General features: G+C 43.9%; 4 protein-coding genes across 5 annotated transcripts; 1 reads left to right on the forward strand and 3 right to left on the reverse strand.

The window, feature by feature from the left end:
- Nucleotides 1-19,432: 19,432 nt before the first annotated feature.
- Nucleotides 19,433-22,725, reverse strand: GNGT2 (G protein subunit gamma transducin 2). Its single transcript, XM_069953737.1, has 2 exons — nt 22,642-22,725; nt 19,433-19,558 (listed from the first exon to the last, which is right to left on the reverse strand). Exons 1-2 carry the CDS (start codon nt 22,723-22,725, stop codon nt 19,433-19,435), a joined length of 210 nt encoding a protein of 69 aa, XP_069809838.1.
- A 1,951-nt stretch (nt 22,726-24,676) lies between these two features.
- On the forward strand, nt 24,677-43,628 carry LOC138772934 (ABI gene family member 3-like). Its single transcript, XM_069953729.1, has 10 exons — nt 24,677-24,911; nt 27,808-27,975; nt 28,904-29,077; nt 30,839-30,915; nt 31,479-31,544; nt 34,753-34,868; nt 35,935-36,045; nt 36,892-36,987; nt 37,785-37,862; nt 43,473-43,628. The coding sequence occupies exons 1-10, from the start codon at nt 24,756-24,758 to the stop codon at nt 43,526-43,528; spliced, it is 1,098 nt and encodes a 365-aa protein (XP_069809830.1). The 5' UTR covers nt 24,677-24,755; the 3' UTR covers nt 43,529-43,628.
- A 13,772-nt stretch (nt 43,629-57,400) lies between these two features.
- Nucleotides 57,401-71,071, reverse strand: PHOSPHO1 (phosphoethanolamine/phosphocholine phosphatase 1). The gene is made up of 2 exons (XM_069953733.1): nt 70,988-71,071; nt 57,401-61,536 (listed from the first exon to the last, which is right to left on the reverse strand). Exon 2 carries the CDS (start codon nt 61,525-61,527, stop codon nt 60,784-60,786), a length of 744 nt encoding a protein of 247 aa, XP_069809834.1. The 5' UTR covers nt 61,528-61,536; nt 70,988-71,071; the 3' UTR covers nt 57,401-60,783.
- A 15,217-nt stretch (nt 71,072-86,288) lies between these two features.
- Nucleotides 86,289-112,711, reverse strand: ZNF652 (zinc finger protein 652). Of its 2 annotated transcripts, XM_069953724.1 has the most exons (7): nt 112,469-112,711; nt 98,313-99,417; nt 95,923-95,949; nt 90,988-91,135; nt 89,792-89,907; nt 87,822-87,966; nt 86,289-87,284 (listed from the first exon to the last, which is right to left on the reverse strand). In XM_069953724.1, the coding sequence occupies exons 2-7, from the start codon at nt 99,270-99,272 to the stop codon at nt 86,773-86,775; spliced, it is 1,908 nt and encodes a 635-aa protein (XP_069809825.1). In that variant the 5' UTR covers nt 99,273-99,417; nt 112,469-112,711; the 3' UTR covers nt 86,289-86,772. The 2 variants fall into 2 exon arrangements, with proteins under 2 accessions (XP_069809825.1, XP_069809826.1); XM_069953725.1 differs by lacking the exon at nt 95,923-95,949 and having other exon boundaries at nt 112,469-112,708.
- Between the last annotated feature and the right edge of the window lie 5,815 nt (nt 112,712-118,526).

Here is a 118,526-nt window from a genome sequence, read left to right on the forward strand (position 1 = left end):
GACACTTTTTCTCTGTGATGTGTAAACCATCCCGGGGACCCTGGGATCTCCTTCATGGAACTTCCATATGTGTCTACCAGTTGGGACATCACTTTTCCAAGGTTGTCACCCAGATGATCCCCAGTCATCCTTTTAATCCCTCTCCTCATCATTCCAGTATACTCAAAGGGGGCAACTACACAAATGCTTGTATACAACACCTTCTGATTTACCATTTGCAGAGTCGTGTGTCTGATATTCCTTTCCTGTGGAGGGGCTTTCAAACTACTTCTGTTGTAGTAAAAATGGACAAGCAAAATAACCCCCACACACACACGCACAGACACACACAAAAGTACCATTTGGTTTTCTTTCTAACCAGTTGCCTTTCTTTTAGGTGGTTGGTAGTGTTTGTGTATAAATTGATCCCCCAGTGATCTCCCCCTTCTGTAGTAGCACTCCTACCTACAGTATGTATCCCTAAATCATGCACATAGTTCTTGTGCCTGTAGACCATATTCAGTTGTAAATAAACTATTTTTCCTAACCTTAAAAAATTTTTTTGTGATCTTCCTGTGTAAAGCGAGGGGGTCTAGGCTTTCCCACCTCAGTAAACTATATAGGTTTACAAAACATATATCCCAGTTGGTAGATACATATGAACTTTCCATAAAGAACATCCCAATGCCCTCAGTTCTCAGGTCCATTGGGATGGCACATATGTCACCAAGAAAAGGTGTCTGGGGTAAACCATATATTTTAACAAATTGATCTGCCGATTAAAGTCGTCATTGTAATCCAATTTGTTCTTGATGAGACATTAACCGCTGGATGTGTCATCTCCATATTCCTTTCAGTGGTCCAGGAACTGCTTGGATTTAAAGGGGTAGTGCGGCGTAAAACATTCTTTCACTAAATAAGACACATTACAAAGTAATACAACATTATTGTTAGGACTCGGGTCGTGCGCTCGGCTCTGCTTTTTCAGCCATAATGCTTCACATGTTTTTCACATACTCAGCTCTGCTGTTCTTTGTTATAGCAGAGGCCAGGGTTTCACTCCCCTGGCTGTTCAGCATAGGTGTTGGGTGTGTGCACTGATTATTGATTGACAGTTGACTTACCAGTTAGCTTTCTGTATCTGGCAGGACCTGGAGCCTCAGCCCCAATCAAGTCTGGGGCTGGGACTCCAGGCTGAATAAATATCAGACCTGTGCTCTCATTTCTTGCCTGCGATAGAACCTGGTTCCTCCTGTGTATCTTGACCTAGCATTACTCTGACCTTGTACTTCCGATACCTGACCTTTTGGCTTGGACCTCGACTATTCTTTGGATCACGATTTTGTACCTATACTGACTGGCTGTTACCGACTCGGACCTCTGACTTTCCCTTGCTTGTTTGTTAGTCTTGTCTCTGTTTTTCGTGTATGCACTTTGCCAGGTTAGGGAACGCCGCCCAGTTGTCCGCAGCTGTTTAGAGCTATCGCGGCAAACAGGTAGGGCCAGCTGGAGTGGGTGCCAGTTCTAAGGCTACACTCGTCTTGTTTTCCCAGACCCCCTACCTGACAATTATAATGTGTGTTATTTAAGTGAATGGCCCCCTTCCCCATGTTCCCTCCCAACCGTGGACCCGGAAGTGTGATACAGAATACGCATTGAATCACTGTCGATCCCGGCTGCTATCTTGGGGTAAGCATAAGCATAACAGAAGACGTCTGGGGCTTCTGTTATGCTCAGCCAATCGCGGCTGAGCAGCCTATGACATGCTGGAAGGGGGCCGGCATGAGGGCAGGCTGGAGCGGTCCGGCCGGCCTCCTGAAGATGACGTGATCATCCCAAGATGGCGGTCTGGGTCGACAGTGATTCCGTGAGTATACTGTATCACACTTCCGGGTCCACGGTCGGGGGGGGGGGGGACATCCACTTTAACACACATTACAATGATGTACAACTTTGTAATGTGTGTTATTTAGTGAAAAAGTGTCTTACACCGCACTACCTCTTTAAGATGAACTTGGAGAATGTGAAGGATAATTGAATTCTAAACTCCATACTGGTTTTGGTTACATAAGACAGGCTATATAGTTTGGTGGGATAATCTCTCCTTATGACCCCAAGGGAGACCCAAAAAGCGAGGCACTACAAATCAGTGGCGCCATAATCTACAATGAGGTGTCCATATCTTGATATCCATGGTGCCTGTTGTGTTTATGCTGCCAGGGTAGGATACATGCAAGTCCAGGGAATGGCATTGCCCATTTCAGGGTCATATCCCTGCCTGTAGATATGGTGAGGGGTAGAGCGATGGTAGGGTGAACACCATAAACATGTATACAGCAACAGACAGTAAAGGTGAATGCACATGTAGCATACACACTAACACCACAGTCTCTTAGAGTATACAGCAGCTTACAAGGAGCAGGATCGACATCAACAACCATTCAGGCTCCATGTATTATAGTACTTCATGTCACCTCTAGAGGGCACTGTATTATATAGCTGTAATCATTAAACACACAAATCTCAATGCTTCAAAGAATTTATTGATTTGTTGATTGAATTAGAGAATTTCAGAAGATGAGCGCTTGTTTGCTACGTGATTCAGAGAGAAGAGACAGAGATTTTCTCAAATTCAGCTGTTCATCTGGTCAGTTGCTCCACATTAACAAGCACCAGGACATGTCAGATATTCTTTAAGATCTTTGTTAGCACAGTGTCGTTTCCAGATATCCCTATATAAGGAAAATCAAACAATAGGGTCCCACTAGATACCCAGCAGGGCTTGTAGGTTAGGTGATGTACTTTTTTTGTTCATTTGCATTATTTTGCTTTACATTGTTTTATGATATTTGTACATCTATATACCGCGACTGTATTAGTATCACTTGTTGACTCTAAGCACTACACTTATGCCCATACATACTGCCATTCACCAGACTAGACTGAAGTACTGTAAGAACTATAATATATATACACACAGTGTTACTGGATTGGATTAAGAGCGTTTTGCAAGAACAGACAATAAAAGATACAAGAATTCTTGAGGATGATTTACTGATCTTAAAGGGGGTTTTCAGAGAGCAGAAAAGCTCTCCTGGTCTTTGGCACTCCACTTCCTCCCTCTGAGAGTCTCTGCTGATAACTTTTAAAGCAATGTTCACTAGGTGCCTGATTTGTTGGTGCCGCAACTTTAGTAACATCAAATAGCTATTGATCACTGCTCACAACATGCCCCCCTCTCGTTGAGCACTGGAGAGTAGAAGAGGTAGGACTTTTTCTGCTCTCTGGATAATGCCTTTAAAAGGGTTTTCCATAATTATAAAACTTCTAATACCTGCGGTTACATGGAAAATGAGAAAGTGCCTATACTTACCTCTCCATGCTCCCATGTGTCCTCCTGTTTTGTCTTCAGGTCCCACACTGACCGCAGCCGGCACCATTCCTGGGGTGAACTTACCTTATGATTGACAGTCGGCTCAGCCAATCACTGGCTACAGCACTATCTATTATAATTTAGTGATAGGCTGAATGGGCTGTCACTTCTGAGAAGAGTCCATGTCGGAAGTGGCAACGACTGCGGCCAGCGGGGAGACTTGGTGACCTCGCAGGAAGACACCGGGGCAGCGCAGAGAAGTAAGCATAGGCTCGTTTTTTTATATAACTGCAGCTATACAGTACATCAAAAGTTTTCTAACACCGGATAACCCCTTTAAGCAGAAAAGCACTAGAATAGATCCTCCCCATCCCTGAACTTAATAGAAATATACTTCTTTACAAAGCTGTGCCTCCTGTTGAATAGAAATTGTTACGCATTACTGCCCAGACAGCCCTATTCTTGAGACACCTTAAGAATTTACTTATTACTGCCAGGTAATAAAACATATTCTCATCTAATAAAACATTCTAATGTTTTTTTACTTTCTGACTGGAATTTTTTATTGACCTATTTATATTTTATGAAAGACATCTTGCTTCAGCAGTATTAATAGCATTCAAACATACAGTGTGTTTGGTGCATTGCTCTTCCACCGAATTGTGGGTCCAGTTGGAAGACCTGTGGCTTGGACAGGCGCCATTCTTGGACATTCGCCCCGATTGCTCACACCTCTTTAAAGTGACACTGTCACCCCCTTTTTGCATTATGACTTCTCTACACAGTTTTTATACATTATTTTATATAATATGTCATGGTGCTTGTCCCACTAAAAAATGATCTTTTATCTGCGAATTGTGCTACCTGGGCAGGGCTCCACGGCTACAGCTCCACTAAGCCCCGCCCACATCAACACAGTAGGCCACGCCCCCTTCATGCCATCATTAGCGCATAGCCCCCCTTTGCAGCCATTGGTATAGGCTGACCTAGAGGTGGCGGTGCCTAGACCTTTAGTGGCTATGTGCCACTGTTATGCTATGATATCACAGAGGGGTGGGGTCTATGACACTGTTGTGGGCGTGGCTAAGTGCTGCTTCAGTTAAGAAGCCCCGCCCAGGTGGCACAATCTGCAGATCATAAAAGATTACTTTGAACTGGAACAAGCACCATGATGTATGATATAAAATAAAGTATGAAAACTGAAAAATTTACCCTTTACACCTGTGTAGAGAAGTCTTTAATGGGGACAAAGGGGTCAGGTAGTGTTTTTCCATCATGCCTGACCCCTATCTCCCGTGCCATCATCTGTCGGTAGAGTCTCAGAAGAGCCCAATACACATTATACTGACAGCCAAATCTCTCATGAGTGGAGCACAGTGACAGGTAACACCAGTATATAGTCTACAGATGTACAAAGCTGCTTACAACTCAACCTCCCAGAGATGTAGATAAAGGTTTCGTGGGCCCAAATGCAAACTCTTGTCTTGAGTATATGTCCTTTTGTTCACGGTTCGACATGTTGCCACAAGAAGTAATGCTCAGGTGGAATCAGTGGGGAGCTGATCTACAGACCCCTGTAGATTTATGTACATGTGCAGACCTGGAGCTGAGGGTCCAGGAGCTGTAATGCTAATCTTGCCTTGGCCAATACATATAATAAATAGTTAAAATTATACCAACTTAAGAGGAAGGGGTGAGCACACAGTTCTTATCTCCTGACAGTGAAGTTTCTTGTTTTATAAATACTTCTTTGACCTCTAACCTGTGTGACATCTCTGCCCCTGTCAGTGCTGCCGCACATTCCTCCGTATACTGCTGAGCATTGGAGCTGAATTTTAGCAGGTCAGGCATAAGCATTCAACCTTGAAGTGGTGACGACGGTCTCAGAGCCCTACACCATCACCACCACCGATTTATGGGCCAGGCTGCAACCCCTGCTACAACCTATAGCTGACAGTACCTACGGTACCTATAGCTGACTGTAACCAATAAACACACAGAAATCTCCACGCATCAATGATTTTATTGATTTGTAGATGATTTTTGCCAGAATTTTTAGAATACGAGCGATATGTTTGCTGAGCAATTCATGTAAAAGACCCTGATTTTTTCATATTCAGCTTTTCTTCTGGTCTGTTTCCTTCAGGGTACCATTCACTTGGACAAGTCTGATATTCTCGAAGATCTTTTTTGGCTCAGTGTTAGTTGCATTTATCCCTATATGAGTAAGAATCAGTCAATACATTAGTGTAACCCAAAGGATTAAACTGATCTAACTTGCTGATAGCCCCCTATTGCACATGGGGTGCTGAAGATGAAGGTATGTCTCTTACCTTCCTCCTCAGCGCCATTCCCGTGCTCTTAGCAGTGTAATCCTTGGAGCACTGCCCTGCCTTCAGAGCGCTGATCCTTCTAATGATAGTCAATGGATCGGGCTGGCTTGGTGCTATGGGGGCTGTCGAGCATGGGATGGCCACTGATGAGGAAGGTAAGAGACATACCTTCCTCTTTGGCACCCTGTGCGCAATAGGGGGCTATCAGCAGGTTAGATTTGTCCAACATATTTCTATGATCTCATACAATCCCTTGTAGTTACAGTGTCCCACTAGATACCGTAGAGGGCTTGTAGGTAAAGTGATGTACTTTTTATGCTTTGTACTTTTGTATTATTTACATTTGCACTACTTGATTCGATATCTATGCATATGCTATTACTATATTTAAAAAGCTTGTTGAATGTGAGTAAGCACTTCACTTATATCCATACATTCTGCATTGGTTACATACCCCTCTACACAGCAATGAAGGAGGTAAGGGTGATGAGTTGTGTCTCTCCTTGAGCCATGATGTGATGAGTGTTCTGTGCTGCTTTTCCCCTTATTTAGAGAGTATTCCTAGAAAGGTGTAAACCCAGGATTGCTTGGGGTTTAGAATATCCTGGCGATCTTATTATACGCCTATAGGCTGGGTTCACACTATGTATATTTGAGGCTGTATTTGTGAGGCTGTATAGCAACCAAAACCAGGAGTGGATTGAAAACACAGAAAGGCTCTGTTCACATAATGTTGTAATTGAGTGGATGGCCATCATTTAATGGCAAATATTTGCTGTTATTTTAAAACAACGGCTGTGGTATTGAAATAATGGCCGTTATTTACTGTTATATGGCGGCCATCCACTCAATTTCAACATTGTGTGAACAGATCCTTTCTGTGTTTTCAATCCACTCCTGGTTTTGGTTGCTATGAGGACCTGACATGAGGACCAAATACTGCCTGAAATATACTGTGTGTGAACCCAGCCTTATAATACTGGAGAAAAAAAAAGAAGAATCAAGAAAAAGTACTGTAAAATACCTACCAGGCAGTATAGCCTTCAGTTTTTATAACGGTAAGGGCACATTTCATATCATCAATTAGGATTTGGTCACGCAAGACTACAGAAGAGAAGACAACATTGTAAGACAAAGCTACATTTACATATTTGAATATATATTTTGCAGAACCAGTTATCATCATTGGGGGTGCAATGTGATGATATTAAACAAGAATATTATAATGATATTGAGATACAAGACATGAGCAGTTACAACTTCTCTTATGGGAAGCTGTATATCCATATACGTTTGAGTATAGAGGCCATCAATTACCTGAACATTCCATACTGCAGAGATTATGGCTCTTGTATTTAGAGCATTGGTACCAGCCACGGGCATTGACCTGGAAGACGCCATGGTGGTCATCATTTACTCTATGATGTTTATTGAAATTACTGCCATGGTGGGCTATGCACATGACTAGAAAAAAATTAAATGGCACAGGTCAAAGTGGAGTAAGATAGATACATAAGGGGAGATTTATCGAAGGGTGTAAAATTTAGACTGGTGCAAACTGCCCACAGCAACAAATCACAGCTCAGCTTTCAGCTCTGGTAAAATGAAAAAGTAGCTGTGATTGGTTGCTGTGGGCTGTTTGCACCAGTCTAAATTTTACACCCTTTGGTAAATCTCCCCCATAGACTTTAGAACATGGAGGATCTGCTTACGTTTTGCCACCATGTTATCATCCAAGCCATAGTTTCTTAATGCATCAAGCCACGTGCCTGGCTGGTGGCTGTAGCTGTTAGAGCTGCGATGATAAGGACGATAGTGATCTTCATGGGGATGTGTTGTGGAGGCTGATCCTGTGTACATACAATACACACACACAGATTGAGTACATGGAGAGCCCCGGGGTACAGGGTGACTACACACTATTGTTTGTGGCATTCGGTATAGGATTTAGCAATTCTCTTTGTCTTACCTATTAATGCCAGAGGCGATACATGATATCAGATCAACAAACATTCTCCTACATGGTGTAAGTATCAGAGAGGGACATAATAGATGACATTGCTCCTGAATTATTACACTACACCCAGTATCTATACAGATGTGGGAGCTCAGCTACCAGACTTCTCCTGGATTTACCATCTGGGAAAGCAATTAGCTCAACACCCCAGGTAGGTAGAGTCAGTCTAGCTTCCCAAATCAGGTCTTCCTCTCCCTGTCCCAATGACAGGAAAGTTGACACTCTCTCTTATTTATTTTTATTGTGTAAAAAAATCTTTCTTGGTGTCCTTGTGGGTCATAAATCCATAGCTGCTCTTAATGTTGAATCATTTAATAGATGGATTTGAGCAGCCGATACCCAGCTAAAGATGTCAGTCTCTCAGGCCGTGTGGGTGCACATTTCCTAGCACCAGACCAAAAGTGGCAAGAGGACTTTCCTTAATGAATGCCCCTGGTCTCTGTAACCTTAAAACCTCAGAGGTTGGACAGTCTCTCATCACATGACCAGTTTGCTCACATTTCCAGCAGTGTGGAAGGCCCTGCTCCATAGTAGCCATCACCTAGGGTAGGGACCTACCCCAGCTGCCACCAGCCAATCTCCTCCTTTTCTTTCACTGAATATTGTACCCTCCTTTACAAGCACCATTTTTCCAGCATCTGGATAGTTTCTGGGACTGGCTGACCCATTTTGTGGCATTTCCTACTGATGCCACTCAGTTACCACACACAGATCATTGGTAACACTCTTGTTCCCTATCCTACCTCAGGCCTATTCATCAATTCTGTTCTCCATCTCACATATGTTCCCTCTGCTGCCTTCATGCCCACACACTGTTCCACCCTCTCCTTGCCATGTACCCTTCTTTCCCTCCTTTTCCTCCCACCTCCCAGGATATCTGTTGTACCTTCAGTATCTTCTCAGTTACCTATTATACCCAATTGTCCATGTACATGCATGTATGCTTACGTTGGTACAATACGTCATGTATACTCAACTGATTCCTTGCTGTTATTGTGTATTCTAATTGAACCCGTCTCCTGTACATGTTATGCATTCCTATGAAGCATTTTCATCCAAGATCCTAGCACTAGGAGTTTTTTTTTATCACTATTGACACATATGATGTCATGCCGATATATATTACGATATATATTAATTTACTTATACCTTTATTTTTTTCCCACAGCATTGAAAAATACCCGGGGCGGGTCGAAACATCCTTTTGTTGCACACAAATAATCACTGCCACACACCACTGAAGTGCTTTGTACATAGATTATATCTGTCCTTGCCCTACTGTCTTAATAGACTTTTGATTACTTTGCATATTATCTGTTTTCTGTATCTGTTTTTATACAGATACTTCCACAATCTATGGAGCCTGAAAGAGTTTCATCCTCCACTGGTTGTAGCTATGTCTCCATGGATAACCAATAATATCCTCCAGTCTGTTGCTGGTCTATGGGCAGCACTACCATTCCTGCCTCCCCTGAAGCTTGTATTGAGCAGGTGTGGGCAGAAATAGCAAGTCTGGCACTCATTGGCTGATGCTCAGCCACCCAGTCTTAGGGATATTGTCAGCTGACAGTATGTAGGGCTGATTTTTACTCTAAAAAGCCTGCAAAATAAAGCTAGGCCTTATTTTCAGGTTAGGTCTTATTGTTGGAGAAACAATGTAAATTATATTAATTTAGTCCATAATCTAAAAAATACATTTGCATTACATCATTACATCTGCACATGTGCTTATTCTGCATGTTGACTTTTCTATACTATTTCATTTTAAATTTACTGTAATTTTACAGTTTTAACAACCACGACTTTTATGTTTTTTTTATTTTATTTATCACTAACCCCAATCCCACAAAGTATACATGATTGCTTTCAACTCTATCATGGGAGCTCAGGGATGGTCACCAGAGGATATTGTTTGTGTAACATTTACAGATGTTTTTATTAAGGTAATTATATGAAAAAAATTAGCAATTTAATATTTTATTTGGTTTTGGTTTTCTGTACAGCTTTCTGTATATCATTATAGAAAAAATGTAAAGTTCTTAATGCTTAAAGTTTACAAATGTCATATACGGTACATTGGTTACCCTAGTGGGGTAAAGATCCTATGATGACGGATAACTGCAGTTGGTGGTTATTTCTTATGCAAAATATCTAGTCAGTCAGAAAGTTCATGCCAAGTTTAATTGGGTGGAAAGGACATGCCGGCTATAACTGCGGTTTATGCGAGACGTGCCAACACCAATAATATTGTACTTCTTGTTTTCTTGGCACCAATATTCTACTTTTCTGGCAAACACATCACACAATGGAGCTAATAGAATAAGAATTATTCAGTTTTTAGGAAGTAACAAGACAGACACATTAGGTTAAATACAAAGTTGGAAGCCATATGAATTGTCATTCAGATTCCTTAGAAACCGAATCAGCAATGAGATTGTGTGAGGCTAGAAAACATTTACCCTTTACACTCGAGTTTCTCCCTGATCGCTAGCACAAGTGGGGATAGACGTATTGATGGCAAACCTTATTTCTCATCCACCGGCTGATCGTTGATATAGGTTCTGACCTATGTTCGTCGGGCGCTGACCGCGCACCGCTACATGTAATAGCGGTGCGCGTCCGGCGACTGACGATATACATTACCTATCCACGTTCCAGGGCTGCTTCTGCGGTCTTCTCCCCGGGTCCTGCTCTCTCTGGCTTCAGAGCGGCCTGTGATTGGCTAAGCGGCCTGACAGGCCACTCTGAAGCTAGAACGCGCGGGACCTGTGGAGAAGCGGAACGTAGAAGCAGCCCTGGAGCGTGAATAGGTAATGTATGTAGTTTAAACAAGGGCTGCAAGGACTTTGGTTACGATGTCCTTGCAGCCCTTGTTAAACGATTATCGGCCGTATAATAGGCCCAGTAAACGAGCGACAATCTAGCAGATCGCTGCTTGTTTACAGGTATTATCGTGTAATACAACCCTTAGCTATTGATACAGCCTCTACTACATGGATCTCTACTGGCAAATTATTGCTTATAGTAGTCCTCTAGGGAGGACTCCAACTGTTTTGAAAAAATGTTTTGTTTTTTGTTTTGTTTTTTAAATACAAACAGTTCCATCCCATATTAATAGTTGAAATCACCCCCTTTTCCCATTTTTCAAGTAAGAAGGGTAAATTTTTGGGATAAAAAAAGGGGAAAGTATTTGGGATTACAGCGTGTGGAAACATCTGGTCTGTTGATATAATGTTATAAAAAAAAAAGTGCACGGTAAATAGCATGAAAGAAAAAAAAAAGTGCCAGAATTGCGGGCAGAAATTATTTTGTTGCATCCTATTCTACGGGGGAAAAAAATGAATAAAAAGTTCTGATCTACAAATATGGCACCAAAAATAACTACAGATTATGGTGCAAAAAGATTGAACCACAAACAGAAAATCTTAAGTTATTGGGATCAGAAAATGGCAATTTAATTATTATTTTTTTTTTTTAGAAAAGTTTTTGTAAGTAGTAAAACATGTCAGTAACTATGCAAATCATCATGGGTATCAATGTAATTGTACAAACCTAAATAATACAGAGAGTATGTCAATTTTACCGCACAATGAATGTCATAAAACATTAGCTGCAAAAGCTGACTTTTTCTAATACTAGACACCTTAATTATATGTGTCACCTGCCATAGCGAATGATCTATAGTGTAATGTATTATTACCTTTGGATGTAGCATGTAGTATTGGCACGCGTTGTGTCAGTTTCTCTCTCTGCATATGACATTATCAGCTAATATCTTGTTCTTGTTCCAGCTCAATACCTAGTGACTATTATAGGATTGATGTCCTGGAGCTATGACCTGGCTCCCCTCCCATATTAGAGCACACATGGGAATGTTTAGGTGTGTGCCAAAGCTTATAATAAGCTGGGTGTATAATAAATACATGGCATGCAGCTGTATTTTCCAGATGTATTTTACATTTTGTTCTGCTGATCAGACCTACAGCAATTTGTTCTTATTATGCTACTGTTTTCTTATTACACTACTGTGTTATTATTTGGCTAGTGTTTTTTCCACAAATCTCGCCATACCTCCTCACAGGTTGTGTTTGGCATTGAAACTGCGATACCAGGCACAACCTGTGGACAGATATGGTGCAGATATGATATCGTGGCTGGAGACATCTCCTCTAAATGTGCCTATATGCCCAAATATCACCCTTGTCGATCAGCTGATTGTAGTATTACATGGCTAAGATTGAAATGATTGGGCACCCATATGATAATTGGCTGTGCCGAGTTTGCCATAATGAAAGCTGCTCTGCCATATCCATATAACCAAAGGACAGATCAATAAATGAAGTATATTCAAACTCAAGTTCATTGGTTCAACTCCATGGCCCAATGCCTTTATGTTCCCAGGATATCCATGGCCCCAGGGCTATGCATGTTATGACTAATAGTTATCTATCTCAGGAAAAAGATTCTGATGAATAATTGCATCCTCTGGTGAAGACCCCTATTAGTCGTAGCTGGGGAAAAAAACACAAGATTTATCAAAGGGTGTAAAATTTAGACTGGTGCAAACTGGCCACAGCAACCAATTACAGCTCAGCTTTCCTTTCACCAGAGCTAAAAGCTGAGCTGTAATTGGTTGCTGTGGCCAGTTTGCACCAGTCTAATGTTTACCCCATTATACTCATCCTCAGAACCCGATTTGAGTAGACTAAAGGTAGATTTTTTTGACCATATTAAGCTCCCCTCATTGTCTGCAGAACAGAAAGAACAACTTGACGAGCCCATTACAATATCTGAGTTGGAGGAAGCTCTTTCCTCTATTAAAGGTAATACAGCCCCTGGTCCCGTCAGATTGCCTTATGAATTTTACCGGAAATACGCTAAGACGCTGCTGCCTTATTTTTTAAAAGTTCTAGATGAATCCTGTAGAGATGGGAAGTTTCCAATGTCTATGGAAGAAGCTAACATCATTCTTATCCATAAGAAGGGGAAAGATGGTACTGAGATGGAGGCTTACCAACCCATCTCTTTACCAAACACTGACTATAAAATATTTGCAAAATTACTAGCTAAGAGGTTAGGGAAAGTTATGGAAACATTGGTTTCAACAGATCAGTGCGGATTCATGCCTGGTAGAACGGTATTCCACAATATTAAATGGGAATATTTAAACATGCAGATCGAGTGTGAAGAGCCCAGAGCTCTAGTGGCTCTGGACACAACAAAAGCATTTGACTGCGTTGAATGGTCCTATTTGTGGAAGGCGTTAGAAACCATCGGTTTTGGGAGTAATTTTTTAAGAATGATCCAACTACTGTATACTAACCCTAGAGCATTAGTCATGGTGAACGGTTCCCCTTCTTCTTCCTTTAGAATCTCGAGAGGAACCAGACAGGGCTGTCCCCTCTTGCCTATGCTATTTTGTTTGTATATAGAGCCTGTTGCTGAATGGGTTAGGCAATGCTGCTCCTTTAAGAGGTTCAGAGTGCGAGGAGACAGAGAAAAAATTTTGCTATATGCCGATAACCTGCTTTTTTTTGTCTCCAGCCCCGAGGATAATCTGTCTGGTGTTATAGATGACTTTCAGAAATTGGGGTCTTTTACGGAGCTGGGGATAAATTGGACCAGGTCATCGGTACTACCGCTGGACGCAAAACTCTCTGTCTCCTGGAGTAACCTGAAGATCCTATTAAATGATGAAGGACTAGAATATCTGGGGGTGAAGCTGACAGCTTCCCCACCACAATATGTGCAATGTAACTTGAAGCCAGTATTGCGTAAAGTGGAAGGAAAAATTTAAATATGGGAAAAGCTGCCCTTATCTATGGCAGCCAGGTTGGCCCTGATCAAGATGGTGGTCCTCCCTCCTCCTTTCCTGTCCTTTGCTCCATTGTGGATTAGTGGGAAATGGTTTAAGAAAATTAAATGGATTTTGAAGAGGGTTCGCCTAAAATATGTACACTTCTGCCCTAAGGTAAAGAGGGGAGGCTTTGGACTACCAGATTTTAGATTGTACTATATTGCAACACAGCTGAGCTTCTTGATAGCCCAAAAAGATGAGGTATGGTGGAGAGAAAAACCCTTTAAGGGGAGTAGTAATGATATTTTTGTGCAACTGGAGTCCGGGGGAATACAAATTACCTCGGTGGATAAGGATTGGTTTGGATCTCACTGTGAAAGAATATGGAAAGAAACAAAAAGAATTTGCTAAGTTAAGGGAAGCTTGGAAATCACTGAATTATGGGATAATAAATATTTGGAAGAGTTTTCTAGGATACCCACCCAGGGATATTGGAAAGAGGCACAATACACTAGAGTAAGCGATGTCTTCTCACAGGGGGGTGTTTGGAAAAGTGGAGTTAATATATATAGGGGGGAATAGTTGGGGGCACCAATTTATATATTTTAAATTAAAGAGTGCATATGAGAAAACACAGGATAAGGGTATTTTTTAAATAAGATATAATGAAGCAATACAGAATATTATGAAGTTACAGGGTGGAAGACACTTGGTTTCTAAAATGTATAAAATTTTGTTGGCACAAAAGTTTGATTTAGTCACAGAGGGATTTAGGAAGTAGTGGGAGATGGAGGTAGGCCCCATAGGATTGGAAGTATGGGACAATATCCTGGACAGTGTCTCTAGGGCTTCAGTTAATCCAGAGCATATATTAGTACAATTCAAGATCATTCACAGGGTCCATTACACCCCACTCTTTATGCAGAGAATTGGCCTAAGAAAGGACTCAAACTGTAATAAATGTGGAATGGAAAAAGCAGGGTTACACCATCTGTTATGGTCATGTAGGGTTATTAAATAGAGATGAGCGGTTCGGGTTCGAGTCGATTCAAACCCGAACGATCGGCATTTGATTAGCGGTGGCTGCTGAACTTGGATAAAGCTCTAAGGTTGTCTGGAAAACATGGATACAGCCAATGACTATATCCATGATTTCCACATAGCCTTAGGGCTTTATCCAACTTCAGCAGCCACCGCTAATCAAATGCCGAAAGTTCAGGTTCGGATCGACTCGCATGCTCGTGGTTCGCTCATCTCTATTATTAAAGATTTCTGGTGGGAGATAAATGAAGAATTAACTAAAAAAGGGTATCTTAAAAGGAGAACATTTAATCAGGCGGTCTTGGGTAAAGATCAGGGCCTGGAAAGCCATAGAAGATTAGTTAATACCTTGCTATTCCAGGCTAGATTGTCTATTCTAAAGAACTGGCTGAATCCTCTTGGTCCAACAAAAATAGAGTGGGCAAATCAGGTTAGCAAAGTTAAGTTCTTGGAGGGCTGGATGTGTAGGGGAGGAGGAAATATAGATAAATATACAAAAAAATGGTCTGGATGGTAAAAGTGTAAGTTGCGTGTTTTTTTTTTCTTCCTCCTGGAGTTGAAGGGTTGGGGATATATGATATTGTGAAACTTTGTAAACATAAGTTATGTGTAATATGACTTTGTAATTTTGAATATTACTAAAATGTACAGTATTGTGCAGTATTATGGGATTTATATTTAATTAATAAAGAATTAAAAAAAAAGGTCAAAAAAGCAGTAAGGAGCAAAACTACTGGTTCACTATCAGGATATGAAAAAAATGCAACCCATAAGGATCATTTTAATAAAACTGGAACATTTGAAAAGGTGTATAAAAATGGAGTGAGCTTTTCTTCCCTTTTCGCCTTTTAAAAGCAGTAACTCTTACTTTTTGCCAGACTAGTTGGACTTTTGGTTCCCTTCAAATAATCAAATAATGCACTGGAAAAATTAATTTGTATGATTCCCCAGCAGGGGGCAGTGTGTCACTCCACATCATCATAGGTGGTCTCCATACTGGTCTCCATACTAAAACCTTACCATCATCGGATCCCATACAGAACCTAGATTCAGTAGTAAACATCATCTCTGTTTACTGTATGTGCCCTCATGTAGACACTGCTGCCGACTATTGATTTTTTTTTTTTTTGCTGCACTTTTCCTTCACATCACCAGCAGGGAGCAACGTGTCCTCCAAGCATCACACCAACAGAGGGCAGTGTGTTCTCCCCCCATCATCACACTGCCAGGGGGCAATGTGTTTTTCCACATCATCACACTAGCAGAGGGCAGCGTGTCCTCCCCACATCATCACACCAGCCGCGGGCAGCGTGTCCTCCCCACATCACACCAGCAGGGGACAACGTATGTCCCCCCCACCCACATCATCACACCAGGAAGGGTCAGTGTGCCGCTCCATATCAGCATACCAGCAGGCGGCAGGGTGATGCTCCACATCAAAGGCAGGATTAAAACACTCACTATGAGGTCTCCATACCATGCTGCCGACTATTTTTTTTTTTTTTTTTTTGCTGCACTTTTCCTTCACTCCTATAAATTAGAAAACTGGACACTCCTTCTGGAATCGGAAAATACGACTTATACTTCCTATATGCTCAGCAGCTTATTAGTGGTTTGGCATACATCCAAACATTCACATGTGCTGTAACATGGGAGCGGAGCCAGGTCATAGTTCCAGGACAATAATCCTATAATAGTCATTAAGCTGGAACAGGAACAAGATTTTTTCTTGTAATGTCATATGGAGACAAAGTGACACGAAGGCATGCCAATACTGTATACCACACCCAAAGATAATAGTACATTAAAATATAACTAGTAGATCATATATTATATCCTACATGCAGATGACTGAGTTTAGTCTTACAGCGCCACACTTGTTCGCTGGCTGGGTCTAGCATTGCAGCTTAAATTGGCGCTGTTCTTTCAGTTTGAATGTTTCTATAGAGTTACTCAGAGGAAGAGGCTTATTCTAATCTACTTTCTTACATGAGTTACCCAGCTATAGAAACTATCATGTGGGTTGGATTGAACTAGTTTTCTAAGTATTTGAAAAAGTTCAGTCCTTTACTTCTTTATATATAGTTATGTATATAAGTGTTCTCTGTGTATGTGGGTTTCCTCTATGCTCTGGTTTCCTCCTTGCTCTGATAGAAATAAAATACAATGGTCGCAATGCATGTTCCTGTGGTTCTTCAAATATCATACAGCAATTTATCAAAAGACCTCAACAACCCCAGGATATGCTAGTGACGCCTGCTGAGGAACCCATAGCTCTCATCTACATTGATTATTGACTTTGCTCTAGGGACTTCTTCCCTTATTCTCCTAATGGGCTCAAGGTTTTTTTTTCTCCATGTTAGGGTGCTATTACTTTAAGGAATGCACTATTTCCATAGCACTACGGTGGTGCTTTTTCTGTATTGGGCACTATTATTGTGAGGCACTAAGGAGGCACCATTACTGTGTGGGCACAAAAGAGGCCATTTTCCATTTATAAGGACACTAGGGATGGAAGCAGGCACAGCACTGGGGTAAGGAGAGTACTGTAAAAGGAGGGTGGGGAATAGGTAGGGAGGGTGGTAGAAAAGTGAGGATCCGTCTATGTCATGAAATGATGCAGAGACAAGTTGTGTTTGTCTTCATGGTGGTCTGCTGATGGAAAAGAAAAGGGAAAGTGAATGACTCCAATCAGAAAAATAGTCACTGGAAGTGACTGCACTTTAATCACTTATATGGTCTGTGCTTGTGCCTCTACAGTTGTGAACATACCTTTATTATAACACATCTTGCCAGACTGGAATAACTAACCCTTCTGCATAGGAAATCATTGTAGACCTACATGTGAACTAGGTTTGAATAATACAAAAGGCAATAAAGCAGTACCCTTTCAAGGATAGCTCTACATAGTTCTTTAAAGGGGTTGATCCATCTGGAAATCAGCTTCTGCAATTGCTGCACATGGCTTCTCTAACCCTTTATCGTTATTTGTTATTGCCTCCATGTGGCCAAAACTGAACAGACAAGCATGTATTATGGTAGCAGTTAAAGGCTACCGGAGCAGTAGCTTTATTTGTGGCTGTTTCTTTAAAAACAGCGCCACTCCTGTCTGTGTCACACATCTGGTATTGCAGGTTTCACTTAAGGGTGCGTTCACACGTACAGGATCGGCAGCAGATTTGATGGCCCAAATTTGATTTTCTTTGAATCTGCAACTTCAAATCTGCGCCATCAAATCTGCTGCTGATCCTGTATGTGTGAACGCACCCTTAGGGTGCGTTCACATCTACAGGGTCCGCAGCAGATCCGCAGCAGATTTGATGGTGCAGATTCCTTGATTTGATGGTGTCGATTCCTTGACAGCCCCATATACCCAGATGATATTGCACTGTTAAATATTCTATATTCCATTATAATTGCAATATGCTAGGTTTATCTTTAGACATGATGTTATATATAGGCCATGACTTGTGTCTACACACACAGAGCGTCATCTCATATAGTCTGTGTCATTGTCATAAGGTCACAGTGAACATCTGCAGTGATTGACATAAATCTTAAAGTCTGTGGCAGCCAAGCTAAGAAGCTGCGATGAGATTACTCAAGACTTGTAGTTTAATATCAGGGTATCAGGACTTAGCCTGAGAAGTCCGTCTTAACTCTGTGATTAGTGACCGGGATTGTGCAATCCCCCTGTGACACATGGAGGAATAGAAAGATCATGTCATCTCTGACATACATAAACAACAGAACCAGAGGTAGAAAAGCGCAAGGGAGCGAGTGACACTTCAGTATTGTGTGAAATGCATAACTTCGCATGGGAGCTGTATACACAAAACTGGATGAGGTTATAGAGGACTATAAGAACATTATTTGATATAGAAAATAGAAAATTCTTGCAAAACTGCAGTTGCGTGCTCAATTATTGTAGGAAGTGATGTGATTATGTCTGCAGTATGGGAGAGTATACATACATATAGTTCCATGTGGGTGGTCTGCGCCATATTGAGCGGTCTAATCTATGAACAGATGGAGTCGTCTCTCTATATATCTGATTAAGAAATTAGGCCATGGCCTGTGCCCTCAGAAAATGTGTTCATTTACAGGTAACAGTAAATGATGAACTTAGGCTGTGTTCACACCTATTAAGTACACTATGTCATTGGTATAAATAAGGATCCGGCTTGGCAGGCCCAATGACAATAAATTTGATAAGTGACTATGTTCACTTTATTTCACAGTTGTGTACTTTTTGTGCCAGGTAGGAGGTAACATCCGGATTACCCCTTGTGGTAGTATTTTGTACAGCCATAGGGTGAAGATAGCCTATCTCCAGAACCCCTACCAATCCCCAGAATGGGTCCTAAGGGGAAAGTTGGTGGAAAGGTGGGATCCCACGGCATATCCACAGTTGACTATAATGGGAATACCCTCTTAGGGGACGTTCACACTTACCGGATCCGCAGCGTTTTTTCTGCTGCGGATCCGCAGCAGATTTCATTCAAGTAACTGAACACAGCATCAAATCTGCTGCAGATCTGCTGCAGATCCTGTAGGTGTGAACGCACCCTTATAGTGTTTTGATGATTCTGGTTTGACCCTGTCATACACACCCTCTTAGATCCTGCTTCACCCACTCCACCAGATATAATAAACAGCTCGGATATAATGACATATTGGTCTGTTTTATTACAGATATTTTAGAGTATCCAATTGTAAGTTAATTTAGGTTTGACATTTCCACTATAAATCCCATCATCTTCTTCTGCAAGCCAAAGGAGAAGCCTCACTTCCAAAATCTTACAAATACGATTTACTCTAAGGACTGGACTACATTAGGAACATGGGAGAAGTTCATTGCATGGCTCCAGGAATCCGGTTTAGTGCCAATGTCAGGACAAAGAACATCCGCCCTTCTCTTTAAAGGGGTTTTTATCTTCCGGGACACCTTTAATCAAGGGATCTTCTGTTGATAGAGATTCCACAAAGGCCTTCATTTCCTGGGCAGATTTAGAGACCTTCAAAGAAATAAAAAGAAAATAATTTCTTCATTGATTTTTATATAGATCATGTCTCCAGCTGATCCCTACCATTCCTGACCTATTAGGCGGTGCACATGAATTGGCCACAGGATAAGCCATCAATTATTGATCGGTGGGGTGCTGCCAATCATCTTGTTTCCCATACTATATGGTAAACAGGGCCAGAAGCCCTGTGCCATTGATTGTATAGTGGTAGCACAATGTTACTGCAGCTCTTCTCTAACTGGAGATAATAGGAGCCGAAGTTGCCCTGTGCCACCACTCCCAAATAGAGCAGGGCTTCTGGGTCTATTCTCTGTGTAGTGCAATTGGCCAAACAGCTGATCATCAAGGGTATTGGTTGTTGGCACCCCACCTATGAGCCATTGATGGATTATCTTGTGGAGCACAGGAAACTCCTGTAAAGATGCAAGCATCCGGACCAGAGACTTACAGAAGTCACAAAAGGACTTTTTGACATAAATGGGACTTATATTTAAAAAGAAAGTCGTGTATCCAAGAAATTCCAATACTGGAATAGATTGCTATGGTTTATTGAATCAGCAGATGTTCTTTACTTGCATTCTGCTAAGGCCTATTGGGGGCCAAATGGATGAAGCCTCAACTGGAACATCCACCATGCATAGGACTTGAAGTTGCCTATTCCTATTAATTTACTATTAATAATTACTATGCTTTGATCATGCTATGTAAAATGTAATGAGGTCATTGTGCTGGGAGGGGAGCCAGGGAGCAGGAGCTGTCTCTACCATCCATTAATTCATTATACTATGCCTCCACCTTAATAGTCTCTTCTGTTATTGTAATTATACCCATTAATGACAATGAGACAGGTGTTGACTAGAGATGAGTGAACTGGGTTCGAGTTGATCCGAACCCGAACAATTGGCATTTGATTAGCGGGGGCTGCTGAACTTGGATAAAGCTCTAAGGTTGTCTGGAAAACGTGGATACAGCCAATGACTATATCCATGTTTTCCAAATAGCCTTAGGGCTTTATCCAACTTCAGCAGCCACCGCTAATCAAATGCTGAAAGTTCGGGTTCGGATCGACTCAAGCATGCTCCAGGTTCGCTCATCTCTAGTGCTGACCCAATCCCCAGTGTCTACAGTAGTGTCGCAATTGTAAAATTTAGGAGATTTTATTATACAAGAAATGAGCAAAATCAAGTAATAAATTATTTTTGAAAATCGAAGGGGGGAAATTGAGGAACACAAAAGTAGGAAGTATCTTAAGTTCCTAAATGACTTAGTGACTTCCTTATACAGCCTATAGTCAACAACAGTCAGATCAATTCTCATCTGGAAAATTCAGTGTAGGCCATGGCTATAGAACATAATGGAAACTTGGTAGTAGATCAGACTGATGTCTTCTTATGTGGCAGAGGTGGCTTTAGACCCCCTCAGGTACAAGGGCTTTAGTGAGACTGCTATTCATCCCCCCCAATAGCTACCCCCACATAATAGAACTATTTGCTATACTCAGATGTATGGGTTAAAAAAGGTGGAGGCTGGTAGGTGTCACATCTCCAATTCACCATAGTTTTACTATCCTTTAATGGGAAATCAACAAATTCCATGTCAATTTTTAATATTATTATTTTTTCCATTTAATTTGAAACACATGAGAATAGATAGAGTTGTGGTATTAATACAACCTTGTCTATTCCGATACCACCTCTAAGAGTCTCTCTAAGCTGTTTGACATTGGGTAAAGGTGTAGTTTTGCCTGCACACAATAATCAGGACGTAGCCTTGCCCCTGTACAAGGCTTTTACTTCCGAGACGTGGAATCTCAGGAAATTAGCACCGGGGAACAGAAGGCTTCAGCTTCTGTTCCCTGGACAACCCCTTTAAGGTATCTGGTTGAAGTCTCAAGTATTGAAGGCTGTGTTCAGAGTTAGCCCATTCCATGCACATATAAAAACCCACAGCTATCAAAGAGAACATATATAAGAGAATATATAACTATCCAAGAAAACATCCTCCTCAAAAAATTAAAACAAACACCTATACAACAATAGGAGAACATACAACTATAAAAAAGGCAACACAAAACGCATGTAACTATACAACCAGAAAAGAGAACATATAACTATACAAAATAACACAGCACAAGATAACAGACAACTACACAAAAAACTAAGCTAGAAACTATTCCATTACATAAACGTTCTTAAAGGGGTTATCCAGCGCTACAAAAACATGGCCACTTTTCCCCCTACTGTTGTCTCCAGTTCAGGTGTGGTTTGCAATTAAGCTCCATTTACTTCAATGGAACTGAATTTCAAAACCCCACCCAATCTGGAGACAGGAGAGGGGGAAAGTGGCCATGTATTTGTAGCGCTGGATAACCCCTTTAACATTATAAGAGGCACAAATGCACACAATAACATAACAGAAGGGAACTTAAAATTGGAAAAGAGAACATAGTACAAGAAAAAAAGGCACAACTACACAAAATGACATATCACAGGAGTATATATGACTTCACAAAAAATAACACAACCTAAAACCTTAGTGGTTATTCTGTTAAAGAGTATAATACAAAAAAGGTACAACTACACAAGAGAAGGTAACCCTACAAAGCATACACTCGCACAAGAGGACCTATAACACAAAAGAATATCCAGCTACAAAATAGTAAACACTATTATACAAAATGAATAAACAACAAGAAAAGTGAACATCCACCGAAACATATAAAATAACAGAAAAAGAGAAAAGAGAGCATGTACCTACAAAAAAAAAACTATAGAAGGGGACTTAAAACACCCACATTTATATAGAAAGATAGATAGATGATAGATAGATCGATAGATAGATAGATAGATAGATAGATAGATAGATAGATAGATAGACAACTAGATAAGAGAACACACAAGATAATATACTACACAACAAACATAGAACTATTGAAAGTGACATAACAGAAGTAAACATATAAAAATAGAAAAGAGCATTATAAAGTCAACATCTACATAAACACACAGCCTTTACATTGATATGAATACATCCAGTCAGAGAACAGTGTTGATGGAAGAAATTCCCTATATTACCAGCACTCTTTCTGTTTTGATCTCCTTCCGTAACTGCTCCACCTCCATCTTCAAAAGATCTTTCTCTGTCATGTCCTGGGCCATCTTATACCTCTATATGAGTCTTCCAAATATACAGTCCCAGACTGTGATATTGGTGTAGTAGCCTGTAATATGAGCTCTGTGATACCCTCCAGGTGAAGAACTCACAAACGCCACTCAGAAGTTGGCATGGTTGCTGCCCATCTAAATGAATGGGAATAATGCGTATGTCTTTATGTAGAGGGGATGCTGAGCCAGGCCCTGCTACCTCCTCTCCTGTCTCATCCCTCTCAGTCCTGCACTATGGCGGACCACAGATGGAAGATCCCCTTTAATCCTAATCTGATAAAGGGCTTAGCATCTAACCTGCTTACAGCTCTGTGGGGATATACAGTGTATACATCTATGTGTCAGATAAAGAAAATATTATTGACGTTTGGCACAACCAGAGAGGTGTTCAGTAAATATATATGGTTATCATACATACTAGAATGCCACTGATCTATATTATATGGACATCAGAGGATCACAGGAGGCTTTGTATCCTTTTATTCATTACAATTAATCGTATCCCGGCTCAATCTCTGCTCATTAAACAAGCTAGAGCCCGTATACTCTGCTTAGTATTATTGTCTCTCTTTTCCTTTAACTACAAAGAACTGGGCCGAAGAGAAATAATGGCTCCATGTGCAATTGTTGTGATGGACAGATTCCCGATTGAGATTTTATAATATTTCTGTGTGATTACAATATTGTCAGGAGCTGATGAACATGATTTATTGGCCAAATGTTGTAGCTCATATGGACTAAGGTAAGGAGGAATGGAGCACCCCTCCAACCTGTGGTGTGAACCTAGACAAGCTTCTTCTTCTCCATTGGCATCATGACATTAGTTACGGAGGGTTAAACTACCCTTCTGTTCTACTAGGTACAGGAGGGAGATAAAAAAAATGCTGGATCTTGCTGCCCAAGGACCACGGAGTGAGATGTCATAGACCAGAACCAGTAGGAGAAACTTTGAGGACCTTCTCTATGTACAGTATTGTAGGAGATTCTAGGTATTCTGAATATTAATATTAACATCTTAAGGTCTGAATCCTATAGCAGAGGATTAAAGGTGGTGTAGAGCTACTTATCCAAAACTATGTTATAGGTTTTGGGTAGAAAAGTTCCAGTTTTTTCTACCTACAATCTACACTTGGATTCAAACCAGTGTTGTATTTTCGACTGTCCTATGCCCTTAGCGCAAAACCAGGAAAAAAATGGCGCTGGTCCACCCATTGCACACCAGGCACCAATAACATCTAACAGACCCCAATGACTTCTGATATGGTGTCCATAATTTTACATACTTTGCTATTTTGATTGGTATTTTTGACAAAAAGATGGAGGCACCCAGAAGAGCCTTCAACACAGATGTTGACTCTATATCTGTGTTCCCAACCCCCCGGCTATCTAGTATTGGGGTTATAGGATTATGTGATATCACTGAAACAACATGTACTTTGTGTGCTGAACACTTGCTGTGGCTTTTGCCATGATGGAATAAACTTTGGTTCATTTTTTTCTCCCTTAAGTATCTATATAAGATCAGTTCCTGGTAAAGAACTTGTCTGCCGCCACCTGATTCATTCTGAATTCTCAGTGTGCTGCTTATATCTCTAGCCCATGAATTGGGTTATAGCTATGCAACAGCTGGAAAGCCACAGTACGGGGAACGTTGTTCTGTAGCATGCTGTCTGTGGGAAAACTCGCACGAGAACCAAGAAATGGTTGCCGCACAATATCACACTTTGTTCTTATGGGTGTGGAGGTTTTTTCCTTTTAATTCTGCATTCATCAATGTGAGCAGTAGTTAAATGCTGTCTATAGCTCTGTTGCAAAAGAAAAAAAAACAAAAAATTTTGCTCAGTGAACAAGTAAAAAAAAAAAGAGCATGAAGCAACGACAGAAGGGCCTGACATATATAGCGACTGTCTCGTAGGCGACACAGCACATTGTGGTTTCATGTGAGGAAGTGTCCCAGAAGCACCGTCTGCTGCTCTAAGACTCCCTGTTAAGATGCTTTAAAGGAGCTATGCTACAGCGGCAGAATGGCTGACTTACTGAATCAGAAGCCAGATGTCTCTACACCAAGGCATGAAATGGAAGAAATCTACAGAGAGGTGTCTACAGCAAGGCAAGCCTTGAGGGACAGCTACCACAACCTGCAGAACATTGCTGACTACTGCGATAAGAACTACATGGAGGTAGGAGGACAACAGAAAGGCTCTGACTCCTTGGATGAAACCAAGGTTGGCCGAGGGGGGCTGAATTTTTTTTAAAATTCACAGATGAACAGCACTTATAGGAGTAGTTGTACAGGTATGGGTATAGTCCAAATCACAACAACGAGGTGATGAGAAACAGGAGGACAGCAACGTTTCGGCCAGACACCAACAACTCTTTATCTGTCTAGAAAACATTGCTTGAATAAAGATTGCACGTAACACAAGTATATTGTTGTATCGCTCTATGTTTTTTATCACTTTAATGAGACTATTTAAAATTTGATGGTTTTACTGAAAATGTCTTAAAGAACTTATGGAATGATTTGAGGTTGAGCCCCAGTTTCCCCAGTGTTGACAGCTGAGATGGTGTAAATGACAAACTACTTCAAGGAGGCTACCATATGAGATACCATTTAAACAGTCATCAAAAGTACATTTTGCAGAAGAACCCAACTTTTATGAAAATTTATGAATGATGTATCAAACAATTACAATGTGCCACAGTTGTCATGAATTATCACAGAATGGTGTTTAATATCAGGAAATGTTATTCTCTGCTAGTAGATTACTTTTTGTATGACATGTTTTTGCTATGTAACAAAGAGCACTATCTTCACTTGACTACAAGTAGGACGACATTGATTTAGGCAATAGTAATAGTCTTCTTCAGGACTCCTTTATTCGCTCCAGTTACTAGGTAGCTTTAATCCAGAATATTAGGCTTTGTTCTATATTTGTATTTAATGTGTCAGTGTAAAAGATCAATATGAGCTTAGCGTATAGCAAATGGCCCTGAAAGGGAAGATTTCGAGGAATATACATAAATATGGTATTAGATATATTAATCCACCATCCTATGCACCATTATTGTATATAGAGGTCAATAATCCCTAGGTTTAGCATACTCTATGTATACCGTTAAGACGTCTATTAGACGTGACGGCTACTAACACAGTATTAACATGCAACTCCATTATCTGCTTTTACAAGGGCCGGAACCACCTGTCTTGTGCTGTCATCATTCATTGTGTAAATATCTATACAACTAATGGCAAGAGGCTGATCACAGTGTTTTACCATGTTGATCTGAAATGTGGGTCTTGCTGTCTTGTGTGATTCCCCTTAAGGCAGTCAATATAGTTCTGGCATGTTGCATTGTTTCCTATTTAGTAGCACTGCAGTCATGATAGTTATAGACAATTGAGGCCCTAAAGCAGGGATGGGGAACCTTCAGCCCCCCGGCTGTTGCAAAACTACAATTCCCATCATGCCTGGAAGGGCCGAAGGTTCCGCATCCCCGCACTAAAGGATATTAGTTACATTCACAATACTTGGCCCTTTCATTAGTTTCAGGTCCTTGTTTTCTTCACAGGAGCATCCCCCTGGCCTTCGTTACTTCACACATGTCGATACCCATTTCTCACTTTCCGCCATCCATCTGGCTATTTTCCCATTCTATCAAACCCTGGGTTACACATGGCAGGAGAGCTCCCACCATGTAATCTGTCTTTTGTATTTACTACATTTAAAGCGACTCTGTACCCACAATCTGCCCCCCCCCCCCCCCAAACCACTTGTACCTTCGGATAGCTGCTTTTAATCCAAGATCTGTTATTGTCATAAAAACAACTTTTAATCCTGCAGCGCTGTGTCTAATGGCTGGGGCGTTCATTTGTATATGCATAAGGCTGGCACCACCTCTCCGTCCTTCCTCCCCACCCTCCTCATCATTAGGAATGATCCAGGAATATTTACTGCTGTTTGAGCTTTGCACAGATGTATTAACGATCCAGCCCATGTTCATTATACACACAGGTGGGGAATAGAAAGCAATCTTCCTGGAGCATTCCTAATGATGAGGAGGGTGGAGAGGAAGGACAGAGAGGGTGTGCCAGCCTAATGCATATACAAATGTAAGCTCCGGCTGTTAGACACAGCGCTGCAGGATTAAAAGTTGTTTTTATGACAATAACAGCATCACCTGCCGAACGGACCCCAGGACAGATCTTGGATTAAAAGCAGCTATCTGAAGGTACAAGTGGTTTGGGGGGTCAGATTGTGGGTACAGAGTCGTTTTAAGCCATTGTGCAGTCTATTTCTGCTATGTAATGGTGGGTTGCCATTTTATATTATTGCACCCGACATTGAAACTTGCTTGTAGGATTTTCTCATGCGACTGCTGACTGGTCACCCTATTCCGCCCTACCGTAAGTCCTTTGTGTATCTGAGAACTGGGAGCCATTGATAGAACCAAAAAAGGTGACTGCTAAAGGTGAAGTGTGCAGTCCTGCAAAAATTCAGCATTGTTACATCCTGACCTTAAGGGCTCTGACTTCTAAATAGATTTCTATCAAAATACTGCCCAGTAGGTTGTCTTTCGCTACTGGTGCCAGTTGGCCTTCTTGGTCTCCTCCGAACACAACTACGAGGGTTAGGGCCCCTGTTACACACACAGATTTATCTGACAGATTTTTTATGCCAAAGGCAGGAATCTCAGTCTTTCCTTTATGACCTGTTCTCTGTTTATAGTCTGTTCCTGGCTTTGGCTTCAAAAATCTGTCAGATAAATTGGTGTGTGTGTAATAGGGCTCTTAGTTTACCCCGCCCACTATCTACCAAGCACAGCCCATTGCTCTACTGGGCCACACCTGAGGCCTAACTACAGGCCTACAGAGAAGCCAGTTCCAGTGAAGCTATCTTCTAGCCAACCAGGGCTAGGAATTCCCTCTCAAACCCCCAACAGGACCTAACACAGCTTTCCCCTCCCAACCAGTTACCTATAGTGTTCTTATTCTCTTTATGAAACTGTATTATATTTTCTTGTAGAAATATCCGGAAACACAAACCTTACGTTGCCTCCATACTTTCTTTCCAGGCTCCTGACAAGCGTAAAGCCCTGGAGGGCACAATGTCCCTGGTCACTCAGACACTGGCCAGTGTGGCTTGTCAGGTAGGAGTTGCTGCCCGCCATGTGTCGGACATGTTGGAGGTGCAGAGCCTGATGCTGCAGAAGGAGGAGGCAAGAGTCCGATATGTCTCTCAGGTCAGTCCTCTATAAAAAAAAAACTAGTGTATGATGCTACAACAAATTCTGTCAAATTTAGGAATTATGGAAATATCTTTATTTACTAATGCATACACAGATCAAATATAACATTAGCAAAAAAAAAAAACAGACTGGTGAGAAGAACATTAATTGTGTGGTAATAAAGAAAGCAAGTGAACTTTCAAGTCCTCAACGGCAAATTTTGCACTGTGGTCAGTGGTCAGTATAGTGTTGAACAGAAAGACCGAACAGCCTATGGCTGTATACATGTTTTTCAGGACTTCCTAGGGTGACATCCAACCTCTGCATCCATGGGGGTCAAATGCCGAACAATTAGTGCTCTCGACACTAGTCATTACTTATCAAGGAAGAGCAACCAATGAACCAGTAACTGGCACTTGCGAGTCCAAGGCTCTCTAATGTGTGGAGTGAAGGTTAGCCTGTCTGGTCTGATCTTACCAAAGAGAGGAAAAGCAAAACTGGACCATGGGGCAATTGATGAAGCAGCTTGGTCTGATGGATCATGTTTTCTTTTACATCCTATGATTGGCCATGTGACTTACCTGGGGAAGAGATGGCACCAGGATACACGACAGGAAGAAGACAAGATGGCGGGGGCAGTGTGATGGACAATGTTTTGCTGGAGACCTTGTACCCTGGTGTCATGTGGATGTTACTGTGACATGTACCACCTACCTAACCAGGGTACACACCCTTTCATGGTGGCAAGATATCCTAGTCACAGTGCCACAATACGGACATCCTGACAGGAATGAGGAACATGACAAAGAGCTTAAGATGGTGGCCTCAGCAAGTGGTTTCCATTCAATTACTACAAGTATAGAACAATGATAAACTGAAAATCATTTAGTTTAAAATGGGGAAGGGTACAGTAATAAAGAGGACTAATTCTTTATTTCTACAGTTACTAGACATCCATGTGGAAAAGGTTGCCCGACAGAAGATTGGGAAGCTGACGACAGCCAAGAAATTTCATCATTCTCAGAAAATCCAAAATGGACAGAGCAGACCTTTGCCCGCCTATACTAGAATACCCCTTAACTTCACTTCTCTTGATAATACAGGTCATGGGATCCTGGTAAGACTTCTACCGTTCTGCAAGCCCTTGGGGGGGGGTTGAATGTAAACATGCATCACATGACTGCAGCAGCCAATAGCTGGCTTGTATGATATATACCCATATACAAACACCGTTTATGTCTGACAAACACCAGTGCGGTTTCAGAAAAAAAAAAAATGTCTCCACAAAAAGATCTGAACCGTGTAATAAAATAATACTTCCGTCTATCATTGGCAGCTGCCTTGATATTACTGTAGTGTCAGCTGTACAGTGAGGCGACATCCAGACTGCTACAAGAGCATTGAGTAATAGCGAAAATGAGAAGTGGTTATAAAGAAACAAAACTGTGAAAGAAAACTTTTCCCAGCAGTGACTCTTAGAGCCAGATCTCCAAGACATCGGGGGATTCATAAATGGCACCTAGGGAAAAATCATATCTTAAAGGGTCCACGTAAGCGACCACTAGGACACCACTATTATGGGGGGGGGGCACAATTAATAGTAGTCTATGGGGGAGATTAAACTGGTAATAAAGTAGAATTGTCTTAGTTGCCCCAGTTGCAACCAATCAGATTTCACCTTTCATTCCTCACAGATTCCATGAAAAAATGAAAGGTAGAATCTGATTGGTTGCTAGGGGCAACAGAGCCAAATCTACTTTACACTAGTTTGATAAATCTCCCCCTATGTGTCACACCACTAATAGACTAGGAATAGTTTGATGATCATAATAAAGAGTTCAATATGTACTCCTGATGCAAACTTACAGGACTTAAAGGGGTTGTCCAGGCTTAGAAGAACATGGCTGCTTTCTTCCAGAAACAGTGTTCTTCTTGTCCTCAGTTTGGATGTGCTTTTGCAGCTCTGTTCCATTGAAGTGAATGGAGCTGAATTGTAATACCACACACAGCCTGGGGACACTGGCATTGTTTTTGCAAGAATATAGCTTTGCTTTTTCTAGTCTTTGATAACTTTTTTAAATTTTTTAAACTTTTTGATCTGTTGTTAATGTCCTGGTGCCAGATACCTCAGGACACCTTTAAAGGTCCTGTGTGGTGCATGACTCAATGGGTATATATATATATATATATATATATATATATATATATATATATATATATAAATAAACCTTGCATTGGGCCTCAGGAGAGCTTGTCCCACCTAATATCCAGTATAAGTGCTATGCTGTACACTGTATCATGTCTGTTATGTGCACACACATCATTTATTGTCAGAGCATTTCCTCCTTCTTCTGGTTTCCAGCAGTTTCTGCTGACAGGAGGATCTCAGCAGAATCCATGACATCATTGCTGTCAGTGCCGACTCCACCAACACCAGAAGGGGTTATTCTCATGCCTTTTCCTTTGGTCTAAAGTCAACCAGTTGAGTGTGGTATTGCATCCCAGTCCCATTCACCCCCAAATAGATCTAGTTATTGTTTATGAGAGTGGTATTATAGTTGATCATGTTGTGTATAAAGCCCCATTCATTTAGGAGAGAAGCAGAGAACTACAATGAAGCTGCTGCCCAGAATGACCTAACCGAAAGACTAGACATGAGACATGGAGTTGTGTCTTGGAGTCATAGGCAATGACCATGTTGAGGGGTTTTCCTTTCAGAGTAACCCCCAAGGGCTAAATAGGGGAGAATGGGCCAGAATGGGACGTCCACAGTGCTACTTTATGCCACCATTCCCACTTCATAAAAGGATTGTCAATTGTTGGTAACAGAAGATCCTTGATCTTTATGGTGATATCTTATATATTTCCAATATCTTAGGATTCTGACTTACAGTTATCTAAAACTGGAACCATGTCACGCAAGATAAGTACGAAAACCATGGGCCAGACACTGGGGTAAGTACAGTATGGTAAAGGCAGGGGGGTATATACAGTATATTGAACAGTATGTATGTATTATACCGTAGTAATATTAATAACATGTAAATATTATGCAGGGTAGCAGCTTTAGAGGACTATACCCCGATGTTGTGTATGCAATGGGAGGAGCATCTGACAACAGCAGCTACAGCAATGCGTTTATGGGCAGCATAATACCGCGGGGATGACCTCAATCACTATTCCTGTTAGTCACAGCAGAGAACCAGTAGGAAGACTGAGTGCCATTACTTATAGGCATGATAGCTGAGAGTATGTTGGGTTGGGCACTACTATGGCTTGCCCTAAGAATGGGCACTACTAAAGCTAAGACTGTTTGACAGACACTGATTTGTTGCTGGCACAATCATATGGTCAGTATTAGAGCTGGCATCACTTTTTATGCAACAGTATACGGCTAAAATGATAGAATGGACAATGGAATAACTATGAGCATTTCTATTGAACTATTGTATCAGTGCTACGATGTGATTGATAAGGGAAAAGGTAACAAACACGATTTAGTGTTACTTATTTTACAGGAGAAGTCGATCTAGAGAGCCGGTGTCCCCCCCAATCATCCCAACACCAAAGGTTCCATGTCCAATGTAAGTAAGAGAGAGATGGTTTAATATAGAAAATATAAATTATAGGCAAGGAGAGTTGCTAGATGCAATCCTTCAGCAAATAACCGGCCCATGTAAAGGTGTCAGCCATCAGCCAGGGAATGGGAAAATGTCTGCATCTTTTTTGTAAGAGGGTAAAATATATCGCTATCGGCCGCACATCTCCCTGTGTAAACAGAAGATGTGAGGCTGATAGCAATACATTTAAATGGCCGCACGAATGATGCAGTGACTGGTAAAGGCATTGCAAACAAGTGCCAATCTCGCTGATCAGTGCTCGTTTGTGTCTACGGACTGCCAGGGATGATTAAAGAAGCAGTTCCCAAAAAACCTTTATTGCACTCCAGCCCCCACCCACCTTGGTAGCCACTGACACATACACTCACCACAGCTGATCGGTGTCGTTCCGGTTCCGCAGGGTAATTCAAAGCCGGCGCGTGCTCACTTCAACCTCTGCAGTGACTCCTCTTCTCTGCCTTGTAATTGAACACCGGAAGCCACGCGCTTCCATAGAGAATGCATGGAAGTGTGTGAGATCTGGCGTATAATGTCAGGACAGAGAAGAGGAGTCACAGCAGAGGCGGATGTGAGCGTGCACGATATTTGAACGGCGCAGCGCGACCGGGGCGGGGGGGGGGCAATAAAAGTTTTTGGTGAACTGCTTCTTTAAGTGTAAAAAGACCCTATATACAGAATCTTAGTTGTAATGTGTTTATCTGTATTATACCTGTAAAAGACTAGACCATACCCCTAAAGCATAGAGCCGAGAATATTATATCTCCTACTATTACTCCATATACCTCCTATATCTCCTCCTATTACTCCATATAACCTCCCCTATATCTCCTCCTATTACTCCATATAACCCCCTATATCTCCTCCTATTACTCCATATAACCCCCTATATCTCCTCCTATTACTCCATATAACCTCCCCTATATCTCCTATTACTCCATATAACCTCCCTATATCACCTCCTATTACTCCATATAACCTCCCCTATATCTCCTCCTATTACTCCATATAACCCCCTATATCTCCTCCTATTACTCCATATAACCTCCCCTATATACCCTCCCTATATCTCCTCTATTACTCCATATAACCTCCCTATATCTCCTCCTATTACTCCATATAACCTTCCCCTATATCTCCTATTACTCCATATATCCTCCCCTATATCTCCTCCTATTACTCCATATAACCCCCCTATATCTCCTCCTATTACTCCATATAACCTCCCCTATATCTCCTCCTATTACTCCATATAACCCCCCTATATCTCCTCCTATTACTCCATATACCCTCCCTTATATCTCCTCCTATTACTCCATATAACCTCCCTATATCTCCTCCTATTACTCCATATACCCTCCCCTATATCTCCTCCTATTACTCCATATATCCTCTCCTATATCTCCTCCTATTACTCCATATAACCCCCTATATCTCCTCCTATTACTCCATATATCCTCTCCTATATCTCCTCCTATTACTCCATATAACCCCCTATATCTCCTCCTATTACTCCATATAACCTCCCCTATATCCCCTCCTATTACTCCGTATACCCTCCCCTATATTCCCTCCTATTACTCCACATATCCTCTCCTATATCTCCTCCTATTACTCCATATAACCTCCCCTATATCTCCTCCTATTACTCCATATACCCTCCTATATCTCCTCCTATTACTCCATATAACCTCCCCTATTACTCCATATAACCTCCCTATATCTCCTCCTATTACTCCATATACCCTCCCCTATATCCCCTCCTATTACTCCACATATCCTCCCCTATATCTCCTCCTATTACTCCATATATCCTCTCCTATATCTCCTCCTATTACTCCATATAACTCCCCTATATCTCCTCCTATTACTCCATATAACCCCCCTATATCTCCTCCTATTACTCCATATATCTTCTCCTATATCTCCTCCTATTACTCCATATACCCTCCTATATCCCCTCCTATTACTCCATATACCCTCCCCTATATCCCCTCCTATTACTCCACATATCCTCTCCTATATCTCCTCCTATTACTCCATATAACCTCCCTATATCTTCTCCTATTACTCCATATATCCTCCCCTATATCTCCTCCTATTACTCCATATACCCCCCCTATATCTCCTCCTATTACTCCATATAACCTCCCCTATATCTCCTCCTATTACTCCATATAACCCCCTATATCTCCTCCTATTACTCCATATAACCCCCTATATCTCCTCCTATTACTCCATATAACCCCCTATATCTCCTCCTATTACTCCATATAACTCCCCTATATCTCCTCCTATTACTCCATATAACCCCCCTATATCTCCTCCTATTACTCCATATATCCTCTCCTATATCTCCTCCTATTACTCCATATACCCTCCTATATCCCCTCCTATTACTCCATATACCCTCCCCTATATCCCCTCCTATTACTCCACATATCCTCTCCTATATCTCCTCCTATTACTCCATATACCCTCCTATATCTCCTCCTATTACTCCATATAACCTCCCCTATTACTCCATATAACCTCCCTATATCTCCTCCTATTACTCCATATACCCTCCCCTATATCTCCTCCTATTACTCCATATATCCTCTCCTATATCTCCTCCTATTACTCCATATAACCCCCTATATCTCCTCCTATTACTCCATATAACTCCCCTATATCTCCTCCTATTACTCCATATAACCCCCCTATATCTCCTCCTATTACTCCATATATCCTCTCCTATATCTCCTCCTATTACTCCATATACCCTCCTATATCCCCTCCTATTACTCCATATACCCTCCCCTATATCCACTCCTATTACTCCACATATCCTCTCCTATATCTCCTCCTATTACTCCATATAACCTCCCTATATCTTCTCCTATTACTCCATATATCCTCCCCTATATCTCCTTCTATTACTCCATATACCCCCCCTATATCTCCTCCTATTACTCCATATACCCTCCTATATCTCCTCCTATTACTCCATATAACCTCCCCTATATCTCCTCCTATTACTCCATATAACCTCCCCTATATCTTCTCCTGTTACTCCATATAACTTCCCCTATATCTCCTCCTATTACTCTATATGACCTTTCCTGTACCCCCACTTATTGCTCCATTAATAGCTGGAAGAATTATGATATGGCTATTTTCCGTATTACTACAGCATTCCAGATACAACAATTTGGGGCATCCCTGATCCTTCTACAATGAATGGCGACTTACCTTTGCCCCCACCTCCGCCTCCTTCAGCCTTTGAGATGCAACAACCCTTAGAGACAGGTGAGTGAATGTGTCTGATATCTGTTGGAGTTTATTTATGATCTATAAAACATGTAGAAGTGTCGGGGGGGGTAGCTCATGATGTCTATAACTATTATAAAGGAAATGAAGGAGTGTGGATTCACAGTGGATCATTTTTATAAATTCAGGCAAAGTCATATTATTACGTGAGATCAGCCCTAAGCAGCTTTATTTCCCTCTCCCCCAGCACATTGTTATACACTAGTCAGCAGCCACACGTAGCCAATGTCTTGTATACTTTTACTTCTAATCATCACGTCCATGTTTCATCCAGAGCAGACCAGACCCTATAAACTGTGTGGAATTTAAAGGAAAGAGTTAACACGACATTGTACCAAGGCCAAGAAGCCTGATATTGTATATAACAGAAACAGTCACGGTTTTATTGTATATGCAGTCAGTTGTTAATGCGTGAAGCTGGTGTTTGGTTACTCCCAGTTATCATGGGACCTTTTCTTTACCACATGTGAATCTGTCAGGGCTGGTGCATGTGTGACCATGCGGCTCTAGAAACATTTCATGCAGAAACAATGCTTCGCTGTCACCACATTGAAGTGATAGTAAACTATGTGAGAGAGAGGCGGGGGCGCTTAGACAATACAGCAGTGCTTAAAAGTTTGTGAACCCTTTAGAATTTCCTATATTTCTGCATAAATTTTACCAAAAATCATTTAACAGATGTGAAAGAGAATCACATGAAACAAATGAGTCAAATATATCACACTTGGTCATTCATTTATTGAGGAAAGCAATTCAGTATCACATTTCTAAAGGTTTCCGGTAATTGTTGATCAGTCCTGCACATTGACTTGGAAGAACTTTATTTTCTCCAAATGGCCCTACATTACATCTTTTGACATACAAGACAGGGTGGCCCAACCAGCAGCAGCCATAGGACAGCAGGATAGGATTGGTTGCAGGGTGTGGAGGAGGACAGTTGTGCTGCAGTGACTAGTGCCATGCCCCAAGCTCTTGCAGATGTTGCTTTTCTGTTACATATTCCATCTATATTTATTCCGTGCCTTTTACTTTCTTCAACGTTTAGGCTTCTACCTTCCTGACACACATACCCCACTGTGCAGCAACCTTCCTCCTCCTCCTCTTCCAGAGTCTGAGGTGAATGGATCACTTTGGCTTCCCGCTCCTATCACAGAAGGTAGTTGTGCAACTCTCTTTCATTAAAAACTTCCAACTGGAAGGCATCCCTGCAGGGGCGGACGCAGACTGTGCAAAAGATTTGCCTGAACCCCCCCCCCCCCATAAGCAAACCAGAAGGGGGCGCAGTATATGTAGAAGTATAGAAGTAGAAGTCTATGCAGAAGTATATGTATTGCGATCATCCCCGTCCCCCAGCTCCCTCCCATGCAGCAGGTGAACTCTAGTCACAATCTATCCCATTCCCATCTGCCTTCCTTCCTCCCCGTGCTGCCTACTCATGTGCTTCCTTCCCCATGTTGCCCACTCATGGGCCTGGCGGTCCCCTCTGTTGGTCTGGACCCCTGTGCAATTGAACAGGCTGCACAAGTGATATGTCCGCCACTGCATCCCTGAATAATCCCTGAGCGACAGAATCTCATAGAAGCTGTTCATTTACGCTCCATACGTGCAGCATAGTTCTTTTCCGGTAGTATGGCACCATCTTGTGGAGAAATTTTATATAACAGGATTTACTGATTACTATACCCAACACTATATATGAGACGTAAAAGGTGTTTGCCAACTTTATGGCCGCTTCTGTTATGGCAGCTTTCCCAGTAATTGGGGGCCACCTATTGAGTCCCATTTCATAGACAAGCACCATGTTAACAAATGAGGTAGCCGCCAAACTGCCATAGTTGTATGCAATGCTCCTGAGAAAAAAAGACATACAAATTAGTTTTGATACCTCCAAACATGCATGCAGTTATCAGTTTTAACACTAGATGGCGGTAGTCATGTTCCTGTGGCTTCCTCATTTGACTTGTAGAACCTATTGCTATATAACTATTTCCTCTTTTCCTAGGCATTCATATGTCCAGCAGTAAATCCTTAGACAGCATTGATGAATGTTTGCCACCGCCACCGGCCATTGACAACGAAGAAAAGTCTTCAGAAAATGGTACTTTGTTAAAGCTTTCATCCAGCTCTCTTTATAACATCCCATTACCTCCCTAGTTTCCCAAGATCAGGAGGTTAATATGCGTTTTAGGCTACGTTCACACATGTTGGAATTTCATTGCAGTAGTGGGCTATGTTCACACATAGTATTTCCGTCAGTCTTTTTTCAGCCAAAATCGGGAGTGGAACTGACAGGGCAAAATTCTTATGGAAAGATTTGCATAGCTTCTGTGTTTTCCACCCATTCCATCCTATTCTGTGGATAGGGCATAAGTGTTGTAGGAGGCGCAACCCTTATAATACAAATCTGATATGAGACTCCTACCAACCTACTGAATAAGGAGACTGACTCTTGCTCCCCCTTCACTGCATTGCTGTAGTGGATATGTCTGGTACTAGAGCCCAGCCCTATTCAGATACATGGGGCTTTTCTGCAGTATCAATCAGGGTAACATAGGCATGAGCAAAGTTGTCTTGCATGGTCACTATAGCCATACCCAAACCCACATAAATGACACCAGCAATAGCACATGGTAGGTGGGCGCCCTATTACAGAATTTGCCTTGAGGCCTAGGAACTTCAAGTTGGTCCATTCAATACTGTATCTAGGAAACAAGTTTTATTACAATTTTATTATTACTATATATGCTCTTCTTGAAGAGGACCCTCCCCTAAGAAGCCAGCCAGTAGCTGACCCGGGGCGGTGATGAAGCCAAATGCCATGTAGTGCCATGCAGACCAGATGTAATGGCTATCCCTGTATCCTGATCCTATATATTCTTATATATTTGTTTGCAGGTCATATATTCCCAGGGTGTACACAACTATCCACTGATGACCTCCCCCCACCTCCTGCTCCATATACAGTGGAGAACGGTAAGTCAGGTGTTGATGCCAATGTTGTATATGACATCTATGCTTGTGTCACTGTGTGTTTCTTTACTACCACAGATAGTAACATGATGCATGACCCTGTAAAGCACAGTAGATATGCTAGATATACTACATTTCAAATACAATCCTTGCCATATGCTTTTAGACCACTAGATGTCAATATAAAACCAGCAGCAGCCCAACAACTTACAATTAAAGGGGTTCTCCAGTTTCATATGCAGAATCATTGTATAATGTGCTTTCGGGTAAATTTATCTTAAAGGAGAAGTCCCATGAAATAAAAAATACAGAAAGGCAGGAGGGTGTGGAACATAATAAAGAAAGTATACTTACCTATCCACGTGCCCCCGTAGCGCTGCTTGAACAATACTGGACAGACAGCTTTTGCTACTGGAACGTCACGTACCCCAGTGACGGATTGCCCACTTATCCAATCGGTGACTGGGGTGGGTAGTAGAGATGAGCGAACCGGGTATCGGGTTTGAGTCAATCCGAACCCGAAGGTTCGGTATTTGATTAGCTGGGGCTGCTGAACTTGGATAAAGCTCTAAGGTTGTCTGGAAAACATGGATACAGCCAATGACTATATCCATGTTTTCCACATAGCCTTAGGGCTTTATCCAAGTTCAGCAGCCACCACTAATCAAATGCCGAAAGTTCGGGTTTGGATCGACTCGAGCATGCTCGAGGTTTGCTCATCTCTAGTGGGCAGTCATTAACTGGCTGAGCGAGTGATCCATCAGTGGGGCTGTGACGTTACAGCAGTAGGTCCCGGGCCTTGACGTATGGAGCTGGCTGAAAATGTCTTTCGACGACTATCCAAGAGAGGTGAGAGCAGTGCAACTGAGGCATGCAGAAGGGTAAGTATACTTTCTTTAATATGTTCACGCACCCCCCCTCCCCCCCCCGCCTTCCTGTATTTTTTTTTATTTAATGGGAGTTCCTCTTTAATATAAAAGTGCTCTGCTTTGCCCTTCCCACTTTGCCCTTCCCGCAAGTACCACGTCTCTACTCAGTTTGGGTGTGTGTTCTCCAGCTCAGCTCCATTAACCCTTAAGGGACACAGCGATTTTTATTTTTGCATTTTCGTTTTTCGCTCTTCGCATTCTAAAATTCATTTCTTCCATTAAAAAAAAGTGATATGAAGGTTTATTGTTTGCGAAACTAAATTTACTTTGTAGTGACACCTTTTATTTTACCTTAAAATGTATGGCGAGAGGGAAAAAAAATCTTTGTGAGGTAAAATCGGATGTGTGAGGCTTGCGGCCTGGACATAAGAAGAGGATCTGGAACTGACATGCTGGCGATCACCACTAGACCACCGGGTAACATGTTCAAAGCCTCTTAGAGCCCGTTTTCAGACTTGAAAACAGGATCTAAGTTGTCAATTAATGCAGGCATCACCGGTACACGTATTACGGCTCCCCATCTCCCATTATACCGGCAGTGCCGCACTAAAACATTACTGTACTGTTCTGGAGCCAGCTTAGTGTTAAAGTGTGTAGAGCTGAATTGTAATACCACACCCAACATTAGGAAAGGGGTGGCACTGTTTCTACATGATAGTTGCTGTGTTTTTTCTAATCCAGACTAAAATATTTAACAAATTAGTAGTGCCATGCTACTGAAATCTACCAGGTCTACTTTAGCGTACATTTTAGCTACAATTTACGGTACCTCTATCATAACTCCTGTCACACCCACTTTACACAAAGCTTTGTCTACCTGGCAAGCAGGGCATTGTGTTGCAATTCCACGCTATATTCTAGATCTCTTATCGCTATCAGTAATCATGTGATTCTATGACTGTGTGAGGAGAAGCAGGAGTGTAGACCTTTGTCGCCACCTGCTGGCTATTTTATTTAGTATTAAAGGAGAAGTCTGGCCTAGCTAACTTTTGACAGGTGGCAGGGGCAGGGGAGACAGTAAAAATGAAGCATTGCTTACCTCCCCCATGCCACCTGACCGGCCCTAGGACCCCCACCGGAAGGCATTTTTGTGACATCATCACAGCTCAGGGAAAAATGCCCATCCCAGATGGTGGAAGTGGCATCCCTCCCCAGTCACTGACTGGCTGAGCAGCCAGTCCATCAGCTGGGTCATGACATTGGTGGTAATAGCTCCTGGTAAAGAGCAACGATCAGCCGACATGCATGATGCACTCGCTTGCTCCAGATAGGCCCACATAATAGGGTCTTAAGTACCCTATGTTAATTTCCCCCGTGCCCCTGCAATTAAAAAAAAAAAAAAAAAACATCAGAAGCCAGACTACTAATTTAAAGTGTCACTGTCATTACTAAAAAACTTTTGACATGTCAAAAGTTTTGATCGGTCCGGGTCTGAGTGTTCATATCTGTACCGATCGGGAGAAAGAGGAGGGAGAGGACCGCTCTACAGAGTGTTCTCTCCACTCTCTGAGTTAGAAAAAAGTCGGTCTCGGAGAGCGGAGAGTGGACATGTTGCAGCACAGTCCTCTCCCTGCTCGTTCATCCAATCGGTACGGGTATGAACACTCAGACCCGGACAGATCAAAACTTTTTTTTTTTTAAAGTGTTCCTTTCCCTTTAAAAAAAACATTCACATGGTCAAGGTCTGAATGTTCAGACGTTGACAAATCACATGTGCTTGTGATACAAGACAGTCCCATAAACTTACAAGACAGTCCCATAAACTTACAAGACAGTCCCATAAACTTGTGCAGAGTTGAGAAGAGAATGTGATTAGTAAGGCCTTCTCCCTTCTTCTAGTCCTGGTTTTGTCATGATTTGTACACAGCATTTTCCCTTTTTTGTCCCTAGTACCTGGTAATGCCCTACTTTATTTTACTACCTCCAGAGAGAGACGCTCTTTGTAACCGTTCTCTTCGCCAGAACCTCGCCATCACATCGCTTGTGTCTTCCTGCATGTATGGCACATGACTACCAAGGCCAGTGATTGGCTGTCATGTGAACAATGTATGTGACATCATCATAGCAGTTCTGTTGGGGAACATGGGAATGGTAGGGACAAATTTAGTGTTTTTTTCCCCCCTAATTCCAGTGCAGATGAGTATGTTTATTTCATGTAAAGGGGTATAACTATCACAGACAAGTATGGTATATCCACAGGATGATTTGTGTCAAGAAGAGGGTCCACAAGCGTCTTACATGCAGATTAAGGCTATGTTCACACTGCGTATGAGTCCGGACGCAATTTCGTACGCCGCCGTACATGTGCGGCTGAAACTACGGGCGTGGGAAAAATCGACATGCGGCCGGATGCGTACGCACCGCGAACATACGCCCGTAGTACAGTTATGCTTCCCTAGCTTGTTTCGAAGCGATCTGAGGCAGGTCATTTACTTGGAAATCTTCGCCCAGCCCAATAAAACTCACAGAACCTTTTGGATCGAAAAATCAAGTTCAATTTGGCTGAAATAAGTACTGCGTACGGGACCGCATGGAAATCCACGGCCGTGAGTTGGAACATTTCCATCCTCAAACAATGGTCTTGTTCATTTTTCACGGCGCCGCATACGATCTGGCCGTAAGCTCATACGTAGTGTGCACTGTGCGGGCGTATATCGTATACTTTCAAGCGAACGCATCAACCTCAAAACTACGTGCGTATATTCGCGGTTCGCACTACGGCCGGACTCATACACAGTGTGAACATAGCCTTAAAGGCACTGCGTCCATATAGTTATTACAGGCTCCGCAGTGCTGATCGTCTGCTTTATTCTTCTATAGAGAATAGTGAATGTCACCAGGTTCAGAGTCTTGTGTAAGGGGTGGGGGTGGGGTCAATCCTCACCTCTGCACAATAGCAGGAATGCAGAGACATGTAGGAAGCCTGAGTCATGCTTCTCTTTTTTTTTCCATAAAAAGAAACCTTGTACGTTGACTTGTTAGAGATTATCACTACTTATCACCTACTTCCTTCTACATCATTCCTGGTTTACAATAATGAGGTTATCTGGCTCAGACTTGTCTAATACCTTATTAGAGCGCGTCCTCCTCATGTATTTACCAAAGTGGGGAATAGTCTGCGGAGGTAGTGGAGGGCACCATAGGGCATTACCAGGTACTAGAAACAGGTAGGAGAAAATGCTGTGTACAGAATAATGCACAACCAGGAATAAAGCACAAAGTTCACTTTTATTGTCGTTGAGGATAACATGCGGGCAACAAAGAAGTTCTAAAAGCTGTTATTTTAAAATAATACTGCTATATATATATAGCATGTTCTACATAGTAGTGTTATATAGTACAAAAATAATATAGCAATATACAGCACACATAATACTGTCATATAGTACCAACATATTACTCCCATATACAGCATACAGAATGCTGCCATATAGTACCAACTTCTTACTGTCATATACATCATAGATAATACTGACATATAGTACTTACATAATACTGCTAAAGACAGCATAATATTGCCATATAGTGCCAACATATTACTACTATATACAGCATAGATAATACTGACATATACGTAGTTCTTACATAATACTGCTATAGACAGCGTGCATAATACTGCCATATAGTACCAACACATTACTGCTATATACAGCATACATAATACTGCCATATAGTACCAACAGTGTCTCCACGTCCCCTCACTGTTGGTGTTCCCCAAGGCTCTGTACTTGGGCCTCTTCTCCATCTATACCTCTGGCCTTGGTCATATCATAGAATCCCACGGCTTCAGGTACCACCTCTACACCGATGACACCCAGATCTACCTCTCTGGTTGGGATGTCACCTTTTTGCTATCCAGGAGTCCAGAGAGTCTATTGGCCATATCTTCCTTCTTCTCCTCTCGCTTTCTAAAACTCAACATGGACAAAACAGAACTAATCATCTTTCCCCACCTCGCTTCACCCCGCCTTCTAACCTGTCAATCACTATCAATGGCTGCTCTCTGTCCCCTGTCCCCCAAGTCCGCTGCCTCGGGGTCACCTTTGACTCTGCCCTGTCCTTTAAACCCCATATTCAGGCCCTGACCACCTCCTGCCGCCTTCACCTCGAAAACATTTCCAGAATCCAACCTTTTCTCACCCCTGACTGTACCAAACTGCTTGTACATGCTCTCATTATCTCCCACCTGGACCACAACCACCTCCAAGACTTTGCCCGAGCCTCCCCCATACTCTGAAACTCGCTACCCCGACACATCCGGCTCTCATCCACCATCAAGTCCTTCAAAAGTAACCTGAAAACCCATCTCTATTATAGGCTACAACCTATAATAATTCTGCATCACACTTGACAGGCTGCACTTTACCTCCTGTCTCTCCCCGTACCTTATAGATTGTAAGCCCTCGCGGGCAGGGTCCTCTTCCCCATGTACCAGTCTGCCATTTGCCTTCATGTAATGTGTTCTGATCTTGTATTGTTCCTGTTTGCTACTCCTATCGCTTGAATAGCGCTCTGGAATTAATGGTGCTCCATAAATAAATAAGAATATATTTCTGTTATATAGAATACTGTACATAATACTGTCATAAATAACTTGCCAATGAATAGTTGCAATGGAGGACTGTTTTACACAATTTATTCAGGTTCAATAATAATAAAACCTATATTTTTTTTTATTTTACAGCTATTATAGAGAGCTTCTCTTCCTTGGATGATCTCCCTCCTCCTCCTGACTTGTAGATGACACGCCGGCTCACACACTCTCATATCTGTTCCTACAACCCAGCAAAGGTTTTCATGAACGTTTGTTTGATTGATAATAATAAACCTTATCAGTGTCCGGCTGTTTATATGATTGTATTATGGCAGCTTACAAGAGGATAAAGCTGCCCAGTATTGGATGTCATCTTGGTGAGATGCCCATATATAATGTGTGGAGGCATCCTGATTGTCCCCCATTGGCAGATGCTGGGTTAAACAGGGATCAGATATGTTGAACCCACCACAAGCTACAAGTGAAAGCTATCCTGTCATTGATCTAGGTGTCCAGACCTCCAGCAATCATTCGGCAGAGATGGGAGAAGAGCACAGCTGAGTGCTTCACTCCCCAGCTCATTGCAGGAAGACACATTCTATATTAGGTCTATGGAGCCCATCCTTTACAATGAGTTGAATATAGCAAAAAGCTGGGGAGTGGAGCACCCAGCCATGTGCTTCTTCGGGCTCATTCTAGCAATCATTGGGGGTCTGTGTGATGTAAAAAACAAGTGACATTAACATTTTCCTCTCCTCCACCATGATGGAATGATACAGACACCACTCCACTGAATACTTTCCAAAAATATCAACGTATAAAATCAACCTGCAGAAGACGAGCTAAACCTCGAAACACGCCATAAACCTGTGATGTAATAAAGAACAATGGACTACGTCTCCATCTTCCAGCACAGGTTGTGCCTGTTCCAGATCTCCACATCTCCTTAGGGCCCTATTCCACTGGACGATTATCGTTCAGATTATCGTTAAATCGTTCGAATCTAAACGATAATCGTTCGGTTGAAATGCAGTTAACGATTAACGACCGAACGAGAAATCGTTGATCGCTTTAAAAGACCTGGACCTATTTTTATCGTTGCTCGTTCGCAAATCGTTCGCGTTGAATAAGACATCGTTCGGTCGTTCGCAATAGATACGAATGCAATAGCGAATAAATAGCGAAGAAAAAACGATCGCAATTACGATCATAAGTAACGATTATCGTTCAATGGAAATGAGTGAACGTTTTCAGGTCTTTCGCAATAGTGGTCGTTTGCGATCGTTAATCGTTAATGATATGCAAACGATAATCGTTTGGTGGAATAGGGCCCTTACACTGCACTGAGAAGTGTTGATCTGGCAGGGCACATGCCAGCTAGGAACGTAGACGTTTACATAAGACTTAAGGTGTGTTATATCAGAGCTAAGTACTGCCAGAGGCGCCGAATCCTGGGACATTGTGTAACTTACTTGTGTTCATTATAAGTGCTGAGCTGTGCAACTTTCTCTGCCGCTCGCTGCTTTTACTGCTTTTTTTAACTTCATCTCACCATTATTCCTCTATTGTCCTAGTATATTGATGACTGTGCAATTCAGGGACCTCTGCCCATGTAACATGGGTTTCCTTCAGTAGCTATTACTCCACCCTACATACTAGATACTTTCATCCATACAGACAAAAGGATTGTTATTTTTGGCAGCACATTCAATATTTTCCACTAGTCACTGTTTATTAGTGTGTTTATGCTTCTTCTTACCGCACCCAGACTGAGCCGGAGGGTGGAGCTGGTGAAGGGTGAGACGGTAATGTCTGCTGAGTCAAGATAATGTGGGGGAGATTATGGTATGGAAAATTGTTATATTGTTGGAATTTAAACGATAATTATTTCATGTAAACGCAGGCAACGATCAAACAACCAATGAGAAGTCGTTCATATGTCGTTGATCGTTGATTTTGTGCTGATACCAAAATCATCGTTAGTCGTTCACTAATCGTTCAATATAATTTGCACATTGTTTAGATGGAGTAATGGTGCGTTCACACGCAACGATTAAAATTTTTCACGATCGCATTTGAGCAATAATCGGCTTGTGTAAACACAGAGAACGATCAAGCGAGGGAGCGAAAAATCATTCATTTTGATCTTTCAACACGTTCTCAAATCGCCGTTGGTCGTTCGCAAAAAATTCTCAGATTGCATCCTGTCTTTCACAGATTCCCCGTATGTGTGAGATGGGCTTAATCTTAAAACGATCGCAGTAACGATTTTCTGAACAATTTTGCACTTCGTCTAAATGCTGATCGTTATAAAAATCAAATAGTTTGATTCAAAATCAATAAACGATTGATTGGACGATTTATCGTTGCATGTAAACAGACTATAAACAATCGTGGTAACTAACAACGATCGTTCTGTGTAATATGGTGAATGACTTTAGGTAGCTCTCTTTTGTGAACGTTAATTGTTAAAAATCACTTTGTCTAATAGGACCCTAAGGGGCCCAAAAGGGTGCGACTTTAAATCGTTCACTATATTACACAGAACGATAGTTGTTAGTTACTATGATCGAATACTGCATCTATTGCTCCAGCAAAAGAGCGAACAGGGTGGAATTACACTCCACAATTAACGAACAATGATTTTGATGTCAGCACAAAACTAACAATCAGCGGCACATGAACGACTTCTCGTTGGTCATTTGATCATTGCCTACTTTTACACAAAACGAGTATTGTTTAAATTTAAACGATAATTTTTCTGTGTAATAGGGCCCTAAGAGTTTAATAGTTTTTACCTAGTAAAATTAGTAAGTAAATGGCACTGAGCTGTAGTACCCCAAGATAGCCTGTGGACAAGGGTGGCACTGTTTTTGGAAGGAAGCATCCATGTGTCTATAATTTTATGCAGCCCTTTCAATTAATAGGGTATTCTCTATTCATAGGATGACTACGGTGGCTGTAAGAGTCCAACTGCTGGGCTCAACTATGGATGGAAATCCCACTGAGAGTAAAGGGTATAGAGGCAGTCAGGGACGGCCTTAGGGTAAATGGCGCCCTGTGCAAACCTTTTTTTCGGCACCCCCCCCCCCCCCCCCCCCAAACACACACACATTTAAAGGGAATGTGCCATCATTCCTGGGCTGAAGCACTGGAGACGGGCTGACCCGCCCACAGTGGGAGGAAACCTCCACCCCTCTATGATATGGCTCCATTAGAATCAATGGAGCCATATCATAGAGGGGCAGGGGTTTCCCTCCACTTCAGGTGAGTCAGCCCGCCTCCAGTGCTTCAGCCCAGGCCTGATGGTACAGTCCCTTTAAGGTAACATAAAGCTCCTTCAGCCTCCAAGCCCTCCAGACAACACCCATGACCCGACCATACACACAACTACCCCCGCCAAACACACAACTACCTTAACCCTCAGCCATACACACAACTACCCTACCCCCCCGGCCATACATGCAACTACCCCTCCACCATTCACACATCTACCCCACCAGTCATATACACAACCTCCCTGGCCATACACACAACTACCCCCCGATCCATTCACCAAACTACCCCCCAGCCATACACACAACTACCACCCCCAGCCCTCCACACAACTACCACACCCAGCTCCCCAAACTCAGACACTCAGACAGACAGACACACACACACGAGAGTTATGTACACACACACACACACAGACACATGACAGAGCTATGTACACACACACACACAGACACATGACAGAGCTATGTACACACACACACACACGACAGAGCTATGTACACACACACACACACGACAGAGCTATGTACACACACACAGACACATGACAGAGCTACAGTATGTACACACACACATCACGGAGCTATGTACACACACATGACAGACACATGACAGAGCTATGTACACACACACATGACAGAGCTATGTACACACACACACACACACAGACACATGACAGAGCTATGTACACACACATACACACATGACAGAGCTATGTACACACACACACACAGACACATGACAGAGCTATGTATACACACACACACACACATGACAGAGCTATGTACACAGACACATGACAGAGCATGTACACACACACACACACACACACACAGACACATGACAGAGCTATGTACACACACATACACACATGACAGAGCTATGGCAGCCCCCTCAGTGTATACAGGCAGGGCCGCCGATAGGGCAGTACAACTGGTACTGCCGTATGGGGCCCGGACCCTAAGAGACATGGGGGGGAGCCCGCCGGCCGCCGCCCCCCGTCCGCTACGCTAGGGGGGCCCGCACGGCCCCCCTTGCCACCTGTTTTTGAGCATCCCGAGAAGCTGCGGCCGCGCAGCTTCTCGGGATGCACTGATCGCTTTGATGTTCTGCCCGCACATTGAGCGGGCGGAACATTAAAACGAGCAGAATACAGGAGCAGGACCTGTCAGCGTCCTACTCCTGTATTCCCTCCCATAGGCTGCCGGCACTTCATACCAGCAGCCTATGGGAGGCCGGGCCGTGACCTCTGACGTCATCACGCCTGCCGGAAGTCCCGTCCCTGCGGCTCGCAAGATGGAGCCCGAAGAGGAGGAAGAGCTGCTGCCTGCAGCCACACAGCGCCGATTAGGTGAGTAGGATGTTTGTTTTTTTAGGGGCACCTCTGGGGGCATTATTAGTTCATGGGGGCACCTCTGGGGGCATTATTAGTATATGGGGGCACCTCTGGGGGCATTATTAGCTCATGGGGGCACCTCTGGGGGCATTATTAGTATATGGGGGCACCTCTGGGGGCATTATTAGTATATGGGGGCACCTCTGGGGGCATTATTAGTTCATGGGGGCACCTCTGGGGGCATTATTAGTTCATGGGGGCACCTCTGGGGGCATTATTAACTCATGGGGGCATCTCTGGGGGCATTATCAGTGTATGGGGGTACCTTTAGGGGCATTATTAGTTCATGGGGGCCACCTCTGGGGGCATTATTAGTTCATGGGGGCACCTCTGGGGGCATTATTAGCTCATGGGGGTACCTCTGGGGGCATTATTAGTTCATGGGGGCACCTCTGGGCGCATTATTAGCTCATGGGGGTACCTCTAGGGGCATTATTAGCTCATGGGGGCACAGCAGGGAATCCTACATACAGGGGGCACAGCAGGGGATCCTACATATAGGGGGCATCCCACATTCCTACTCGCTTTACTGCACATAACACCAAACAGCGCAGTTACTATGGGAGCCGACAGGGGGGAGAAAGGAAAGGAAGCTGCTAGAAATGTGCGGAGCCTAAATTGTTTGTCTCGCAGGTTCTGAAAAGATGAAACGTATCTGGAAGAAATCATTATGGCGGACTGGGCCGGATGGAGAGGAAAAGGGAAAGTGACGCCTCAGATCAAAGAAGACGTCACCTGTGAGTCCCTGTATGACACTTTTCTTATTTTGTAGAACATCATTTAGTAGGGGCGCCCCGAGGTGACAGCTACTACATTATCTGTACTCAGAGATATCACTGTGTTATCTGTGCTGTTACATAGGACTGCAGGTGACATCTACATTATCTGTACTCAGAGATATCACTGTGTTATCTGTTGTGTTACATAGGACTGCAGGTGACATCTACATTATGTGTACTCAGAGATATCACTGTGTTATCTGTGCTGTTACATAGGACTGCAGGTGACTACTACATTATCTGTACTCAGAGGGATATCACTGTGTTATCTGTGCTGTTACATAGGACTGCAGGTGAAATCTACTACATTATCTGTACTCAGAGATACCACTGTGTTATGTGGTGTTACATAGGACTGCAGGTGATGTCAGGTGATTTCTCCAGGTTGCAGAAGTTCAAACTTCATCGTGCCCTGGTGTGCTGGTGTCTGTATACATGTGTGCTAGTGTCTGTATGTGTGTATACTTGTGTGCTGGTGTCTGTATACATGTGTGCTGGTGTCTGTATGTCTGTATACATGTGTGCTGGTGTCTGTATACATGTGTGCTGGTGTCTGTATGTGTGTATACATGTGTGCTGGTGTCTGTATACATGTGTGCTGGTGTCTGTATACATGTGTGCTGGTGTCTGTGTGTGAGATCAATTCTAGAGAACTGGCTCATATACCCCATTTTCCCCAGTGGCTTAAAATGTAACCTCTGTTATACAGTTATAAAATTGTAGAACCTAAATGTGAACAAGGTGCAATTCAAATAGACACTTACTTGTATAGCTGTCTCTTGTGCTCTGTATACAGTGCATTATATTTACCCTTGCAACGTACAATTTATAGCGTGTCTACAAGCCCAGCGGGGCTCATTATGATGGAGACTAAAACTAATACAAGAGTGGGGTAGGGGTTCCCCTTTATTCAGAATGCTGTTGAGTGCTAGGCAATGCCCCGTTTGGGATTATTGAATTTCGAGGGTCTATGCAGAGCAGGATAAAGACACCTCTGCTGCACAAACAGGATCTCCTAGAAAGCGTTCTCACCGCCATGTATTCGCTATCACTGGCTTGGGTGAGCTAAACTAGTCTGCCTGGGGGGGGGGGGGGGGGTGATTTGTATATGCTCACTACCATGGAACAGCCTCATTATATTAGCCTTATCAACATATTCTATGTTAGTGAGCATACCGGGGGGGGGGGGGGATATTGGTGAACATATACAAATCAAGCAGCCCCCCAGACCCTCGAAATTCAATAACCCCAAACGGGGCATTGCCTAGTACTCAACAGCATTCTGAATACAGGGGAACCCCTACCCCACTCTTGTATAAGTTTTAGTCTCCATCATAATGAGCCCCGCTGGGCTTGTAGACACGCTATAAATTGTACGTTGCAAGGGTGAATATAATGCACTGCATACAGAGCACAAGAGGCAGCTATACAAGTAAGTGTCTGTATGGTGACATTTAAATTGCACCTTGTTCACATTTAGTTTCTACAATTTTAAAACTATATAACAGAGGTTACATTTTAAGCCACTGGGGAAAATGGGGTATATGAGCCAGTTCTCTAGAATTGATCTAAACCAAATTATACCTCCCAGCAAGGCGTGGGGCGAACACACAATTTTTTTTTTTATTAATGTGGGGGGCCCAGACACTTTGGTTGTATGGGGCCCTGAAATTCCTGATGGCGGCCCTGTATACAGGGCTCCTAATCACACACTATGGCAGCCTCCAGTGTATACAGGGCTCCTCATCACACACTATGGCAGCCCCCAGTGTATACAGGGCTCCTCATTACACACTATGGCAGCCTCCAGTGTATACAGGGCTCCTCATCACACACTATGGCTGCCTCCTCAGTGTATACAGGGCTCCTCATCACACACTATGGCAGCCTCCAGTGTATACAGGGCTCCTCATCACACACTATGGCAGCCCCCTCAGTGTATACAGGGCTCCTCATCACACACTATGGCAGCCTCTTCAGTGTATACAGGGCTCCTCATCACACACTATGGCAGCCTCCAGTGTATACAGGGCTCCTCATCACACACTATGGCAGCCTCCTCAGTGTATACAGGGCTCCTCATCACACACTATGGCAGCCCCCTCAGTGTATACAGGGCTCCTCATCACACACTATGGCAGCCCCCTCAGTGTATACAGGGCTCCTCATCACACACTATGGCAGCCTCCTCAGTGTATACAGGGCTCCTCATCACACACTATAGCAGCCTCCAGTGTATACAGGGCTCCTCATCACACACTATGGCAGCCTCCAGTGTATAGTGCCTGTCACTGTTATGATGTTGCCCCGCAGCAGGTAGATGGGAAGGAGCTATGAGGAGAGTGTATGCCCGCCATGGGGTTATCAGTCTTTTAATAACACAGAGGGCAGGTCATTCCAGGCCATCCCCTGCCATTCTTTATGTACAGGAAGCACAGCACTCACTTTTCCCCCCAGCTAAGAGCAGCATTCCCGGGTGACAGCCCTTCTCCTTGCCTCAGTGCTGGCGATTGTGTTCTGTACCAGCGGCACCACAGCTCTCACCTGCCATTGTTCCCGGGGGGGCCGTGTCTCCTGCAGCACTTCCTGTGTGTCTGCCCTCCCCCGTGCAGCTGCTGTCTCTCCCACCTTCTGTCTGTGCCTCCTCCTCGGTCCCAGTTCTCCCTCTCTGCGCGCTTCTCTCTCAGCTTTCTTCACCCCTGCTGCATGGAAGAGGCAGGCGGCCAGCAGGGGGGGGCGCCCCGGCAGACAGGCAGCACATCTAACTTCCATTTCTAAGTTAGATTTGCAGTGCAGCTCTCTGTCTGCCAGAGCGCCCCCTAGCTGACCGGGAGTGAGGCGCCCTGTGCAAGCGCACAGGTCGCACACCCCAAAGGCCGACCCTGGAGGCAGTGCATAAGGGCATAAGGGATCTCCAGTCTCGTAATTGGTGGAGATCCATCAGTTATCACCTTCCCGCCTCCATTTATTGAGCACATATAGCTCCTATAATTCCTATAGGGATGTAGGACCTGGCCACCTCCAGAGACCCAATGTGTAAAGCTGCCCATACACAATAGATTTAGGTTGGCACGCAATCTGTCTAATGTGTATGGTGACCTCTTCACTTTATCCTGTTGATGGGCTAAATGTGACTTGAATGTTGGATTTCAGCATCTCAATCCTTTGTTCAGGCATGACATAAGCCACCGCCAGAAGTATCTACAGCAGCTTTTTTCCTTCTCCCCATTAAATTAAATTGCATCCTGGACTCCGACTTCGACAGCCACGGTGGATCAAATTCCAAGTGTTTGGGTTCGGAGACTGTTGCCGAACCAGAAGAGTTTGACAGGTCCGCTCAACGCTATATAGATGGAGAGGCCTGCTGGGAATCTGCTGTGGAGAGCTCAGCATGATCATGCATTACCAGGCCACCTTTTCATATGAATGGGCATCATGTAATGCCACATTTCTCCTTTAGGGGGACATACTTCATAAATCTATGATGACAGTTGTGTATAAGGGGTTTCAGTTACTGGATTCCCAGTGATCAGCTGATCATTAGCGGGTTTAAATTTAGGAAAGGAATTTTTCAGGACTAAAAGGACTGAAAGGAAGTAGTCCAGCACTGAAACTGTTAGGATGTTGCTTTTATTCATACAAAGCCACGTGATACTGAATGAAAAGCTACGTTTGTCAACCAAAACCAGGAGTGGATCGAAAACACAGAAAGGCTATGCTCACACACTGTTGAAATGTAGTGGATAGCCGCCATTTAATGGCTAATAACGGCATTATTTCAAAATAATGGCCGTTGTTTTAAAATAATGAAAATTATTTGCCATTAAATGGCGGCTATCCACTACATTTCAACAGTGTGTGAGCAAAGCCTCTCTGTGTTTTCCATCCACTCCTGGTTTTGGTTGAGAAATACTGACTAAAATACTGTGTGTGAACATAGCCTTAGGGCCGGTTCACACTGAGCAAACACGACTCTCACCGTGCTCAGTTTGCTGCTTTGAGCGAATGGGAGAGCGCGCGCCTGTCCGCTGCCGCTGCTCTCCGCTCAAAGAATGAACATGTTCATTTTTTGAGCGGAGAGTAGAGGGAGCGGACAGGCGCACGCTCTTCCATTCGCTCAAAGCAGCACACTGAGCATGGCGGAATTGCGCCGTATTTGCTCAGTGTGAACCGACCCTTAAAGTGCAGAACGCACTCTTTCTCTGGACTACTTCCCTGGACACTACAGGATTATGGCCGTATTATCCGCTGCAGTCGCCGGAGCTGATACACTGGGCTTGCCCCTTCCTCACTACCTAATAACAAGGATGCCAGGTTAGTTCCTTTCCTCTATCTATATCATGTAAATCACGAAATACTTCAGAATCATAGTTGGCCCCTTTAATGTCCTGTGTCTCAGCAGATAATACTAGCATTGTCATAGTCACATAACACGTCCTTCGCTCACGCCAACTCATTACTTCTGGTTTGGAAGCCCTAAAGGAAAAAAGAGCTTTCAATCTGATATGCATGGATGAAAGCCAAAACCTACAACAAAGTCATTCCTGTCGTCCTCTGTGCTCTTACATGGTTTGTGTAATATTGTATAAATGGGTTTTTGCATCTGTGTTATGGTTGCCCGCCTATGGGACTAATGATGCTTTCAGGTCAGGCAGTCGTATTTTACTCATCTGAAACCAGCCATATAGTGCAACAGCATCACACATGACCTATTGGCCATCATGGGTGTAGGGAAACCACCAGTTTTATAAATGGTTCACAGTAAGTGGGGACCCTGTAGGTTTTTTATTTTTTTATTTATTTTGTTTAGAGAAAAAAAAAGACTTTTTATATTAATCCCATAAACTTTTTTACGGTAACCATGAAAATTCACCTTCTGCAGTCCAAAGTCACATGCCACAAGAATGGCGGGTATCTTAATCCTATTAGTTGTCTCCACAACTTGATCATTAAGTGCAATCCCAGAGATTCTTCTACAAGTATGTATACGTACAGGTATCATCCTCATATTGAACACCCCTCCCAGCAATATGACCAAATGTAGAAGTCTAATCTACATCTCTTTGGGTGTGAAGGCTTTCCTGGGTCTGATTTTATCGTCCTTTCTACTTGCTTAAAGGCGTAATTACAGCTCTAGATATCTTAAAGAAGCAAGTAACACCTGTCAGGTCGGTGATCGCTACCCCATCGGCCGCTGGTTTCACACAGCTTTAGAGTCAGCGTACAGCTTGTGTAACAGTGTAAATTTACTGTGCCCTCAAAATAACTCACATACTTTACATAAATGTGTTAACCCCTGGCAACAAAAGTGAGTACACCCCTAAGTATAAATGGTCAAATTGTGCCCAATTAGTCATTTTTAGTGACTTGTTGGTGTTACCAGCAGTGCTGCCATCATTGCTGCATAGGTTACAGGGATGGGGGTCAGCCTGTCAGTGCCCAGACCATACACCGCACACTGCATCAAATTGGCCTGCATTGCTGCAATCCCAGAGGGAATCACAAGAAAGTCTGCAAACAGTTTGCTGAAGACAAGTAGACTAAGGACAGGGACTATGGGAATGGTGTCCTGTGGTATCATAAGACCAAAATAAACGTATTTGGTTCAGATGGTGTCAAGCGTGTGAAGTGGCAACCAGGTAAGGAGTACAAAGACAGGTGTGTCTTGCCTACAGTCAAATGTGATAGGAGTTTCATGGTTTGGGGCTGCATAAGTGCTGCTGGCTGTGAGGAGCAACAGGTCAGTGAGGGAACAATGTATGCCAACATGTGTCGCACAATAGTTGCACTGTTTCTAGGAAAAAAAAATACCTTTTACGGTAATTCCATACAGCCCATTTAGGGAAACCATGAAAATTCACCTTCTGCAGTCGGAAATCACATAGGAGGAGAATGCTAGGCGTCATAATCCTATTAGCTGCCACCACACCCTGATCATTGCACAATACCAGAGATTGTTCTACATGTATGTGTATGTACAGGTCTCATCCCCATAAGGACTCAAGCCCCCGCACCACTACTAAACATAGGAGAAGACTGATCTACATTTCTTTGGGTGTGAAATTTTATCTTTATAGGTAAAATAGGCTCTCTCTATGCTGAACTTACTTGCATCTATTTTCCCAGATTTTCTTTATTTGAATGAGTCCAATATGGGGTAAGTACTACCTACAAAATGGAAACCATTGAGAAGTGTACTTTGGGGTGTAACAAGTTCCCATATGGCCCCACAACAAAACTTGGAATAGTGGTACACTCTGCCATGACCACCTTCTGCAGCGACAGTGTTCAGGACAAGCCTATTATTAAAGGAACTCTGTAGTTCCCTCAAAAGAGCATCAAATAGAAAAGTCATGCATAGTGTTGATCGAACTAATAAAATATTAGGGTCCAGAAACATTATCCGAGCCCAAGCGCTCAGTGTTTGATTCCTCGCGACTGCAGTTGGATGCCACCCTATTACCTGGTTCTGTATCAGATGGACAGTGCCACATAACACATCTTGTGTAATGGGGCCCTAACTCCATATGTTTCTGGACATAGAATGGGCCATATGCAATTGTCCGATGTGGTGGGTGGAAATAAAATGTCTGCCGGGACTGTCGGTGTTACCTCAAGGGGGTTAAGTATAGGGTGTGTTCCTCTGGTCTAAACAGTATAATGTTAATATTACAAGTAATGAAGGGTGGTGAAGTCTTAGTGAAAGTTTTTCACTTTGTAAAGTGTCCTGAAAGTTCAAAAAGTCTTCTCTCTTCACTTTGTGAAGCAAATATGAAGGAAGGGTATAGTGGGAAATAGATTTGCTGGGTGGGATACACAGAAATGCTTGGGTTCTGGTCTGGGGTCTAATATAACTTAAGGAACTGTTCAGGAGTGTCATGGCGGTAGAAGCTTTGGCTGACCATACTCTTGTAAAATCAGCATCTTCAATGCAATGAAGGAAGATGGTAGCCTAGACTACTTAGCAGTGTGGGTCCCACAATGTCCTGATGATGGGGCTGGCACCATCCCCATAGCCTCTGCAGTAGACATAACTCCAGTACTTATCTTTTACACCTCCACTGTCCCTTCCTTCTAATCTTCTTGTAAAATGTGACTGTGGGATCAGACTACACATAGGGTTTATTGGTAGTCTGTAACCATGGAAACAAATAGGTCAGCATAGAGGCTGTAGACACAAAATAGCAGCATGTTTTATTTATTTTAGAGGGTCCACATATTCCAGCTAAAAATTGTTTGTGTCCGTAAAAACAAACAGCACCAGCTCTTCTATGTTACATGCCTCTTCTTGGAAATGAGAACCAAACAAGAAAAATAGTGCACAGGAAAAGTATTCTAAGGTGAGCATTAAAAAAGGGGCTTCTGGGAGCTGCTCTTTGTAGTGGGTCTCTGATGGCGCAGAATGGGGGACATAGCACTATGACATCAATATATCCTATAAAGAGACAATATTGGTGACTATGGCTGACAGGAAGTTGATGTTAGCTACTTCCTGTCCCTGAAATGTAAGGCAAATCTGGAGCCCAAAGAGCTAAACTGATGAGAGGAAGATGAGAGGAGTCAGGAGGACAAGCACCAGGCTAGGTGGACTGTACGCTTAAAAAAAAGAAATCGTTCTTATAACTATTGCTCTTTAGATGTTTATTACATCATAGTAATCAATGTTACATGCTGGAATAAATATACAGTATATATATATACGTATACATAGCTGCATCACTTCTGAGGAAAGAGTTCATATGGCTTAACGTGAGAGAAAGGAGAATACACAGAGCAGAGACTAAGGGAAGGGAGCAAATACACAAGGGAGATTCATTATAGCTTGTACTAGCGGTTACCCATAGCAACCAATCAGATTACAGCTTACATTTTTTTTAAAAAGGCCACTGAAGAATAAAAACAACTGTGATTGGTTACTATGAGCAACTGCTTCACTGATCCTTCCATGAAGTTATAGGGGGATTGTAATAGGAGAGGATGTAGGGGGTTATATGGAGTAATAGGAGGAGATATAGGGGGGGTTATATGGAGTAATAGGAGGAGATATAGGGGAGGTTATATGGAGTAATAGGAGGAGATATAGGGGGGTTATATGGAGTAATAGGAGGAGATATAGGGAGGGTATATGGAGTAATAGGAGGAGATATAGGGGAGGGTATATGGAGTAATAGGAGGAGATATAGGGAGGGTATATGGAGTAATAGGAGGAGATATAGGGAGGTTATATGGAGTAATAGGAGGAGATATAGGGGGGTTATATGGAGTAATAGGAGGAGATATAGGGGAGGTTATATGGAGTAATAGGAGGAGATATAGGGAAGGGTATATGGAGTAATAGGAGGAGATATAGGGAGGATATATGGAGTAATAGGAGGAGATATAGGGGAGGGTATATGGAGTAATAGGAGGAGATATAGGGGAGGGTATATGGAGTAATAGGAGGAGATATAGGGGAGGTTATATGGAGTAATAGGAGGAGATATAGGGAGGTTATATAGAATAATAGGAGGAGATATAGGGGAGGTTATATGGAGTAATAGGAGGAGATATAGGGAGGTTATATGGAGTAATAGGAGGAGATATAGGGAAGGTTATATGGAGTAATAGGAGGAGATATAGGGGAGGGTATATGGAGTAATAGGAGGAGATATAGGGGAGGGTATATGGAGTAATAGGAGGAGATATAGGGGAGGTTATATGGAGTAATAGGAGGAGATATAGGGAGGTTATATGGAGTAATAAGAGGAGATATAGGGAGGTTATATGGAGTAATAGGAGGAAATATAGGGGAGGTTATATGGAGTAATAGGAGGAGATATAGGGGAGGTTATATGGAGTAATAGGAGGAGATATAGGGGGAGGTTATATGGAGTAATAGGAGGAGATATAGGGGGAGGATATATGGAGTAATAGGAGGAGCTATAGGGGAGGGTATATGGAGTAATAGGAGGAAATATAGGGAGGTATATGGTGTAATAGGAAGAGATTTAGGAGAGGTTATATGGAGTAATAGGGGAAGATGTAGAGTGATAGGATAGGGGGTGGTTATATGAATAGGTTTGATATATAGATTCTACAAGTAAAATGTTATAAACATTAGGTGAAATAATAGTCATACGGGATGTAACATATAAACAGACAATACTGAGCATATTCTCCAATACGTAATATTAATGCTAAGAATAAATACACTTATTTATTATTAAGTTTCCTGAGGACCATACTCCATCTCATAGCTCTACAATACGCTTATATTCTTAGAGGATCCCTTTTTATAAAATGACTTTGCGCCTTGGAAGTACCGAGTTCCTTCTGCGGTAGAAGTTGTTTAACAAAAACCCCAAAAGTTAATAAGTTAGTCTAAAAAATAAATACCCCTTAATGTCAGACTTCAGTACATAGGCTTCCTTTGAGATCTGGCATCCACAGGCTCATATATACTTGTAGAGTGAAAGTATGGTGTATTGTGCTTGTTGTAAATGTGATGGCAGTGTATTAGGTTAAAGGTGTAGCAGTCCTTGTATTTTCCCCTATGATTACCATGTGTTGTGACAGGGCATATGGATAGCGGTCATCTTGACTGGACAATCCCTTTAGGAAACCCATGCCTTGATACAACTGACTGGTTCATAGTAGTGTTTGACAATGATGAAGATGCTTATGCTAAAACTAGGCATAACCAGGCAATCATTGAATTTATTTGAGACTCTCCCAATTCTCCCGATAGCAGAAGTCGATTACAACAGGATCAGACAGTTGGATTTCAATATGCCAATCCTTTTGTTCTAAGAGAAGGTAAGCCAACAAAGTCTGGAGGGATCAGGAGAGATTCCTGTCAGTCGAACAACAGCTATCTGAAGTGTATGACCGGCTTAAAGTGAATGTACCATAAGGTACATCGCTTTGGGTATTATACCTTAATGGATTCCCCTCCCCTATATGACACAGCTCCATTAATTCTAATAGAGCTGCGTCACAGACGGAAGGGGAGATTGTCACCCCTGGGGCTGAACTAAGTGGTGATTCAAATAAAGGACCACGCCACCGGCATCTCCGTCCAGATACAAAGCCATTAAGATATAATACCCAAAGTGATGCACCTGGTGGTACATTCACTTTAAAGGTAACCAGTCCTGTACAACATGCAATATGTTACAGAGCAGGAGGAGCAGAGCCGATTGATACATAGTATTGTGGGAAATGATTCTGTGTAACTTTATTTACTCACATAAATCCCTGCTGCAGTGGTCTCTTTACTGCCCCATTCCTGGTGACCACTGGCCAATCAGCATTCGCGTCACTGGGATACTCTGTGCAGAGCAGAGGGACACCTGGCATCACTTCCTGCATTTGGTCTTCTTTTTGCTGTTACTAAAGACCAAATGGCCTTAGTGATGGAGCCTTGACTGCAGTTTTACAGTAAGTGAGACACCTAGTGGCCGAATGTGTAACATTGTATTTCATATAGAAAACAGGCAAAAAAAAAAAGAAAAAAGTAAGTTGCATAGATGTAGTATATCTCCTCCCCTGCTGTTTTAACATTATTTACTGGTAATGACAGCACCCATTCAACCCCAGAATGAGCAGAGATTTACATGAATAAATTACAAGTTATACTAAATATATCCCCACAATCTGCTCGGGTATTAATGCTCCGTAGATTCAACATCTCCATGGTGACACATTTCCTTTAAGAACATGCCTGACTGGCCACATGGTTTTCTTTTCCTACTTTGCAGCCTCATTTGAATGATGCTGAATTGCAGTTCTGGGAAAATAGGTGCTTTTTTTTTTTTTAGAATTTTTTTTTTTTTTCATTCTTGTCAGACAACCCTTTTCAAGATTTTGTTTGTGATACTGGAAAAGACCTGACTGTAGTGAAGAAGACCTATAAAAGGTAAATGTCTTCACTGTGCTGACCCATTTATGTTGTAGAGACATTATTCTGTGTATCTACTGTACATATATATATGTATCTAAGAAAAATATTGATCTATGTACCTAACCCCACATTCTTAATCATGATTCCAATAAAGTAATTCCACTCTGGACAATGCAAATTTGACTGATGATAAACTGATCACAGAGTGTCCTGCAATCTGTGGATAAACCTAAGAGCAAGTGCTTAGTTTCCCTGCAGTGCCCCCGCAGGCAAAATAATGCATTACACAATCTCTATTAAAATCACCCCTATCATTGTAATTATTGACATGCTGGATCATCCAGAGAAGGAGATACTCCTAGTAGCCATACTTTAGATCAGTGTTCTCCAACCTATGGCTTTCCAGATGTTGCATCATGCCCTGACAGCCGATGCAACTTGTAGTCTTGCAACAGCTAGAGACCACAGCTTTGGCAACACTGATCTAATATGTGGCTACAAAGACACTTCATGTACTAACTTAGAATTTCAGACGACCCCTTTGAACAGCAGCAACCTATATTCAGATAAGAACCTATCTATTTAAAGGACAAAGAGTAGTCTAACCTACTACTAGGTACTATATCCACATCTGAGCCCTTCATGGTATCTATAGATGAGGGCCCCACTGACCCATGGAAAAAATTCTTACTAAGTGATATCAAGAAGTACGTGCAAATCAATGGCTCCCAATCACTTTCCATACGGGGCAACCCCCACAGAACATCTGATACCCCCCTTCTGTGTCAGAATGCTGAACGTCTTTCTTAGGATTTGCGAGGTATATAGATAATGCATCTTCATGCTTTAGCAACTTGTGAAAATGTTAAGAAGTTAAAAAGTTACTGTTCTTTGTTTTTCAGTGAGGACAGATACATAGTAATATGTAAGTCTCTCTGCTCATAAGCGAAGGAAAAAAACAGTCCATAGTACCTTGAGAAGATATTAGCATATTTGAACACTGGCATGTGAGGGACAACTCGACAACCCTATGGACGGGTTGTCGGAAGTTGACATAACTGCATAGTAAAACAGAGAGTAGACACAGAGACACATCATAGTGCTCAGAGCCTTAATGTTATATATTTCCTAAGACTTGTTCAGAAGAGCCTGTAGATACTGTGCAACCACATCTGCCGATTCCCATGGGACCACCTTAGCTTTGTAGGACCCTTTCTGTTTCTCTTCCATCTTTCTGATAAGTTTATGCATAGGATAGCCCTTCCGAGGGAAAGCAACATCGGTGGAAGTAAATATAACGGTCGGGCAAAAATCATTGGCCCCATCACCGACATATAAAAGATTTTCGAACTTTACTCCTTCTTGGGCTCGTTCGTTGAGGTACTCAGTCACTATCTTCCGCTTGCACATGTTGGCCGGGCATTGAGGACAACTATGAGAATGATAAGGCCCGAGGGTCAAATATCCGCTGTTTTCCACATTGGTAGGATTGCTGATAACCCTGCGGAAGAGAGAATGATAGCCATTCCTTTTCAAATTGCTCTCGATGCCGAACATATTTGCATCGGAAATCAGGATGATCTCGAAGCGATCTTGATTCTTGGCCAGGAAACGGAAGAGAGTAGACATTCCAGGCGATAGGGGGATTTTTTCATACACAGCTTTGAGGTCGTTCACCTTCACTCCTTTATCCCCGAGATATTTAAGTACCCTTTGCATGTACTGGTTGTAATAGCCATCTTGGAAGCTTTCGCGTAACCAGTCAGGAAGTTCCTGGTCAGGCGCAACCTCAACCACCGAATCATCACTGTTCTCATTGACTATTGTTTCGTCAAAGTCAAAAACAAGAAGGTACTTGTGGTTGGAGGCCATCTTTGTCACCTACGACACAATATCATAGTCAGTTAATTGTATTAGCGGCAAAATTATTCTTGAACTCCACAGAGTAAAAGCCATATTAGATGGCCCAAGCAGCTTAGTAAATGAAGACTGATCTGGTTGATCAGCACTCGGTTATTGAGCCTATTACACAGCTTGGTAATCATGCGGCCTAGACTTCACAAATGATTGCTAGACCCTTCATGTAGTCCTTTGTTTTAATCAGCCATCGGCACACATCCCCTATTACACAGGGCGATGTGCTTCAGACAGGCAGTGGTTTTTAGGCTGATCAGAACAAAGCGATCAGGTAAACAATCAGCTGATCGCTGACCCTATTACACTGACCAACAATGAGCCCATGTAATAGGGCCTTAAGAAGCACATAACATTGAACTGCCCGTTATAACCTATTAGACATTAGGGCTGTACATGGGCTGATCGCCTATAAATAAGTGGTAATATTGTTGATTGGTGCTCGTTTACCGAGCCTAATTTTGATAATCACGCTACCAAGGCTAAATGAACAATTGCAAAATTATTCACACGGTCCTTTGCTTTAATAAGCTGTCAGCTGCACATCCCCTATTACACGGGAGATGTGTGGCTGACAGCCGATGATTTTTAATGGCCCGATAAGCGGATGAACATTGCCTGTCTGTTGACTGTAAGCTGGCGCCATTACCCTTGTTTTGGCCCATAATTGGCATGTGTAACGGTCCTGCGATGTCACACTGGGGCTCACAAATGCTCACACAGTCAATCTGTGACTGAAGCAGGATATCTCTGCAGTCACTGACTTACTGAGCGGGTAGATCCTGCCAGGTTGTTACAACTCAAGAGGTTCAGAGAAACTGGAGACCAAAGGGTGAGAGTGAGCTGGTGGCACTGTGCTGCGGGGGCAAGAGAACGATAACCACCAGCCCTGACTTTTCCTACCCAATCACTGCACATTACTTGAGCCCACATATACTGGGGTACATACATCTGAGGGCCCTTCGAGTTTTGGCATAGTAACCACATACATATGCTTCGTAACTATATAGTTGGCTTTCTGGTTGTTTTTCAGAGATTTTACTCCTTTTTAATCTTTTAATCAAGAGATTGACAAGAGTAATTTTATGGTACAGATAGTAATAAACTTAATTTAATTTTCTAGTCTGTGATTCGGCAAGAGGACAGTAAGTACTGTATAACTTCTTTATTATGTCACCACCACCCCATACCCCCCATGGGCTTTTAGTGTTTACCGAAGTTTTCTCCCTTTAAGCTTGGTAGTAATTGAATTACTTTAGTATTGCTACATATTTAATACACGTATTATATAACAAGTGCATCTGATGCTGTCTACTTCTGGAGTCACAGTAATGCACTGTGGCGGGTATTGCTGGAGCTTCAAAGCTGCCCATACAGAGGCTGCGCATGACAACGCATTACTGATACATGAATACACCAGTGTAACAAACTGATATAATACATGGATGTTCAGTCACAGAATATTCCACATGCAAAACAACTACGATAAGTAAGAAGATGACACTGCTGAGGCCTTGACTCTCTGACTACCATTGTGACCTTCTCACATGGCTCATTGACATCAGAAGGGTTAAAAAGGCTTAAAGATGTAGTAAAGAATTAGAGCAAACACAGCACCACACTAGTCCCCAGGTTGTTTGCGGTATTGCAACCATCGCCATACACTTCAAAGCATGTCAACTGCAATACCACATTCTACACAGAACCAGGATAGAGGAAAGCAGCCATGTTTTTTTTAAATCCTATGACCTATCTAAGAATAATGCAAATCCTCTTTATTGGTGTGATTTTATTTAAAGGGGTTGTCCATCCGCAATCTTTTTCTTTCAAATCAACTGGTTTCAGAAGGTTATATAGATTTGCAATTTACTTCTATTTCAAAAATCAGCAGGACATACAGCAGATGATAAGTATAAGAAGACTTGAGATTTTTAAATAGAAGTAAATTACAAATCTGTATAACGTTGTGAAACCAGTTGATTTGAAAGAAAAAGATATTCGATGGACAACTCCTTTAATCCGGTATTAATAGGAATAGGCAATGGCAGATAGTGACACATTCTGCATTTTGGGAGGGATACCATAAAAAAGTATACAAATACGTGTATGGGGAAAAAAAAAAAACCTTTGCATGAAAGCTGTGGACTATGATAATATCTGGATTTTGAGATGACAAATTAAAGGAATGTTACTATATGTTGACTTCTAGCTACATTCTGTCACTAGGTAATGTATAAGCTCTGTAGAGTGATCGTGTAATGCCGCCTCTCTTCTATCTTTGAAGATATCTAGGACACAAAGCACAGGAAAGTATTCCTCCCCCATCATGAGGACCCGCTTCCTCCACCCACTGGGCACTGATTTACTGCCTATATCTTATATGAGTAGACAGCTATCAATCAGCAGTGGGAGGGGTATTCCTGGATACGACAACAGCTGCATTATACTTTCTATGTAATATATCATTGTAATCTGCATGACTGTCACTAGTTTATAATGCCCTTAGGTCATAAACCTAGTGAGTCAGTGACACATTCCCTTTAACACAGTTGCAATGGGCTAAGGAGCTGAATATGGGTTAATCACATGCATGGACTGATACAGTGATTATAGATCTGCTAGGAAAAGCAAATGGCAAACTAGCTGGCAAACTGCTGGGCAAAGCAGATGGCGATGCTGAGGTAAAGCTGGGGATCCTTCATCTCAATCACAGCCGAATGGTGCATTTACACAGAGAGATTTATCTGACAGATTTTTGAAGCCAAAGCCAGGAATGGATTTGAAAAGAGGAGAAAACTCAGTCTTTCCTTTATGACCTATTCTCTGTTTATAATCTGTTCCTGGCTTTGGCTTCAAAGATCTGTCAGATAAATCTCTCTGTGTAAACGCACCATAATAGATCCCTATTAAACTGCTTTTCCATCTCTGTCAGTGATTTTCTATATTTACTGTATTTGATGACATTGTGATCAGAAACTACCAGCAACAATGTCATGTCAGCTCTAGATTGAAAGGGATTATGCAGGATTAAAAAAAAAACATAGCTTTATTCCAGAGACAGCGCCACCTCTGTCCTTGGGTTCGATCTGGTATTGCAGCCCCTTTTGAAGTGGATAGGGCTGAGTGACCGTGCTCATTGTGGACAGGACAGGTGCTGTTTCTGCAAGAAAGCAGACATATTTTTCTAATCATAACCTTTAAAGGGGTTATCCAGGATTAAAGAATACACAGCTCCTTTCTTAAAGGGGTTATCCAGCGCTACAAAAACATGGCCACTTTCCCCCTACTGTTGTCTCCAGTTTGGGTGGGGTTTTGAAACTTAGTTCCATTGAAGTAAATGGAGCTTAATTGCAAACCACACCTGAACTTGAGACAACAGTAGGGGGAAGTGGCCATGTTTTTGTAGCGCTGGATAACCCCTTTAATAATGGCTTTACTCATACAGCGCCAACTTGTTACACTATACTTTAGGGTCCTATTCCACGGGCTGCGCAATGCCCGATCAACGACGTAAGCGAGCGCCGATCTGCTAGATCGGCGCTCGTTTATTGGGCCTATTCCACGGCCCCAATGATTGTTAGCGAGGGCTGCAGGGACATCGTTACAGATGTCCTTACAGCCCTTGTTTCATATATTACCTGTCTGGGCTGTAGGTCTTCTCCTTCTCCCTCCCGGTTCCGTGCCGCAGCAGCTTCGGAGAGGGCCTCTCTGAACTGACAGACCGCTCAACCAATCACTGGCCGTGGCAGTTCAGGCCAGTGATTGGCTAAACGGTCTGTCAGTTCAGACAGCCCCGCTCTGAAGCTGCTGAGGCGCGGGACCGGGAGAAGGAGAAGACCTGCAATGTATGATGCTGCTGAAATCGTCGGTTGCCGCCACACACCGCTATTCCACCGTAGCGATGCGCTGGTGGCGAACGATGATTTTAGGTCTGAACCTAAATAAACAATCAGCCGATGACACGATCATCGGCTGATCGTTCTCTCTATTCCACAGAGCCATAATGGGCCGAATCGGGCCGATTATCGCTCCGATTTGGCTGATTAACGCTCCATGGAATAGGCCCCTTACACTCAAATTGGTCACAAAAGCAGCACCTCCCCTTTAAGGGGTTGTGCTGGATTACAGGCATGTCAAAAGCAGGATCGGTAAAGGTCTCAGTACTGCAACCCCCATTGATCGCTAGATACGGCCTATGGCTGAGCGCTTCACTTGCTGGCTCACTGCTCAATCTGATTTAAAGGGGTTGTCCAGCGAAAATCGTTTTCTTTCAAATCAACTGGTGTCAGAAAGTTATATAGATTTGTAATTTACTTCTATTTAGAAATCTCAAGACTTCCCATACTTATTAGCTGCTGTATGTCCTGCAGGTAATGGTATTTTATTTTCAGTCTGACACAGTGCTCTCTGCTGACATCTCTGGCCGAGACCGGAACTCTCAAGAGTAGGAGAGGTTTTCTATGGGAATTCTCATAGAAAATCTCTCCTACTTTGGACAGTTCCAGTCTTGGCCAGAGATGTCAGCAGAGAGTACTATGTCAGACTGAAAACAAAACAACATTTCCTGCATGACATACAGCAGCTGATAAGTACTGGAAGACTTGAGATTTTTTTTTTATAGAAGCAAATTACAAATCTATATGACTTTCTACAACCAGTTGATTTGAAAGAAAAAGATTTTCGCAGTCAGAGTGAGCAACAAGCCAGAAAGTGAAGCGCTCAGTCATATGCTTCACCTAGCTATATCTAGCAATCATAGGAGGGACAAGTCCAAGGTTTTTGTTTGTGTTTTTTTTTTTTTAATATTACAATAATGTTTTAAGTAAATGGGTCTAAGCTGCAATACCAGACGGAGGCCCATAAATAAGAGTAATATTTCTGGAAAAGGATTTTTTTTTCTAATGTAGCACAATACGCCCCCTTTTGAGGGAGGATATCACATTTTTGTTAATCGTTCCTTTCCATTTCACTGGTGAAATTTAATGGTGGTAACAGCCAATGAAGTTACAGCTGAACTAAAGATGTGGTATATAGCGCCATCTGGAACAATTACAGAGCACTGCACCTCTTTCTAATAATCCTGGTGTTAAGTAACGTTGTGTGCCATGGGGCCCCAAGGTGTTTAATAGACAGTAGACAGGTGTGCTGTAATAGAGAGGTGAGCAGTCCTGTGCTGTAATAGAGACGTGTATAGCCCTGTACAGTAATAGAGAGTAAGCAAGTTCTGTGATGTAATAAAGAGGTGTACCGCCCTGTGCTGTAATAGAGAGATGTACAGTCCTGTGTTGTAATAGAGAGGTGTACAGTCCTGTGCTGTAATAGAGAGGTGTACAGTCCTGTGCTGTAATAGAGAGGTGTACAGTCCCGTGCTGTAATAGAGAGGTGTACAGTCCCGTGCTGTAATAGAGAGGTGTACAGTCCTGTGCTGTAATAGAGAGGTGTACAGTCCTGTGCTGTAATAGAGAGGTGTACAGTCCTGTGTTGTAATAGAGAGGTGTACAGTCCCGTGCTGTAATAGAGAGGTGTACAGTCCTGTGTTGTAATAGAGAGGTGTACAGTCCCGTGCTGTAATAGAGAGGTGTACAGTCCCGTGCTGTAATAGAGAGGTGTACAGTCCCGTGCTGTAACAGAGAGGTGTACAGTCCTGTGTTGTAATAGAGAGGTGTACAGTCCTGTGTTGTAATAGAGAGGTGTACAGTCCTGTGCTGTAATATAAAGGTGTACAGTCCTGTGCTGTAATAGAGAGGTGTACAGTCCCGTGCTGTAATAGAGAGGTGTACAGTCCTGTGCTGTAACAGAGGTGTACAGTCCTGTGCTGTAATAGAGAGGTGTACAGTCCTGTGCTGTAATATAGAGGTGTACAGTCCTGTGCTGTAATAGAGAGGTGTGCAGTCCTGTGCTGTAATATAGAGGTGTGCAGTACTGTGCTGTAATAGAGAGGTGTGCAGTCCTGTGCTGTAATATAGAGGTGTACAGTCCTGTGTTGTAATAGAGAGGTGTGCAGTCCTGTGCTGTAATATAGAGAGGTGTACAGTCCTGTACTGTAATAGAGAGGTGTACAGTCCCGTGCTGTAATAGAGAGGTGTACAGTCCTGTGCTGTAATATAGAGAGGTGTACAGTCCTGTGCTGTAATAGAGAGGTGTACAGTCCTGTGCTGTAATATAGAGAGGTGTACAGTCCTGTGCTGTAATAGAGAGGTGTACAGTCCTGTGCTGTAATATAGAGAGGTGTACAGTCCTGTACTGTAATAGAGAGGTGTACAGTCCCGTGCTGTAATAGAGAGGTGTACAGTCCTGTGCTGTAATATAGAGGTGTGCAGTCCTGTGCTGTAATAGAGAAGTGTACAGACAGTCCTGTGCTGTAATAGAGAGGTGTACAGTCCTGTACTGTAATAAAGAGGTGTACAGTCCTGTGCTGTAATAGAGAGGTGTACAGTCCCGTGCTGTAATAGAGAGGTGTACAGTCCTGTGCTGTAATAGAGAGGTGTACAGTCCTGTACTGTAATATAGAGAGGTGTACAGTCCCGTGCTGTAATAGAGAGGTGTCCTGTGCTGTAATAGACAGGAGTACAGTCCTGTGCTGTAATATAGAGGTGTACAGTCCTGTGCTGTAATATAGAGAGGTGTACAGTCCTGTACTGTAATAGAGAGGTGTACAGTCCTGTGCTGTAATAGAGAGGTGTACAGTCCTGTGCTGTAATAGAGAGGAGTCCTGTGCTGTAATAGAGATGTGTACAGTCCTGTGCTGTAATAGAGAGGTGTACAGTCCTGTGCTGTAATAGAGAGGTGTACAGTCCCGTGCTGTAATAGAGAGGTGTACAGTCCCGTGCTGTAATAGAGATGTGTACAGTCCCGTGCTGTAATAGAGAGGTGTACAGTCCTGTGCTGTAATATAGAAAGGTGTACAGTCCTGTGCTGTAATAGAGAGGTGTACAGTCCTGTACTGTAATATAGAGAGGTGTACAGTCCCGTGCTGTAATAGAGAGGTGTCCTGTGCTGTAATAGAGAGGAGTACAGTCCTGTGCTGTAATATAGAGAGGTGTACAGTCCTGTGCTGTAATATAGAGAGGTGTACAGTCCTGTGCTGTAATAGAGAGGTGTACAGTCCTGTACTGTAATAGAGAGGTGTACAGTCCTGTGCTGTAATAGAGAGATGTACAGTCCTGTGCTGTAATAGAGAGGTGTACAGTCCTGTGCTGTAATAGACAGGAGTACAGTCCTGTGCTGTAATATAGAGGTGTACAGTCCTGTGCTGTAATATAGAGGTGTACAGTCCTGTGCTGTAATATAGAGAGGTGTAAAGTCCTGTACTGTAATAGAGAGGTGTACAGTCCTGTGCTGTAATAGAGAGGTGTCCTGTGCTGTAATAGAGAGGTGTACAGTCCTGTGTTGTAATAGAGAGGAGTCCTGTGCTGTAATAGAGAAGAGTACAGTCCTGTGCTGTAATAGAGAGGTGTGCAGTCCTGTGCTGTAATATAGAGGTGTGCAGTCCTGTGCTGTAATAGAGAGGTGTGCAGTACTGTGCTGTAATAGAGAGGTGTACAGTCCTGTGCTGTAATAGAGAGGTGTACAGTCCTGTGCTGTAATAGAGAGGTGTACAGTCCCGTGCTGTAATAGAGAGGTGTACAGTCCCGTGCTGTAATAGAGAGGTGTACAGTCCCGTGCTGTAATAGAGAGGTGTACAGTCCTGTGCTGTAATAGAGAGGTGTACAGTCCCGTGCTGTAATAGAGAGGTGTACAGTCATGTGCTGTAATATAGAAAGGTGTACAGTCCTGTGCTGTAATAGAGAGGTGTACAGTCCTGTGCTGTAATAGAGAGGTGTACAGTCCTGTGCTGTAATAGAGAGGTGTGCAGTCCTGTGCTGTAATAGAGAGGTGTACAGTCCTGTGCTGTAAGAGAGAGGTGTACAGTCCTGTGCTGTAATAGAGAGGTGTACAGTCCTGTGCTGTAATAGAGAGGTGTCCTGTGCTGTAATAGAGAGTACAGTCCTGTGCTGTAATAGAGAGGTGTGCAGTCCTGTGCTGTAATAGAGAGGTGTACAGTCCTGTGCTGTAATAGAGAGGTGTACAGTCCTGTGCTGTAATAGAGAGGTGTACAGTCCTGTGCTGTAATAGAGAGGTGTACAGTCCTGTGCTGTAATAGAGAGGTGTACAGTCCTGTGCTGTAATAGAGAGGTGTACAGTCCTGTGCTGTAATAGAGAGGTGTACAGTCCTGTGCTGTAATAGAGAGGTGTACAGTCCTGTTCTGTAATATAGAGAGGTGTACAGTCCTGTGCTGTAATAGAGAGGTGTACAGTCCTGTGCTGTAATATAGAGAGGTGTACAGTCCTGTGCTGTAATATAGAGAGGTGTACAGTCCTGTGCTGTAATAGAGAGGTGTACAGTCCTGTGCTGTAATAGAGAGGTGTACAGTCCTGTGCTGTAATAGAGAGGTGTACAGTACTGTGCTGTAATAGAGAGAGGTGTACAGTCCTGTGCTGTAATAGAGAGGTGTACAGTCCTGTGCTGTAATAGAGAGGTGTACAGTCCTGTGCTGTAATAGAGAGGTGTACAGTCCCGTGCTGTAATAGAGAGGTGTACAGTCCTGTGCTGTAATATAGAGAGGTGTACAGTCCTGTGCTGTAATAGAGAGGTGTACAGTCCTGTGCTGTAATAGAGAGGTGTACAGTCCTGTGCTGTAATAGAGAGGTGTGCAGTCCTGTGCTGTAATAGAGAGGTGTTCAGTCCATCTAGCGCTATCCCTGGTACAGTTACATCGGGTCTTTCCTGCAGCGGTTTCCCTGCCCCCCTCCGAGCTCCCTAGAGGGGACGTATACAGTCTGGTGGATACACACAATAATATATAGTGATCTATACCAGTGATCATCATATAGATCCATCATATTTAAGATGTTTTACGCATAAAATAATCTGTATGTCTATGGCCACCTAAAGTAAGGAGTCCACCAAGTAGAAGAAAGCAGGGAGGTGGCAGATGAAGGGAGAGGATGCTAGAAAAGCATTTATGACAAAGCTAAAAGTAACTCTCATGCCTATCCTTGTGTAACTATATCAGTACATGCACTCCATTCCCTTATTATATGGCTCCTGTACTGACACTAAGGTCAGACCAAAGTCCACATGTGAAGCCAGCACAGGTATGCTACACTGTATAATAAATAGGCAATATATCCAGCTGCTATTTTAGTGTATGCATCCTTAGCACACGTGACTAATTCTAACATAAACCCCCCTTAAAATATAATATACAATATCATTCTCCCCCCCACTTATCTAGTGGTTGCTCCCACTCCTTGCTTTGCCCTCTACTAGTAACCCCCCTTACTGTCCCCCAATGGTATCTCCCCCCTTATTGAATAACACAGGAGGTTAGGACAGTCCATGTCATGCACGGGGAGGTTTGCAGGGTTATCTTACGCTCTTTTGCTGACGGCTGATGTCTCCTGTGGGCGCTTAGATGATGTCCTATCTGTTGTCCCCTCCGATATTTTATATCAAGAGGAGAACCGGCTGTATCGCATCGCATGGCGTCACAAAGACGGCAGCCAATAGGAAGGCTTAACGGTGATCAGAGGACGCCGCAAGGGGGAGGGACGTCAGGCACCCCACGGCAATTAACCACGCCCACTTCCATTCACAATCAGCCGTGTGGGCGGAGAGAGTAACGCCCACGTCGCGAAACCACGCCCACATCTTAAGTAACGCTGAAGGGCCGCCTCTTTTCATACGCGAATTGTCTGTTCATTTATCGTAAGGTGATTTCAGTTTCTGCTGAAAAGAGTGTTGACAGTGAGTAAAGTATGTCGTGTACCTCCTTCTGTTGCAAAACTACAACTCCCAGCATGCCCTCACAGCCGAAGGCTGTGAGGGCATGCTGGGAGTTGTAGTTTTGTAACAGCTGGAGATGAAGGAGCCAGAGAACACTGCCTCATTGGCATGAAGGTTGTCAGGACTTGCTGGGTGTTGTAGTTTTGAAACAGCTGTCCGCTGACTGGTACATACCTACAACTAGCGGTGCACTACATGGTTCAGCATTCCCCAGTGAAGGTAATGCTCAGCCTCAGTGCAATTACACAGCAATAGTTGTATTATTTATGGGTCACAGGGCTGATCAGGTTCTCCCTGGCACAGCCATCTATGGTGACAGGTGATGCCCCATACTCACCTGTGCAGAATCTGCAGAGTCATTGTGGAGGTGGCAGCTGTCACATAGCTGCTCTAATAGCTATAGACATGGCTACTGATAGGAGAATACAACTCATTAGCCTCTTCCTGGAATCTGTCACCACAGCGATGGCTGGGAGGTGTACACATGGGAATGCTGGATCTCCCCCTGCTCATCTTACACGCAGCATGGCCGCTCCATACCTGAAGGCAACATCCGCACCTTGTGTAAGAATTACATGGTGGCCTTAATCTGTAATAGAATCCATGGTGTAAATCTGCAACTCTTTTCCCTATTACACGGGACGATTATCGTGCGAAAAATCGTTATATCGTTCTAACTTCAACGTTTTGTGTATTTGCAGGCAACAATTGAAAAATCGTTCCTGTGTCGTTGATTTAGGACGCTATTCCACGGGCCGATCAATAATGTAAACAGTTTATCGGGCCTATTCCACGGCCCGATAATCGTTTAGCGAGGGCTGCAGGGACATCGTTACCAATGTCCCTGCAGCCCTTGTTTAAACACCATACTTTACCTAACCATGTTGCAGGGCTTGTCCTGCGCTCCTTCCTACTCCTGATCCCGTGCGCAGCACCGGGAGGAAGAAGGAGCGCAGGAGAAGCCCTGCAACATGGTTAGGTAAAGTATGGTGTTCGTGGAATCGTCAGTCACCCGCCACACATGGCTAGTACTCGTAGCGATGCGCGGTCAGTGGCTGACAATTATAGGTCCAAACCGCTGTCATCTGCTGATTGCTGTGTTTATTACACGGAACAATAATCGGACGGATAGGGCGGATTCGGACGATTATGGTTCCGTGTAATAGTACCCTTTAGGCCCTATTCCACGGGCCGACTGGAGGAGCAAATGAGCGCTGTCAGCAGTCCATGCTATTCCATGCGTCGGCAGTGAGCGGGTGAGTCCGGGGAGGGGGGCTGTCCGGGTGATCGTCTAGATCGTCTGGCCAGCCCATAGCATATAGCAGTGTCTGCTGACGCCGCTCCTATTCCGCAGAGCGACGGCAGCAGATCGTTGCTGTACGAGTCGTTTGTTGAAAAACAAACGACTGCAACAATCAGCCGACATGAACGACGTTGGCTAATCGTTGCCTTCTATTCCACGGGATGATTATCGGCCATAACGATGATATTGGTCGATAATCGGTCTGTAGAATAGGGCCTTTAGATCTGACCCTAGAATTATTGTTAATCGTTCGCTGTAATGCTGCGTTTACACGGAACGATTATCGTGCGAATTCGCACGATAACGATTGAATTCGAACGATAATCGTACGTGTAAACGCAGCGAACGATCAAACGACGAGCGAGAAATCGTTCATCTTGATCTTTGAACATGTTCTCAAATCGTTGTTGATCGTTCGCAAAAAATTCGCAGATCGTTCCGTGTGAACAGTCGTTCGCCGATTTAACCAATGTGTGAGATAGGCTTAAGCGATCGCAAAACGAATTTTCTGTACGATATAGCATACCGTCTAAACGCTGATTGTTATGAAAAAAAAATCGTTACTCCGACATTGTTAATCGTACGATCGGGCGAATTATCGTTTCGTGTAAACATAGCATAATTCCACAATGGTTCGCTCAATTTCCGCACTTTTCGTTCAGTGTAATTGTTCATTGTTTTGCTGGGATCAGATGTTGTAAACGATCGTAGTAACGGTCGCAACTAACGACCATCGTTCTGTGTGATATAGTGAACGATTTTAGGTTAACGATAAACTATCTCTTTTGAGATAGTTTATCGTTAGTCGTTAATCGTTAAAAATCGTTCCGTGTAACAGGACCCTAACTGGACTAAGGTTGTATTCACACGCAGCAGATCCACACACAACCCAATTTCACGTGAACACAAACAAGTCCAATTGGAGAAATTTATGCGGCAACTCTGCATGTGAATAACATTATCTTTATTTATATAGCACCAACATATTCTGCAGCGCTGTACACAGCTTGTCATCACTCACGTCAGTCCCTGTTGTGTTGGAGTGTGGGAGGAACCACATGCAAACATGGGGGAGAACAGAGCAGCTGCCACACAATGCAGACCATGTGCACAGTCCTTTTTCAGTATATATGTTCAGCCTCAAAATAAAACAGCTGAAAATTTGAGCCGTCTTGTCTGTTTTTAGCACTTTTTGAGACTTTTTTTTTTTTTTTTTGTAGAAAATTTTATTCAGTTTGCAAGCAAGAAATTTTTGATATAAAACAAAAACTGCCAAGAAAATCCAGATACATTTTGTGACCTATAGGTTTCTGTTGGCCAGGCATAACCCTCAGGCCTGGAAATGATCAGTGGCGGTCTTTGGCACCAAGCACCCCAAGCGATCGCTTGGGGCCCCCAACATCCAGGGGGCCCCCACGCCCCGCTCTTGTACTCAAGACCGCTGGACAGGGCCGCTGCCCCGCTCGCTGCTGCCATCTGAACTGTTACTATGAGCACTCGTAATGAGCCCTCATAGTTACATGCAGCAGCACTGACAGGCCACTCTTGTGGCCGCAGGAAGGGTTTTCCCTGCGGTCACAAGTGGCAGCTTTGTCCTTGTGGTGCCAGCACTCCAGTGACATCACTGGAGCATCGGCGCCAGGACAAGGGGAGTGCGGCCTCTTGTGATCGTAGGGAAAGCCCTTCCTGTGGCCACAAGAGTGAAGAGAAGAGGAGACGCCCGGACCCAGGTGAGTATAAGTGTTTGTTTTATTGTGTTATATACTATATGGGAGGGGGAGCACACAGGGGTCTGTTTAACTGGGGGAGCGCACATCGGGGGTCTATATAAATGCGGGGAGCACACAGGGGGGCTATAGACTACTGGGGCTTCACAGAGGGTTCTATATACTACCGGGGGCAGCACACAGGGGGTCTATATACTACTTGGGGCACCAGAATGGGGTCTATATACAACTTGGAGAGCACACAGGAGGTCTATATCCAAGTGGGGGGCACACAGGGGGGCTATATACTACTGGGGGAGCACACAGGGGTTTATATACTACTGGTGGGGCACACAGGGGGTCTATATACTACTGGGGGAACATACAGGGGGTCTATATACTACTTGTGAGGCACACAGGTGGGCTATATATAACTGGGGGAGCACACAGGGGTCTGAATAATACTGGGGCAGCACACAAGGGGTCTATATAATACTGGTGGGGCACACAGGGGTCTATATCCAAGTGGGGGAGCACACAGGAGGTCTATATCCAAGTGGGGGAGCACACAGGGGGGCTAAATACCCCTGAAGGAGCACACAGGGGGTCTATATACTAGTAGGGGAGCACACAGGGGGTCTATATACAACTGGGGCAGCACAAAGGAGGTCTATATACTTCTGGGGGAGCACACGGGGGGCTATTGATAACTGGGGGAACACACAGGGGTCTATATACTACTGGGGGAAGCAAACAAGGGGTATATACTACTGGAGGCAGGACACAAGGGGTATATACTATTGGGGGCAGCACACAAGGAGTAAGTATTACTGGTGGTAGCGCACAAGGGGTATATACTACTGAGGGCAACACACATCGGTCTATTGTTTTGGAACGCATGTCGAGGGGGGGCCCTAGACATAACTTCGCTTGGGGCCCCAGAAATGCCAAGACCGCCCCTGGAAATGATAGGACATGTCTTATAACTGTCTGGAATTCCAACACAGATGAACCATAGAGGACGTGAGGACATCCAGAATTCTGGATGTGCTGCTTGACAGAGGGCAAGTGCCGTCGGGGACTGACACCGGCCCTTTAATTGTACTCGCAGTTAAATTTTGACGTTGGCTCCCGGCCCTGTTGAGCACTCTTCTGATCAGAGGTATTATTATTAAGAGGCCGCTCTTTCTCATCTTCCCCTCCAGCGTTGCGGCGTGTGAGTGACATCACTCAAGCTAGAAGCCAGACGGGAAAGCCGGAGGAGGACACCGCTGCAGCAGGTGAGTATGTTTGACTGTTTTTTTTTTTCTCTCCTCTGTTTTTATGGTCAGGAAACACTGGTGGTTTCCTGACGCCACCGGAAAGACTTCCTGATCAGTAAAAAGGCCGATTATCTGATCGTAAAAAGGCCAAAGAGGTGTGAAGGAGGCCTCAGCAATGTCTGCCTAAGGACCTATTACAGCTGTTTCTAATTTTACTGAATGGGAGGTGCAAGCAGCTTGTACATAGACTCAGAAAGAGAGCCCTGATCATACAGATCACTTTAGGATCTCTAGTGATCTGGATATGGCACCATGGCAGGTCCAGGTCTGGGATAGATCCTGTGGCCACATGAAACCGTCTTCAGTCAATAACCACAAGGTCTTTCTGACCAAGAAAACACTTCTCAAGGTCTAAGCAGTCGCAGCCCCATAACCTTCCATGTAAGTCGATTACTTAAAGTGCTGCTCAATATCTGTCAATATTGGTTTTTATTGTTTTTTTTACTTTTCCACTCCAGAAGCCTAGCTTAGCAGTATTGGTTTCCTTCCTGTGTGTCTTAGATACAGAAATCATATCATGAGCTGCATAGATATTGATGGGACTTCTGTCGACACCGTCCAAATACTACATACTGATTAGATACCAGTGGAAGGTCATATTTGCCTGTGTGTTTGCCCAGATCCATCTGATAGGGGACAGGAAAATCCATAGCAATGATAAAAATAAGGAAGCCTTTCAGGAGCCACTTGACACCAGTACACTCCTAAGCACTATGGACAGGACAGAGGCCACGAGAGCTTAAAGGAGAAGTCCGGCGAAAATTTTTATTAAAGTTTTTTTATTTCCCCCCAAAAGTTATACAATTCCCCAATATACACTTATTATGGGAAATGCTTATTAAGTGCTTTTTTCCCTGCACTTACTACTGCATCAAGGCTTCAATTCCTGGATAAAATGGTGATGTCACTTCCTGGATAACATGGTGATGTCACTTCCTGGATAACATGGTGATGTCACTTCCTGGATAACATGGTGATGTCATGACCCGACTCCCAGAGCTATGCGGGCTGTGGCTGCTGGAGAGGATGATGGCAGGGGGACACTGAGGGACACAGGGCACTGGAGGGACACTGAGCATCCCTCTGCCATCATCCTCTCCAGCAGCCACAGTCCACACAGCTCTGGGAGTCTGGTCGTGACATCACCATGTTATCCAGGAAGTGAAGCCTTGATGCAGTAGTAAATTCAGGGAAAAAAGCACTTAATAAGCATTTTCTGTAATAAGTGTATATTGGTGATTTGTATAACTTTTGGGGGACAATACAATACTTTAATAAAAATTTTCGCGGGACTTCTCCTTTAATGGGCTGCATAGTATATAGACCCTTGCCTTGGTAGGAATGTACAATATGCAGCATGGCAGGTGCCATAATAGTGTGCCAACATAGTGATATACATCATTCAACATGTATATATATCAGTGATGGCTAACCTTGACACTCCAGCTGTTGCAAAACTACATTTCCCATCATGCCTGAACAACCAAAGATATGGCTTTGGCTGCCCAGGTATGATGGGAGTTGTAGTATTGCAACAGCTGGAGTGTCAAGGTTTGCCATCACTGATATATAACGTAACATTGGGTGACCGTGACTTAAGTCAGAAGAGCTTGAGGGTCGCTAATGAAATACTAGGATCTACCTTCATAACAATAATTTCACATGACATCATAGCATCTATAGACACTAACTCTAATATGCCGTAATATTCCTTAAAGGGGGTACTCCAGTGGGGAAAAAAAAATCCTTTCAAATCAAATGGTGCCAGAAAGTGCAAAAGATTTGTAATTTACTTGTATTAAAAAATCTCAAGTATTCCAGTACTTATCAGCTGCTGCGTGTCCTGCAGGAAGTGGTGTATTCTCTCCAGTCAAACACAATTCTCTCTGCTGCCACCTCTGTCCATGTCAGGAACTGTCCAGGAACCTCTCCTGCTCTCCAGAATGGAAAAATATACCACTTCTTGCAGGACATACAGCAGCACTGGAAGACTGGATTTTTTTTACAAATAAAAGTAAATTACAAATCACTGGCACTTTTTGGCACCAGTTGATTTGAAAGAAAAATGTTTTGCTGGAGTACCCCTTTAAATGAGACTTGATTTAGTGGATCAATGGATGCTCTCAGAAGAAGCATTGTGGCGGGATCCGTTTTAAGTCCGCTCAGAACCCGCCTCTGTCACTGAGTGGCTCAGCGGACCTGAGACGTCACATCTTGGGCCCGCGTCAGACACCCGGAAGCGGCCGGGAACCGGAGCGCCGCGATGCGGGACCCGCCGCTGAAATCGGGGAGGTGAGTGGACGTCTTTTCCCTCAGCCACCTCCTCCCCGATCCCAGCAAAAAAGTGCCCCCCCACCCCCGCTGGAGTACCCCTTTAAGCTCCATTCACTTCAATAGAGCTGAGCAGCAAAAGCCTGCCCAGCAGGAGACAAGAGTGGGGCTGTCTCTAGAAGAAAGCGGCCATGTTTTTGTTATCCAACCCCTTTAACACAGAGCCAGGAACACATACTCTTCCCAGTTCATTCTTGTAATCGCTTGGGGTCTGAACACTCTCCATAAGGGCACTCGAGTGAATTGAGACAGAATGATCAGTGCATGAGATGGGGTTTGAAGTTGCTCAAAAGTAGAGAAAGATGCATTTTTATCTACTAAGATATATTATAAACTTTACTATATTCGTTTGTATTATTGGTTTGCTTAAAAATTTTTAGTGGAACCACAGTGCCCATAGGTAAACCTATAAAATAAGATGTTTTTAGTGCAATAAATGCTGAATAACTTTTTAAATATGGGACATTCAAAAGAAACTCCTATGGGAGATAAAGCTAAAGAAAGAATCGGCACTTGTAACAGTGTTAAAAACTTTTTTTTTTTTTTTTCGTTTTACTAAGTAACAATATCTGGGAATACCGGGGAACCGTGACCAAGCAAAAGGTTTGTAGCTGGTCACATATCTGAGATAGTTTCCATTAGATTACTGTATACATAAGTCTTCACCCCTATGTGGATTGTCTCTATCTGTATGCAGACACTGAACCCCCCCTTGTAAACTTCTTCTGGCTCCTCATTATAACATGAAGAGGTCCAGGCATGGTGTGAATCCTTTTATAGAGGCAGTGTTAGGTGGGGGAGGTTGCTGCTATTTGTGCTGCTATGCAATCAGGAGGGTAAATTATAGGTTTATTATGCCAAACCATAGGGAGCAGAGATCAGAAGGAACCCTGTGTGGAGTTGTGTCCACAGGACCACTGACTGGGTAATGACAGGGAGCCCTGTGGTCGGAGACACCCTGCAGGCCCCACATCTACAGGAGTTATTTTAGTGACATCTCTGGTCTGAGGCCAAGCTGGTAACCATTACGGCATCTGTAATTATAATGTGCCACACTGGAGGATCTAAAATAGTGTACACTCTGCACTCCGCATAGCTAGTGGAGAATATGAGTTGTACAGGATTAGAAATACATGGCTGATTTCTTCTTAAGAACAGCACCACCCTTCTGCACGGGTTATGCCTGGTATTGCAGCTCAGGCACAGAATTACAGCAGGATTAGCGCTATGTGACTGTGTCGGACAGGGCTTGAGCAGTAGTGTGATTCTTGACACAGCCATTGGTGGCAGCAGAGAGGCCATATCATCCCTTACTACTGTCATTCAGTGTAAAAGCATCAAATTGATACGTTTTCTTTAATAAAAAGTTACAATACAAGGTTATATAAACTTCTTCAGGAGTTTTGTGATATGAAAAGGATTTATCATATCCCTGCAATACCATACACAACCTGTGTGGCACTGTTTTTTAGTCTTTTTTCTACATTCTTATCCATGACTATTCCTCTCTAGATATCCATTGAGATTGCAGCTTGAAGTCACGACAGCCGAAAGGGAGGGGGGCAAGCTACCCCCATTGCACCCATCATTCAGCCAGATTACATGCTCTATGACTGTGTCCTGCTACCATCTCCTCAGTTTACACTACAGCCGCCATTATAGTCATGAACCAGGAAGATCAGGATGAACAGGTGAAAAGGGATTATAGTTATAAAGCAATGCTGAGTATATGGCTGTAATGTATAGAGCCTTATTGAGCAGCTCTTTAAGAGGCTGGATAAGATGACAAGACGCCATTGTCCGAGGACACAAAGGCCAGTTGTTACTGAGAACACACAGTCACTGCTAGGGACACAATAGTAAAGATGTTGGACTGGATTGTTTAGGAAGCAGGTAATTTCCATAAAGAACACTTTACAATCTCAGTTTTCAGTTAAGTAGATGTATATAAGGGATTACAGAACCCTATTTATATGCTTAGTGCGGTAGTTTCCAACTTGTCGCTTTACAGCTGCTGCAAAATGACAACTACCAGTATGATGCGATAGTAAGTTTTGCAACGAATGGAAAGCTACTGGGTAACACGAACTTGGGTAAGGCCTTATTAAAGGGGTTATCCAGCGCTACAAAAACATGGCCACCTTTCCCCCTCTCTCGTCTCCAGATGGGTAGGGTTTCAAACTCAGTTCCATTGAAGTAAATGGAGCTTCATTGCAAACCACACCTGAACTGGAGACAAGATAAGGGGAAAAGTAGCCATGTTTGTGTAGTGCTGGATAACCCCTTTAACAAAATCTGAAGTGCAAACTGTATGTTCAGTGGTATGGTGTAGCACAGAATGGAGGGTCTATAGAGCTGTAATACAAAACTATGGAGGAATGTTGGGGGGGCACCTTGTCCATCACGTAGCAGGCCCTTATATCTCATTAACAATCTACCTGATCAGCCCTTAATTGTAGTTGCTGCGGTTGGCAAATCTGCACATGTAAAAAGTTAGGGCTGTGGGGGAGACATCTTTAAGTCATCAGCTGCTGTATCCTGGACCTTTTGGTGAATTGATCCTAAACTCCAAACTATTCACTTATAACAGAAGGCCCCGCAGGTAATTATAATCTAAAATTAGATTGATTTTTTTTTTTTTTTTGTTTTCCCTCTTAACTTACAATGATCCCCTAAGAAATTCAGGTTGAAACCAGCTGGAAAAGTACAGGGCACAGACCTCTATGGTCTATTTCTTGCTTGGTGAAGCCGGCAATTTGAGGGGTGTGGGATCAGTGAGCCGCTAATACATAGTTATCCTGCACAAATTCTACAAATCTGCTTAGTTTTCCTTTATGAAAGGAAAAAAAAACCATGTAATTTATATTTAACTCCTTTCTCAAAAGTTCTGTGAATAAGAGATAGATATTAGATACATAATAAAGTAATGGAGCCATGTCTCCAATGTGTGCTGGCAGAGTACTACAGCTCCAGGCACAATATCTGGCCTGCCCTCCCTGCTGAATAAGGGTATGTTCACACTGTAAAAGCGGTAGAATCCCGCCTGCCTCAGTGTGAACATACCCCAAGGTGTCTGGGGCCAGGTTTTGGACCTTGTTCAGGATGGACTGTATGATGTGCAATACCCACAGGACGTGTTTTGCTTCTTCTCCATTGGTATAATGGGGGTGACTCCTTTCCTCCCCTCTACATCCCACCTCTGTTACTCCTACAGCTGATCTGTGATCACCATGCCTTCTCTTTTTGGACCGGGCTTCAGCTTTCCCTCTTATTGGCTATGGCCATACGAACCTCCTGATACCTCCTTGTAGCCGCCTAGCTCTTTATTCCAGGGCTTGTGCCCCCAGGTGGCGTAAGCAGATGGCAGAACGACACCAGGAGTGCGCAAAAGTAAGGTATACAGTTCATTTTACTTTACACATCATCATCATTGCATCACTGTTACATGTAGCGATGGTCGGCGACTTTAGGTGGAAACCAAAAGACCCGATCAGACTATGATCATTGTCTCTATTGCATGGAAAGATAATCAGTCCGATTATTGCTCTGTGTAATAGGGCCCTAAGAGAATGGACATTACACAGGTAGGTGGTCGGGAGCTGCTGTGCAGGGAAACCAGTGAAAAGCGGCACTGCACTGATTTAGCACTACACAGCTTTCTTTCTCAGGATCAATGGGGGGTCCCAGAAGTCACAGGGATACGTCCACCCTTAGTGGGATTGGAACACCCCTGGCACTATAGAAGTGTAGATTGTGTCAGCTGTTGTCATGCGGTTAAGGAGGAAGTTTTGCCAATCCCTAAAACCAGAGATAAAGCCACCTAAACCCTGCTTTGTCTCCTTCTTTGTTATTATCTTAATCCTGTTGTTCTCTGGTCTGAACTGAGAAAGAGGAGGAGGGGGAGAGAAAATGAGCATTTCCAAGAAATTATAAAAGAATTTTCAAACTTTACCCAATCAATAGAAAAGGACAAATCCATGACGACTGTAGAAATGAGAACAGAAGTTAATGGCTAGACTTGTACTGTTTCCTAATGTGTTGTGTAGTCTGGACACAATTACTGCAATTGGCAATGAAGGAAAACCCCTCCAGCATCAAGTCTATACGGGGATCATTAGTCATTACACTACATCTGGTCTTCTTAAAGATGTTATCCAGGCATAGAAAAACAAGGCTGCTTTCCTACAGAAACAGCGCCATCCTTGTCCCCAGTTTGGGTGTGGTAGTGCAGCTCAGTTCCATTGACTTGAATAGAGATGAATTATAATCCCCGAGAAAATCTAAACAATCATCAATATGACCACTAAGACAGGATTTCCACTATATATATATATAGACGAGTGTGGAGACCGGCCTCAGTATCCTATACACAACAAGAATCAGTGTTTGGAAGAGTCTCCCCACAACTTGCCCATAGAAAACATCAAACTCACCTCTATGTAATTGAAAACAATAGAGCTGCGCCAGCCTGCAACTTTTACTAATGGCACTTCTGGCTTTATCTGTCTTTGCCCTTTTAGCGTGGCCCGCTATATTTGTCAAGATAGAACAAGTCTGTGTGATGGCTAACATATTGATGGCAGCAGTTTACTTCGCACATTCCTTACAACCATGTGAACCCTTGGACCATATCTCCTCCAACATTAATGGAAATCTCTTAGGATCCATTTACACAGAGATGTATCTGACAGAATTTTAAAGTGATTGTACCATCAGGCCCAGGTTGAAGCACAGGAGGCTGGCCGACCCACCCCCAGTGGGAGGAAACCCCCTCCCCTCTATGATACGGATTTATTGATTCTAATGGAGCCGCGTCATAAAGGGGCTGGGGTTTCCTCCCACTGGGGGTGGGTCAGCCAGCCTCCTGTGCTTCAACCTGGGCCTGATGGTACTGGGAATGGATTTGAAGAGGAGAAATTTCAGGCTTTCCTTTATGACCCAATCTCTGTTTATAGTCTGTTCCTGGCTTTGGCAGATAATCTGTCAGATAATCTTTCTGTGTAAATGGACCCTAAATGTGGGCTGGAGGCTTGGTGGTGAAACGTGTGCGCTACCACTCCATTTATCTGTATGGCTCTGACAGAGAACAGTGCAATGGTATAGAATGGTTCTAGAGATGAGCGAACCTTGAGCATGCTCAGGTTCATCCGAACCTGAACGTTCGGCATTTGATTAGTGGCGGCTGCTGAAGTTGGATAAAGCTCTAAGGTTGTCTGGAAAACATGGATACAGCCAATGACTATATCCATGTTTTCCACATAGCCTTAGGGCTTTATCCAACTTCAGCAGCCACCGCTAATCAAATGCTGAACGTTCGGGTTCGGATGAACTTGAGCATGCTTGAGGTTCGCTCATCTCTAGTTCTGAGTGCTCACACCTTTACCGTCTATCCTGGGGTTGGGCCACAAACATTTAAAGGGGTATTCTAGTCTATAAGGGCTCATTTACACGATCCATGACGCGATCCAGAGGAGAATCGCAGTGCAGATCCTCCAGCCGGCTGCAGAGATGACAGGAGAGCATGATGTGCTCCCCTGTCATTGCATCTACTACTCACCTGGGAGAAGGCAGCGTAGTCCAGGCCACTTCTGGTGAACATGTACACCGGTCAGCAGGGGGGAATAGGTAAGCAGTAGATGTGATGACAGGAGAGCACATCATGCTCTACTGTTATCTCTGCGGCCAGGCAACAGAGGGGGGTGATCCGTTTTACTATCCGCACTAGGACATGTACTATTTTTTCACTATGCGAGTCACGGCACGGATGATGTGAATGGCTGAATTCACTTCAATGGTCCCTAAAGTTGTCCGTGGTCCCCATGGACAATTTTACAGGACGTGTGAATGCAGTGTCTGACCACTGGGCCCCCACCCACTGATTACAGGAGCTGCCGGAGACAGCCATGAACTGCACTCAGGTCCCTATAGACGGTAGAGGACTACTTGGATAGAAGACTACTCTTTTCTCAAGTTCATGAGGGGTCCCAGTAGTAAGACCCCCCCCCCCCCCAGACACTTATGGATAAGGGGTAAGTGTTATAGACTGAAATACCCCTTTAATGATACAGATGTATTTTTTTAAACCAAATGAAAGGTAAAGTTTTTACAAGTGAATGAGTAAAAACTACGCTCGATCTCCACTATTAAGCCCTTTATTATCATTGCTGTAATATTACCTGATTACTAATATATTAGAATAGAAATTCACAAAATCCAGTTCGTAACACCTCTAAGAAACAACAACTTGGACCTAGGGGGGTCTTCAGTGACCCCAGGTCAGATGTATTTTTTTTACCCCATAACTTCAAAAATAGTCAGTACTTTATGTGAACCTTGGGCCTTAAAACTGCCTAACTGGAGATCTGTCCATAATGTGAATGCAACCAATAAGAGCTCAGCTTTCATCTCTGGAAGCTTACATCCAGTTTCTTAAAATTTATGACATGACGACAACTCACGAGATTTGATTGGTAAGGATCTAGATGCGGAGACCCACAGCAGTTGAAGAAGGGGCAAAAGACTGAGTTCAGTTCTCCGGGGCCATGTACACAGGAAGTATATGAACATTATTAACCCCACACACCCAAAGGGGCACAGCCCTTACACTAATGCCCTATTGCTTCAGCAATCACTGCAAGTCTCTGCTCCCAGATCCAAACTGATCACAACATCTAAGGCCAGGTACACACGAGGCACCCTATTCATCTCAATTGGCCATGGTAAATTGTTGTCTACATTTCATCATATCTTAGTTCTGGCTCAGACTGGAAAGCATGGTCTATAGCAGTGCTTCTCAATTCCAGTCCTCAGGCCTCAGCAACAGGCCATGTTTTGAGGATTTCCTTAGTATTTCACAGGTGATATAATTATACTCATCATCAGGTATTATCACAGCTGCTCTTTGTATGGGAAATCCTCAAAACATGACCTGTTGCTGAGGCCTGAGGACTGGAATTGAGAAGCACTGGTCTATAGTGCATGTCAGTCCAAGACCATGCCGAGATACAGGGATATATTGGCGTATAAGTTTGACAGTTTCCTGATGTATCCAGTTTCTCGGTGGTGTGAATGAGCCCTTACATGTAAAATTTACTGTCACATACACTGTAAATTTCTCAAAGGGGTAATCACATCTAGACATTTAAGTCATTATCAATAGGATACGCCATAGATGCCTGTCTGACCCCTAGAACTTGTACCATGAGATTGGGAGCCCCCAAGTCCCTCTGGCCTGGTTGTACCTGGGAAGCCTAAAACAGCCAAACAAACTATTTTGTGCACCACTGCTGTTTCTGCCTTCCCAACCACCTTCAGCAGTTTAAAGTAAAGTGAATGCAGGTGCCAGAAGGTGGATAATGTCATAAATGTCTACCTTGGAACACCCCTTTAAGAAATGTGAAAGCTGCGCTGTGATTGGTTGCTATAGCCAATATAGCCAGCTTGTTTGTTTTGATATATAAAGGCCACAGGACAAAACCCACAAACTCATCCCGATAAATTGTGTAACTACAACTTCATATTATCTGGGAACTTGTCTGCCTATGTAACAGCCAGGAAATATTGTGTTCTCCTATTAAAGTGCTTTATACATTAGAGTTTTATTTGCTTAAAAGACTTTCTCAGTGGTCATTGAAGACAAGTGGAAAGGAAGGATTTTATTAGAAAAATGTTGATTTTTTTTTTAACATTGACTAAAAGGGAATAAGCTTTAAAGGTGCAGCTCCACCGCCCGCATAGGTGCACAGTCAATGAACGTGTAATGCATTAGTGGCATGGGACCAATGAGCCAGCCAGGGAAGAAAAATAAAAAAATAAAAATAATAATATAATTTAGACAAAACATCCAAAAAGGGCATAGGTAGAAAAAAATTGTTAGAGGAACCCAGCAAACTAAACTGCACCTTTAAAGGTAAAAAAAAATCCTAAATGCACACCACTTTTACAAGTCGGGATGATATTACCAAAGGCCAGAAAAAAATGGGGGGGAGGGGGGAACTTATGAAAATTTCTCTTTCTGGAAGAATATTAAAAATAAAAAAGGATGGGCATAACTACACAAAATAAAAATTACACATTTTTTGTTGAAATACATCAGACTAGGTTCAGTCTATACAAAGAAACAAAAATTCATCTAAAATAATCTCGGTAGTAAAATAATACATATGGGGGCGCCGTGTGAGCTCTCTCAGAAGCGACGGCATACCTTCTCAGGGTTGTAACATGAAGAGTGAAGGGAGCAAAAAAAATTTATTTTTTTAATGCTTTAAGGAAATTGTCAGTTTCAAACATTAGTATACAATAGGGAAAGAAAATACCCTAAAGTTCCTTCTCCTCTGTCCCGGAGTAGTTTGGATTCCATCCGTCTGGGACAGCATTAAGTGACATTTCTTAACTCGTATAAGCCTGGCATGTCGAGTGCCCGCTGGTGCCACCTGTAGGGTCAGACTAGATGCGATCATGATAATTCATAAAATAATGCTTGAGCTGTGATGAATGAGTCAGCCTCCCCCACTGGGACAACACTGCTCTACGCCATAGTCATTGCCCAACAACAGGGCAGGGCTCCATTTTTGTTTCTTGTGTCAGCACTCCAGCAGTTAACAAGGGCCACTCATGTAGCTGAAGCCTAACCAAGTCCTGTGCAAACAGATCTACCAAGGGGCACCAACCCCTGGTTAGGCTGGCAATGCTACTTGGAGCCTGCCACTGGCATTAATGATGTTGGGCAGCGCTGGTCTTTTCTGCCAGGTGCCGTAGGAAACTATCGTCGGGCTGTCCACGGTGGTTCAATGCCTCGCTTTTAAAGAGAGCTGGGGGTGGAGGAAGGTGTGGAACAGGCGGTACTGCCAGGTGATGTGGATGGGAGTGTGGATGCAGATGGAGGTGGGAGAATGGATGTGGGATAGGTCGAGGAGGCAGGGAACTCAAGGTGTTAAGGTTAAGAGGTGGCGTGGGACTGCTGGGTGGCACATGGGCTGTTTGGAGGTTGACACCTTGTGAGGGGTTGTTAAGAGCGATCTGCAAGGCTGGAGGAACGCCCACTGGACTGGTGACCCTGAAGCACTTCTCTTTGTGAGCCTTAAGCATGTTGGAGAAACGGAAGCGCATACCGCACACGTCACATGGGTAAGGCTTCTCCCCCGTGTGGGTCCTGCGATGGCGCTTCATGTTAGGGCGGCTGGTGAAGCTCTTACCACAGATTTCACAGATAAAGGGTTTCTCTCCTGCAAGTAAAGAAAACGTCATTTAATGAAGACATGAGAACTTCTTGAATAATTGAGTAACTTAATTCTAGCATCATAATTGAACCCACAAAAAACACTTTGAAGTGTCATGGCCACAAAAAAAATAAATAAATACTTTTGACACAGAGACATGTAAAAGGTTTTGATCAGTAGCGTCTGGGTTCACAAGCTGGGAGAAGCACCTGGCTAAGTGCTTCTCTCCCCCGCTATACTAGTCAGGCTCTATAGGCCTTGTATAGAATCTGTCCCCTGCAGTAAGGAGAGACGGGGATAGAAGCACTTAGCTGGGCACCTGTCCAATCTATTACCAGCAACCTGCTAAGACAATTCTATAAATGCTCATTCAGAAGATAATTTGCTTGAGTAGAGAGGGCCCTGATATAAGGAAGTGTTGAGTCTTTTGTTTAGCACTAGCCAGCAGAGTGGGCTCCTTCTATTACATGAGTATAACACTTGAAGGGGAACGTTACCCCATTTAAAAAAACAAACAAACACAAGAGTAAAGAGGTTACGTACCAGTGTGCGTCTTCATGTGCTCATCGAAATACTGCTTCATGTTGAAGTCCTTACCGCACCACTGGCACATGAACTGCTTGTGTCCAATATGGATGCTCATGTGTGACCGCAACTGGTACTTGTACTGGAACCGTTCATCACAGTTCTAGGAACAGAAGACAGGGACTGATGGCTCACATGTTCAGTGTAAGGATAAACCTCCTCAGTACACATACCCTCTAATATGCAAAGGAGGTTTTATTTGCAAACCTTAGCATGTCTTGCAATACGTTGACTTTAGGGCTGGGCTATACGATAATGGCCTAAATCAATATCACGGTTATTAGCACATGTAGCCACAGTAACGATAAATTGAACAATAATCATGACATGTCCTGTTTAGAAGCCACACCCCTTCTGATAACCACACCCATTTGGGCAGGCCAAACTGCTGAATTTTTGTTTTTGTTTCATATTTCTTCTTGATTAAAGGGTATCAGAACAGAGAAGGAGATCATCATATTACAGAGGGATTTGGAGAAGCTAGAGGCTTGGGCAGAGAAATGGCAAATGAAGTTTAATGTGGATAAATGTAAGGTTATGCATTTGGGCTGTAGAAATAAGAGGTACAGTTATGTGCTGAATAATAAAACACTGGAAAAAAAATCGCTTCCAAAAAGGACCTGGGGTTATTTGTGGACAGCAAACTCAACTTTAGTGATCAGCGCCAGGCAGCGGCTGGCAAGGCTAATATAATGGGATGCATCAAAAGAGGTATAGATGCTAAAGATGAGAACATAGTTTTGATTTTTTATAAACCACATATGGAATACCGTGTACAGTTTTGGGCACCAGTATATAAGGACACAGCTGAACTGGAGCGGGTGCAGAGGAGGGCGACAAAGGTCATTAAAGAAGTACTCCGGCAGAGGGGGGGGGGGGGAGGATAGTCTTACTACTCCTTTAATGGAATGGGTGGGTTACAAAACCAAGACAGGTTATCAACCTTGGGGTTATTTACAGTTTTTTTCTAGACACCTTAGGGTCGATTTGATTACAATGTACAAATATATAAATGGACAGTACAGATATCTTTGTAGTGATCTTTTTACTCTTAGGCCTGTAACCAAGACAAAGGAGCATCCTCTACGTCTAGTAAAGGAAAAGTTTACTTTACTGTACGAGCAGTGAGACTGTGGATCTCTCTGCCACATGATGTCATGGCTAATTCATTAAATATGTTCAAGGGAGGCCTGGATGCTTTTCTTGAAAAATATATTAAAAGTTATGTGTATTACATTTCCAGCGATACGATGAGTCGGAAAGGAATTTTCCCCCTGTGATGGGGCAATTGTCATCTGCCTCAGAGGTTTTTGCCTTCCCCTGGATCAACACAGTTGGGTTTCCCTGGGTTGAGCCTGATGGACTCTTGTGTTCTTTCAGCCTTATTACCTATGTTACCTATCATTTGTAGCGGGCACCAGGACACGCCGCAAAAATCCTACCGGTGGGCTGTCAGTTTGGGCAGATGCTGGAGTCCTTCTGGCTTGGCCTTTGACTGCATATACAATGCAGTCAAAGGCCTAGCCAGAAGATTTCTGTCCCCATCACGTGCCTGAATGGACAACCAACCAGTGCCCAATCCTACACTCCCTGGCAGCAGAATAGTTGTACTTAGGCCAGGCAGCATAGAAGCCACGTCGCTAAGGAGCTTAGATGAGTGGGCAGGGGATGCGGCCGCCGGGTGAGGGGAGGAGAATTACAGCAAATACCGTCCTTGGAAAGTTTAAGTCCATAAACCATTGCCAGAGACGGTAACAGTATTTTCACCGTGTATCGCCCAGTCCTAGATGACTCCATACAAAAATGTGTGTGCAAATTGTTTAATATGCTGCTATTGGTGAGCCTCCATATGTAATAGATGGGGATATAGAATACAAAGTGCTCTGACTGATGATCCAGTGATAAGTGACACTGGGGTTGCATCTCACCTCACATCTGAAAGGCTTCTCTCCGGAGTGCTGCAGAGAGTGAACCTTCAAAGACATGCTTCTCTTAAAGGACTTTCCACATGTTTCACAGGTGAATGGCATATCCTTCGTGTGAGCTGTATGTTAAGAAAAAGAATGTGATAAAAAAGCGACACATACCTCCAACATACTGCTATACTTATTTTGTTAAACTACTGACAATTGGGAGGGCTTGCGCCATGAAACACATCTATCCAGGAGCCACTATTAAAAGAGGTGCCATAGTTCCTTCTATCAGCACAACTGTTGTGAGCCAAGAGTGTGAACGAAGCGCTTGTCACACATAGGGCCCTATTACACCAAAAAATGTCTGACAGATTATCTGACAGATTTTTTTCAGCCAAAGTCAGGAACGGACTATAAACAGAGAACAGGTCGTAAAGATAAGACTGAGATTTCTCCTCTTTTCAGATCCATTCCTGGCTTTGGCTGAAAAAAATCAGTGAAATAATCTGCCAGACATCTTTTGGTGTAATACGGCCTATAGGCTCTGCTGCTCTATTCAATGTCTATAGTGTTAAAAATAGACAACCAAGTGCTGTGCTCAGCTATTAAGGTCAGCCGTATAGAGGCCAATGTGTGACCATTACTCCTTTTCCCAGTCTTCATCAATGGCAGTGGAGACACAAAGGGGTCAGGCCCCAGTTCTAGTTATCAGTGTCTTTGCTTACATACTGATAAGTGCTATTATACATTTATTTACTACATAGCTATGTGATATACGTAGGATTCGCGGCAAGTGAATTCAGTTTTCTCTTCCAATATGTCTTATAGAGCACTGTTAATTTTAGATGAAGCTGTTTTAATAGCAATTAAAATAATCTGTGATGTTACAGCTGTAATACTTTCTTTTCTGGCTGCTCTGGTAGTAGGGCCATCAAACAACTTGCGTGTACAGTCAGAAAAGCTGCATCGAGCTGTCAAGGGCAGAATACAACCACCTGATATAATATGTGCAACGTGGCACATGTTGGCATCTGCTCTGAATATCTCTGGCATGCAGCATCTATATCAACTGCATCTTTAGGAGCTGCAGTGCAGATCGCCATCTAGTGGTCTGAATATAAACTGCAGGCTAAGAAACAGCAATCTAATCTCTCCATATGGATTACAGATGCATTCTACTTTATGAAGAGGGTGATGGCTTCAAAACCTACCGACAAGATGCTTGCGGACATGTGCCATTGTGTAGAATTTCTTTTCGCAGATCTCACAGGAGAATTTTTTTTCAGCATAGCCATGGACAATCTTGATGTGCTCGTGGAGGGACCAGAGCTTCTTAAAGGTCTTGTTACATGTGATGCACTGCGGAGAAGAGGGCAAGGTGAATGACCCGAGCTGCCAGACTGCCCTAAATACAACATACATTTAGTACAGAGGGTGGAAGGAAAGCAGTGATGTTCATATTGAAAGAAATAACCCCAACAGTTCATTGCAAGGAAGACATTGTTTTACCTCCTTTTATCCAAACATCTCCCAGTGTCAAGATATTCTTATTTACCAGCCCTCACCCTCCTAGAAGCAAGGGAAGTGATTCAGGATCTATAATGTGAAGCTCCATTTTATCATACATTTATGGTTACAAACCTATCATAGGAGGTGGATTCTCTCCTCAGTAGTGTTTGTTGCCTATTGATCTTCTGTGGCTAGTTCAATTTCTTAAAATCTGTCAGCTGTAATTCACATTCCAAACTGTTGACGCTGGTAGATAGCTGGTAGGACAAAGAAACACATGGTACCTTCCATATATTCAAGTAGAGAAATGCTTTTATTCTCTGGTTCAAAGGGGCTTTCCAAGCTCCTGATCTGTAGGCGGCTAAAATGCCTCCTCTCTCTGCTTAATTGACACCTGTAATGTTGCGAACGATCGAACGACGCAGCGAACGATCAAACGACGAGCGAGAAATCGTTCATTTTGATCTTTGTTCCGTGTAAACGTAGCATAAGCGGAGTTTCAAGCATGGTCAGGTATGGAAGGGGGAGGTGGTGTTACAGATTGCCACAATTCAGGAGCTCAGTAAATCCCCTGTGACATTTAATACAAAATAATTTTTCTTTGTTCTGGAAGCACAGACAGATAAACATATAAGGGGTAACGTGTCTCCTTGGCCTAACCGCTATCTAACTGGAACCTCTTTGAAATCCAAAATGCAGCTGACAGATTCCCTTTAAATTCTTAGGCCCCTTAAACTCAGATTTCCCTAACAGGAGCTAAAGAGAAATCAAGAAGAAACAAAAATCACTATACTCTCCCTATCATCATACCCGACCCCAGCGTCACAGACGTAAAAACCTGATAGGTCAATACACAAGACCAGTCATCTGCCTCAGCAGTCACAAGCACTATTCTTAACAGATGAAACCTGAGGCCTGTGATTGGCTGCCGCATCCCAAGTACAGTGACGTCATCAGAGCACTCTTCCAGGGACTATGCTGCAGCACTGAACCAGAAGTAATGGAAAAGTATCGTCCCCCCCTTAATATTAAACCAGAAAACCCCTTCTTTATCTAGAAGCTCCAGCACGCCCCTCTATTACGTCCATTCATAGCCTCAGTAGTAGTATACCACCTTTATTATTTTACACCACCCCTGGCCTTGGAGCAAATTTTGGTTTTGCCTGGACAACCCCTTCTTAGGCCGTGTCCATCATATTCCTATCAGCACTTGCGGCATCCATTCCAAGCAAAACACTGGACTATGGGATTACATTTTTTTATTTACTTTCTACCTACACCTTCTGACTAGGAGCTACTGTGATGCTACATGTGCCCTACAGTGGGTACTGCAAGGAAGAAGGGGCTTACCCAGTGAAAAAGCTTGTCATCACGTTTACCCCTTTTTTTTTATTATTTATGATCAGTTTATTTATATGGAGTAACCTTTAGGGGAGGTATACAGCATCCATGTATATTAATCTATATAAGGCTATGTGCACACAGAGCAGAAGTAGCGGAATTCTCCGCCGCGGAATGCCGCCAGCCTCCCTGTCATAATGACAGTCTATGGGAGGCTTGCGCGCCTTCTCTCTCTGCGCTGAAAAATGAACATTCTCCGCTGTGGAATTCCGTCACTTTTGCTCAGTGTGTACGTAGCCTAAGGAAGACTTGATGGAGGATAGACATCCCTGACGAAGGAGAGTGATCTTGTTTAAATGTGTTGGATCAAGTCTGACCCTCACAGGTACCCGTTTTATAGTAGTGGCGTCACTCGGAAAGTGCACAGAACGCTGTCAGCTAGTAGTAGCATTGCTACCAGCTGAGGCACGCTCCACAATCCAGCAGATGATCTAGTGGTCCACTAGCTTTTTGGAAATTTCAACAAGTCTTGGCAGCCGACAGTAGGAGATGGAAGATACATTTGAGAAAAATAGGTTAAACCCAAATACAGTGGGTTCAAGACTACCAGCGTCTCTGCAGCAGTTATGAAACTAGTGGTTCCAGCATGCCAGGACATGTACAGCTTTCATCACCATCTATGATATATCATTTCACAGGAGCTGAAGAGCTAGCGATTACAAAGTAGAGGTATCAGGGTGATGACAAGGATGCCATCTGCAGGACATGTTGGTGTACTGCAGGTCACTACTACTTCTGCACAGAGGTCAATGTATTCGTAGCATACTGTAAACTACCAATACGGATGGAGAAGGTCATCTGAATTCTTACCATCCATGGGCCGCTCGCAATCACAGTCTATGAAGCCTGGACAGTAAATATGGTCCATGTAAGTGTAGGCCCTATTTTATTGTGATCTGGGCATTTGCATGGACTGCGGAATCCTCTGCTGTGTGCTTCTGTCCACAGACTATAATGGGTCCAATACTCATCACACATCACAGTAGTGTGGAAAGCCTTACTGCTTCTGATATCTGTTATTCCATCTCTCACCCTCAGGATGGAGCAAGGACACAGGATTACCCTTTTCAAGGTAACTATCCTTAGAGTGATGTACCAGGCATACAGGTCCGGATACCTCACATCTGACAGACGTACCTCCAGGTCATTCTAACCCCTGTGCCGCCATACTACTGGATCTTGTTGTATGTTGCTGTATGTTGGTAGGACATACTCATACACGGCTGTATGTTGGCAACTAAATGATACGTTTTGTATATCAAAGGTCAAAGATGTTAAAAGAGAAGTCAGTCAACAATTTTTATTAAAGTATTGTATTGCCCGCCAAAAGTTATACAAATCCCCAATATAAACTTATTACTGGAAAGGCTTATAAAGTTTTTTTTCCCTGCACTTACTACTGCATCAAGGCTTCACTTCCCGGATAACATGGTGATGTCACTTCCGGATAACATGGTGATGTCACGACCCGACTCCCAGAGCTGTGGCTGATGGAGAGGATGATGGCAGGGAGATGCTCAGTGTCCCCCTGCCATCATCCTCTCCAGCAGCCACAGCCCGCACAGCTCTGTGAGTTGGGTCGTGACATCACCATGTTATCCAGGAAGTAAAGCCTTGATGCAGTAGTAAGTGCAGGGGGGGGGGGAAGCACTTTATAAGCATTTCCTGTAATAGGTGTATATTGGGGATTTGTATAGAATAGTTTAATAAAAATTTCCTCCAGATTTTAGGGCCCATTGAAGTGAATGTGGTGAGTCACATGATCAGTGCAGTCACCCGCACCGCGAAAAAATAGGACATGTCATAGTGTGGATCGCTGCACAGATCACCCCCGCCGCAGAGATGACAGAAGAGCATGATGTGCCCTCCTGTCATCTCATCTACTACTCACCTACTCCCCACACTGACCGGCTTCATCTTCACCAGAAGTGGCCTGGACTACGCTACCTTCTCCTGGCAGCGTAGTCCCGGACACTTCCGGTGAGCGCATGTAGCCATTCAGTGCAAGAAGTAGGTGAGTAGTAGATGCAATGACAGGAGCGCACATCATGCTCTCCTGTCATCTCTGCTGCCGGGCGGCGGTGGAGGCTCCGGCTAGGGGATCAGTGTCGCGATCCTTATCCCGATCACGGCACAGATTGTGTGAATAAGCCCTAACTATACATAATATTTATATATATATATATATATATATATATATATATATATATATATATATATATATATATATATATTAGACACACACTATAAACAGCAGAAGTAAACAGTAGACTTGCTAACAAGCCTCCAATTACGGAGTTCCCGCAGGGATAAGTTAATGCTCTATGGCCGACATGTTACTAACCATCTTCTCGGGGACTACGCAGTTACAGAAATAACTCCTCAGTAGACACTTTAATAAACTACATAATGGGGAGGCATCACAATGATCAGCTCTGGGATAGGTACTCAGTATGTGTTCCTAAAGACAACATATCTTTAGGGTGGGCATACACCATTCCATCATTTGGATGAACTTGGCAATTTTGAAAGGACTGGCTAACTATTTCATATATATGGGGTGTCCAAACTCTTTCTAGACAGATGTCAGGGTAAGGGCCCTTTCCCATGGACTAATGTGCACCCGATAGTGATTTTATTGGCTACACAAAAGACGCAATAACGGTCTGACAAACAAGAAACCACTAATTCACTGGCTGACAGCTGATTGTTTTACTAAAGCCAATTATCAGGAACGAGTGTTCATATACCCAAAAGTAAATCAGTATAAAACAGGCCCTAAGGTAAACCACTGCCAGGGAAGTCTGGACAGCAGAGTCTAGTTGTGGCTTATTGCCTTCGCCTTAAAAACATGCGCAAGCTCGGCCAAGTTAAAGTTAGTAGCTGTAAGCAAAAAAAAAAAAAAAAAAAAACACAATTTTTTTTAATACACACACACACAAACACACACACACACACACACACACACACACACACACACACACACACACACGAAAACTAAACCGTCCAGCCAGGACTCATCTTATAACCTATTAGCTATTCACTAAACCCAATGAAAGATAAAATGGAGCTACACACAGAGAGTAGTTACAGTGATATCACATTGACTACCAAACCTCCTATTCAACTGTACAGGACAGGTATCCACACCGGGCACATTATATCATAAACAACTGGTAAATGCACATGAATAGCCCAGAAGCCGCACACGGCCATCTCCAGGCGCCATTACTCACCATCTTTTTGGCCATATTAAAGGAAACCTGTTTGAAGGAAAGAAGTTTTACATATGCGGCTGTGGGAATGACGAACACATAAATGTCTGTGATCTGTGTGCTGAAGGTTAGTGTGCCAGATATACATGATCCTGTATGTGATCTGTGATCATGCTGCTAGAAACATCTTTCTGATAAAGTGTATTCCCATCTTCTAAAGAGATAGCAGGATAGCATACTTCTAGGACATGCCAATGGATGCGGCGGGGGGGCTGATCTCTGGGACCCCCACCAATTGCGAAGAGGATGCAGCATTGCAACATAGTCAGAGTTTTCTCCTGATCAAGTGAATAAACCCGCACTCCCTGCCCATCTGGGTGGCCTGAGAGAGTGGGTGTGCTGTGCACAATGCTGCATTAGTACTACGTCCTCATTTTTATTATTAGTGGGGGTCCCAGAGGTAAAACCCCCACTGATTATAAGCTACAGGCAGATCCTAGCAGCCATCACTGTTAGATGATAATAAGCCTTTAAAGGGGAACTTTCAGCAGGTTAGATGAACCTCACCTGCTGATAGACCTCAGCACCCCGTGTGCAATGGGGGCTCTTACCTTCATCCTCAGCGCTGTTCCTGTGCAGTTTTAATGTAATCTTCTGTCCAGTAAGGCCATTTGGAGCACTGCACTGCCCCCGGAGCTCCGATCCAGCCCACTCCCAGTCAACCCACTCCACTCATAATCATAATCATCAGTGGCCGGCCAGGGGCAGATCAGCGCTCCAAACGGCCTTACCAGACACAGTATTGCATTAAAACTGCACGTGAACAGAGCCAAGGATGAAGGTAACAGATATGCAGCTCTGGCCTATAACGCAGACTGTAATTCTATAAGAGTATATGTACAACAGTGGAGGACATCCTTTTCATGGGGTTGTCCACTCACCTGCCTAATCTGGGGAGACATATCTGCATGATGGGCTGTGGCGTTGTCTTGTCAACCATCTAACACCCAATAAGTATTGTGCATGGTTCCAATTAAAGGAGTTGTCCAGGATATGGAAAAACATGGCTGCTTATACCCAGAAACACTCGTGCTAAGGTTGGGTGTGGACTTGGCAGCCCAGTTCCATTAAAGCCAAAAGCCAAATTGTAATACCACACTCCCTGTTTTGGGAAGAAAGCAACTAATTTTTTTTTAATCCTTCATAACCTCTATAATGTGGAGAGGACTGTGTCTATGAAACCCAACCAGTGCGCATTGGCATCTCTTCACGCCCAATGTGAGATGGGTGGGTAAAGGGGTTTTTCAGATCAGAACACCTATTCTCTACAAAAAGGATAAGGGATTGGTGTCAAACCATAAGGGGTCAGTCTGCAGGGACCCCCTGCGTTTGTTAAAAAAAGAAGTCCGGGCAGGTACATTTTTTTTCACACTTGCTGGGAAGGGAGTCTAAAACGTGCACTTATCTCCCTGGCTTCAGCGTTGGTGCCGGCACTCTGCCAATCTGAACCCTGGGCACTTCCTACTGTAAAAACAGGACCTAGGACATGACGTATCAGGCACGCTCAACCAGTCAGCGGCGGGACACCGCTACAGCCACTAAGCGGGCCTAGAACATCACGTCCCATCCCAATCCCATCTCTACTCCAGAAAGCTTCTAAGGACCGAGGACCAAAGTGGCAGGCAGCGGGCACCATCGCTGGGACCGGGGAGGTAAGTGCTTGTTATATTTTTCACCGATCCCCTCCATGGCAAGTTTTAAAGAAAATGCCACTGGCCAGACTCCTCCCTTAAGAATGGAAAGGCAAGCTGTCACCACTCCATTCATTCCTTGTGTCAGCTGCTGAACATAACCAAGTGTTGTTTTCGGCCACCTCATGCATCATCACAGAAAATGAATGGAGCCATGGTACGCATGAGCAACTCACTACATTTATAATAAAGACTCTGGGCCTCAGTCTCAAGATAGCAGGAAGTCCCAGCAGTTGCATTCCCCACTCAATCTAACACTTATCTGATAAGTATTCTGGGTAAAAATACCCCTGCAGCAACAACAGGTAAAGCTATATACTATAAATACTATGTCCATATTCCAACCTTCTCCCATCCAAATATGAGCATTCCCTTCCAAACAAAGGATGGAGACTGATAGGGGAGCATGCACTCACCATACCAGTCTCTTACAGTGGTTAGTAGGGTTGAGTGTAACGTGAAAAGTAGAGCTGGAGAAGTTTCCTACCATGACAGAAGTAGCCACAGGGAACAATATCAGAAAGCCCTCACAATATCCAGTTGGTTCAGACTTTCTGCCATTGCTCAAGCTACTGTAACTACTAGGTTATCCTGAGAAAACTCAAATATGGTGGGGGTACACCATAGCATGTGGTTACCTTACATTAGGTGAGGACATACCTGAATATTCTTCTCACAGTCCGTTTGAAGATGGAGGGACAACTCGCTCTCTAAGACAAACTTTTTGCCGCACTTATCACAGATCTGCATCCTCCGGTGCGTAACATTCATGTGCTTTTCCAGATACCATCGCGTGTTGAATACACGTGGGCATTTGTCACAAGTTAGGGTCTCCTTTTCCTCGCTTTTTCCCTTGTCAGTGGGAGATTTAGGCTCTTTGGGTGTTTTCTTCTTCCGTTTAGGAGCTTCGCCGCTCGTGACTTGTTCGTTGTTGGGGTTGTTGGCTCCATCACCAGCCACCATGTTGCAGTTCTCAGTTTTTTGGTCCTGGTTTACATGTTCCATATTGGTCTGATCACCAGCAGGATGAGAGTCGTTTTCATCATCCTCGTTGCTGTCCTGGTCGTCGTCTCCGGAGTCTCCTCCGTCCTCATCGCTGCTGGTCTTCATGTGTGAAGGGTCCTTGCCCACACCCTTATCTCCTTTGGAGACATTTAACGTTTGGTTATTAAGATTCACCTCTACAATTATCTGCTCTCTTTTATAATTCACATCATCCTCGTCTTCTTCCTCATCGTCGTCATCATCATCGTCGTCATCATCATCCTCGTCGTCCTCAGATTCTCCGGAATTTTGTCTTTCACCTTTAACGGGAAGAATCTCGTTGGGTGGTTTAGTGTCCCGGAAAAAGGCTTGCTGCTCAGGCTCGAGAAGATGTGGTTTACCTACTTTAGTGTCCATCATAACAGGATAAGGTCCGCTCGCCTCTCTTTTGAATTGCTTATTAGAAAGATCAAGTTCTTGGTTTGTAGTATGGTAAAAAGGAGGGGGAACGCTAACTCGCAAGGGGTCATCAAGTCCCATCCCAGAAACGTCAGGGGGGCGACCGTCCAGCAATTTTTGGCAGGAGTTGGCTGCTTGACCCATTGGGTCAGGCTGAAGGTTTGAAGGACGCAACATTTCTGAATGTTCAAATGGTTACAGTAAAGTTTATGTTAAGATGGTCATAAGACACTTGAGTTGATGTTTTTATCTTTTTTTTTATTTTCAGTATTCCAAGAATACAGGAGCCACACTACATCTTATCATCAATCCAAAGGCTTGCCTGCAAAAATAAAGGGAAATTAATAGAATGTATTAACTTATACAAGTCAACATATTTCAGGGAGTTGTCCAGGTCAAGAACAAGGGAATCTCCAAAAACAGCGCCCCCTCTTGTCAATGGTCTGTGTCTGGTATTTCCACCTCGGAAACAGTAACATTAATGGGATAAATGGGATGAGCTGCAATGCCAGACACGATCCAAAGACAGAAGAGTTCATTAAAAAAAATCAGGCCCTACTGTCTCATCGTGGACAAGCCCTTTAATAAGCATTATATAGGAAGAGACATTTTTAGGAAAGGGAAAAAAAAATATTATGCATGAATGCCAGAAAGGAAAGGGACAGTTGCCATATCCATGCAATGAACCACATGGGCTGTAGCTGGGTGTACAAGGCGTGACCTTCCTGATGAGCCAAATTTATCAAAAAGCCTTAGCCACAGTGATAAATCTGGAATATTTCAGGACTGTCCGCCTAGTTAAGCGGTAGTTCCCCAAAATATGTTTTCTTTCAAATCAACTGGTGCCAATAAGTGCCAGAGACTTGCTTCTATTAAAAAATATCAAGTATCATATTCCAGTACTTATCAGCTGCTGTATGTCCTACAGGAAGTGGTATTCTTTCCAGTCTAGAGAACAGGAGAGGTTTTCTGTGGGAATTTGTTGCTGCCCTGGACAGTTCCTGACATGGACAGAGGTGGCAGCAGAGAGTGTGTGTGTCAGATTGGAGCAGTGTGTCAGATTGGAGAGGATACACCACTTCCTGCAGGATATACAGCAGCTGATAAGTACTGGAAGTGACACTTCCTTGCACATTCGATTTAAGACTTTTTTTTTTGTGAACTACCCAATAAGAGTAAATCAACAATTCTCCCCAATGAAAGTAAGTCAAGAAAAGCTAAACTTTCCTTTCCTGCACTTATCTATTGCCTCGTAATACCCATTACCCAGCAACCTCATCTGGCATACGCTCAAGATTTTATTCTGTTCCTTAAATCACCTCCTCCTGGACCTCTCCTGTTTTTCCTCCATAACATGGATGCCCCTAAGCCAACACATGGGACTTTCTGCCTCCATTCAATCTGTAAAACCAACTTCTACCCTCACGTACTGTCTCTTGCCCTTCTAGCAGGGCCCTCTTGTCCTCACGTACTGTCTCTTGCCCTTATAGCAGGGCCCTCTTGTCCTCACGTACTGTCTCTTGCCCTTATAGCAGGGCCCACTTGTCCTCACGTACTGTCTCTTGCCCTTATAGCAGGGCCCTCTTGTCCTCACGTACTGTCTCTTGCCCTTATAGCAGGGCCCTCTTGTCCTCACGTACTGTCTCTTGCCCTTCTAGCAGGGCCCTCTCCTCCTCATCTACTGCCCCTTCCCCTTATAGCAGGGCCCTCTCCTCCTCATCTACTGCCCCTTCCCCTTATAGCAGGGCCCTCTCCTCCTCATCTACTGCCCCTTCCCCTTATAGCAGGGCCCTCTCCTTCTCATGTACTGTCTCTTCCCCTTATAGCAGGGCCCTCTCCTCCTCATCTACTGCCCCTTCCCCTTATAGCAGGTCCCTCTCCTCCTCTGTATCAGTCAATCACTCAGCGGCTCAGTTGCTTTATTACATTACATGCATGTCATGTGTGAAGCTAACTAGATCTTAAAGGGGTTTAGCCCACTAACCTTTATGCCATGTTCACAGGATAGGTAACACACATATGACCACTGGGGGACTAACCACCGATTACGGCAGTCCCTGATGAATGAATGGAGAAGTATTGCAACTTCATTAGCACCACTCCAATTATGTTTGCTGGTCCCATTGACAGACCCACCGTGCCCAAACAGTATACAAGGCAGGACCGGCCTGTATACCCGCTCAGTGCACACTTATTCAGCATCTGTGATGCTCCAGACAGGATCATTCATCACCGTAGTCAGGAGCGTTTCACCAGAAGCTGCTTATTTACCGATTTCTGCTGCTCTACAATTGCTGAACTAGCAGACATAGCCTGGGAGAGAAAAGGGTGGGGGAAGATTGTGAGAAAAAGCTGATTATTAAGAGAAATATAATCATAAAAGGAGTAGCTATTCTTCACAGAAACTCAATATCAGTCCATGGAGAGACGTCACGTGGGGGGAGGCTAGCCAACGGCAGGCAGGGTGAGCATCCCTCCGCCTGGCCAGATCCAGATTAATAAATGCAGCTGTATGAACAAGGCCGGCTTATGTGGTGGACGGAGTCCCACCTGCACAGCTAATAATAGGGACTGTGTATAAAAGGCCACTGTACGCCACGTCCGGAGGGACAGTGATGCTCTTCTAGGGTAAATCCAAAGCAAAACTGCTGAAACACTTATTACTATGTATCTGATGTGCTTCATATAAGAACACTAAATAAGGGAATCTCGGGTAAAGAATAAGAAACTGCAATTTCCATAGTAATTACTCCATACAGACGAATGGAGCGGTCGCCGAAATACAATAAGCCGACAAGTGTGAACTGACCCAAATGGAGAGGCCAAAAAGGGTCATATTCCACGGGCCGATGGAGTCCGATAAACGAGCGCCGATCTGCTAGATCGGCACTCGTTCACTAGATTATCCCGATTATCGTTAAACAAGGGCTGCAGGGACATCGTTACCGATGTCCTTGCAGCCCTAGCTTAACTAGTATACATTACCTATTCATGGTGCACTCATGGAATCACTGGCCGGGACCGCCGTGGCCAATGATTGGCTGGGTGGCCTGTCAGCTGAGACAGGCCGCCCTGACGCAGGAGCGCGCGGGACCCGGGGAGAAGCAGAAGAGGAACCCTGCACCCTGCGTAGGAAATGTATATCGTCAGTCGCCGGCCGCGCACCGCTATTCCACGTCGCGGTGCGCGGTCGCGCCCGACAAATATAGGTCCTAACCTATATCAACGACAGCCCATGACAACGATCATCGGCTGATCGTAGTCTCTATTCCACGGAGCGATAATTGGCCTGATTTGGCCAATTATCACTCCGTGGAATAGGGCCCTAAGTGTTATGACCCTTAGGGTGCGTTCACACCTACAGGATCCGCAGCAGATTGGATGGTGCAGATTTGATGCTGTGTTCAGTTATTTAAATGAAATCTGCTGCGGATCTGCTTACCGGATCCGCATCGTATTTTCTGCTGCGGATCCGGTAAGTGTGAACGTACCCTTAGGTTGTTTGTTGTATCACAGCTTTGCTCCATTAACTTCAATGGAACTGAGCTGCTTTACCAGAAGAAAGCAGCTGGATTTTTACTACTCCTGGATAATGCCTTTAAAGCGAATGCACCACCAGGTACATCGCTTTAAGGTTTTTACATGAATAGACTGGCACCAATGCAGGGATGCTGGTGCCGCGGTCCTTCTTTAGAACTGTAGTCTGGTTCCTGCGCACGCCGCCGGTCATCGATTCTAAAGGAGCCATGTCACAGAGGGGAGAGCAGATCATCACATTGGGGGCCGGCAGGCTCAGCTCCAGGACTTCAGGGGTTAATTTAGTTGACAGGATCAGACAAATTTAGTCAAAATTCATCCGGTCCTGCAAACTGATAAAAATTCTAGAATACACACCTAGCAAGTGTGTTTGACCTCTGTCTGGACAGTGTATGTCTCTCCATTGTACAGAAAACCGCTATTCCACATTGTATAAAGAGGGACGCGTCACGGGGCACCGGATACAGAGGGACGCGTCACGGGGCACCGGATACAGAGGGACGCGTCACGGGGCACCGGATACAGAGGGACGCGTCACGGGGCACCGGATACAGAGGGACGCGTCACGGGGCACCGGATACAGAGGGACGCGTCACGGGGCACCGGATACAGAGGGACGCGTCACGGGGCACCGGATACAGAGGGACGCGTCACGGGGCACCGGATACAGAGGGACGCGTCACGGGGCACCGGATACAGAGGGACGCGTCACGGGGCACCGGATACAGAGGGACGCGTCACGGGGCACCGGATACAGAGGGACGCGTCACGGGGCACCGGATACAGAGGGACGCGTCACGGGGCACCGGATACAGAGGGACGCGTCACGGGGCACCGGATACAGAGGGACGCGTCACGGGGCACCGGATACAGAGGGACGCGTCACGGGGCACCGGATACAGAGGGACGCGTCACGGGGCACCGGATACAGAGGGACGCGTCACGGGGCACCGGATACAGAGGGACGCGTCACGGGGCACCGGATACAGAGGGACGCGTCACGGGGCACCGGATACAGAGGGACGCGTCACGGGGCACCGGATACAGAGGGACGCGTCACGGGGCACCGGATACAGAGGGACGCGTCAAGGGGCACCGGAGACAGAGGGACGCGTCACGGGGCACCGGATACAGAGGGGCGCGTCACATATACAGCAAACAGCGGCTGATGTGTACATTGATCAGACACTATAAGAGCTTATGGCTGATGAAAACATTTGCCAGTCTCCACTACATCCAATCCAGCATCACACAGACCTATGAAGCCTTGTCAGTAATAATTGTCTATCACCTAGTATAATAACATAGCTCAATCGTTCCCCTGTGAAGCAGATGAACATTACCTTTAATTGCCATAGTTAAATATCATATTTCCTGATTCCAAAAATAACAATACTGTTCCATATGAGTGATATGGCCATCAGCCGCACAGCCATACAGAGAGGACAAGTACAGGTCTATGCACATTACCTCTATGTGGGGCCTGCACAAATGCAGCAGAGGAAAAAAAAAAAAGCTATTTAGATGTAAGAAATAGATTTTAATGTAGATTTAGGCCGGGTTCACACCAATAACATGCATTATTCAGCCTATAGGATGGCATACCAGAAAAAAAAAACATGGTGATGCATACCATGGTGTAACCGTGCTAGGTGTCAATGAATGAAACAGTGTACTAGAGACTATAATCCATCCACTGCACTTCAACAGGGCCAGCACGGGTGCAGGACAGTACACACCGGCATACCATCACCCTGAATGTAAAGCGCTTTATAGCTATGTTCACACATAGTATTTCCATCAGTATTTAGATCGGTATTTTCCTTCCAAAACCAGGAGTGGAACTGACGGGGCAAAATTATACTGAAAAGATTTGCACAGTTTCTGGGTATTTCCACCCACTCCTGGTTGGTTTGAAAATAAAAATGATAGAAATAGTATGTGTGAACATAACCATAAAGGGTAATTGCGTTTTTGCTCATCTGCCATAGATATAATGCACTGGGTGAACACATTCACTTTTGGGAACTTGGCAGCATTCACACATGGGTTAAGGTCATTTTCATACTTATTCTCTTGCCGATATTGCAGCAAAGCCACAAAGTCTGAGTTACAGGCAAATTGTTTTTACCCACTTCATCCTATGCATCGAAAAGTGTACAGTCAGCGATGTAAAATCTCCAACAGGATCAGCTCTGTGCAGGTTTTTCTGCTACATGTGGATGTAATTTTTAGGATCCCATCCTCGTGTACGGAGATGTAAACTGAAGCAGATTTTTAGTGCAAAACACTCAGCCTTCCCTTAAAGGGGGCTGCTGCACAATTAAAAGTCGTTCCTCTACCCTCCAAATGTTGGATAACTAACTAAAGGTGGGATATCTGACCACTGAGACCCACTCATGATCTCTAGAAAAAGAACCTGACCACTCCATTCATTGCCTATCTCCGGTGGCTCCCACAGAGAATGGATGGAATGGTGGTCACATGTGCACACTACAGCTCCATTAGACCAGGTGAATTGTGACCTTGATACCTATGTCCTCCATTCCATGACTTCATAATCTGCAGCTAAAAATCTGAAAAAGGAAATACATCCCTATACTAAGGTCACAAAGGAAGAAAGACGGCTGTAGACTCTAGAAGCCAGTAAACCTCTACAGGATATTACCTAAGTAGGCCATGAGGACAGTCGATACGCTCCTGCTTAGAAAACCCTTCCACGCCAAGCTTGCAGTATATCCTACATCTATTACACACATGGTTGGAAGCCTGCACCCTCCCTTCTTTGTCCAACAAAAGACTGGTTATGTACACATTCCCGGCCAAAGCAATGCCTGTCATAGGGAACTGAACCTTCCAACCATCCTCTAAATACTGAAATGATGCATCCAAGAGGAACAATGATTCCCAACCACTGGCACAGGTGTCACAGGGACAATGGGGCCTTTTGTGCAATTGCTGAAATGAGCCCAGGCGGTACAATTACAGGGAACGTCCAAGTAAATGCCTTTGTTGCTTGTGCCAAGACCAAGGAGATAGACAAACACATCTACAGCCACCCAAGAGCCATTGCAGCGCTTTAGCTGCATAGCAAGTAGAATCATGTCTGCAGATTGAAATGTATCCTGAATAGTCAGTTCAAGTCCAACCTCTGCAAACACCAATGTGTATTGTTTCCTGCTCAGTAAAAGGAGACATGGCCAGACGGTGACAGTCCAAGGCTCTGCTATGGCCTAGGCAGTCAGATGTTTGACACAAAACGAATATGGCTTCGATACTGCAACTAGGACCTTCTGATTGTCTTAAGCAGTGGTGTCCGAACTGCGGCCGTCCAGCTGATGCAAAACTACAATTCCCATCATGCCTGAAAGCTTTGGGTGATAGGAATGGTAGTTTTTCATCAGTTGGAGGCCACCAGTTGGACACTACAAGTCTACAGTGTAAGAGGGCCCCCAAATAGAGAAAGGGCAGACATGTTGGATTTTGTTCAAGAGATAAGCCATCACCAAAGATGTTTGGCAGTAACATTCAGCCATGCACAGCGTCCATGTGTATGGGGAGATCAAGAGACAACTGCGGGCTGAATATCTGGATAACAGTTTTGGAAGGTGTTTAGGAGTAACACAATACAACCACAGGTCTAAGGACCTGAAAGCATCATTGATTCCTATAATACTTCCAATTTGAGTCTATAAGGCCAGAACTTGCATCCAAAATACACACCACTTGCCTGGAAACACTTGGTGGATGATGACTAAGATGACACTAAGGGTACTATTAAACTAATCGAGTTTTTGACGACTAACGATTAACTTATCTCAAACGACCGCTATGGCAAACAACCTGAAATCGCTTGCCCAATTACACGGAACAATGATAGTTACTTATAATCGATCTTGCAGTCGTTTTGTCCTAGCTATTGCGTACGTTTTAGTTTTAGCTATGACTTATTACACCGAACGATGTGCGAACGATAAAACGATAAAAATAGGTCTGAATTCTATCAAACGACCAACGATTTCTTGTTGGCCGTTTGATCATTGCCTACTACTACACAAAACGATTATCGTTTAAATACAAACGATAATCATCCCGTGTAATGCGGCCCAAGGGGTCCATTTACACAAAAAGATTATCTGACAGATGATCTGCCAAAGATTTGAAGCCAAGGACAGAAACAGACTATAAACAGAGATCAGGTCATAAAGGATTTTTTTCCTCTTTTCACATCCATTCCTGGCTTTGGCTTCAAATCTTTGTCAGATAATCTTTCTGTGTAAATAGACCCTTACAGCAGCCAATATTCAGCCTCTGGCTGGGCCGGACATGGTAAGACCAGCAATGTCTGCAGGCAGGCTGTGAAGACACACTAAAATTTCCATATGGCTTATGGCTTCCCTGCTCTATCATAAAAACAATCATGTAAAGAAAGAGCATAACATGCAGTATGGGAGACAGACGTGATAGAAAGCGGAAAAAAGCAGACCCCCTTCCCTGACCTCAGCCACCCCCTTCAGTAATAGATATGGATTATTTAAATTACTTTTCGGGATGGAGCCGAGTTACTAGAAGTGACTGGGTTTTTGACAAATCTAGAAATCTGATCGGAGTGATGTGTACGAAAGGGCTTATGCCGGGTCACTAAGCAGATTGGCTTCAGGAGTGTTAAGTCCATCTGCGAGCCAAAGGTAATAGCAAAGTATTGTTCAAGAACTGAGAAAATTATAGAGACACTAAATCCTCAGACACTAGAACTAATCGGGGGTGGCTCTTGTTTTCTCGCTGGTATTTCCCACAATCCCACAAAATTTCAATATACTGATATATTATATATAGATAATTGAAAAGCATCTATTTTATCCAGAATACCCATCATTTCTACTAACTTCTGACTTGTAGAAGTGACACACCAAAAGTGGTGACTGGCGAGGGTCCAGGACCCGAGATCCCCATAGCGGCAGAACTATTAAGCCTTCTATTATTGACGTGATCAACACGTCCGAGCCTCATCATTTATATTATAACATTTCAACTTCAGAAGGTATCAGGCTGCTTATTTGGCTATAGGTGATTACTATGAATAGACACCCAATGATCACACATCTATTCTTTATCTCCAGCATCACATGTAATAAGACCCAGAAGACAAGGTAAATCTACCTGATGGAGGAGAGGGAGGTGGCCAGGTATCTCTGGGGCTATAATAAACAAAACACATGCACATAGTAAAGGCTTCAGACCTGCTGGGTTTTTGTGACATATTAGTTCTGTTTTCTCAGTGCACCTATTAGGTAGGGCACAGTATGGAGCGGACGCTGCGAGATGCTTCCCTTACACACATTCAGCTGACAGATCAACTTTAGTGCATCCTGAACACAATGATACAGGGTCTAATCTTAGTTTCTAATGGTTTTCCATATGCTTCTTACAACTCCTGCAGACTATCCTTTCAGAGATGGCATCCGCCCTTCACATCTAATAGCAGCATTATATATAACCATGAGAGAGCAGGGACTACAGAGGACAGGTATATCCGTGTCATTGTTCAGCAGCATGGTAATTGGTGAATAAACACACAGCGACTCACCTGTCATACCAGCACTGACTGCAATGCAAACATACAGGAACACCAGCAACTGTGATGTCCTGAGGAAGACAATGACTATACAGGCCGACTGTCTGCCTAACACATGGCTTTATACTGATCTAGGCCATACACTTTCAATGGATAACATGTGAACCATCATTCAGCCAACACATGGGTCGCTAGCAAACGCTACTACAGAATTATTGGCTGATCGCATCTTTTGTACCTGCTTTAAAATGTATCTTTAGCAGCCGCACATTGTCCTGTGTGAACGGGCGCTTGTGTGGCTGAGAAAGATAAAAAGATAAAGGGAAACTGACAGCATACATAAAATATATATACATATATATATATATATATATATATATATATATATATCTCCGCAATGGAGTGCACTGTGTAGTGGTATGTCAGGGTGCTAGCAGCTGAAGACTGAATCCATGTCTTCCCATAAATAATAAACAGAGTTCCGCTGCACTCCTTCAGTGAAAAAATCCAAAAGTGTTTATTTCATAGCAAAAAGTTTACATACTGCAATGTTTCAATCTCATCACGAGACCTTGAGAAAGGTCTTGTGATGAGATTGAAACGTTGCAGTATGTAAACTTTTTGCTATGAAATAAACACTTTTGGATTTTTTGCACTGAACGAGTAATGCGGGACTTTAATATATATATGCAATGTATACTTACCACGCTGCTTGTGAAACGGCATCTGGTCCTCTGGCCGCTGCTATACCTTCAGGCCCTGCTTCTTTCAGAATGACTGACAGCTATAGGAGGCGGGGTCTGAAGATACAGGCATCGTAACGACCAGAGTGACAGATAATGGATCAAAGCAGTGTGGCTGGTAAGTATAGACTGCTGCTTGTGATCTGGAAACTGACAGCCTGGATATATACACATCTGTGCTGTCAGTTTCCAGGGCAATAGAAGGAACATTCATGTAACCCATCTGCTTGATTTTGCAGGCTATGTAAAGGCACTGCAGACGAGTCCCCGATCTCCCTGATCAGCAACACCGCCTCCCCTAAGGGGAGAATTAAGAGGCCCCATTTTATGGCCCTACTACACTGCCGAGCCCAAATGTCTAAAGTTCCTATTACACGGCCGATAATCGTCCTGTGTAATAGAACACAACGATCAGCCGACATGAACGATGTTGGCTGATCGTTGTCTTTCAACATGTTGAAAGACAATCGACTCATATATCAGCGATCTGCTGCCATCGCTCTGTGGAATAGGAGGGGCGGCAGCAGACCACTGCTATCTCCTATGGGCTGTCTGGACAATCAGCGTTCAGCCGGGCAGCCCCCCTGGCTCTCACAACTCGCTGCTGACGCGTGCAATAGCGGCTGCAGCGAGCGGGGAATAGGAGCAAACGAGCACTGACTGACACTGACAACCCCATGTAATAGGGGCTTAAAGGGGTACTCCAGCATGGGGGCAGTTTTTCGCTGGGACCGGGGAGGAGGTGGCCGAGGAAAAAGACGTCCACTCACCTCCCCGGTTCCAGCGGCGGGTCCCGCATCGCGGCGCTCCGGTGCCAGGCCGCTTCCGGGTGTCTGACGCGGGCCCGAGACGTGACGTCTCGGGTCCGCTCAGCCACTCAGTGAAGGAGGCGGGATCTGATCGGACTTGAAACGGATCCCGCCTCCTTCACCGAGTGGCTCAGCGGACCTGAGACGTCACGTCTCGGGCCCCCGTCAGACACCCGGAAGCGTCCGGGAACCGGAGCGCCGAGATGCGGGACCCGCCGCTGGAACCGGGGAGGTGAGTGGACGTCTTTTCCCTCAGCCACCTCCTCCCCGGTCCCAGTGAAAAACTGCCCCCATGCTGGAGTACCACATTAAGACAGCCACTTATTTACAGAGTGTTTACATGGCCAACTGGGATTATACCCACTATCTTAGCATCATGATTTTCAAGGGCAACTCCAGACAGGGCGATATTTTGTAAAGGTGTCGGGGAGGCTGAAAGAATTCACATGCTCACCTTCCCGGCTACATCACTGATGCCGGGTAACGCCACTCTGGTCCCCTGGCCACTTCCTGGTAAGAGAGGGGACCCAGGTCAGGAGGTGTCAGGGCCGCTCAGCCAGTCAGTGACTGAGGCGGGAATTCTTGCAGACATTGACTGGCTAAGCAACCCTGACATGGGTCCCCTCTCTTACCAGGAAGCAGCAGGGGGACCGGAGCGGTGGTACACGGCATCAGCACTCGAGCCCCAACAACAGATGCCTCACCCATATGAAGCGCTGGACCCGTGGTTCAGTCCAAGCCACAGTCAGCACACCGGCATAAGTTATGAGGCTCTTATTGGTTTCAATAGGAGCTTCAGAATATACCATGTTCCAATGTATTTAGAGGCAGGGAGCTTTTTTTAAAGGTGTTTTTTGACAAGGAAATCAGCAGTTTCCATGTAAAAAAAAAAACCATTCAGTTATTGTCTATGTGAGCATGTACTAACAAATTTAGGCAAGTATATCTCTGATGCTATATCTCTTAGCCCAACCAAGTGATCTCTGATGCTTTCACCTCAGGACACTAGACCCTGGACCCTATTCCTATTACAATGGTCTGAAACTCCTTTGTGCATCAATGGCGACTCCTGACAACCATGTGAATAGCATTGCTTTGGTCACACGACCGATGAGCAATCTGTAAAGGAGTCATTATACTTTATGAAGACTATAATGTGTCTGTCTTCTCCGTGCAGGGAGGATGACAACGGAATTCTTCGTCTGCGCTAAAGGTGACAATTACCATTATGAGTATAATAAAAGCCTTGAGCGCAGCGGAGAGAACGGGTAATGAGAAATAATCTGCATATTAAATTACAATTATGAGCATTAGTGTTAATCCTTCTTCAGGCTGAAACTGCAGTCCCTACAGGTAAAGTGTCTTGCTTTACGGCAGGGATGGGGAATCTTTGGCTCTCCAGCTGTTGCAAAACTACAATTCCCACCATGCCTGGACAGCCGAAGGCTGTCCAGGCATGATGAGAATTGTAGTTTTGCAACAGCTGGTGGGTGAAAGTTCCCTATCCCTGCTTTACAGCAATGGTCCCTATTTACTCATTCTCCATCTGTTGCAAAACTACAATTTCTATGATGCCTGGAGAACTAAGGGCTGTCCAGGCCTGATGGTAATTGTAGTTTTGCAACAGCTGAAGAATCACACAATGGGGACCCTTGCTGTAAAGCAGGGATAGGGAACTTTCACCCTCCAGCTGTTGCAAAACTACAATTCTCATCATGCCTGGACAGCCTTCGGCTGTCCATACATGATAGGAATTGTAGTTTTGCAACAGCTGGAGAGCCAAAGATTCCCCATCCCTGCCGTAAAGCAAGACACTTTACCCTCCAGCTGTTGCAAAACCACAATTCCCATCATGTCCTGAGAAAATATCATACCACTAAAAATGAACTCAATGAGAGTATAACAGGATAGTGTGGTGTAGCCCAGCCTGCATCTCTCTAGGGATGGCAAAACTACAATTCCCATCATGCTCTGACAGGCACAATAGGAGCTGTAGTCTGGCAATGGTCGGTATATACTGGAACAGGAGATAACTGGCTGATCAGTGGCGACTGTACGGTAAGTATACATATATGCTCTGCCACCCCTCCGAGCTACGTTTCGGACGTTCCCCAACCAACCAACCCCAATTTCCGCAACTACAACTCCCATCTTAAAAAGCAAAAATAAAAAAAAAGCGTCAAAAAGGAAAAAGTGACGGGTCAAATGAAGCCGCCAGCGGGAAGGTAAGCTAGCCACGGCGTGCAGCAATACAATGGCGCTGCTGCTTTATAGGGAGGTCACGTGACACAAACACTGGGAAATAGCGCTGCAATGGGTACGGCGCTGAGGATGGGACAGGTAGTGTCTCCACCAGGGATGGAAGTGACTGTCAGGGCCTCTGTGTGAGGTTTTGGGGTGGGTGGGGTAGAGCACAGCGCCCCCCTATGGTAAAGCATATAAGTGATGGCAGAGAGCAGCTCCTCTATTGCCCCTCCCTAGGCCCCGGCCTTGCAGACATGGCAGCCCCGTAGAGTGAGCCCTGCAGGGCCCCATAGGACACACCGGGCCGCAGCCCCTCACACTCATGGCGCCTAGCCCCCCTCAGGCCTGCCCTGTGCACTCACTCTGCAGCCACTAAGTGACCCTCTCTAGGCCCCGGCCTCAGCTCTCCTCACATAATGCACTAGGCCTACGTTTCCCGCCCGGCTCTTTCACTCCCTCACTCACCCTCCCTCCCGGGGTGTCTCGGTCCATGGCTCCCGGGAAGCTTCCTTCCTGTCCTCCTCCTCCTTCGCCGTTCACGTCACAACACCGAGCAGCCCCCCTCTGTGCGCGCTCCCGGTGTCGCGCAGCTACGTGGCCGCTGCCCGCTCCGTGTCGGGGGCGCGCCTGCCTTGGCTCAAAACCAAGCGAAAAAACGCACTACGCATGCGCGCCTGGAACGGGGCGTTACTCAGAGCGCATGTCCTGGGCATAGGACGAAGCCAAAGACACTTGCGCTGTGTAGTCTTACGTAGCGCGCATGCGCCGGTCGTGAACGCGCCTGGTGTCGTTCCTGGGCCCATGCGTACTTAGAAGCAACAGAGCTACAAATGAGAGCGCATGCGTCAGAGCCAGCGGCTATGGATTTAGACAGATAGTAAAAGAGTCTGTGGTTACAGCGGGGATCCATGTTGCCTTATCACAACTATAAGTTATGAGTTATCATGGTCTTCAATAAAATGGCGGTGTAAGCTTTTTTTTTTTTTTTAGAAAACCGAACTGCCTTTATAGAGCATGCGCAGAAAAGTCTGCTACACACACAATGGATGCGAGGACGTATAGGCACCTTTGTCATTTGTGTCACACAGGACGCATGCGCCCAGAAGTGGGCGGGGCTTTAGCGCTCGCTAGAGCATTGTTAACCCTTTGTTTGAAAATGCTGTCTTAAAGGGACCTTAGTAAAAATAAGCTGTTCTGATAAGGAGCTGCAGTTATGAATTATAAAATTCTGGCTACCCGCCACTGCCTCTAGAGGCAGCAAAATCCATCTTGTATCTTCCTAACAGCAGTGGTTGGGAGAAGGTGTGTGGTTTCTGGCATGCTGCAAAGATATTGTTATGGATATAGTGTATGCACCATAAACAATCATACTGTGATCACACAATGGGACCACATTGCCTTTTGGGGCGTTGCAGTTGCCCCTAGCAACCAATAAGATTCCGACTTTTTTTATTCCAGAGTCTTTGGAAAATAAAAGGTGGAATCTGGTTGCTAGGGGCAACTGAGACATTTTACACCATGTTTAATAAATCTCCTCCAGTAGGTCTTAACCCTTTCCATTTGTTTTTTCCCTCACGTCATCTAAAATCCATAATGTTTTTACTTTTCCATAGTCAAGTTGTATGAGGACTTACAAAGTTGTACTTTGCAATACTATTTTTTTTTTTTCCTTTAAAGGGGTTATCCAGCGCTACAAAAACATGGCCACTTTTCCCCCTACTGTTGTCTCCAGTTCAGGTGCAGTTTTCAGTTAAGCTCCATTTACTTCAATAGAACTGATGCTGGGTTTACACGTAGTGATAATTCGCCCGATCGTACGATGAACAGTTTCGAAGTAACAATCAGTGTTTCGACAGAACGATATATTGTACGGAAAAATCGTTTTGCGATCGTTTTGCAATCGCTTAAAGGGGTAGTGCGGCGCTAAACACTTATTCACAAAATAACACACATTACAAAGTTATACAACTTTGTAATGTGTGTTATGTATGTGAATAATTGTTTAGCGCCGCACTACCCCTTTAAGCCTTTCTCGCACATAGGTTAAATTGGTGAACGACTGTTTACACGGAACGATCTGCGAATTTTTTACGAACGATGATTTAAGAACATGTTGTAAGATCAAAATGAACGATTTCTCGCTCGTTCTTTGATCGTTCGCTGCGTTTACACATATGATTATCGTTCAAATTCGATCGTTATCGTGCAAATTCGAACGATAATCGTTCCGTGTAAACGCAGCAATAGTTTCAAAACCCCACCCAAACTGGAGACAACAGTAGGGGGAAAGTTTCTGGCTTTGGCATCAAACCTTTGGCAGATAATCTGTCAGATAATCTTTCTGTGTAAGGCTACGTTCACACAGAGCAAAAGGAGCGGATTACGCAAGGAAATATTTCCGCTTGAAATCAACTGACGCTGAATTCCGAGCAGAATATAAGCAGAATGTAAGCGAAAGTGTTCAGCTCGTAATCAGCTCTTGACAAATTCAGCGCGGAATACTCGAGGAATCCGCGCTGAATCCGCATGCATTCAGCGCTGAAATTCAGCGAGTATTTGGTGAGTAAACTAGACTATACCAGAATATATACTAGAATCCTCCCCCCCCCCTTTTTCCCCATTTCCGCGCTGATTCAGCGCGTAATTTCCGCTTGTATTACGCTTGTATTCCGCGCTGAATATGCGCGTATTCCGCGCTGGAACAGAAAATTAGAGCCCCATTGGTTTGTATAGGCTTCTGCTAGCGGAAGAATGAACATGTTCATTCTTCTGGCGGAAAGCGGATTAGTTCAGTGCGGAAATTCCACTGTGTGAACTGCAGAGCAGAATTTCCATTCAACACAATGGAAATTAGCTCTGCACCTATTTTAACGGCTGAAATTTCAGCGCTGATTCAGCGCAGAAATTCAGCTGCTTTTGCTCAGTGGGAACAAGCCCTAAATGGACCCTAAGTGTCAGTTGCTGATAGCAACCAGCGCCTGCTTTGACAGGCATTTCAAGTCCATGTTTTACACGGATGGTGTAAATACAGCCTTAGGGTGGGTTCACACTACGGAATTCTCGGAATTGACATGTCACTTCTTTCAGTGGATAGCGGAATACGCTGGCCCATAGATTGGTGTCTATGGAGCCGGCGGAAAGGCGCGCGGCCGTGCGCGCGGACAGCCGACGGAATTCCACAGAGTTTATCCGTGGGAATTCCGTAGTGTGAACCCACCCTTAGGGGTGAGGAACCGTCAACTCTCTAGCTATTGCAAAACTACAATCCTTATGATACCTGGACAGCCAAAGAATGATAGTTTTGTAGACTTCCGACAGCTGGAGGGCCAAAGGTTCCCCATCCCTGACGTACATCATGTGTGGAGCAGTGGTTACAGCAGTGTTCTTAAGCCTGTGTGTCTTCTCTGTTCCGATCACTTAAAGAGGATGTACCACCAACGGATCGAGCAACGCTGTCACGGGGAAGCCGGTGCCGCGGTCCGGTCACGGCAGCCACCGCTACGCCACTGTAGGGGCACAGAGGGTGCAGTTGCATCCAGGCTCAGGAGAGGTTAAAGGGGTTGTTCACCGAAAATATTTTTCTTTCCAATCAACTGGTGTCAGAAAGTTATATAGATTTGTAATTTAATTCTATTGAAAAATCTCAAGTTGCCCCATACTTATCAGCTGCTGTATGTCCTGCAGGAAATGTTTTAGCTCTCCCTTCTTTACGCCATGTTGGGTTCCCCCCCGGAACAGCCGCCCCCTCCATTCCTCGCTGCTTGGGAGCATGACTTGAATGTCTCATTCACGGGTCCCCAATTGGACCGAATATATACCTGTACTCACACTTCCTCCATCTCCTCCCGCTTACAGGAGGCGGGCTATGAGATTCTCTCGAGATGGTACCGGGTTCCGGTCCGCCTCCATAGAATTTTTCCTGAAGTATCTCCCCTGTGCTGGAGGAACTGTGGTGAGGAAGGGACCCTTCTCCATACCTTTTGGAGTTGCCCCAAACTGGTCCCCTTTTGGAGAGAGGTTTGGCGTATTGCCTCCACCTTTACAGACTCTCCTCTTCCTTTTTCTCCGTCGCTTTTCCTCCTGCACATGTCGGACATCCCGCTAAGAGGCTACTGCCGCTCTCTCATCCGTCACTTGGTCAATGCTGCCAGGGCCTGTTTACCTGCCCTTTGGAGGAGTCCAACTCCCCCCTCAATCTCTATGTGGTTGCGAAAAGTGGAAGACCTTAAATACATGGAGGACCTTACCGCGCAACTACATGACCAGAATTCTTGGTTCTTTCACACCTGGTACTATTGGGAACAGTTTGCTGAATCTGATGAATATAAGACTCTCATATCTCAGTGAGGCGTTTCCTCTCTCTTCCACTACCTCTGTGTGTTCCTTTCGTATCTTGGTTTAAGTGTAGGTTGTCATTGTCCTCTCCCCTTGTGTGTTCCTCAGTGTTGTAGTCTCTCGTCTTTGTCTTCCTCCCCCCCCCGCCCCAAGATGTTGCCGCTTCTTCTTCTTTCCCTTTCCTAAGTGTCAGCTCTTCTCTCTTGCTGCGTGATGAGATGTGTCTCATTTTTAGGGATGGTCTCCCCGCTACGGGAGTTGTTTTGAAAACTGTGGTTGGTAATGTTGAGCCGTGTTGGCTCTTTGATTCTGTCCCTTTCTTGTTTGTGCACCCAAGGGTGCTTTGTCCCTGTTTTGAGGTATCTACAACTAATGTTATATGTACCTCTTTTAAAAATTTTTTTGAAAATGAATAAAATTTAGAATTCCAAAAAAAAAATAAATAAATAAATAAAAGTAAATTCCAAATCTATATAGATTTCCGACACTAGTTGATGAAAGAAAAACGTTTTAATCGGTGTACCCTTTTAATATGTATGGAATAATTTGTCTCTAGCACTATCTGTATTTAACATGGAGTTGTGTCGGCAGTCACATCAGTACTACTACGGATCTGGATGAAGCCAGACAGGGTACAGATTTTAGATATGGACCCTGAAGCTTCACGTCCAGCCTCTGGCTATATGAATTGGGGTTTTTTTTGCAGTCTGTTCATTTTGGTCAGTAAATGGAAAATTTATTTTTGACAATTTCCCTCCAGCCACAACAAGAGGAAGATGTGCCGTGCACTTCACAGGTGGAGGGGTAATCCTCTACAACAGGGGTAGGGAACCTTGGCTCTCCAGCTGTTGCAAAGCTACAACTCTTATCATGCCTAGACAGCCAAAGCTTGCTTTGGCTGTCTAGGCATGATGGGAGTTGTAGTTTTGCAACAGCTGGAAAGCCAATGTTCCCTACCCCTGCTCCAAGGGCATATGTGCTTGTCTTCGGAGTCAATTAACCTGGCTGCTGTGGGTTTCAGAGATGGACAGGATGCCCTTTCCTAAAATCCCCTTCACTACAATGTCAGCTGCGGCGACTGCAGTAACTGGTGACAATGATGTAATGACAGCGGGTGTGAATATTTCTGTATAGCAGCTGTCACCACCAGATATCTCTGCTCACAGCTTAATCTGATCTATTGCTTTAGTCTCCTGCTGATTCTCAAAAAAGTAAAGCATGAGTATGCAAGATGCTTCCACAAGGGGGCGCTGCTGTAGTATAAACCCTACAATGCTGTAAATCACTGATACACTGATCTCATATTGCTACCCTTACCATTATTTCCAACAAAGTATTCTCCACTTATGGTACGTTTACACAGACAGATTTATCTGACAGATCTTTGAAGCCAAAACCAGGAGCAGACTATAAACAGGGAACAGGTCATAAAGGAAAGACTGGGATCTATCCTCTTTTTAAATCCATTCCTGGCTTTGGCTTCCAAAATCTGTCAGATAAATCTTTCTGTGTAAATGCACCCAATGCTACGTTTACACGGAACGATTATCGGGCGAATTTTCGCGATAACGATCGAATTCGAACGATAATCGTACGTGTAAATGCAGCGAACGATCGATAAATCGTTCATTTTGATCTTTTAACATGTTCTTAAATCGTCGTTCGTCGTTCGCCGATCGTTCCGTGTAAACAGTCGTTCACTGATTTTACCTATGTGTGAGATAGGCTTAAGCGATCGCAAAACGATCGCAAAATGATTTTTCCGTACGATATATCGTTCCATCTAAACGCTGATCGTTATAAAAAAAAAATCGTTACTTCGAAATCGTTAATCGTACGATCGGGCCAATAATCACCCCGTGTAAACGTAGCATTAGAGACTGGTTTTTCCAGGAATAGCATATTAATAGACTCCAGGTGCTGTATAAAAATAAAAAAAGCAGCTGCAGGGGAGGTGAATATGGCTGATTCCTGGGGAGCAGAATATGGCTGAATCCTACTGCTTCCAGATACTGACTTCCGCTCTTCACATGTCTGTGCGGCAACATTGTGCAGCTATAGGACATTGTGTGTGGGCATGGTTTCACCCACAAGCAATGATCGGGACTTACCCCTGCCCCCTCATGTCTTGGTAGGTGTAGACACATTGTCCTGTCCTATTAAGATGAATGGAAAACACTACTGGGCA

Source organism: Dendropsophus ebraccatus, chromosome 14, assembly GCF_027789765.1.
Source record: "Dendropsophus ebraccatus isolate aDenEbr1 chromosome 14, aDenEbr1.pat, whole genome shotgun sequence".
NCBI classification, from domain to species: domain Eukaryota; kingdom Metazoa; phylum Chordata; class Amphibia; order Anura; family Hylidae; genus Dendropsophus; species Dendropsophus ebraccatus.

Excerpts from the sequence above, each read along its gene's own strand:
- GNGT2 (XM_069953737.1), bottom strand. The coding sequence starts at position 22,725 with ATGGCCCAGGACATGACAGAGAAAGATCTTTTGAAGATGGAGGTGGAG. Across the intron at positions 19,559-22,641 it reads TCAAAACAGAAAGAGTGCTG|GTCTCTAAATCTGCCCAGGA; the intron begins GTAATATAGGGA and ends ATTTCTTTGAAG.
- LOC138772934 (XM_069953729.1), top strand. The coding sequence starts at position 24,756 with ATGGCTGACTTACTGAATCAGAAGCCAGATGTCTCTACACCAAGGCAT. Across the intron at positions 27,976-28,903 it reads GAGTCCGATATGTCTCTCAG|TTACTAGACATCCATGTGGA; the intron begins GTCAGTCCTCTA and ends TTATTTCTACAG. Across the intron at positions 34,869-35,934 it reads GCAACAACCCTTAGAGACAG|GCTTCTACCTTCCTGACACA; the intron begins GTGAGTGAATGT and ends TTCAACGTTTAG.
- PHOSPHO1 (XM_069953733.1), bottom strand. The coding sequence starts at position 61,527 with ATGGCCTCCAACCACAAGTACCTTCTTGTTTTTGACTTTGACGAAACA.
- ZNF652 (XM_069953724.1), bottom strand. The coding sequence starts at position 99,272 with ATGTTGCGTCCTTCAAACCTTCAGCCTGACCCAATGGGTCAAGCAGCC. Across the intron at positions 89,908-90,987 it reads TGTCCGCAAGCATCTTGTCG|CTCACACGAAGGATATGCCA; the intron begins GTAGGTTTTGAA and ends CTTAACATACAG. Across the intron at positions 87,285-87,821 it reads GCACATGAAGACGCACACTG|GAGAGAAACCCTTTATCTGT; the intron begins GTACGTAACCTC and ends CTTTACTTGCAG.